The 142483-nt window shown below is 34.2% G+C and overlaps 4 protein-coding genes across 8 annotated transcripts; 2 read left to right on the top strand and 2 right to left on the bottom strand.

Moving 5' to 3' along the window:
• Positions 1–5475: 5475 nt before the first annotated feature.
• Positions 5476–15373, bottom strand: LOC134710221 (SNW domain-containing protein 1-like). Its single transcript, XM_063570469.1, has 14 exons — positions 15217–15373; positions 13340–13409; positions 12731–12802; positions 12144–12309; positions 11397–11592; positions 11009–11113; positions 10414–10483; positions 9917–9982; positions 8935–9051; positions 8428–8563; positions 7895–8000; positions 7458–7578; positions 6498–6655; positions 5476–5771 (listed from the first exon to the last, which is right to left on the bottom strand). The coding sequence occupies exons 1-14, from the start codon at positions 15234–15236 to the stop codon at positions 5564–5566; spliced, it is 1611 nt and encodes a 536-aa protein (XP_063426539.1). The 5' UTR covers positions 15237–15373; the 3' UTR covers positions 5476–5563.
• On the top strand, positions 15268–26836 carry LOC134710222 (aarF domain-containing protein kinase 1-like). 3 transcript variants are annotated; one of them, XM_063570473.1, is made up of 11 exons: positions 15268–15399; positions 17606–17756; positions 18359–18442; positions 19736–19939; positions 20411–20470; positions 20552–20650; positions 21644–21802; positions 22025–22141; positions 22997–23143; positions 24253–24450; positions 25342–26836. In XM_063570473.1, exons 2-11 carry the CDS (start codon positions 17616–17618, stop codon positions 25696–25698), a joined length of 1566 nt encoding a protein of 521 aa, XP_063426543.1. In that variant the 5' UTR covers positions 15268–15399; positions 17606–17615; the 3' UTR covers positions 25699–26836. The 3 variants fall into 3 exon arrangements, with proteins under 3 accessions (XP_063426543.1, XP_063426541.1, XP_063426540.1); XM_063570471.1 differs by lacking the exon at positions 20411–20470 and adding an exon at positions 20329–20388 and having other exon boundaries at positions 25342–26834; XM_063570470.1 differs by lacking the exon at positions 20411–20470 and having other exon boundaries at positions 20492–20650; positions 25342–26816.
• A 30084-nt stretch (positions 26837–56920) lies between these two features.
• Positions 56921–101356, top strand: LOC134709252 (uncharacterized). The gene is made up of 3 exons (XM_063569420.1): positions 56921–57034; positions 97917–98054; positions 100694–101356. Exons 2-3 carry the CDS (start codon positions 98000–98002, stop codon positions 101164–101166), a joined length of 528 nt encoding a protein of 175 aa, XP_063425490.1. The 5' UTR covers positions 56921–57034; positions 97917–97999; the 3' UTR covers positions 101167–101356.
• A 1142-nt stretch (positions 101357–102498) lies between these two features.
• Positions 102499–108518, bottom strand: LOC134710223 (uncharacterized). 3 transcript variants are annotated; one of them, XM_063570475.1, is made up of 3 exons: positions 108193–108518; positions 107600–107898; positions 102499–104234 (listed from the first exon to the last, which is right to left on the bottom strand). In XM_063570475.1, the coding sequence occupies exons 1-3, from the start codon at positions 108204–108206 to the stop codon at positions 103618–103620; spliced, it is 930 nt and encodes a 309-aa protein (XP_063426545.1). In that variant the 5' UTR covers positions 108207–108518; the 3' UTR covers positions 102499–103617. The 3 variants fall into 3 exon arrangements, with proteins under 3 accessions (XP_063426545.1, XP_063426544.1, XP_063426546.1); XM_063570474.1 differs by having other exon boundaries at positions 102499–107211; positions 108193–108340; XM_063570476.1 differs by lacking the exons at positions 107600–107898; positions 108193–108518 and adding an exon at positions 107096–107366.
• Positions 108519–142483: the final 33965 nt, after the last annotated feature.

Here is a 142483-nt window from a genome sequence, read left to right on the forward strand (position 1 = left end):
TTCAGCTAGCAAGCAAGCGAACAAAAGATATTACCATTAGCTACACACTCATTGAAATCGGCTGTAAAACTTTTTGTTTAATTGTTGATCTACTAGTATATGAAAATCAATTTTATAGGTTTTTGTGGATTACATATTTTTCTAATTGGTTGACACTGGTATAGAAATAGGGTCACCTTTATCTAACATTTTGTTTACATTGTGAGTATGATTTTCTCCTGGAAATGCATGAAATATTTCCCATTGCCATGATTGGTCGTTAATAAGACAACAATGCATCAATAAATTCTATTTGGGCTTTAAGAAAAAGTCCAACATGGCTATTTTGGGATTTCAGAAATTAGATTCATGTAGCAATTCTTTGCATTTCACTCAGTGGAAGTGGTTGGGAAATTGGCCAAGGATCTAACTTTTATTTCTTTATTCAAACAATCAGCTACAATTTATTCAAAAAAATAAATTTATTAACAGCTAGAAAATATAAAATAGCTTGGACACACTATAATTGAACATTTGGTACAAGGAACTGACAATTTCTCTATTTTTTCGTGTGACCACTGTCAGATGTCTCATGAAGTGTCTACTATCTGGCTTCAGGTGTGATAGGTGACAAGTATGATAGGTGACAAGTGTGATATGTGACAAGTGTGATTCATTTCAAAGATTCTTAGTAAAATAAATTACAATCTATCCATCCCCTATTGACAAAATTATCCTCTAATCGGGAGGTAACAAGTTTGATTAATTTCAAGGATTTAAAATCTGATGTTGTCTGCTTCTACTATGTACACTACTGTTTATATCAGAAAGAAAACTAGTGAGGTATTTTTCTGTGATTTATAACCTTGAGTACTAGTTAAAATTAAGCTAAGATTTCTGTATAATACAAAAGGTTCACTTAATTGATGGGTAGCTGTCACTGGTGTATACCCAACATCAGCTACTATCCAGCTGATTTCAAATTTCATTGGTTGAACAACTGATAAATGGACTTTTTTGAATTTAAAAATATAAACTGGTACTAGTATATATATATATCTATGCACACAAATGTTTATGGTCAACAGCTGTGGTGATTCTTATAGCATATTGATGTACGATCATTAACTGTTATCCATCCCAGTGTTAGTCACAAATCCTTTAACTATACACATACAGACAGTTTTTGAAATCAACTTTTTATGCCCCACCTACGATAGTAGAGGGGCATTATGTTTTCTGGTCTGTGTGTCTGTTCGTCCATTCGTCCCGCTTCAGGTTAAAGTTTTTGGTCAAGGTAGTTTTTGATGAAGTTGAAGTCCAATCAACTTTATACTTAGTAAACATATGATCTTTCTAATTTAAATGCCAAATTAAAGTTTTGACCCCAATTTCACAGTCCACTGAACATGCAAATTGATAGTGGGAGTGGGGCATCCATGTACTATGGACATATTCTTGTTTGAATATAGTTTGTTTACTTTGCTTTAAAATTGCAAAAATTGATGTAGTTTTTTAATCTTATGCCAAACACATTTTGTTATCAGATTTCTTCCCTTTTTTCACTGAAAATTAATTCAGTGGCGAGAGAAGGAATATTTTAATCATACATTATATAAGCAAAAGAACCCAATAAAACAGTAGTTAACAACTTATTAGACTTATTAGAGATTCATATATTGTATAACAAGAGTGCACATGATGAAATGTCTCGCCTTCTTTACTTAATCATTGATTTTATGCTGATAGACTTAACCAAGAAAACCAAACATTGACCAATGAACCATGAAAATGAGGTCAAGGTCAGATGAACCATGCCAGACAGACTTGAACATATTACAACCAATCTATGCATCAAATACAGTTGGTATATTGCTTTATAAAATCTAAGAAACAAACTTAACCATGAAAACTTAACATTGACCTATGACTCTTTATAGCTTGTTTTCGGTGTCAGCCAAGGCTCCGTGTTGAAGGCCGTACTTTAACCTATAATGGTTTACTTTTTACATTGTTATTTGGAAGGAGAGTTGTCTCATTGGCACTCACATCACATCTTCCTATATCTATATAAGGTCAAATCAGATGATACCTGCCAGACAGACATATAAACCTAACAATATCCTTCCATTCAATAAATTTGGTTGATAGTTATTTGTTATTGCTTAGTTTAAAAAAAAAGACTAAAACACAAAACTTATCACTGAGCAAGGACTGGGATAAATGAGGCCAGGCCAAATAAATACTGCAAGACTGATAGGGCCAAAAAATGGGTCTTACTGGACCTACTCCTTTACTGAATTAACTCAGAAAACAAGAAATCAGCTGTGAAATTGTCAAGATTTTCTGTATTTTGAAGGTGCTGTCCCGTATAATGGCGTTATTGTAGAGTGGTTGTATCGGACACAAATAAAGGCTTAGAAATAAGAACGTCTACTTGCAATGATACTTGTATTGGAACTCTGAATAGCTAACGTCACAACAACGGTGACGTCGTGTACAATAGAGAGCGGTAGCGGGAACACCTCAAGTGTTATTCTTAACATTCTGGGGGCCCGCAAATGAATTTGATTACAATAAAATGAAAAATAATTATGAAAATTTCACTTTGAATTACTGTCTCTGATAAATATAAATATGAAAAGCCTTTCACTGTCTTTGATAATGAGCACGAATGAAAATAGAACTATTTCACAGTCTGTAATAAAGCACGATCAGTTAACAGTCCATTAAATTAAACGATAGTCTCATTTGGTCCACATTTTTATCTTTTCTTTTGCATCGGTCTTCGGTCATCAGGAGGGCAGTATGTTTTCAGTTCTAGCAGATATAATAATTGCGGTTCCTTTTTAAGTCTTTTAATAACATTTTCTTTTCTCCATTTTGAAATCTCTTTGTTCACTGGTGAAGGTGAGTGATCATCTTTCCGGGATACAGTATCGAAATGTCTGTTGTCATGGTTACTTATACATGTCTTCTGATATAAATCTGATACTTGAAATACTTTCTTTCTCCCTGTCTTCTCGTCAATATGTTCAATACCAAATGATTCTGTCTTCCGTAACTTATCCGGGTTGCCTTCTTCTGTCTTTTGTGATATTCTTACATTTATTGTAGATGTTTGCTGGTTATTGCAGATTGGTTTACCGTGAAGTGGTCCTGATAATGAATATCCAATTCTTGATTTCACGGCAGTAGGTCCCTCGCCTCTAATGATATGGTTTTCTACAATTGACCAATAATAATCGGCTCCTACGAGTACTGAGATGTGAAAATTGTCGTTCGCGGTAACTGGATGAGCAAGTTCTATTCCTGATAAATATGATAATTTTGTGGCTTTACGGATGTACGTTTTGAGCGGTGCGGCGATTTCCGGTACGATCAATACTCTGATCGGCAATTGTCCTTCATCTGTTAGCAAATAAATGATACTAGTTTTTAAGTGTCTCATTCTTGTACTTTCTGCACTGTCCCCAAATCCAGATAAGTTTAAAGTCTCTGTGCCAGTTATTGATAACTGTAATTTAGCGGCTAGGTCTTCTGTGATGAACAACCTCTGTGCTCCTTCATCAAAAAGAATGTTGGGATCTGAACAGTGTCGTCCCGATCTTACAGGATTAATTGCAGTTTTGAGTAAAACATTTGTGGTTGCCTGTGAATGTGAAATTGTGTCCGGTTCCTTCGCGTTGTGTTGTATGGTACTTACGTTTACACTGTCTGGATTATCATTTTGTGTATTCTCTTTACATAAACTCGTGTGATGACGCTTGTCACACTTTCTGCATGATTTGATTGACTTACAATCAACCAAATTGTGATGTCCTAAACAGTTGAAACATAAGCGGTCTCTTTCGACTATTGACATCCGGTCTTGATATTCAACAACTTTGGTACAATTTACCGAGGCATGTGATTCTTTACAAAATATGCATGACTTAACGTGTATTTGTCTGTTAGCTTGTTTTGTATGTACATTCGTGTGAAATGCTGCAGTAACGGTAGGATTTTCATGACTGTCTGTTGAGTTACCGGCTTCCATGATATTTATTTCATTAAATATGCCTTTTCGTAAATCTGCCAAGCGTATGTTTGTGGACCCAAATTCTCTTGCAAGGTTTTTTCGAATTTCCCCTGGTAGTTTGTTTAATATTATTGGCACTAACAGCGCTCCGTAGGAATCATCAGTTTGTCCTAGTGATTCTAAACCTCTTATGTAAATTTCAATGTTGTCATAAAAATGTTGGAGGTTGAAAAGTGTGTACCTAGGCGACGTAATATCGATAAGTTCCTGCATATACCTCTGTGTAATTTTATGTTGCTGACCATATCTTTCTTGTAATAGGGAAATTGCCTTTTCATAGTTTGCATTTGTAAGCGCAAAACCTGTCACTGATTTTAGAGCTTCATCGTGAAGTAATGATTTCAAATAATTGAATTTTTGGATGTTGCTTAAGGTTGGGTTCGTATGCACGGCTGTCTCAAATGAGTCCCAAAAGGACTGCCATTGAAGTATATCTCCATCGAAAGTAGGGAGATTCAACTTGGGTAGTTTGTTATATTCACTGGTTGAGCTAAAGGATGGGCGAAAATCTGACAAACGGTAATTTGAGTTGTTCTGGTGTTCTGTATGTGAAGAGTTTATAGTATGAACGGGTTGAGCAGTTTCTATGCGTGGAGTAAAACTTTCTGCGTGTGTATTCAACGATGTAGTTTTGACTAAGATAAATTTGTTGACTTGACAAATTTTACCTTCTAAGTTAAATGCATACTCATCTGCTTCAACGATCTCTGTTTCAATATCTCCATCGTCCAGTTCCTGTACTATGTCCTCATCTAACTTGCGTAATGTTTCTTGCTTCCGTTTCAGACTATCCAATATGTTTGACAAATCCTCCGTGTCCACGGTTCCATCTTCTTCCTGTTGAACGTCTTCAAATTTCTTTATTAGTCTTGAAACTGCACTTCTATGTCCAGCTCGTATCGAGCGTAGCTTCAGATTCATCCTGGTCTCGGTACCAATATCGTAGAGTGGTTGTATCAGACACAAATTAAGGCTTAGAAATAAGAACGTCTACTTGTATTGGAACTCTGAATAGCTAACGTCACAACAACGGTGACGTCGTGTACAATAGAGAGCAGTAGCGGGAACACCTCAAGTGTTATTCTTAACAGGCGTATATTTGATCTACCACCTTCTAATTTTCAATCTATTCTGCTGAACAGCTAAATTAAAAATCTTCAATATCAAATTTATACTCCATATTGCCATAAAAAAAAAATGCATCAGATGAATGAATCGTCATGAATTAATCATGGCAACATAAAGTACCTTTTAAAAAACTATTCAAGTCTCAAAATACCTGAGCAGATAACTGTGTTTGTTATAACTGGTGAGAAATCCTTTAATATACTTTTACCTTTAACTAGCCAGTGGCTTTTGTAAAGAGATCACAACCATGATCAATACAGATAAGTTTATCTTATAAAAGAACCAAGTAAGGTTGTAAAAATGATAAATTTATTATACAATGAAATAAAATCAAGGTCATGATTTAATGTTTTTGCTGATTGTCTGTTATTCTATCTATTCCCGTCTCTTTTGTTTATTTTTACTTCCATCATAGTCTCTACTTGATCGTGAATCCTCTCCCGCACGTTTCTCACCACGCTTAGCTGTTTTCAAGAACTCAGTCAAATTGAAAGGATCCTCTTCATCGGCCTGTTCAAACTGAACTGGTCCTTCACGTCTACGACTCCTGTCTGTACCAGCAAACTCCCGGTCAGGAACAAATCTGAAAAAGAAGAAAAAGTCACTATAAACAGATGATAAGGTTAGCTAGTCAAGTATCTACTGTCAGAGAACATGTACAATTTTTACTGTCAGCTGTAAAAAAGCAAAAAAACGCTAAAAAAAGGATTCAGTTACAGATCTTTCCTTTAGAAACACTGAGATCACCCCCAGTTTTTGATGGTGTTTGAGTTTCCCAGTCTTTATTTTTCTATGTTATGTTCTGTTAAATGTTGTTTGTATGATGGTCTTTTTATCTTTTTAGCCATGGATTGTTTTTGACTTGTGAGTTTGAATGTCCCTCTGGTATCCTTTGTCTGCTTTTTATGGTAAACACAATGTAGAGTATGCATATATTAAGCTAGATACCAAGAATTCTGATTTCCTGATTTTCTGAAGTTCCTGGGACATATGGATTTACAAAGGCCAACCAATTAGCCAGATTCCTCCCAGGCAAGGTACACAAATGAGAATGCTATCTTTTTTTTAGCCTTCCAGATATATATTTCTTGTGTGTTAAACATTCGTGTTGCAACTGTTTATATTATAAAACTTGATCCCCCTAAATCCACTATCTAATAACAAATTGTATGCCATACTTTAATTCATACTCAATGTACTCAGAGATTTCAACGTGGTAATATGCGTAAAAAAATTGAAAAGCCAGATGATTTCGATGTTTCGCAAGCAACAAACTGCCACATAGCATCGCAGAAAAATATCATCTAACCTGTTTGTTTTCATTAATGTATCAAAGTCATCTCCATATATTTCTTTGTCTACATTCTTTGATGGTCTGTAAATGTTGTTAGCTATGGAACTCTCCTGTCTGAAGGGTTTGTCATACACGTTATATGCATCGTCTTCATTGAAACCACTATCCATGCCCTAAAACGAATAGAAAATACTTTAAAGATTAATGAGTGAAATTGATTAAGTCAAAGAAGTAATAATGAAAATATACAAATTCAAAGATTGAAGGAAAGATAACTGTGTTTCAGAATTTTGTGGTTTGAGTGTATTGGTCAACATTATTTCTTTATAACATAATATGCCATCAATTTCAAAAATAAATTCTGACAAACTACTGTGGATTCATTACTATTCGTTGGATACCAATTTTCGTGAGTTTCGTGGGTACTGGTGAACCACGAATTCAAATGTTCAACGAATAGCATATTTTAATAGGCTTTGTATACAGTGATTGATAATACCACGAAATCAAATATCCACGAATATGTAAGGTTTCAGCAATCAACGAAAATTGATATCCACGAAAATAAACGAATCCACAGTATTAGTCCTTTTTTTAAAAACAAACGAGGTACAACAATCTATTCAATTGAGCAACAAAAAACGTAACCATGAACTCTAGCCTTGAAATCATTAATGAAGTTCATCATATCCTTATAAAACAGAGTATCAAGTTTCATGACATAACCTGGTTCAAGAGGTGAAAGGTTATAATGTCCCTTTGGTGTGATGCAGACCAATAAATGTGCTACTGTATCCCTTTGTTGCCTGGCAATAGTCTAGATTACAAGCATTAAAGATACATGTTGTTGAAAGCTATATAGGAAGAAGAGGTATGAGTGCTAATGAGACAACTCTCCATCCAAGTCACAATTTACAAAAGTAAACCCCTTACAGGTGAAAGTAGTCTTCAAAATGTATATATTTATTACAGTACCTTAGTTGTATTAAATAATCTTTGGTCAAACATGGTTTCCTGATTTCCAGCACCAGTGTTGGGCATGCCCAGAGCTATCTTTTCACTAATATCCCTTTCTCTTTCTCTCTGTAGTCTAGATCTACAATATTATTTATATGTTAATTAGGTCAATCATAACTACCTAAAATACATTTGAACTACCGGCTATAAACAGAACTTAAATTGCTCCTATAATATTCATCATTCCCATCCGACAGACTATCGTCATTTCTTAAGACCATACTCGCAAGTCTTTCTTGTGTTTAACTGCATGATTGGTCAACAAATGACACCAAAGAAGGGAAATGTACAGTAATTCAAAATGTCATCTTTTCTAGAATCAGTGTATTTGTGGCTTTGACCTCTAGATGTTCAACCGTATTTATTAGGTAAAAATCAAATGTTCTGTGATTTACCTTTTATCTGGAGCTGCTCTAGATAAATTTCTATCTCTTTGTCTGTCCCTCTGTCTCTCTCTCCTTATATCATCTCTTTCCCCAAGATCTTCATTCTTATCTTTGTCTGCAAAAAGATTAATTTACTTAAATTCAAAGGGAATATAAATATGTGTTCATAATAGTTCTAAAATAACATTCTCTTTTCAATGTTTTAATAATACCTACATAGAAATATTGAACATCTTGTTTTTTATTTGTGCCAGAAGAAAATAACATATAACTTGCCCAATTATGTCAAAACTAGGATTTCCTCATTTATGAATACATAATCAAAGTTAGAAAATCACAGAAATATATCATTGCCTACTTAGCTAGAAAGAGCTAAACGTGCCAAAAAGTATCTTCTGAAATAAATTTGTTTACTGAATATTTTTTATTTCACAGTATCCCAAAATCAAAGCCAGAATGGTATGGGAGACTAAAAAGGTGACTACAGAAATAAAGATAAGGTAACTCATTATAAAAGATTTTAAACAGAGAACTAAACATACGATCTCTGCTCCTAATGCCAGCTCTCTCTTCTCTCGCTTCCTGGGCCAATTGTCTTAATTTTTCTTCCTTCTTTTTCTTTTCTTCCTGAGCTACCATTTCATCAATTTTAACTCTCATCTCTACTTCTTCTCTGGCCTGAAAATCAAAAATAACAAAATGGATGTCTAATTTTACGAACATTTTAACTTTCGTGTCAGACATAACTTCACCACTCACAACTATTGGCAATAAAGATTAAAACATAAAGTACACAAGATATATAGATTCTATTCAATACAAAGAGGTCCACCTAACATATTTCATAGAATCTTTCTAACAATAAAATTCTTTACATATAGGTTATAAAAAATTATATATTCTCAAGATTTTGCAATAATCTGTATTTGTTCAAGTCCATAAATTACGAAATAAGAATGAAAAATTAGAACAGAGAGAAAATTTTGAGTGTAAGAGTGCTACAGATTAATCAAGAAAATATTTCATATCAATCTTTATTTTAGGGTTACCTTTCTATCAGCAATATACAAAGCTTCTGCTAACTTGGCAAAGTTTTCATTGATATGTACACCCTGTAACCCTCGTCCATCAGCTGCCAATCTCTTATCTAGAGGTATTGTGTATCCCTACAATTAAAACAAAAATATTATAATCAGTTAGTTCTGACAGTCTGCAAGAAGTTTCACAAAAAATACTTGGAAGTCACGAATATCTAAATTAAGTATAACTAGTGATCTAGTTTAGTTGTTTTCTTGAAAAAAAGTTGCTATTAATTCCCATAAATATTAACTTGCATATACACTATAAATACAGGCATCAGCGATAATTCAAATTTATGTTTTTTTTATTTCCTCATTTCGAAATATGGTAGTGAACATTCAGAATAAATGAGTGTTGAAATTTTTGGGGAAATGGTAAAGAGCTTTGCAACAACTAACTGAGGTTCAGAGTGATACAATTGTTGTCTGTTAAAAGGCAATGTTTCAGTCATTACCATTATCAACTATACTTTCAATTTTCAGTGGTAGTCCAAATTTCCCTTCCCTTATATCAGTCTATAATACATAGGTAGGATTGCCTATGTATTATTTGTTAAATTTGTTTCATCTATAATATCCTTAAAATATTTGTCAATGGTAGTGAAGCAATCAACAATCAATTTTATGGGCAGCCATTCTTACTGTTTTGATTACACAGGATAAAATCTTTCAATGCATATCAAGTTTCAAGAGTTTGGTAAAGAAAATTTCTGTTATATAAAGAACTCCATTCACATGTTTGAGTATATAAACTTTTTAACCATATAATATATAATCAAATTATCATTTTTTTGATGTTTCAAAAATAACATGTGTCTGTCATTTTTTTCAAGTTATCTTGCAAAACTTGTACAGTATATTAACATTCAAAAATATTTTTTTGACAAGGAACAATCAATATTGCAATACATTTCAGGCTAAAAACAAATGTTTGCACCATGATCAAGCTTACCTTTGCATTTTTCCAGTTAGATATACATGGTGGAATTTTCCATTCTTGTTGTTCTTTAACTGTAACCTAAAATAAAACAACATTCCATAAATTTACAATATTCATTAACATAGTAAAATATGACATATAAAAAACACTGTATTCTGATTGGAAATGGCAGCAAATTCAGTACATATGCATATAAATATGGAACAATATGGAAAATTTTGAGTCTGGACCTAGCAGTCATAAGACTTTACTCAGTTCTAAGAATTTAAATCCATATCCAGTATTTTGATTTGCAGATTTGGGGTCTGAGTACAATAGTTCAACGTTAACATTTTAATACTGTAAGCTCTGGACTCTTGCTCTAATTACAATGATTTTCATTGATGAGCAAAAAATCGAATTAATCAAAAGTAGCGACTGAAAATTCTGAAAAACATATTTTCTAGTGCTGAAAAATTTAAATGTAAAGTTTCTTTCTTACAAATGCAGAAGTATTCTTGACAACATACCTTTCTGTTTGGTGAATGCATGACAGGTGCTGGCGGTGATGGAGGTCCTCTAGGGATCTTTTTATTTGTTCTGCAAAATTAAATGTTACAAATATCACTACCAGTATCTATTAGAAATTATATTTTTGTCTTAAATTCTATTTGTCAATCAATCATTTATTTGCTGGGAGAAGAGTAAGCATTGAAATATCATTACATTTAAATTTTTTCTACTTGATTTTAAACATAAAATACATGAAAAAAATCATGATTAATTTTTCTTTTGCTTTTGTGATATAAAATATTTTTGTACAATGTTAACTAACACATATTGTATTTTCAATATCATTAAGACTTTATTTTATTTCTTTTTTCCAATAGCCCTTCAAACTAATAAAAAAAAGTTCAAATATGTTATAATATGTTACTTCCATATGTATGCAGAGTAACCTAACTGCTAATTTCAAATCTACAACAACTGCTTTGGGGGATACTATTGCTGTTTTATAAAAGGTTGACTCTGAGACAATACAGAAATGGTAAAATAAAATGTTGTAGAAGTCATGAATGAACAAATAAACTATGGTGTTTCAGATTTCATTCATATAAAACTTACTTGAATTTTGGAGGTTCCATTGGATCCTTTTGTACCTCCACCATTCTGATGACTCTTTGTTTAGCTCCTGAATTAAATGCCATACCTTGCTGTGATGGGGTGTATCTAGAATAAAACAAAACAATAACTAACAAACGATTTTATACATATTAACATCAATGCAAAATTCTAATGCAAAATCCTTTATAACTATGATTTTGATTCAATGGATAACATCACAAATTTTCATGGCATCAATTCATAATTGATATTATGAACATTTAAGTGCAAGCACAGATGATAAATGACATTTTTTTTCTGTTTTTTTTTCTTTTTTAGCCTAAGCATTGTCAATATATATTTGACTTATGAGTTTGAATGTCTTTGGTATCTTTCGCCTATCTTTTACCTAATGTATTGTGCTGGTGCCTGTTTGTCTGCAGCTTTGACAGGCATGGCTGCTGATATTTTGGTATTGACCAGTTTCTCCAGAGCCTGTCGAGTAGCTTCTGTTGTGTCTTGTATCTGCTCTTCATCTGGTTTCTGTATTTCTGGATCATCCTCATCGTAAGCTTTGGGTACCAGATCTTGGAATTTGGAATGTACTACCTACAGACAGAAATAGAGACTACAAACACACAGAGATAAAAACAATGCATTGATATTTTTGTTCAAAAACATTATGTTGTTTGAAAATGTTTCTAACATCAATAAACTTCAATAAATGTCTGAACATTTAGAGGTTAAGAACAATTTCAACAAATATAATCTATTTGTTAACGGTTTGTAAATCTCTTAAAGAGGTTGCCTATTGTGAGGTAATTATTATGTTCTCTATCAAAATATAGTGTTGCATTTATACATATTTCTATAATAAACATAGCTTTACATTTTTTGTTCAAGGTCTAAATTTTATGTTTTGCTTTTATTTGACTATGCATTGGAATTGTCTTAAGTCTGGATTGACTTCAATATTTTTTCACATTTTTAAATAATTTGTCAACCTCTGTTAACTGATCCTGCGAGACCCTCATAGGTAATCAAGGTCATTAATTGATTAAATGCAGGTTTTTTTTACCATTGAGATGTGCTATTCATTGTACTAGACAGCTATAAAACCTATAACAGGCTTCACAGAATCTTCACAGAATCAAACCTACCTTATCTTTAGCATGACCATATTTGGCTATAGCATCATATTTTATCTTCCCGTCATTTCCAAGCTGGACCTGTAGTGCGTTAGATGTACTTTTCTTCATCCCCATAGTTAATGGATACTGGGCTACATGGATTTCTGGAAATGCTCCTCCATCTCCAAAATCCTGTTAAAAAAAATATTTCAAAAATATTTATTAAATTTCTGGTACACTCTTAATCAACAATACATATAAAATTTTAGTATATCAATAAATTAATTTAAATAGGAATGGAAATCTCACAAAATTTTCTGCTTTGACATACATGTATTTTTGATTTCCCCTAAGCACTCTTTATTTATCAAATGCAAGTAAATGTCATTGTTTCTACTATCTGCATAGATATATATATACAAAATGACTGAATAAAACTAAAAAGCCAACAATAAATCATATGGGGCGATAGATCATATAATTATGATACAGTACACTACAAAATACAATATATTACAAGTCTAAAAGAGTACAAAAAAAAACAGATTTCAGTATGATCACGATGTGAAATGTAGATACATTGTATATACATATACAATGTTTTAGTTCTTACGTCTTGTGTTCTTGGAATCCATCCTTTTCTGTGACCATATGGTGGTGCAGTTCTCTTTGTAACTGGCGCAATCTTAAAACATAATAAAACTATTATTATCATACATTTTGTTAGGTTTTAAGCTTTTGAACATCAATGAACTACCATTGAAGTGATAAAATGTTTAATCCAGTGATAATGATTACCACATACAACATGTACAACCACTAGTAAACTGATCTTGATTTGAACAGCTCTTAAAAGACTGATCATGACCAATACATTATTCAGTCATTTTATTTATTGTTCAAACTATATATACATCCTGTTTATCATATAAGATACCTCTGTTTTGTAAAAACACTTTCAAGCAAAATTCATTAACAGAAAATCTCTTACACATATCTTAATGAAAATTTTACAAAATAAACGATAAAAACTTGAATATGTGAGTTGTAAATTTTCAGCTGTAACATACAATCAACAGTACTGTTTCAAATATCATTTGAATAAAATATATATAAGAAACTCATAAGGCACATATCAAATCAATATTCTATTTACAACTTATCTAACAATATAAGCCATGTGAATCTGATTTTCTATAATAAATGTGTTCCTTGTTTGTACCTGCATTTGTTGTCTAAATGACCTATCTTCATCTTCTCTGTCATATCTTTGCACCGGTGAAGGCAATATACTGAAATGAAAATAAGTTTGAATAAAAATTGATGGTTATTGGTAGGCCACACTTAAAAATATTTTGATTTGCTCAAACCCTACCTAAAGGTAAAGACAGTAGGGAGTATGTAGGTAGGTTATTTCTTTTTTTCTGGATACATTTTTTTCTTCACATCACAACAGTAAAAGAATTTGAGAAGGCATCTATTTTCTGGGTAGGTAAGGTTAGGGCACAAAAAACATATTCTTTTCTATGGCCTTATAGAAAGAAGCAACAATTATGATTGTAGGGAAAAGAAATGTTACACCCAATCAATTTTTTAATCACTTGAAAACAAATTAATTTAAACCTATATACATGTATATTGTCAGGAAATCTTCATGTCTATTATTTTTTACATAAATGAGGCAGTTAGTTTTCTATTTGAATTGTTTTACATTTGTCATTTCAGGGCGTTTTCTAGCTAACTATGGGCTTTCAATCATTAAAAATATGGGAAAACTTAGCCCATGGACAACTCGGTCCACAGCAAGACAGACCACAGAAAATAAAATGGAAATACAATGTGGCGACCTACCTACCTTATTTATTTTGATGATGTAACCTTAAACACACATATATTTTGGCCTTATTTGGAATCATACCACATTTATTTTAGACATAAATCATTTGTAGGCAAATTAACAGTGACTGTCACATGTATTACTGATTATTGTATCAATCATAAATCTGAAATCAGCATACTAGGGCTATATGATTCAAGGACCAACTTGTGCCACCTTAAAGTTCATTATGACAAACAGACAAATATGGCAGTATTCTTCTTGGGATGCCAAAGTATAAGCATGATAAGGAATACATGTAGAAAATAAAAGGGGCACCAAGTTTACCTGAGAATCCACAAGAACTGAATATTGAGAATTTGACCCCAGATCAATATCTTGAGATGAAAATATAAACAGTATTAAATTAATCCTTTTCCAGTTAATGTACATGTACATGTATTTACTATTTATCAAATTTGAATTATACAATGAACTAGATGTATTCCTTTAATATTTTGGATCCGATGACATTAAATTATAAAACCTGAGGCGAGTACGCAAAGCCTAGACATAAGAAATAAAGCTTTATTTAGAGGGTGGTAAAGGGCGTTCCTTTATGACGCATAACAGTAAAAATTCTCCACAGATGACGTTATCAGTAATTTTTGGTGCATGACGATAAAATGTACACTTTCTTTTAGACCATTAACAAAACTACTGATCTTTACACATCATGATAAAGTTTTCCCAAAAATGACAGTACCAATAATTATTTGAGACTCTGACGAATCAAGATAAGGATATTTTGATGAATCAGTTTTAATTATTATTTAATTTGATGCCTGAGGGTAAAGTGCATTACTACCCTCTTATTTAGAGTCGGTATATGCATTACAAGTACATAATAAGCTCTGGAGAGCTTTAAAACCGAAAAGCCTACAAAGACAAATTTTGCGCGTCCCCCTCATTCAAATGAGAAAAAATAAAAGAAATACCATTTTCATGAGGATTGTACGAAATAAGCGCCATTATAAAGGCAACGAAAAAAAGTCTGTAAATTTTAAGAATCCAAATAAAACAAAGAACTGCTCATCACCCTTTCAGACCCTCATAATAGTCGTAGACCGGTTCTAGAGCGTATTTTATTAAGTTTGCAGCTGAGTAGGACCTGAAAGTCCAGATTTTTAAAAACTTTGGTAAACTTATTATTTTCCTAACATTTTGCGATAATTTTATTGACCATTATTAGATGTTTGTTGTAAAAACAATTTGGAACTTACTCCACAAGTTTCATCGCCATCTTGTTTGTCGATATTACGTATTTATTCCCTCCCTTTATCTTCTTCCAGAAAACAACGAAAAAGTCAGTCAGTCATTCGGAATTCACCGTGACTTTTCGTTCGTTGTGTTGAAATGTTCATAATGATTATGAAACAGACGATCCAGAACTGAGAAAGACAAGGGTATGGACACTGGCGTTTATGTAGTCACTTTAAAATTTATATATTCCAAATCTGTATCATACTAGCAAGCTTTTGGGCCCTTTTTTGTAAATATTTCAATGAGAAATTCAAGACAGTCAGTGTGATCAGCAGCTTCAGAATTGACCTTTGTAATCTGTTTTTATTTTCATTCAGTGCATAGCTAAACATTATTAACTTAGTCTTCATGGAGATAAAAAAAATGTCCTCAACCAAAAATATTTAAAACCCCCCGAAGTAACGCTTTGAGTACACACCCGTGACCATATGAATTTTTACATCTTATCGCTATATGTCCGCCATTACTGGATATCACACAGGTTCCTGTAAAATTTTGACGTCACAAAACAAACTATCTGAAGCGACAATTGAAAAGTGATTGTTGTATGACGTCAAAAGTTCAAGCGGCCTGATCAGCCAGGATTAGCGATAAGGTGTATTGACTGGGCTGTTTCGATCATACTCCTATGTACAGTACATCATATCCTTTTTTCTGAATGAGGTACCTGACATCATAGAATGATGACACAGGAAAATAAACATTTTATGGTAAAATACATGCACGCTTGTGGAAACTGAAAATCATCACAACAAGGATCAAACGTAAACAAACAAATGCCAATGCTAAAATGTGGTATAAGCCATTTTTTTACTTTATGTAAGGCCTAAGTAAATTATCATTTAAATTCATCCAAAACTATCTAAATACGTTATTTCAAATAGTTTAAGCATGTCACAATCACTTATTCAGTTTGCTCCTTTCTTTTACACCAATTTGTAATTAGTGCCTTTATTTATGAGAAAGGCAAATATTTGCCTCCAGTCTAGAGTCTGATTCAGTCTGATAAAAAAGAATTACTGTATTTGTCCTATTAATATTGAAAGAATATAATATGATTTTACAACGGGTTGAACGTTTATGCTGATAAATTTACCCTCGTTATTGCTTTGGGTAAAATATTTGGCATAAAAGGGCCAACCCATGGTAAAATCACGATCTATTCAAGCCCCCATGAATTATTTCTTAAATATCTGCTGTGTAGCATTTACTTCAAATTGTGTGCATTTTTACATCACATTTAAACATGCTGTTCGTTTATCAACAAATTAGATAACATGCCTGAAGATACAAGTTACAAAAAAACAAAAAAACAAAACAAATTCAAATAAATAAAAAAATAAGAAGATGTGGTATTAGAGCCACAGAGACAACTTTCCCTCCAGAAAGAACAAACTACCTATAAGTCAGCAACTATCATGACTATATAGGTCACAGTACAGTCTTCAAAATGAGCAAAACCAATACTGAGCAAGTCTCAGCAAGACATACATCATGCACATGTAGTAAATGTAACACAATTCAAGCGAGAAAATAAAGGCGTAACAAACAAGTAACAAATTTTAAGTGCTGCTAAAAAAACACCAACCACAGAATTACTGGCTCCTGATTTGGATTGGTACATGTGTTATTAAGTTAAAATATGCTTTTCATATAATTTTCAAATCACAATGGACTGACATTTCTTCTGTTATTTTTTTTTTATTATTATATTTTGGTTTCAAAATCTGGACTTTTAATAAACATGTTTTGATAAGTTAGTTTGAAATTCTGAGTTTGGACTTTGAGTGACAGTTATGTTTGTTACTTAATTAATGACAATATGCCTTTAAACATCTAATTGGAACATAGCACTAAAAACACTTCCAGTTTTATTCATTGCTTTGATTTTCTTGAAACATATATATCATAATTTAAAGAGATGATGTACTTTTGCTCTTCTGACAAAGTCTGAGACCTGTGCATTTGAGCCAAAAAAATAAAAAATGATCTAATTGACTATTTTGTTCATATGAAATTTATTATCTAATGCATCATGAAAATAAGAAGATGTGGACTGATTACTGATGAGACAAGTATCTACCAGAAACCTAAAGACATAGATGTAAGCAACTAAGTTTGATTTTTTTCCTTCAGAACTACATTATAGAACACTGTTCGCCCTTCAACAATGAGCAAAACCCATAACATATTACAAGTATAAAAGCCCTGACATGGAAATGTAAAAAAATATTCAAATGGAAACAGCCTAATTTATGTACAAAACAATATATGAAAAAAAACAAAAATATGATTGACAGCTACAGACTACAACCACTGAATAACAGGCTTTTGACTTATTTTTTTCAGATAGTGTAGAATGAGTAGACACCTCCTCAAGAGAACCTTGAAATATCTGTCTGTTGGAGGACTGGGAACAGGATCAGGCTATTTTCTGTATAGAAATGATTGGGAGGTTTCTACCATTGGAGTAGTAAGATTTGGACGTGCAGCTTTTACTGTAGGTATTTTAATCAATTTTGAAAATTGTATTAAAGTTTTCTGATCTCAACATGCTTGATTTAATTATAAGAAGTATACATGTAAATGCCATACAGAGAAGGTCAGATAGATAGATATAAATGTGGACCAACACCAACAAACTAAATTTTAAAAACATGAATGAAACATTGTGGGTACCAGGAGTAATGAGATTGGTTAGAATTAAAATCAAAGTTGCTTAATTTATATTATAATTTTTAAACCCTCTAATTTCATGAATTTTTAGATCTATGTAACTTTATAAAATTGAATATTTGCAATGTTATTTTTTTTGAAGATTAAATTCATCATTAGATGATGATCAAATTACATATTAATTTTAGTTACAACATATCTGTATATTTAGTCAATGTCGTAAATAACTTGTATTTTTAGTAATTGGCGAATGTTACAATTAGAATATCCACAAAACAAACAAATGTACATGTAGATTGAAAAAAAAATTATTGTGCCCTAAAATTTGAATTTTTGTTTTGAATAATTTTTGTTTTTTTTGTTTCAGAAGATGTATTCTATTTGAAAAAATAAATATCTGTATAATTTTGATTTGTCATTTTGTAGGCATTATGGATTGTAGCTGATTATAAGATACATTTACGAGGAATTGAATATGAAAGTCCAGAATATGAGAAAGTGAAATCAGAGGTAAAAGTTTAATTTGATTAAGTTGCCTTGAAATTTAAAGTCAATGCAATATTGTTATAAGGGCAAATGATTTTCATGATTTTATTTGTAATGTCTTTTACATATAACTGACTGGGGAAGAACAATTTTTCTCCGATGTTTTATTTCATTTTTTTTATACTGTGAAAAAGTAGAAAGTTGTTCCTTTCATTCTAACAAATCACTAAGTACTATGAATTACTATGTAAAATAAAGAATTTGAATCTTTATATTGGCTACAATTTTTCAGAATTCATGACATTCTTTTTGTATTAAAAAAGATCAGTCTGATTTTTGCAAAAAATCACAATAAATTTGTAATTATCTCCCTTTTATATATCTTAAAGAAAGGAATATGTATGGTTGAAAGAACTTTATGGTTGAAAATGTTGTAAAATGAACACTCTGAATGCATGATGTAAGAAATATAGAAACTGCCATAAAGCATTTAAAGCATGCAAACTATCAGAAGTTTAGATATTTTTCATAAGTTATTGCTTATGCCTTAAATTTCTTAAGTCTTTAAAATGTTTATTATCTGAAGAAATATGAATATAGTGCAAAGCAACAATTTTGGCCATTTTCAAAGTAATAATAGAAGCATGAATAGAAGTGCAGTTGTAACCTTTTATTTTAATGCCTACATGTAATAAGATACACAGTATATCTATATACTACTAAAGGGAGAGACTGATTTCATTGAGCCACATCTCCTCTGTAATAATAATCATACAAAGTTGAAAATATTTGAGATATGACTTATAAAAGAAGTGTTTTGTACTTTGTTGTATGCCAATTTTTGAGAATATAAGCCTACTTCAGAGACTGTTACTGATCCTGACTTATATGCTTTCCCTGCCCGAGAAATTTAAAATCTCTTTATTCAACACTTGCCCAATTGTACTCTGATTTCACAGCATCTTCTAGTTATTCTAAAAACTTTGGCAAACACACTTTTTATTGTAAAAGATTTTATTGGTATCACAAGTCACATACTAAGCAGGGTTTACCCTGGATCAATTATTTTTTTTCGCCCACCTCTTTCGCCAAAACAATATATTTTTCACCATTTTATTATTTTTTTCGCCAAGTAACAAAACTATATTTTTTGTTTAAAATTTACCTTTTTTTCTACCTTCCCCCCTTAAATAAGACAATTTTGCCCCATTGTGTCTATGATTATGCTCTCCAACTTATTTTAGTACTACTAAGTAATAAAATTTAACAAAGATACTGACTGGGTAAAATCTAGAAATGGAATTTTTTTCGTTTCAGATTCATTCTAGATCAGCATTACGTCTGCGTGAACTTTGTTGTTCCAATGGAGGAGGATATATAAAAGTAGGACAACACGTAGGATCACTGGAATATCTTCTGCCGATGGAATATGTAGAGACAATGAAAGTTTTACATAACCAGGCACCACAAACACCTGTTACAGAACTGTTTAAAGTATTGGAAGAAGATCTTGGACAAAAGGTGTTAGTTTTTTTCTTTAACTGCTACCATGAGCATCTGGCCTTGTTTGTCTTTTAGTTTTTGTCTTTTAGTTCATTTATATGTTTTGGAGTAAAGTATGACGTCCATTATCACTGAACTAGTACACATTTTTATTTAGGGACCAGCTGTGGCCTATCTCCCGGTGCAATATTTTCTCGCTGTATTGAAGACTCATTGCCATTGGTGCCCTTTGGCTGTTATCTGCTCTTTGGTCAGGTTGTTGCCTCTATGACATATTCCCCATTTCCTTTCTTAATTTTATTCTTCTGAATTTCTTGTGATTTCAAATTTTCTTGATGTTTTCTGGATTGACCCCTGGCCATAAGGTGCTGCATCTTCAGCTCAGGTTCATATTTTGCATATTTTAGGTACAGGACATGTTCGTACAGATAGACCCTGAACCATTAGGTGCTGCCTCATTAGCTCAGGTTCATGTCTTTCTTATTTTAGGTACAGGACATGTTCGTACAGATAGACCCTGAACCATTAGGTGCTGCCTCTTTAGCTCAGGTTCATGCTTTCTTATTTTAGGTACAAGACATGTTTGTACAGATAGACCCTGAACCATTGGGTGCTGCCTCTTTAGCTCAGGTTCATAAAGCAACTCTTAAAGATGGAACAGTTGTTGCTGTAAAGATTCAGCATCCTAAAGTAAAGAAACATTCATTTGTAGATATCAAGACCATGGAGGTAAGATTTGGGATTAAACAGAACAGGTTTATTTTCATGCCCCACCTAGGGGCATTTTGTTTTTTTTCACCTCTGCATCTGTTTTTGGTCATGATATTTTTTTATGAAGTTGAATTCCGAGGTGTACCTAGTAAACGTGTTCCCTATGAAATGTTTCTTTCTTATTTCAATGCCAAATGAGATTTTTTTCACCCCAATTTCATGGTCCACTGAACTTAGAAAATGATAGTGTGAGTGGGGCATCTATTTAGCATGGACACATTCTTGTTTATTCATATGATTTAATGAAGATGTTGGGGAAACATCTATGAGACAGTAATCCAACAAATTTAGTACACATAATCAAACATAAGATATCCTAAGGACACAATCACAGTGATAAAAAGAAAAGTTTTTAATGAATTCAACAAAGATGATATGAGTTCAGGGCTTCTGGTCATGAAACCATACTCAGTTGTCTGAGTTCAAATTTTTGTGCTTTAAACATCAAATCCAGTAATTTGATTGTTTGATTAATGAGTCTGAGTACCATTATTGTACTCAATGGTTTTATGACTGCAAGGCCTGCCATGCATACTAGTAGATTACTTTTCTCTATTGTACAAATGGTTGAATGATTTTAAAGGGAGATCATTTTGCAGCAATTGTTCCATGAAACAATGATTAAGGACAAACTATCAGTAACTTTAAAATGTCATTATGGTATAATTTTGATATTCGGAAGTTAATCTTCTTTACTCTTGCATGCCGAATTTTGACTATTGCATTTTTTTCTCTCGCATTTTTCATTTAAAACAGACTGTCATTAGAATTACATGGTGATGATCTTCTGAATTTCTACATCCAAACTATATCTTCAATCTGTCTTAACAATGGGTTGAGATTTTCACCTGTAAATTTATACTGCAATTTAAAACAAAGTTTTAGCAAATGTACTCAAAAGATCCCAAGCCTGTTGCTAATGCATAATAATTATGTTTTTTATTTTTACAGCTTTTGGTTCATGGTGTGTCTTTTGTATTCCCTGGTTTTCAGTATAAGTGGTTAGCTGAAGAAACGAAAAGAAATTTACCCCTAGAGTTAGACTTTCTACATGAAGGAAGAAATTGTGAAAGAGTACAAAGGCTATTCAAACATTTTAAATTTCTAAAGGTTATTATATATATTGTGCTATTGTTTGATTAATTTGAAACAGTATTTAAGAGTCATACAAGTGTCTTGCATGTAAATTGTTAATGATCGAATTTTTCTAAAGACCTAAAATTAAGAAGTAATAGTTTTTGTTATCGCCTTTCGATGAGATTAATATGAGAAAATTTATCTTATTTAAAAAACATAAATAATCTATAACTATTGTTAATGTTTTATTGATAGATTCCTAATATTTACTGGGACCTGTCATCAGAGAGAGTCCTAACAATGGAGTTCTGTGAAGGAGGCAAGGTGGATAACAGGGAATATATGAAACAACATAAGATATCTGTTGATGAGGTTGGTAAAAAAAATAACAGATCACTCATGATTTTGGATGCTATATTTTATTGATAAAATAAAAAAGAATATCTTTTTTGCCCGAGTTCGTAATGAAGATTTGAATTGATGTTTATGTGCAAGTCAGGAAATTAAATGAAAATTATCTATAACAAAAACTATAAAATTGAATAGTGCTTATATTCTTCATCTGGATGATTTCTGGCGTATTTCTTTGAGATGGATTTTTTTTTATATCTACACAGAACTATTTTGGGGGCTTCATTAGCAAACCATGGACTTTGCAGGGGTTGGGTGAACCATTTTGTGAGTTTTGCCTGCAGTAAAGTTTTTTTTCTGTACATTTATGATCCTAATACATTCTATAGAATAGGTCTCTAGACATTTAGATATGAAGTTCTCTGAAATGGTATTTATGATTAGTATCTGCATTCAGATCATTGGCTGAAACCCCCCTTTTTTTGGTTGATCAATGAATTTGAATGGGTATATATAGCTGGAAACCCCCTCCCCCTTTTATCCTGGGTTAGGAACCCCCCCTTTTTAAAATGGCTGGATCCGTCACTGCAGATTCACATCTGGAGAATGTATTATGTGTATTACATGTAACAAGAGATTTAGGCAAGATGTACCGTGAAAAGATATTTGTACATGGATATGTTCAAGGTGATCCACATTATATGTATTACAGGTATCAAGAGATTTAGGGCAAGTGTTACCATGAAATAAATTGGCTTTATTTAGAGTAGTCAAAGTAACCAAACAAAGACAATATAAGCTTAAATGAGATTTGAACCGGTAAATGATATTTGTACATTGTAATGTTCATTGTGGTACTCATTATGTGTTTTTCAGGTATCAAGAGATTTAGGCAAGTTGTACAGTGAGATGATATTTGTACATGGTTATGTACATTGTGATCCACATCCAGGCAATGTTCTAGTCAATAAAACAGCTGAAGGAAACACAGAAATAGTCCTATTAGATCATGGACTTTATCAGGTAATTTGATATATAATAGTTTGATAAAATTTCAGCACAAAATTTAGTAATTAGGAAATAGCAATAAAAATTTGTATTAGATTTATCATATACAAATATACGAGAGAATTGATACATCATTCTTCATCCGGTCTTTCTTATAATACCTAAACATAGCAAATATTATTTTCACTAAGGATAGAATTTAAATGCATTCAACAAATGCATTCTGAACATATAATTTTGATTTTATATATGCTTGAAATTTTAACATTCACTCAATTATTTTTACTATGCTCCTCCTGAAGTGGATGGCATCTTTATGTCCAAAATTGGTTTCCATTCTTTAACCTTAGTTTACACCAACCAAATGTTATGCAACTTATACACAATGCTTCTTACCACAAAACACAGATCAAAATGAATTTTGGTGGTGTCACTTATACAGTTCTAGAGTTATGCCCCTTTGGAAATGGAAAAGCTGCCAAATATCTCTTTCTTTATTTTTCCTCAACCAAATGTTATGAAATTTATACACAATGCCTATTGCCACAAATCTCAGCAGGGGCATCATCTGTGTCCCATGGACACATTACCAATTTCTTTTTTCATGAATTAAAAAAATCAATTTAGAAAGAAATTTTCTATAAAGAATAACATGACTTACTTCAGTCCATCACCACAAGCAATACCGTCTATTTGCGAGGACGTGAATTCATAACACATTAAAACGCCTCATGAATCCTGGATTTTGGTTGGTACCCTGTAGGACAGGTGACCAATCAGGAGTCAGCTCAATTTTATCAAGATAGGTAAATCCTGAATGATAGGTTGAGGATTTGTCATTGTCTATATGCATTCAAACATTAATGTAGCCATCTTAGATCAGCATAATACATGTGTACTGACAATTATTAGGTTATTTAAGTAAGTACAAAGTTAAGTCTGTTTAAAAGTTTAATTTTAAAATAATTCACCAATCTCACTCTAATATGTTTCTGTTGTTTGGCTATGAGCATTACTGAAGAGACATGTATAGTGGAAATGCACATCTGGTGCATGAAATTTGGTATTGTTAATGTTATTAGTATTCCGCTTATTGTTGATTATGATCATTTTGAATATTTCAGTCATTGACAGATGAGTTGCGTGTAAACTACTGTAAGCTATGGACCTCTTTGATTAAGGCTGATATGGAAGGTATAAAAAAGTATTCTACAGCTATGAATGCTGGTGATATGTATCCATTGTTTGCCTGTATGCTGACTGCCAGGTCATGGAAAGCTATATCATCTGGCATAGATAAACAACAGTACACCAAGTCAGAGGTAAGTATTCTACACTATAAATGTGTGGGATATGTGTAAAATTGAGAATGAAAATAGGGAATGTGTCCAAGAGACAACCTGATCAAAGAGCAGACAACACCCCAAGACATCTTCAACACAGCGAGAAAAACCTTCACCCAGAGGCAGGCTTCTGCTGGCCCCTAAACAAAAATATAAACTAGTTGCAATGAGAATGGATGTAACAATAAATTTCAAAACATAAATGAACAAAAAACAAACACAACTAACAAAGGTCAGAGGCTCCTGACTTGGGACAGTTGAAAACATGAGTTAAACATGTTTTGTGATCCATTGTTTGCCAGTATGCTGACTGTCAGGTTATGAAAAGACATGTCATCTGGCATAGATTAATAACAGCACCACAAGTGAGAAGTAAGGTGTTTACATCAACAGAACCTGTCATATATAAAAACATAGCTACTATTGATTAATTTTTCATTAGGTACCAATTACAGACCACTTCTTGGGTGAAGGTATACATCAATCAAACAGCAACCCAAAAAACTCAAAACATATAAAAAGATATCTAGATGGCAGCACACAATTTTCTGTACAAATGTCAATCTCTTAATCAGCCTGTCTGAAAAGAGATGTAAACAAGAAATGGGGAAACCATCAAAGAAATGTAATCAGTCAACCTCAGATGCCTGAATGATATTTACTAGAAATTCATTTTTTCAGGTTTGACTCTTTGTGTTGACATTTAGTTTTCATTCAAATTTTATGACGGTTTTAGATATTGGTACAGTTGTGCATGTTTATTTGACTTTTTACACATTATACCTGTAAAAAATCAACTGATTTCATTTTTATCAAAATTTGTCGAAACCTAGATTCCATTACAAGATATTCCATTTCTTTCTTTTTTAGGATGATGAAATAAAATCAAACGCTGCTGATTACCTAATACAGATATCTGAGATACTGAACCGCGTACCACGACAGTTACTTCTCATCCTTAAAACAAACGATGTGTTACGAAGCATTGAGTATACCTTACAGACAAGAGCAAGTTCAACCTCATTTATAAACATGTCACGGTGTTGTATACGTGCTGTGGCTATGGACAGTGAGAGGAAATGTAACACATGGACAGGGTGGCTTCAAATTAGATTATCCACACAGTGGCAGCTATTTAAAATTGATATATACGAGTTGTTTTTATGGATACAGACTTCTTCTGTTGTTATGTTTATGAGTAGAAAAAATAATGCCATAGCTTTATGATGAAAGCTTTTTATAGGTTTTTATAATATTTTGATACCGGTATTTTAATTGTGATTACAAAAAAAATTCAAACCTTGAAAGAAAGTACAAATGTTCAATTATTTAGACAACATCTTGCTCTTGTGAATTGATGTCATTTGTTTCAATGACAAATAACAAAATTCAAAGGTTGCAGCTAAGCGATGCAAAATATTGGTTGAATATTACTGAAGACATTTCAAAGCTCATAATGTAGACATATTTACAACTTACAGAAAATTATCAAACATTGATCAAATATGCGATCTCCTGTTTGTTGTTGATTGGGAAATTATTATGAAAAGGACTTTTCTGTCATTATAGACACAATGTAGAATTTAATGAACATCATTTTTTTAATGACTTGCATTTTAAGAAATGTTTTAAATTGTTTTAATAAATAAGTAAACTTTTTAATTTTAATATGAATATATAATTTGCATATAAAAAGGAGATGTGATATGATAGCTTGTGTACTCTATTTAGCCCTGCCTACAGTAGAAGAGGACATATCGTTTTGAGGTCATTGTGTTAGTCTAGTTGTTCCTTAGTCCCTCAATTATCAAGCTGAGGTTTATGGTCATTTCTAAAGAAATAACCCTTCGTTTTATTATCATTATATAGATATGAAATCAGAGAAGAAAATATATGTGATTCATTTTCAAATGAAAAATATTATTTGTTATTGTCCAAGGAGAATCTGTTTAGGGTACATGGAAAAACTGAGTGTCCACCAATTGTATATCAAGTCATGTAAGTGTAAGAATTCTCACTCGAACAATTCTTTCCCGATTTTTATGAATTTTTTTATGTATGTTTATATTAACAGTGTCTTGTGTAAATTAAAAAATCAGTACACTTATACATGTTAAACAATTTTATAGGAATATAGATTACTAAATTGCTTGTAGGACTGTTCTGAAATCAATATCAAAGGTTTATATCAGCAATATGTGAGACAAATATGAATATCAATACAGATCAACTATTTTTACAGTTATGTCCCTTTGAAATGTAATTTAAGGCATACAAGCTCTCTCACATGCATACATTTCTTGTAGGGTATTAACAAGAAAGAATGAACCAATTAAAACATATTTTTTTTGAGTTGTTGCTCTTTGACAAAGAAATCTGTGAATCTGCAGGGGCCATGTGAATGTTGTCTTTTATTTGACTGGTAATTCACATGGCATCAGTACAAACAATGTAATAATAAAGTTATAGATTGATTTCTTTGTAATATTTCTTTAATACTGTGTCTTGATGGGAAGTAATATATTTTGATCATTTTGTATTATTGAAAATGTTTTGGAAAGTCCCTTATCAGATGGCAAAATCTAATGATTAAACACATCAAACAAATGGGCAACAACTGTCACATTTCTGACTTGGTACAGGCATTCTCAAATGTAGAAAATGGTGGTTTGAACCTGGTTAAGGCTGGTTTTATAGGGCTAAACCTCTCACTGGTATGACAGTCACATCAAATTCTGTCGTATTTATAACGATGTGTGAACAAAACAGACATAATAGGTAACATTGTTAAAATAGGGATACAGCCATCATCACTGTGTCACAATCTCAATCAGAACAGAAACAATTATATGACAAAGAAACACAAAAAAGGAAATATAAAATTTTACAACTACATGCATTGCTACTTATGTATTATTACTCCAGCAGATAAGTGCAATATATGAAGGGATTGTGCACTTCGTGTTAAAAGCATTAAATTTTGCTCAAACATAATTCTATCTATACTCTTCAATTTTAGATATGGAGGCAAGCTAGAAATAAAGTTAACTTCCGGTAAAATCCAATGTGGCGGATGCATGTTTAAATTTCAACTTTTTTAATTCTCTTTCAAATATATTACTGATCCATTAGCTTTAAATTATAAGGGTATAGAATAAAAAAGATATCTTAAAGGTAAGTTGATTTTACCTTGTATAAAAAATAGATATGTGGCACTAATTTTATTCATTCTTCTCAGATATATATATAGACTTAGCATAGATACAAGAATTAATTTTTTAAAGCTAAACATGTTTTTCGTCTACAAAAAACTCACCAGTGACACCAGAATAAATAAAAGTACATGAAAATGCAAATAAAGTACAAAGTTGAAGACTTTTGGAGACCCATAATTCACAAAGGCTTTGCCTCATTTTTAAGATGGAATTTGACATAATAGATATAATAGAGTTGTATAAAGAGATAATTTCACTTTTCATGCTCTTTTAGAGCATACTATTGTCTATTTGTCTGTCCATCAATATGTATAGCAAATGGTTTCTGGATGATAATCGATTAATATACAAATTAGATTACAAAATCTTAGATTAAAAAGATTTGTGGATGGTGAGCAGTGTTTGTTAAAGGAGCACATACTGTAGATTAACATTATATGAGTGAACATTTACCAGTGTTGCATACTAATTTGAAAATGTCATATACTGGGGGAAGAGGGTATGCTACTGCTGTAAAGTTAGAAGTTGAACATTATGTTTGTCATAGATTCCAGTTCGAAGTGGTCCATTGGTGGCTTTGAGAAAGTTATTTATGAATTTTACTTCCCATGAATACACAAACAAACACTAGTAAGACAGGTGCACAATTAGTACAAATTGGAATATGAATCCAACAAACACATCTAATGTGTTGCATTGTAAATACAAAAGTCCAACATTTTGATCTTTGATGTATGTGTTGTAAGACTCGGTATGGTTCTATACAAAGTATAAGATTGTTTATGACTGAATCTACGATAAAATTACGATTAACTTTACTTATTGTGCCCAGAACATAGAACATTACTAAAGGGAACTTGGCTGGAAGCCAGATATGGGTTTCCAGCAAACATAACGGACAGAAAATGTAAACATCCATCGATGTGACACATACAAAATATGAGACTTTTTGTCTTACCTACTTCACAAGTCACATAAATGCAAAACAAAGAGCCATCCATCTGATTGCAGTGTACAGAACTTTTTCAAAGGGTTATTCTGTGTAAGAAACCTCTATTATGTGTCAATTACTTAATAACTCAAATTCAGACCCGTATCAAGCACGAATATTGTGTCCATTTTGGGGGATTGGTATTTGTCAATGAAACAAAAGGAAGGCTTTATAAATTATGTGCAGCCATAGATCAGACATCAGCATTAATACATGCGATATTGTTTGCCAGCATATCAATCAGCCTTGTCATTCGATCCTACTTTGCAAATTCGCATCACCATATGACTAATAATCCTAATCCTGCAACATCTCTCCGTAAACAAAAAGAATATTACTGGAATCAACAATTGTGAACTGGGACGCCATATGGTTGCAATGACAAAATTAATGGTTTAGGTAATCTATCTAGCCATTTCTGTAGCTACCACACGACGTAGACATCGTCATTTTACATCAACTGTTCTCCACGAAGTCTTTATTCACAGCTAGGGGAGGAACCAGCCATTCTAAAATGGGGTTCCAACCTAGGATAAAAGGGGCCTCGAACCAAATGTCCACTTGCGAAAGCATTGATCGTAGAAAGGGGGTTCCAACTCACGGACCCCTGGACCCGCCACTGATAATTGATCTCCTCATATAATACTAATTACGTTAAATATTAATCACATTCGCACGAACCTTAATCCATTACCATTTTCGTGGATACGTATTAATAATAAACGTAGCAAACATAGTTCCATATCTTCGCCTAAAAACATGTTTATTTCAAATGAGTTAACTTTGTATCTCACTTTAACTCATCCTGATATTTTCAAACAATCGGGAAAGAACGCTGACCAATCAAATTAATCCAATGTATTTTGTGTTAGTGTCGTTGAGTTTCTACTTCATTGACGTATACAATCATCTACCTTTGAGTCATATAAATTTAAATGGAATGATGCGTATCGGTATTCGATGTTGTTTTTTACAACTTCAGTATAGACTACGGAGTAAGTTTCAAAGAGAAAAAAAACATTCATCAGTTTACCCCTTTATCAAATTAATTTGAACCCAACATGTTCTCAATTCTTCTACAATTACTTACGCCCCGAAGACTACCATTAACTCATAACACTAATAAAAAACAACCTAAGTTGAATTAGAATTCCCTTACGAAAGTGACATGTGCTGATTTTAATTGAACATCATGATACATAATATCATGTCGAAAATATAGTCAGTAATTTATAAACACGCAAAACATTAAATATAACATCAAATAAATTCACATGAGCAAGATAAAATTTTGAACTTGGAAACACGTCTAATGGAGTCGATCATGTCGTGCTGAATGGTAATATCCCATGAAGGGCGGGAATACCAATAACGGTCTGTGGACTGACAAGAATAATTAATTTCAATCTAATGCAGTTCCTTCAAACGCTTGGAATTACATTTCTTATGCATTTATCAATATTTGTAAAACAAGGCAGCTTAAAATGCAACTTTAGCTAACATCATTATGAGATTTGCATTTCATTTTGATAAAAGTTATATTCTAATTCTTTTCTATAAGTTAAAAAAACAATCGGGATGTTCAAATTCCCGCTATAATCTATATGAAATTGCTATGAATATATATTGAACCAATTATTAACAAATAATTTTGCCACAAAGCTATGGTTATAAGTTACTCTTTAACCCTATGTGAAATGATAATGAAATATTAAAATTTTCTTTCTTAATAAACTGTTGGAATGTTTGATAGTAGGATGAGTATGCAATAAAAGGTACAGTACAATTTTATAAACAAAATGCACATATATATACGGGGCGCCGAATGGGACTCTTGTGGTTTTGTACAAAATTCAATTCTGTCATAACAAAATCATTTTTGTCTTACAAAACTATGTGCTACAGACTTGTTTTGTGAGAACTTCAATTTTGTGATGACAAAATTCATTTGTGTAGACAAAATTCATTTTTGTCATGACAAAATTCATTTTTGTAGACAAAATTCATATTTGTCATGACAAAAGTCAATTTTGTCTTAAAGGTATGCAAATATAAACATATTTGCATACAACATTGACTTTTGTTACCTGATATGGAAATTAAATCACAAAAGTCAATTGTGTACGGTAAGATTCAATTTTGTGAGACAAAATTGACTTTTGTGAAACAAAATTAACTTTTGTGAGACAAAATTAACTTTTGTGAGACAAAATTGACTTTTGTGAGACAAAATTGACTTTTGTGAGACAAAATTGACTTTTGTCTCACAAAATTCAATTTTGTCATTTTTGTTATGACAAAATTCAATTTTGTCATTTTTGTTGAGACAAAAGTCAATTTTGTTAATTTTGTTGAGACAAAAGTCAATTTTGTAAATTTTGTTGAGACAAAAGTCAATTTTGTTAATTTTGTTGAGACAATAGTCAATTTTGTCTATTTTGTTGAGACAAAAGTCAATTTTGTCAATTTTGTTGAGACAAAAGTCAATTTTGTGACGACAAAATTCATTTTTGTGATGACAAAATTCAATTTTGTAACAACAAAATTGACTTTTATGAGACAAAATTGACTTTCGTGAGACAAAATTGACTTTCGTGAGACAAAAATCAATTTTGTTGAGACAAAATTCAATTTTGTTAATTTTGTTGAGACAAAATTCAATTTTGTTAATTTTGTTGAGACAAAATTTAATTTTGTCAATTTTGTTGAGACTAAATTCAATTTTGTTAATTGTGTTTAGACAAAATTCAATTTTGTCAATTTTGTTGAGACAAAAGTCAATTTTGTCAATTTTGTTGAGACAAAAGTCAATTTTGTGTAACAAAAGTCAATTTTGTGTAACAAAAGTCAATTTTGTGTAACAAAAGTCAATTTTGTGTAACAAAAGTCAATTTTGTGTAACAAAAGTCAATTTTGTGTAACAAAAGTCAATTTTGTGTAACAAAAGTCGATTTTGTATGCAAATTAGTTCACAGAAACCAAACTCAACTAATTTAAATACAAATTGACTTTTGTCGCTCAATTTTCAAATTAGGTAACAAAAGTCAAGTCTGTGTAACAAAAATGAATTTTGTCATGACAAAAGTGACTTTCGTCCGCTGATAGATAATTTTGTATGACAAAATTTCAAATTTGTAGTATGATACAAATTTTGTTTAACTGAACTAATTTTTGTTGAACAAAAGTCACTTTTGTCCGTACAAAATTGAATTTTGAGTACAAAACCACAAGAGTCCCATTCGGCGCCCCGTAATATAGACATTGATTTTAAATTTCGGAAAAATCAAACAGTTTAGGTTTTAAAAAATGAAGCTGTATGATAGATTTTACGGCTATAATCATCATGAATTTCACATGCCACTATCATCATTCCTGTTTCTTTGTTTATATCTATTGTCAAAGGAGATTTTATTCCATCATTCTCTGATAGTATTTTCTTACAGGTTTTACCATCTGCTGATAGTACCACGATACTGTTGTTTCCATAAGAAGCGATATAAACAAAGCCATTCTTGTCTAATGTAATCTCTCTAGGCCAGTTAATGTCTCTATGTTTAAATGTCCACATAAGTTCACCTGTACTTTTGTAGCAACAGACGTTATTTTGAAAAAAACATTGGTTCCATATATATTCCCGTCGAATAATGCAATACGATGTGTACTAACGCCTTTTAAGATTGTATTAGAATTATTAATACGGTACACTAAAGTACTTTCTCTAACACAGCTGATGACCAATAAGTTATCATCACTTGCTACTCCATTACAAAAGTGAGAAAGTTTAATTGTTTGAAAAATTTCATTCTTTTCAATATCCACCAGTACTGTCTCGTTTTTTTCTCCTAATGTGACAGCTAATATGTTATTTTGGACAAAGGCTGCATCACATGGACAATCTGTAAATGTAACTAATTTTCTGACTAAGAAGCCATCATTACTAAACAGCATTAGTTGTGCCCCTGGGGAATCAAGTAATATGAATTTACCATCAGACAAAATTAGACAGGCACCTAGTCCTAAAGACTGCATATCTTCTGGAATTGTCAATCGTCTCAACAAAGATGGCATAACTTGTTCAATTCTTTGTGTGTTCAAAACCAAGTGCTGAGCTTGATCTTTTCTCCCGGTCTTTAGTCTGAGAGAAGAAAGAGTGGTATTGATATTAATGTCCCCGAACGAATCGACATTATCTAATATTGATTGCAGATAAGATGAAATGTTAACCTCTAAATTCTTATCATTAAAGTGGTTCCCACTTTCTAAAGTTTCGATATATTTTGCAGCTTCTGATGTAGTTGTCTCAATTTCTTTCAGACCAACATACATTTGTAGTTCAGTTGCATACTGTGTCATTTTGAGAAAGTCACCCTGCATTTGACCTATCTGACTGGCATTCTTTTCCAATTGTTGTACTATAGTGTCCATATTGGATATAAGCTTTTTATGTTTATGCCCCAAGTCATCGATTATCTTCTGCTCTTGTTTGTTTAGGTAGTCAACTATCGACTTCTTCATACTCCGGATTTCCTCAACGGCTTTTGTTTTCTGGATATTGTTTGTACTAATCCTGGATTTCAAGTATTTTACGGCGTTATCTAAGTTTTCCTTCACATCTTTCAAATCTTTTTCGAAAAGCTCAACAGAGGCCGATGATTTTACTTGCTTTAGAGTGTCTGACAGTGGTTTTAAATCTTGACATTTTGGGTGTTTATCGGTAATACACTGGACACAACAGGGACAGGCGTGGACAGAACAGTAAAGTTCACACAACTTCTCGTGGTATTTGCACTGACTACTTATCTCTTGCATGAATGCAGGTAACTTTTGATAATCTTCAACTGACATGGTTTTATGGTTCTTGGACATTCTTGACTTTCTGTGGTGTTTTTCACAGTCTCCACAATAGAAAACTTCACATTCTGTGCACCACGTGTCTGCAACGTTAAACATTCCATCATCTTGGCAAATTGTACAAACGTGCATGGCCGATGAGGCCATTTTACCTTTTCTGTTTAATTCTGAAACGAATAAATGTGTTTCTTTAAAAAAATGATATACATGGAGGTTTAAACGATTGACCTCTATATTCATAGATTTTCGGTAAACCTTTTTGGTTATGAATGATTACTTCATATCAATACTTAAATTTAATATAGCAAACACGTTTATGTTTTCGAGAAAATAACACGTAAATTTCAAATGTGTTTGCTTTGTATCCTTCTCTTTTTTCACACGATTAATCCCTTCCCGGACATGTTGATTATTTTTATTTAATCAACGTGTGGATCGTTTCATCTGATTTCTTCATTGGTCAAAATTCGAATATGACGTCGAATTTTCTTGCTTTCCTCTTTCCTATTATGAAGACACGAGAAAAGGCCATCATGCCTGATGACGTCACATATAAAGAACACTTCTTTTTGCAGATCATTTGAAAAGAAGTATTGAATTTGTCTGCATATTGTTTAGAAATCATCAGATAAACAGATTCTACCTCAAAATCTCGTGTAATACGATATTTATCCACTCTCGACAGTTGAATTTGAAATATGTAAACCGCTCGGCGAGCCTTGCGTTTTAAATTTGCAAATTTATATGTCTCGAGTGGATAGATATCGTATCACACTCGATGCAGTGGTAGAATCTTTATTTAACTCATGTTGAATGTACTTTTAAGTATTCGAGAAAGATCTAATGACTATTCAAACTAATCGAATGCATTTTGTTTTTGTGTCGTTTGGTTACTGCTTCATTGACGTTTACAACCATCCCTTTTAAACCAGGTTCAACCCACAATTTTTTCTTTAAATGTTATGTACTAAGTCAGGAAAATGGCCACTTTTATATTATAGTTCGTTTCTGTGTGTGTTGCATTTTAGTGGTGTGTTTCTGTTGTGTTGTTGTTCTCCTCTTATATTTGATGTGTTTCCCTCAGACTAAGTTTGTAACCCGGATTTGTTTTTTCCTCAATCGATTTATCAATTTCGAACAGCGGTATACTACTGTTGCCTTTATTTGAGTCTTATAAACTTTGAAGGAATGATCCATATAGGTATTCGATGTTGTTTTATTTAACCCCAGTAAAAGAATATGGAGTAAATTTCAAAGAAAAAACATCCATCAGTTAACCTGTTTATCAAATTAAATTGATTGAACCCAACATGTCCTTAGTTCTTATGCAGATATCAATACTCGCATAACAGGCATCATGGTGTTATAGTCTTAATCACTATGAAAAAAAATCAAATATGTTTACAACAAATCAACACAAAAAGCCATACAGATAAAGCACATAAACAAAAATGAAAGACAAGAATACGAAAATTTACACAATAATACAATAACGAATAATACCAAAAATAAAATAAACAGTAAAGGTTGTATTCAAAAAAACAAATAAAAGAATACTTTAACACGTTACTAAAACCATAAACAACGTCATTATCCAGAATCAACATGGGGAAAATTGCAAGATATGGTTTTCGTATGATTTTTTTTTTATATGATCAAAACATATGTTTTTCATGACAAGTTTTCAACATACGTTTTCATATGTTTTTGAACATATAAAAACGTATGTTGCAATTTTTCGTGTGTATACTTCAAGACCATTGTATATTATTTGTGAAGTTGATACGGAATATTTATCAACTAGGACTTGGTACCTCCCGATGAACTTTTTTAGAAAATGGACAAGACGTTTTTTAACATACCTCTGGTTCATCAACTTTCTGCTCAGACACTGACACAACATATATTAAACGCTCCCACACAACCGTGATGATGGAAATTGGATCTGCGGGATTATACAATTCTGCTATTTTCAGCAACAGGCGTTTCGATCATAAAACCGCCCCTTGATTAATTTCAGTGTTTCAAATATATATATTTTACACAACAAAACCAAAAAAAGAAGATAATCTGCACACATATAATGATTCCAATCCTTGCAAAAACACGTTAAAGAATTTTGTTTTAGAATGATATTAACCAAAATATAAGTCCACGCCCCAAGCCCCTGAATTTTCAACAATTGTGAACATTATGCTTCAATTTTCTGTTTCAAAAGTTAAAAGATTTTTTTTATATTTTACGTTCAAAGACTGCTGACATTTGTATGACAGAAAGGAGTTTGCACAGGGAAGTAAAATGTCTGACATCTGGGACACTTGTTTTGACTTGAGTTATCATTGATATGTTCATAATTATAAATTAACTGTTACAAAACTTTGAATTTTTGAAAAACTAAGGCATTTCTACCTCAGGAATTTGGTAAAACCTTTAGGAATTTTTGGTCCTCAATGCTCTTCAACTTCGTACTTTATTTGGCCTTTTATAACATTTTTGATTCGAGCGTCACTGATGAGTCTTTTGTAGACGAAACGCGCGTCTGGCGTAAATATTCAATTTTATTCCTGGTATCTATGATGAGTTTATTTACATTTTTAGATAAAGACCAAGCTTGACTTTATCGGTAAAATCAGATACACTTAAAAAAAATGAAATACTAGTATTTGGAGCATCGCCATTTTTGTATGTAAACAATTTAAATCTTATCACCAATTTATAAATACTTTAAAAAAAATAGTAAAATGTTTCCATGATAATTAAAAATTAAGAATAAACTGTATATTCGTTTGGTTGCAATAATACAATGTTTTCAGCTTGTTTTATTTATTTGTAACATATAAATTCAAACATGGACTTAATTACTGTTAGTCAGCATTAGATACATGATTCAGCAATTAAATACACGCAAAATGAAGTATTATACACATTTAAGTATAGATTTGATTTATGCAAGAAAATATAAAAACATGCATTTAATAAAAGTTTTGATTTGAATCACGGGCACCATCATATAGATATGCATTCTATCTTAATATCTTATCATCGAGTTTTGTCAGTAAGTTAAATATTACCCATTTTCATCTATACCCTTTGGGTTAGATTTGAGATGAAATATGTATGTGTATTTGGTCACGATGATATCTTTTCAGCATCATAATGTATTTTCTTGGTTGTTTTGAAATGGCTTGACCTATACAGAATAATGCTAGACATCAGTTTTAGTTCACTGAAACAGTTTCGTTAATTTTCAAGATTTGTTTTATGTGGTTATTCAGTAAACAGGAATTTATCCATTGACCTGTAAAAATCCCATGGTTTATACTTATATAGATAGACATACATTTATAAACATTACAACTGTATTCCTTTTGTTTGTATCTCTTACTGGCAATTCTTACATGGCTCGTAGACTTTTTGAGTTTATTTCTCTGAAATGATTCAACCTGCAATCTTGGAAAAATATATCCACCCATCTAACGGCTTATACCAGGCAGAAACTCATCAAAAGTCACCAATATGACTTACAGTTTAGTCTTTTTGATTCAAAACTACTGTATGTAGCTAAAAATAAAAGAACGAACAAATCTATATTTGAATCAATCTAAAACTTTTGTTTTGTTTTTATTGTAATTAATCAGTTTGATCATCACGTATTTTTAATTTTGCTATTGTAAGTGTCTCAAACTGTTCTGGCGATCACGAGAGCTTCGATTGCAACTGCGAAGGCAATGGAAACGGAACTGGAAATAGTTGATAAAGCCAAATTTAGATAAGTCATTTATCGTGTATTACTATACTGTCTGTATGTAGCTGTTTGCAAAATAACTATTCAGTAAATTTTCGTTCATTTACTTTACATTTGTCTATTGAAAGGGATTACAAAGTGATGAGGATTGCGAAATTTACAATATATAAGCTGTCTTAGCTGTGTTTAATAGGCACAACGATTTTTTTTTATTCCCGTCAATTTCGTATAAACGTTACGCACGCTGTTCATACAACCTCTGGGATTTAAAACAGAATCTTCGAAATTCCATCGCAAAACAAAAAAAAATGTTGGCAAACACGTTCCAAGATGAAAATAAATTCAGAACATGTTTTTAATTATATTGTTTTAGCTCTTGGTCATATACTTAGCTATATCTAAAATATTTGACGATTTAAACAACAAAGTTATGCAAAAAAACGGATGTCCAACGTTACATTTTCAAACAACTGTTTTAACTTTTATGTATAGTGATGCTATTTCTTATTCTCTGATCTTCCCTAAACTTGGCGGGAACAACGACGTGTGTTGGTTCTTTGTGATGTTAAAGCCGTTTTTTTTGTCAATTTGTTTTTGACTCGGTGACAGCAGATTAAGCTGAAACAAGAAATATGTCCAACGACATTTTTCGTTAACTTAACGACAAAAAGTGAATTCTATGAGTATATATAGAAGAAAATGTCTAAAAAAGGTTAGATAATAATAACATCTTCCGATAGAACAAATATTTGCCTCCTTGTTCGTGAGTTCAAAAATTGTAGATTTTAAAAAATCTTCTCTACGCAGTCGTTTTTCCACCGGTAGCCGTTTTGTCCCACTTGATATTTCATTTGTCAAATCTCTAAATGTGTCTTTTTTACCTGATATTTCAATAAGTTGTTTATAATTTATTAAAACAAAAGTTAGATACACGAAGAGAACAAAATCACAAGAATCTTTTTTTATTTACTACATATTTGAGTCTAAAAGTGATAAATTGATACGAACATTTACAAAATGGTAGCCATTTTGTCCCAACGTCGGAAAACGTCAAAAATCCGAAAAAGCTTATTTCCGACGTAACAAGTTTGTGCTCAATTTTTTTCAATTAAATGTTCCAGATAATTAAAACAAATCCTGTGTTGAAATTTAAAACAAAAGATATTGATGGTAGTCGGAAAAAGGAATGGTGCTTTTTGCCAAAAGAAAATAAACTTCATTTGTTTAAGCGATTCATTTAATAAAAGATAAAATGATAAAAAAAAAATATCTCGTTACATGAACTATATTTTTTTTAGTTTTTGCATCTGGACCAGAAAAGGCTGCGTACTACAGGGATATAAATAACCAACAACACAAAACAACCCAAATGAAACTTACAAATTCGACGTTAAAATTTCGAAAAATCCTCTTTGACGTCGCATTTTCAGTGTAACGTTAAGTTGTAGGAACATCGTGCACAACGTTATATGATTTGGTCTTCCAACTGGTTTGATTTGAGTGCAACAATTGACTCTTTTGTATATTCTGATTTATCAACCCTGGTATCTTTGGTGATTCTTTTTTTAAATTCCGACATTGTTGGCGGTCTCTTCTATGAAACATCGTCATTAGTTGTCTTATAATTAATTGAAGTCATATGAAACCTCAAATTAAAAAAAAATATGCAGATGTTTTTTATAACTAAATGGATAGTTTTCATTATATAACTTATGTACATATACTTTTTTCTGAAGAAAATTCTTTAATGTGTCAAGATTTAAATGGCGTTCACTTTTATTAATTGCTTGCTTCCAGGAAGCAATTCGCCGACATATTTTCTGTATGCATAGTGACCTAAGCGTGACCCTCCTCGTGTAAAAATCCGGTGATCGCAATACGCATGTACATGTTAAACACGTGCTCAATACCCATGCTTTTTGTTGATTGTTTACTATAAGGTGATAATCGGTCATCTTCGGCTTCGGCTTCAAAACACGGCATTGAATGAGCTGCCATATTTAATAAAACGTTACAGAGAGAAAGAAAAAAATGACGACTATACGATATATTTGCGTAAAAAATGATAAAATCGTGCACAGAAAACCAAGGTTATGATATATACATGTATTAGTTCAAGTAACAGTATATCATTCACAAATGCCATTAACAAAAAAGCTTAACATTTCAGACCATCAATAAAAGTACGGGCGATGTGAGTATTCTTATCCTAATAATCTCTTACTGCTTAAGCGCCTTAAATTGTTAATATACCTGTCCTCACTAATGTACATCAATTAACAAGAAGCAACACGATGACACATTTATAAACAAATAAAAAAATAATTTTACATATTTGTAATTAATCTTTTATCAATGAATAATAATTTGATTGATTGATTGATATTTGCTGTTTTAACGCCTCTTTTAAGCACCGCATTTAGACTATTTCATTTATGTTTTTATAAATGGAGAAAACCGGAGTGCCCAGAGAAAACCTCCGACTTTCGATAGGAAAACTGACAATCCTACACAGGCAAATTTCACTCACATCAATTTCACGTGAATTTAAATTCATGTGAATCTCACGTGAAATTCACATCAATTTCACCTCAAACGAGCTTATACGTGAAACTCACGTGAAAACATTTTTTGTGAGTTTCACGTGATTCTCATGTGAAACTCATGTGAATTTCACATGAAAATCACGTAAAGTTTTTCATGTGAAATTCACATGAATTTTTAAAATAGAGTAATTCAAATAACATATAAATTTTCAAATTTAATTAAAATCATGAAAAATATCAATTGTTTTTTTTTTGGAAATTTCACGTGAAATTCACGTGAAAAATTTCACATCAGAATCATGTGAATCTCAATTCACGTGAAATTCACATGAAAATTTTCACGTGAGTTTCATGTATAAGCTCGATTGAGGTGAATCTCACGTGAAATTTTTCATGTGAATTTCACGTGAGATTGATTTGAAATTCATGTGAACTAATTTTGCCTGTGTAGTCAGTTAAGATTGGAGTCATGTGCACCCGCACGAGCGGGGTTCGAACTAACAACCTCAGTGTTGATTGTGATTACAGTAGTTACTACTTAGACCACTCGGCCACCGATGCCCCCAATAAAGATTTGAACAGACGTTTCTTCACTTTGCCAAACAACTGTCTAGATTCCATTTTTTCAGTTAAATTCTCATTCAGATTCAATTTAAATAAAACGAACAAGTTCAATTTAAAATTGAGCCCTTTCTGGGTCAACAAAACCATTGAACACAAGTTTAAAATACACACACATACTTCTCATACACCATGTCATAAATTCAAGTCTTGCACTTATGATACTGGGGTGATCCTATACTATATTGTAGTTGTGTTGCCAAAACAAAATGAAAGAATTACCACCACAGTGGAACATGATAAAATCATACAAGAAATACAAGCATACAGTTTCTTTAAAACCATATTGAATATTGAATTGATTTAATAAGTAAACAAAATGATAATTTTGGATTTTCGCTATCTTTCTTAAACCAAGAAGGATGTCACCGTGTTTCTCAGTTTAGCACAAGTTCATATTATTCGAAAGACATAAATAAAAAAAAACCATGAGAAGACATCTGGTAAGGAACCACCATACATAAACTCTCTTGAGAAAACAGGCATTACACAATTACCTTTTCATATTTTAATGGTACACAGTGTCTCGCCTACTCTTGCTGTCAATCGCAGGCTAAAAAAAAAATGGGGGAAAAAAATCAATAAAAATATTCCTCTTGATACTATCTTTTGATTGTAGGAAGTTCTGCCCAAGTTTGATCATGTTGATAAAAATCCAGGATAGTTTATGAATCTAATAAATGTTTTAAAACTTTAACTGCAGACTGTATATTGTTACGGGACGGGGGTGTCCCATAAGTAAAAGTTATTCATATAAAGTTAACACCCTGGTTACTATACTCTTGGTAAATTCTAATATAGATCTGTCAACTCTGGTGTCGAGTTACAAACTAAGTAATACTGGTAGCGTAGCTGACAAAATGGTTAATACTATGGTAGCGTAGCAGACAAATAAAGGCAACAGTAGTATACCGCTGTTCAAACTCATAAATCCGTGGACAAAAAACAAAATCGGGGTAACAAACTAAAACTGACGGAAACGCATAAATATAAGAGAACAACGACACAACACTACAATGTAACTAACACACACAGAAACGGACCAAGCATCAGACAAAATCCCACGAGAATAACAAATATAACATCAAAACCAAATACATGAATTTGGGATAGACAAGTACCGTGACACGTCTTATCGCAATGTCAATTTACACTCAAAAATAAGAGAAAACAAACGACGCAACGTTAAATTGTAACACACACAGAAACGAACTATAATATAACAATGGCCATATTCCTGACTTGGTACAGGACATTTTTAAAGGAAAAAATGGTGGGTTGAACCTGGTTTTGTGGCATGCCAAACCTCGCACTTTAATGACAATGTTAAATATAACATAGAAATGACAACATAATATTACAGGACTACAATACAAATAAATAGGAAAACGTATTAGACAAAGAAACACATGATTAATGAATAACAAAAAGCATCAGGTTTAAAATTGTATACGCCAAAAACGCGCCTCGTCCACACAAGACTCACCAGTGACGCCCAGATATAAAAGATCGAAAGCGAAAAAAAGTACAAAGTTGTACAGCACTGAAGATCAAAAGTTGAAAAAGGTTGTGTCAAATACGGCTAAGTTTGTATGCTTGGGATAAGAACATCCTAATTATTTAGAACAATTAATGCTATTGCAAACAGTAAATTTTATCAAATGAATATAACAGATATATACATAATGAAACTGAAGTATTAACTCATTACATAAAACAAACACGAATACATAATGAATGACCAATACAGAATAGACCCACCCGACTCAGTCCAGGCCTCAACGCAGTAAATTATGAAAATGACGTCACATACGACGGTGAAAAGGCATTAAAAATTACGTCACATACGATGGTGAAAAGGCATTAAAAATTTGAATATATGAAATTTTTGAAACAGCAGAAAAATTACGTCACATATGAAAAACTATATATCAAAAGTAAGATAGAATTAGGATTGATTAAAGATTAAAAACAGTTAAGGCACTGGTCTAAATATGGTAGCACAGAAACTCATTAACATTGACTTACTAAATACATGTACAACAGATAACAAGATTAATTAAGCTTCACAATTTATTATATACAAAACATTCAATACTATTCCAAGTATAAAGCACATGAAAACCAAACAGAACACTTAATAAAATATACAGAGACCCCCCTTTTCGGTACGTTAATCGTTTGTCAACATCGTAGTAAAACATCTAGGTCAAGTATGGTTTGGTCCATTTATTCAACGGGGATGCATACAATAGCAAGGTACATGCATTGCATCGACTGCTGCACTTTTGGTTTGCCTTGGTAAGTTCCTTGGTATCAGGAGAGACTGCCCTAGTAGCGGGCCGCAGTCTATCTGAAGACTGTTGTGCACTTGCTTTTATATCTCTGTCCCACCAACGTCTCGTGCCCCTATGGAGATCGTGGGCAAATTACGTTATGCTGATTGGATGCTGATCTCAGGTCATTAGGTCACAGACGTCAATAAACATAGTGATGCAAATGGCGGCGATCGGAATGTTGAAATTCTGTCGAGTCGGGAAATGGACAAACGGGACTTATCTAAGCTTACTCTTAGCGTGTATGGGCCCCGGTTACAATAGTCATGCCTTGCGCTAATAGAATAACAAGGTAATAAAGCGGGAACATGTGAAATAATGATAAACAGAAGGTGGGAACCGTCGTTCAGTCCAGTGGTTCAGTCAAGGGGACCCCCATGGTCAAACAGTGAAGACGAACTCTATTATTATTATTCCCAGAGACCTTACTAACAATATTTACATACAATAACAATTAAAGTATATACAATGTTCATCAAATGTCTTTGTATACGCGTTGGCTAACAGTAAACGACGAACGCGTAAATAGAAATGAGTGTTTACTGAGTAGCCCGATAGAGTCGTATATACAAACCTACAGCCTATACCATAAACCGTAACAATATTATGTTAACTGGAAGAAAAACTAAGTCCATTTATAAGTAAAATACAGATACACAGGAACAAAATTTTTAACAAAATTTCCTTCTAGATACTAGCTTATGATTATAAACAAGCTTCTGTCCATGTTTGGTTCAAATCCAAAATAGTATAAGAAAGTTATTAAAATTTTATAAACTTTAACCACAGAGTGAAGGTGTTGTTTTCTGGCAGATAATTTAAGTCCATTTAAAAGTAAGATACGGAAAAAAAATACGGTTTCAATCCCCCCTCCCCGCAAAGAGTTGTTTCTGTCCAGGAATTTACTCTTTCGTGTTAATTGAAGTAGTATAGAGGGGGAGGACAGGGGGGTACCCTTCTCCCTTCTCCCACCCCACTTCTCCTTTCTCCTACCCCCGTTCTCCTTTCTCCCATTAGAATAAAACATCTCCTTTTGAGATAATTTTTCTGGAAATATTAGAAAAAATTTTAAAAGGAGAGATATTTTATTTTTTCTCCTTTCTCCAACTTTTTCTCCTTTCTCTCAGCCTTCCTCTCCTTTCTCCTACCCCCATTCTCACTGTCTCCCTTACCCCTGTCCTCCCCCTCAGTATACCTTTTACTAAATTAAGTATATATCATCTTGGAAATCATGTGTCAGTTTTTGCCAGGGTTTTATCTATTAGCATAATTTAGAATGTTAAATGTCCACCATTTTTGAGGGAATTCCACCCGAGATTGGCATCTAACAAGTTTGAAACGGCGTTTCAGTTGAAGTTTGCGTACGAGTCCATGTTTGTTGTCCTGTTTGTATAAATGTCCTACATTAACTTCTTTTTTGTTTAATACTTCCTTTTTCCCAATTAACAAACACTTATAGATAATCAATTATTTTCTGAGAGCCATGAATCCCTGTATATCCTGTCAATTTGCATAGACTTGGTCAAGTACAGATCAGTCTTCGGTAGAACTAGAGAAAGACCCCTGAGGATACAATTAAGTCTGTCTCATATCTTGCCTCACATATAGAAGTTGACAAAGAGAGTTGAAAGTAACTACAAGAAATACAGTTTCTAAGAAACCAAGCCGTCCCAATTACCCCTACAGAATAACTACCTTGTTTGTACTTATACGAGCAACACGAAGGATGCAACTAATAGAGTAGGATCTGTGTACCTTTGAGTCAATCATACCACATCTTCTTTTTTTATATTCGAGAGTACCAGTTCCGTATTTTGATCGAAAGATGAAGGATCGCCTACTTACGCTGTTTTATATCTGTTTATTATTATCATTATTATATACATATTAATAATCAGGCAGTGGCCGGTTAATAACATATAAGAACATTGTATCTGAATCTACCAGCTATATATAAAAAAAAAAGAAGATGTGGTATGATTGCCAATGAGACAACTCTCCACAAGAGACCAAATGACACAGAAATGAACAACTACAGGTCACCGTACGGCTTTCAACAATAAGCAAAGCCAATACCGCATAGTCAGCTACAAAAGGCCCCGAAATGACAAATGTAAAACAATTCAAACAAAAAACTAACGGTATAATTTATGTACGAAAAACTAGCTACTACGTAAAGACCAAAAGTATACAGTTCCAATAACTCGATCTATTGCATCAACAATCTTATCAAGCTCTGTGACAAGTTATTTAAATTTATACGAAATTTGATTTCTATACACATCGTTAAAAAGTCTTAGCAACAGGTTTCGACATTTTCATAATATATATTTCATTTACTTTTAAATTGTTGATGTTTAGTTTTAAAAGAAGGGTTAGACTAAGACTATATCATAAATATTGTTTGTTATAGGCGATTATTTCGAATAATATTTAATTTGTGTTGATTAGTGACATTCTGAACAATGCAATTCTAACAAAAACAACTTTGTAATTTTATATCAAAATGCTTTGAATAGAAATATCTAAGATTATTTTTATATTCTTAGGTACGCTTTATTTATCTTGGAGGTAATGCGGTGCTTTAAACTGAGCTTGCTGTCAACTTCATTAAGACACTCCAAGATCTTATCTATTGGTACAGTATAGAATTTATATAAATAAGTCAATTTTAATAGTTGCCTGGTAATGTGACGATGCTATTATGATCGCATATATGATCTCCCACTTTTCGATTAAAATACTGAATTGGCATACTCGAAGTACAAATACAGACCTTCAACTGAAGGATGAACTATACTCGACCCAAGACTGAAAAAGAGAGACGCAATGACATTCAAATCATAAAACACTGTATGAGAGACATGTTTATAAGCATGATGATGTTAACCAGGTGTATATCAAGCTTTCTGTTTATGGGACAAAAGTAAATAAAATTTCCAATTTTGTATTTTGTTTTCATTATCAAATGCCTCTATTGTAAATCTGAATCTTGTAAAAGACAGCAAAGATTAACTAACCAAATAACCATTGATTGTACCAATACAAACATAAACAAGAGAGAAATGGCTTAAAACTAGAAATAAAGGCAAAAGAAGTATAATACCGCTGTTCAAAACTCATTAATCCATGGACAAAAAACAAAATCGGGGTAACAAACTAAATCCGAGGGAAACGCATTAAATATAAGAGGAGAACAACGACACAACACTAAAATGTAACACACACAGAAACGGACCAAGCATCAGACAAAATCCCACGAGAATAACAAATATAACATCAAAACCAAATACATGAATTTGAGATAGACAAGTACCGTGACACGTCTTATCGTAATGTGAAATTACACTCAAAAATAAAAGAAAAACAAACGACGCAACGTTAAAATGTAACACACACAGAAACGAACAATAATATAACAATGGCCATATTCCTGACTTGGTACAGGACATTTTTAAAGGAAAAAATGGTGGGTTGAACCTGGTTTTGTGGCATGCCAAACCTCGCACTTTAATGGCAATGTTAAATATAACATTGAAATGACAACATAATATTACAGGACTACAATACAAATAAATAGGAGAACGTATTAGACAAAGAAACACATGATTAATGGATAACAAAAAGCATCAGGTTTAAAATTCAATACGCCAAAAACGCGCCTCGTCCACACAAGACTCAACAGTGACGCTCATATATAAAAGATCGAAAGTGAAAAAAAATACAAAGTTGTACAGCACTGAAGATCAAAAGTTGAAAAAGGTTGTCTATGTTTTTATGCTTGGGATAAGAACATCCTTATTATTTAGAACAATTAATGCTATTGCAAACAGTAAATTTTATCAAATGAATATAAAAGATATACATAATGAAACTTAAGTATTAACTAATTACAGAAAACAAACACGAATATTATTTATGGAAGGATTTTCTTTCCTTGTAACAGTATTTGGCCAGTACTCCAGTGAACTAGCACTCTACAAAAAAACCAGTTCAGAGTGTTCGGGTCTTATCAAAGCAGACAATTTCAATGATATAGCTGGAATATTGCTCATTTGGCGTTATACGTCATATGCTTTCTTGATAACTAAATCAAAATGTTTTGGCAAAAGACCGCAGTACTTCTTTTTCACGGGTTCAACCGAACATAAAGCCTTTCTTTTCTATACAAGGCTTACTAACACAAAACACAGACAAATATACTATGGAATGTAGGTTCGCAGCATCCAGTCTTTTAATAATACATTCGGAACTTAATAACAACATGTGAACAAAAATTTAGAATCGCAGGTGTTACACAAAAAGCCGTCCTTATCACATTCTCTCCACTAGAAGTATGATTAACAGCCTAAACAATCTACAAAATATAATTACAAAAATTAGAAACAATTCACAGCTACATGTAAATGAATGAAAAAAAAAGAAAAAAAAAAAGAATAAATACTGTAACTTTGGACAGTATACATTTGCATATATTGAATTGTGCAATTCTATAAGAATAATCTTATACGTGTGATCACGTGTGAAATTAAGACAGTACCAAAAATTGTTTTTTAAACAAACAAAAAATTGAAGTCAAACAGACCTTATTAACAGCAATTGAATTAAACGTGTAGACTGATTGAATGCAAACCGTCGAATGATCCAGTATAAAATAGTGTTAAAGATTTTATATATTTTGTTGTTTCTTCTGAAAAGAATTTCTAAATATTTCATTGTAAATTTTTTAATTGTTGGTTTAATTCAGTGGAAATCATGAATTATATTTCCAAAAATTGAAATTTTAACAGACCCGTAATTTCATATAAAAACTGCGCACATGGTTTTAAGACACGTGTCACATGGACGTCTGCGATGTTAAAACTTTCGTTGTATGAAATGTTTCATCTGCAACACAGCAAACAATTTAAAGAGAAACCAATAATGAATAAGTGTATGAAGTTTATAAAATATATATATTTAGAAGAGTGTTTGCAGAAAATAATTTGATGTCCGTGTAGTGTGCCTGATGGCGCCTGATAACTCAAATTTTAAGTTAAAGATTGTAAATTTTAATCGAGTGTAACACAAATATTAATAGTTTTCTCGATCGTAAAATGTAACTTAACATGTTTATAGAAATTGTTTTAAGCACTAAGAGGTGGATAATTATACGCCCGTGATTGTCTCTCTATATAGTATGTATCAAGTTAAAACACAGATTACATGTACACCTTCTTTTTTTTTAAATTCAACCTGGTCCGAGATTGCTCTGGCGTCTGACGGATTTGTTTTGGGAAATTTTAAAATTTTCTTTTTGTTGAAATGAATGAAACATTTGACACGTGACTTTCAGTAAACAATTCAACAAGTGATTTGTTAGCAGTAAACCTCAATTATACCTGCAGATTACAACTATTTGTTTCCTTACACAAGACATTTATTATAATTCAATATAAAAATAAGAAGATATGATTGCCAATAAGACTACTACAATATAATACTTCCATGATACTAGGGACTTGCCAATTATGTTTCTCGGCAGTCCCATTCTTTGTCAAGCCGTGGCCGTACAATTTTGTACTTTTGCCAAATAAAATATTTCTTACTTTATATATGTGTATGTCATTTGGCCCCACGTTGTCTCAGATGATAAATATTTTTGTGATAGAATCACGAAAGCACACTATTAAAATATCACCATCATCATGACCATTAAGATATTATATAAGCACTAAAAGTCTAAAAGGTTAAATAAAATGTTAAAAGTCACTTCCAGCTCGGAATTTATATCCTAGTGAAAGATAGGTGATTGGCTCTGGATAAACCCCATGTACAATACTGTTCATAAAATTGCAGTAGGAACTGTTCTTTCTCTTGTTTAGATTGTGGTGCACATTCGTCCTTAATACTGCGTATTTTTATATAATTATGTTGTTTTTTGCAATTTGATGATAGTGTCGAGAAAAACGTAAATAGCTGGTGACAACTATACAATTGCTCTTATAGTGGGCATTATTTGTTTGCTATGAATTATATGGAACTATTCGGCGTGGTTTTTTTTAGTAAGGTGAATATTGTTCAACCAGGTAAATTTTCGCAAAAATTGGCTATCGAAAATACAGGTGAAAGGATTAATCGTGATGGGCTCCAATGTCAGCGCTAAAATATCCCCTAGTAGTTTAAAAATTTTCGCTAAAATGTCCTGCGCCCAATTCAATATACTTCACAATTTTGTTAAACTAAATAGGATTGGAAGAATAGGTGACGACAGGTGCTATTACCTGTAATTAGGTTAATCAACCCTTAGTATTTTTATTTACCTCACAGAGTAGGACAGGCACAAGGACAACATTTTAAACATGTTAACAAGCACACTGTGTCTAAACCACACCGGCAGAATTTGATCGGACTCGATGGTATCTAACGTCCGGCACAATGACGGAACATCAATAGACAGAAGAAAGATAGGTTTCTCCTTATTTTCTTATTTTTTTAATGATATCGAAGAATATATATACATATACAACTATTTTCTATTGTGAGATGCAATATTTTCTACAACCGTTCTATATTAACGGAGAAATAAGTCAAAATGCATGTCAAAATGACGAATTGAGTGAACCTTGCCTCAAAATTGTTTAATTTCTCTTTAAATTGTTCACGTTGTACGGAAAGAAAGGTACGGGAAGATAGATACTGACACAGAGATTGCAAATCTAGTCATTATGAGCATCTCAATGCTTGTATTTATGTGTATGGAACGAAAGAAATGGGTCATGTCAAATAAAAATACACCGGTTTCGTCATTGTTGTTTACTACACAACACCCGGTTTCGTCTATATATATCACCCGGTTTTTTTTATATTTTTTTAACACCAACAATTTATGAAAAGCAACGTTAACACGGATCTGAACATTGTCTTTCGAACGAATTTAAATATATATATGTATTATAAAGTAAACTTGGCGTGTTTACATTTATTTACATAGGTAATTATAGTACTACACATTTTCCTAATGAAAGTCGTATCCGTTATTTCACTGATCTTCAAACTAATTTTAAATGGAATATAAATACTCAATAGCAAACACTGATATTTAATTATTTTTTTAACATAAACATTATGATATTTTTTTTTATATAGGTTTTGAGATACATCGCAGTATGTGACCCCCCCCCCTTTTTTTTTTTACAAAGAAAACCTAATTAACGCTTAAAAAACAAAAACATCACCTTTAAGTATGCAAAAGTTAAGATTTATATTACTAAGAAGTGTGTAAAGTTTGATGCAATAATGTTTAACCATTTTGAGATATGGCGCGACATATGTTAAAAAAAAACACACTCCTGTTTTACTTACAAAGTTCTGTAACTCAAAAAGATTTAATTTGATTTTCCCTAAAATGTTTACAAATCGTTTGACCATTTCAAGAAATAACTTTGTTAAATTTCATGAAAACAAGATAAGCTGTTCTCAAGTTACGGTGCGACATGTTTACGCTGGACAGAAAGATAGACGGATAGCTAGACGGACGGACGGACGGACGGACCGAATGACTGATAGATGAAGGAACGGACGGATGGAAGGACGGATGGACAGACGGGTGTATACAATAATACGTCCTGTCAAAATTGGGATGGGCGTGTAAAAACGCAAAGAAATGAAAAAAAAATCGTAATTAAAGGTCAATAAGTTTTATTAGGATATCGGCCAAGTCGATTTATTTGTATATTGTCTGCCTTGTCATTTTCCTATATAACTTTTATATATATATGAGAAAAATGTATAGAAATCGATAAAAAGAACTTGATATTCGGCATTTATTATAATAAACATAAACGAACTCACATAATCCGATTTCCCGGGTGTCCCTGTTTTCTCATTTCTTACAATATTTTAATTCGTTATACACTTTATAAGATAAGTGGCGTATCTAGATGACGTATAGGTTGCACGCCCCGACCCCACCTTCGGTTGCCAAAACTATATTGATTCCTGTATTTAACGATTTTGTAAAGCAAAAAATAATCAAAATATTGTTCGACTCGCTACGCTCGTCGGTATGTACAAGTTGTTCGAAATACGCCCACTTTGAAATAAACTGAATCCGTCTGTCCGTATATATTGTCAAAATATATTGACCAACGTCAGTGTACGATCATCATAACACAATGGCGACAGTACAGACTCGTTTTTTTAATAATGTTAACAAAATAATTATTATTGAATTTTATCGATGACCTGAGACTATTATACTAATTTGTACATAGCAGTATAGTTACAATTAGTGATAAATAAATTTTATTTTAATGCATGGTAGTTGTAATCCTACATTCTATGTCGATTATGCATGCATATACATTTGTCTTATCATCAACGTTTATCCTTAAGAAGATTTATTTTTAACGATGGTAGAAAAGATTACATACATGGAATGATTAGATTACTTATAAAGGTGTCCATTCTTTTGTGCGAGAAAATCACATATCAATTGTGTGTTTCGATTTTTAAGACCGTAAACTTTAATTTCAAGTTTAAGCATGTTCAACATATTTTCCCATAACTCATACAGAAAACGCATATTTAAAGAGCTTTAACCTCAATATGCTGTTAAAAAAGTTCGGAATGCAAAGTAAAATTAAAATATTTGAGTTCTATAAGAGTAGGAATCTGCTTATTATTTATTTGAATCTGAGACTCATATAAATAATAAGCCGCTGTCCGGTGAACGAACTTGTTTTCGAACGACCAACAAAACTCCTTTTGAACTATAATCAATTATAATGAAATGCGATTATGATTTTTTTTATTTGACCAAACCGGGTTATGCATTTTGAAATCTATGACGAAACCGGGTTGTATACATTGACGAAACCGGCCAGTTCCATTTTGACATGACCCATTTCTTTCGTTCCATACACAGAGTTACAATTATTGAGATGCTCATAATAACTAAATTTGCAATCTCCGTGTCAATATCTATCTTCCCGTACCTTTCTTTTCGTACAATGTGAACAATTTAAAGAGAAATTAAACAATTTCGAGGCAAGGTTCACTCAATTCGTCATTTTGACATGCATTTTGACTTATTTCTCCGTTAATATAGAACGGTTGTAGAAAATATTGCATCTCACAATAGAAAATAGTTGTAAATTGTATATATATTCTTCGATATCATTAAAAAAATAAGAAAATAAGGAGAAACCTATCTTTCTTCTGTCTATTGATGTTCCGTCATTGTGCCGGACGTTAGATACCATCGAGTCCGATCAAATTCTGCCGGTGTGGTTTAGACACAGTGAAGCACTGTGTATCATCGCCACCGGAAATTGGGTACTAACGAAGCGGAGAGAAATAGAAAAAAAAAGTAAACAAGTTAAGAATTCATTCAATTTGAAGCATTTCCTCTCATTTGATGAGGGTTCCGCTTAAGAAATGATTTTCTGATATATAAGTCTTTAAATTATTAGGCAGATAAGTACAAAATTAATACAAGATTTTGTGTAATACTCCAAAACTTGCCACTTAGTACCGGAAAATTTCGAGGTCGATCGTCCTCTGTGGCCCCATTCTCAAGATATTGAACTGTTTTCATTATTTTTCCAGACACGTTTTTAGATTATTATAGTGTGGCATCATATCTGCTGAAATTTGTTGTCAAAAACATGTTTTTTTAAAGAATATGGACAAAAACATTGTTTGTTTCTTGTACGGCGAATTGCAAAATAACAATTTTTGTCAGTACGGCGTCTTGCAATATATTATAATTTTAAGAGGAAATTAATCACTGTTTAGATAATATCAAGTGACGATATATTGTTGATATTAAAGCTTTACAGGCTTACACATATACACAATGTCACACTTATCAATTATTTTTAAATATATGCCGTTAATTTAGTTCAGAAGGCCTCGTTGCGTACCGCTTTTCGATTTTGTACAAGAAGTTTTTTTTCAACCATATTATCCCAAATGACCCATTCCCCATTTCCATTCTCAATTTTATATATCGTTATACTACTAACGACTGTTGTCTTATTTGTTGTTAGGTTGAAATTGTGTAAGTTCAATAAAATAAATCGTCCATTCATCTTTTCTTGGTGCTAGCTTTTTTTTTTAAATAAGCAAATAAGATAACTATCTATCTGGATAAAATAAAGGGGGGGGGGGCTGGGATTTTTATTTTGTTCATAAATTTTTTTTCAGAACCTTCGTCCGATAAAATAGTTTTTTTTCTTTTGAGAAGGAAAGCAAAAAATTTTTCCCTATAATGTGGAACAGAAACACATTTTGTTTTCTCAAAACCATAAAATTTACATAAAATTCATTTTAATTCTTTAATTGATGTTAATTGTAAAGTGTATGGCTCTGTCTATATCCTGGCATTGGCTGTCGTCTCTGCTGTTTTTTTAGCCCACTTTCTTCATTATGATATTCTCTGAGTCCGTCTTACAGGTACCACAGTCGTTGAATTTTAATACTGCAATTGAGGTGGCCACCATTGCCATATGTATTGGCAAAGAGTGAGTACCTCCAAATTAAAAACATCCACTGTTTCCAACTATGATAATTGACTTTCCATTGAAAAAAGAGGTATAACGAATGATATAGACTTGCTACAATTCCCTTTCTAATATTTCTCTCTTACTAATATATATGTTTACTGATAAGTGGCAGTCTACTGTTTGTCCTTGGAGATGTCAGTATAATTGTAATCTCCTAGTTATAGCAGTAAAATTATTAAAGGGGCAAAATTGAAAAAAAAAAAAATAATTAGGAAGGGACATGTAGCAAGTCTACAAATGATACAGAATGATACAAAGGAAAATACTACCGGTATACAAGTCTGTGTCATACACAATCGAGGCCTTTAAAAGACTGCTTATTATACTGTATCTATCCCTGTTATAAAAGGACCATTATTTTATAAGTGACTATGCGGTATGGGCTTTGCTCATCGTTGAAGGCTGTATGGTGACCTATAGTTGTTAATGTCTGTGTCATTTTAGTCTTTTGTGGATAGTTGTCTCATTGGCAATCATACCACATCTTCTTTTTTTGCATTTCGAATTAATTTTCTTGTCAGTTTCTTTTTGAAAATATATAATTTGCATACATCTTAAATGCTGTCAAGCAAATGGTATTTCTATCTAATGCATTTTATCTAATGCATAATTAGATGGGGGCGAGGGGGGTCCGTTAACATGTTAACAACACCTCGATTTTGGCAAAAACAGCTTTTTTCCAAACGAACCCAAAAGCAATGAAAAGGGGAAGTGCATATCTTCAATGTATTCAAAAGTTTGAAAACCACTGTAAAATGTCGCAGAAATGCCAAGCTCCATAAGGAATTTTTTTATAAAGCTGACTTATTTTCAGAAGACACACGCAAGTACCATATTTTTTTATTGACACATGGACAGACAATTGAACGGATGGAAAAGCAGACGGAGTAATTGACTCCAAGAAAAAGGACTATGTCATGAATAATCGAAAATGCTTCAAACAGCAAAAAGGAGGCTTCTTCTGGTTATGTATATTGTTGAGTAAACGTTTTATGTCAATCAGTCGTAGCAAACTTGAGTTATCGTCATGACGTAGGAAAGTGTAACAAACAGATAGAATGAGTGAATACTATATGGCTCGAACATTTTTTTTTTTATGGCGGGGGCTCTTATAAATTATGGTTACATCTCAGTCAGGGTATTCATACGACTCATTGCTTTCATGATTTTATTAGGAATTACGAAGGTTTACTGACTTTTATTTTAAATCATCAAAACCAGTGTATAAATCAGAAAGTAGCATGTAAGGTGTCACAAATTGAAGCGCTCTTTTATCTCCAAGTCCCAACTCTGAGCTGATATAAAAAAAGCCTTGGTCCATCTTTACATTTCTGAAGTCTTAGACTAGCAAATTTGAGAACCAAGTCCTAATTTTCGGCCTCTTCTACCAGGCCACACTGTTCAGTTATTTAACGAATTGCAAATTGAAAAGGTACTTTATTTTTCACAATTCCGTCCAGGTACTCTGGGTCAATATAACTTATCAAACATTCCATATACATCTGAATTATTTTCATCATAGGACTGACTAGGGTTTTAGCTGGATAAGAAGTGGCCTTTCCTTTTAACGTTTTGGATACATAACAAATAGAAGGCATATATACCTACATTGGTTAGACGTATAAAGAGGGGCATGAGATATCCCTAAACATGTTTAACACTGCCGCATTTGTTGCACCTGCATGACCCAACTTGAGTCCGTAACCTTTGCTACATTTGTATATAGTCTTGTATTTATTTCATTTTTTAAATTTTGGTTCATTTATATGTTTCAAGAAACAAACATTGAACTTTTACCCCCTTTTTGTAGTTAAATGATTGCTCACGTAGGAGACTGCTTCAGGTATATCAATACACAGTTACAAGTTTAGTTTCGCATTATAGCCATGGTGAATTTTCTAAATATGAAAGTTTTTGTACAATTGAATTGATATTTAGGTAGTTGAATAATAATATAGCTTTCCTAGTGGGTTTATATGAACATTTAGATTTAGTAATTTTGTATTGTTTTTCAACAAAGATTTGACGCTCGATCTTTTCAATTCAATTTATGGAAAAAACAGCAGAAATGCATATGATTTTTTTTTAACCTTTTGATAGATATATGTCTATGGTTTCAGGAAAGGTATTACTCTTATTGATTAAAAATTAAAATTTTCCTTTGAACCAAACTTTTTAGATCTTTGTGACATGTTCAACCCCCTATTTTGCAATATTTGGTATCAAATAAATGCTGATTGTTGCCATGGTAACACACAAAAAAAGGATTATATTTCACCATTATTACTATTGGAAATCAAATCTATGGACGATTCTCTTTCCATAAATATACACATGCATAACTCAAATAGTAAGCCTTATTTATTAGGAAGGAAGGGAAAGAGGGTGTTTAAAAATTATGAGTGTCAGTTCTAAGTTTTTTCCTATCTGTGAATTCACATCCACCCTAGTGCATAATTTTCTCGTTGCGTTGGGATGTTTCTTCTATTTGGTCGGGCTTCTGTTTCTTTGACATTTTCCTCATTTCCATTCTCAATTTTATCAAGGATTTACTATACTAAAATTTTGTTAAAGACATGAACAGTTACATATATGCTGAATATGTCACCCCTTTGCGGAAGCAACGTAAAGAAGGAGATGGACAGCAAATTTTAAAATGATTCTTGTTAAAAACAGTTAAGAGCAGTTAACAGAGAAAATAATGTCAAAAACAGTGAACATTTTAAGTATTTTAAAAGTAACAGATAACAACATTGCAAATTTTAACAAAACAGAAAATCTGATTACAGACAGTGGGTTTAACAGTTTTTAAAATTTATCAGTCAAATAAAAATTTTAAACAAAGTAAAACCTTGAAAAAGACAAAAAACAGTTTAACTTTAAAGGGTACCTTTTAAATACTTTATTTTCTTTGAAAGGACGGTAAATAACTATTCTAAAGTTAGCAAGTTGCCTTACAGTTGAAAACAAGTTGCCATACAGTAAATTTGTCAACACGAGCAAGTTGCCGTACCCTAGACTTTGTTTTTTATGGTCTATATTCTTTAAAATACATCTTTTTGACAACAAATTTCAGTAAATATGATGCCACACTATAATAATCTAAAAACGTGTCTGGAAAAATAATGAAAAACAGTTCAATATCTTGAGAATGGGGCCACAGAGGACGATCGACCTCGAAATTTTCCGGTACTAAGTGGCAAGTTTTGGAGTATTACACAAATTCTTGTATGACTCTTGTATTAATTTTGTACTTATCTGCCTAATAATTTAAAGAATTATATATCAGAAAATCATTTCTTAAGCGGCACCCTCATCAAATGAGTGAAAATGCTTTAAATTGAATGAATTCTTAACTTGTTTACTTTTTTTTCTATTTCTCTCCGCTTCGTTAGTACCCAATTTCCGGTGGCGATGATACACAGTGACAAGGGGTGCAACGGGCCGACGGTTAACTCAATGAGGGCCACTATCAACAAACGTCACACACAAAAAAAGGAATCTTCAAATATAATTGGATTAAAGATGAGGTCGGGTCAGATCTATTTATATTATCCTCTTGTATCGCCGGTTTCCCTTAACTACGCCTTTAACTGTCATTATAAAGGTAAACATAGTTCAATTCCGGGTGTTACAGTATTCGATTTAACTGTTTAGATATACTTGGTGGAAAAAATACTGCTCTTTCCGTCTACTCTAAATACCAAGGTATGATCAAATTGAATTGTATCATAATCAGTATTTGTGTAGTAACTGTTATATCAAGTTATATTTATTTCCTTGGACTGTAGGCTTTGAACAAATTTACAAGACGGTAATTTGATATTGTACAAAATACCTTCTTTACAACAGTGTCAATTTAAAGTCACGGACGGTACGTTTAGTGTAGAGTGAATCGGTCCACTTGTTTTGAGTGTAGATAAGTTTTTTTCGGGTGAATTTACATGCAAGCAATCAATTTACTGCTATTTCGCGAGTATAATATTTTTTTTTCGTGACTTCATCATTTTTAGATTATTATAATGTGGCATCCTATTAACTGAAATTTGTTGTCAAAAAGAAGTTTTTGAAAGAAAATAGACCATAAAAAATAAAGTCTAGGGTATGGCAACTTGCTAGTGTTGACAAATTTACTGTATGGCAACTTGTTAATTTTAATTTTAAAGTGACATTTTAAAAAAGAGTGTCGATGAACTCGTTTTCAAGTTAAATCAGTCCTATTACATCTTTTACATACCCGATGTATGGCAATATGAATACGGTATATATATACAAATTAAAGCTGGAAAATGTTACAGCTTTCGGAAAGTCATGTCACTGTTTCACTGACCTGTGTTATGCCCCTGACGTTATATGTGTGTCCCTGGTCAGGAACATGTAATATACCGGCTGTCGTAGGTTGTGTCTGACATTTGTTCATGTTTCATCATAAAAAACGTATAAAACTGATTTGTCAAAAATCAGGCAATTTTGATACGGTATATGGGTTTTGTTCATTGTGAAGTTTGAAGTGTATAATGACCAATAGTTGGTCAAATCAATTTCATTTGGACTTTGTTGGATAATTCTCTCATAGAAAATAATTCCACGTCTCCTTATTCAATTAATGTTAATGTCTTATTTGTAAAAGGCAGATACAGCCAATATATTAGAATAAAGAACATTAATTTTCTAAGAAAGGAACAAGCTCGGTGGCTAACACTGTTGTAATTTTTTTTTAAAGATATTAGCCTTATATTAATCATTTTTGAAAAGAATGAAAGAAAAATCCGATACAAGGGATAGTGACACAAATCCCGCTGTGGCTACGGCATAAACCATTTTATATAAACTTTCTACTTGAGAATAAAGATGACCTTGTATGAAGTTTTTTTGGTTGTAATTTTAATGCTATATACGTATTTATACAATACACAAAAGCTAGCATCTTCGACTTGTAAGAAATATAATATAATAACATCTAATAAGCATGATAAGGACAGGTTGAAATATTTTTTATACCTGATGATGTATTCTCATAAATCCTTTTTTTTTAAATGTTGACTTGATAGCATTCTTTTATTTATTTGCCTCCATAATAGTTTTGTTAAAATACCGAAATCGGTAAATTCTTATCATGAAAGAATAAGTCGGGTACACCTTTTTACAGTCAGGCGTGCTTTAGTTGTACTTTATTCTTCTTATTAAGAAAAACGATTTTAATATTAGCATTTATCTAAAGATTAGATTATTTTCACACATACAAAATTAGGGCTAACTGCTGATTTTGAAACACTATGAATTCACATGATTTATAATCAAACAAACAGATCGGCCGAGATCCATACATTACAAGTTTTAAAACAGAGAAGGTGTGTTTTAGAACAAATAATCACGTGCTGCTACATGTATATCGTTTAAAGCAAATTGCAAGTCTTACTTGTATTAATTATGTAATGTTAATTGAAACAATATCACATTAAAATTTACCAAGAAATATTATACATAGTAATCATGAAAATGAGAATTCGAACGAAAACACTCCTTCTCACTTCCCCTATATCTTCTCCTTTAAGTTTCGGCCAAACAGCCTTAGGCTACAACAATACTTTATTTTTTTTTCCATGAAAATGCAACATTTTATATTTAATTGGTATATTTCTTCGTTTGAATGGTATATTTTTTTTGTTTGTTTTCTTTTTTTTTTAAATCCTGTGCCGCGCGTTGTGTACTGATTGATAACTCAATCTGGAAGAACAAGATTTATTGCGGTTCTAGTTGTTAATAACTTTGAGAAAATTTCCAGTAATTGCAAATACTCTTATGTCGGTGCTTTGTGTCTATTAAAAATTAGTTTTTGTGTGTGTGTCTCGTTCTGGTCTTTTGAGTTAATCTAATTGCAACTGATTGTGCAGGTTGTTATTTTACTGTACTGTTACACCACTGTCCCATATTCGAGATGGACTGAGTGCTCACAAACATGTTGTTGTACTGTTACACCGCTGTCTCAGATTAGGGGGAGGATTTGGGATCCCGCTAACATTAACCCCGCCACATTCTGTATGTATGTGCTTGTCCCAAGTCAGAAGCCTGTAATTCAGTGGTTGCCGTTTGTTGTTTTGTCATATATATTTGTGTTCGTTCATTTTTTTGTACATTAATTCAGCCGTTAGTTTCCTCGATTGAATTGTTTTACATTTGTGATTTCGGGGCCTTTTATAGCTGACTATGCGATGTAGGCTTAGCTTATTGTCGAAGGCCGTACGGTGACTTATAGCTATTGATTTATTCTGTGTCATTTGGTCTCTTGTGGAGAGTTGTCTCATTTTCAATCATACCACATCTTCGTTACTATATCAACCCTGCCGTATTCTTTATTTACCTGTCCCAGGTCAGGAGCCTGTAGTTTAGTAATTGTCGTTGGTTCATGTCTCGACTCATATTTGATATTTTGTAAATTGTTTCGTTATGTATAATTAGGCTGTTAGTTTTTTTGTTTGAATTGTTTACATTTTCATGTTGGACCTTTTATAGACGACTTTACAGTATCAGATTTTTGTCATTGTTGAAGGCCGTACGAATGTCTATAATTGCTTAAATCCACTTCATATTTGAACTCCGGTGGATAATTGCCTTATTAACAATCACATTCCATCTCTTCGTTTTTATATTATATACCTGGTCCGAGACCACAATTGTCGTCCCTTGATTATAGTCCCTAGTGTTAACAGTGGGTTAATTGCCAATAATTTTTATACCCCTTCCAAATTTATTTCTCCATGTTTAATGCCTCAAATTGTAAGAAGGGGGGTGAAACTACACTGTAAAAAAAATTGGGTCCAGAATTTTACAGGAAAGTAGTGATTTGGTCCAGCTGAAAAAGGTTAAAAATTAGCACTTCGGAAGCTGTCAAAAGATTTCAAGACACCCTAAACACAAAATTGTCCATATTTTGAGTTAGAGGCGATGAAGTTTTCTATATTTTTGATATAATTTGTCCCAAAAGTAGTACAACACACTGTAAAAATTTCATTGAGAAAGCGCAGGTGGGATTTTTTTAATTTTCATTTATGTTCTAAAAGAAATGCACTACGAATTGATTGTGTTCTCGGACCACCTGACTTCTAAACTCGTGTTTTAATAAACAAGCGTGGCATATTTGTCACTGGGTGTTAAAATTAGCAACATGCAATCAATCAATTTAAACTTGTGTTAAATAAGAGCCATTTTCTATTTATTTTTTTGTTCGGGTGGGGGACAGAAGGATTTCATATATGAATATGGTTGCCTGGTAGAGCTGAAAATAGGCATGATTAGCGACATATTGGAATGAATAATAATGCCCTCCCTTCTCTTCCCCATCCTTCATTTATAAATTTAAACTGACCACCACGGAATAGCCCAATAGTGTTGAAAGTACCGTTAAACACTAATCAATCAAAATCCCTTCCCTAGAATATCAAATAATTGTCCCTTAACAGTTATTGTCCATGTAGTTCTTATATTTATCCAGCTTGTCGTCCTACTGTCATACCATAAAAACGTTTATATATATATATATATATAAAAAAAAAAAAAACGCTACCCATTAATATGTTTTTAAAAGTTGACGCCTTTCCCCTACCTTTTTTCCAAAAAATGGCATTATCAAATATATAAACAAAAAATAGATAAGGGGCGGGAGCAAACCTACAGATAACATAATAAAGAAATGATGAAATATACAGAATAAGTTTCCGGTTGCCTTATGTCCAGTGGCAAATATGTCACGCATGTTTAGGACAAATATAATAGAGATCAATGGATAAAGAATAGAGTGAAATGGTAAAAACTAAAAGATAAAGAATTATAGAAACGATCTTTTATGTGAAACCCTCCCCTCACACACACACACACCATAACCATTACTGCCAATACTCGCATATATACATCTCTATACAAATATCTTAATTTGAACCTCCACCCCCCTAGACACTGAGGGTTTTTTTTTATCCGCCCCTGTTATATATGTGTTTTATTATATACATTTTGTACGGGTCTACTGATAATAGCTAAACGTACAATCATATAATTTGTTGGATACCTAATTATATTATATACTGTATCACTGTAAAAATACCCCCCCCCCCCCTTTCCCAATGCAGTATTGAAGAGTAACTCATTTAAAAGTCCGGAAGATAAAATATGTTTTGAAATATGCCCTGCATACTTATTTACGCAATGACATGTAGTAATTATTAAACTACTGTGGGGCTTGAAAAAAATCTATTTAAGGGATTCGGAGATGAGAACAGTAAAAAAAAGCTCAGCTACGAAACCTAAATGTAAAATTATTTGCGGCATAATACATGAGAGCACATATATATTATAGATAGTATTAATATGAAGTTCACGCCTCATACAGTGAAGTCCTATGTCATAGGACTATTATTGTAACGGGTTAGTAACTGGTTCCAATTTATCCTGAATTGTCTTTTTTAAAGAATTAGTTCTTGAGTATAGCAGCTTATGTCTCTACTTGTCACGGGGTCTCTGGTTCTGCTGTTATAATTAGGTGATTTTTCTTCTTCATGTAGCAAAGAAAGAGGTGGCTTACTTAGTTCAAATAATTATAACGTCCTGGAAGCCTTTTTATTCTTTTTTTATGTTTGCCCTCCTGCAACGTCTCTGAGGACCAAGAAAAGTAAAAAATAATATACACGTAGCACAAAAGAACGTCATGATTACATGTATCAGGACTTAGAGGGGGAAAAGGGGGGGGGGGGGCTAGCTATGTATATTTGTTTTATTTCAATATGTAGACTGTAGGGGAGTTTCTTCAGAAAGGGTTTTTATTGGAGATGTTTTTGCAATGCACGCAGGCATCTTTTTCTATCCATGAACAAATTGTGTGTCAAATTAATAATTATTACTTGTCACTAGCATTTTTTTGCTCGACCTGTCCATTATTGTCATTAATAGCCAGTGCGCGAACTCGCACGAACGCCAAATTTAGTTAGAGGGGCGATATTCTGACGCGTTTCTTTAATTCTTGGTCACTCAAGTTTAGAAAGAAAGGGGAGAAATTCCAAATAAATACCGACCAATCACAAACGTTGTTGCAAATATGACCTTAAGGCGTCAATCGGAACAACTCGGCCTTTCTGGTTGCACGAAGAAATAACTTGTACTGCGTAGCGAGACTGGCCGAGTAGTTACGATTGCTTAAGGCGTCAAAGAATTTCCCATGATGCAATTATTGCATATAAATAAAAACTATTATACCAATTGAATAAAAAAATATTGCATTCAAATGACATTTATACCAATTGAATACAAAATATTGCATTTGAATGAAAATTATACCATTTGAATGAAAAATTATACCATTTGAATAAAAAATATTGCATTTAAATGAAAAAATATACCATTTAAATGAAAAAATATACCATTTAAATGAAAAATTATACCATTTAAATAAAAACATATTGCATCTAAATGAAAAAATATACCATTCAAATGAAAAAAATATACCATTTAAATGAAGGAATATACCAATTAAATATAAAATATTGCATTTAAATGAAAAATATCGAATTTTTGCAACCAATACCATGCCATACGAAACACAATTCATGATTTATTTCTCCTAATTTTCAATGAAAAAAAGGTATTTTCTTTATTTTTCTTTTAACAAGTTATTCGTTTCAGAAATTAAAAAAATAAACAATATATTTAACCCAGCACATACTTTAAGTGTCTGTCCGAAGTCACGACGAGCCTGTACATGTAGCTGCTCGGTGGTTGTCGTTGGTTCATCTCTATCATATTTGTTGTTTTTTGTACATTGTTTTGATATGAGTTAGGCCGTTAGTTTTTTTTTAATGGAATCCCCCCCCCCCCCCCCCCTCCATTTTTCATGTCGGGGCTTTTTATAGCCGACTATAAGGTACGAGTTTTTGTTGTTGAAGGCCGTGTGATAGCATATTATTGCCTACAACACTTTATTAGACCCTTGTGAATAGTTATCTTATTTGCAATCATACCACATCTCTAATGTTTATATTTAATGAAGAAAAAAAACCATTCTTTCCCGCACCAAGGAAGGATGAATGGTCGTTTTTTTAATTTTTTTATTGAACTTTCAAAATTTCACCCCGACAACAAATAAGACATAAGACAACATTCGTTAGTAGTATAATGATATATGAATGTATTTAGGATAATATGGTTGAAAAAAGAACATTTCAGTGTCTTCTAAAAACACAAAGTCGAATAGAGGCACGCAACGACGACTTCTGAACGAAATTAACGGCATATATTTTATAATATTTGATACGTAGTTTATTTTGTATATTTGGAAGCCGGTAAAGCTTTGATATGAACAAAATATCGTCACTTGATATTATCTAAACAGTGATTAATTACATCTTTAAATTACAATATATTGCAAGACGCCGTACAGACAAAAGTTGTTATTTTGCAATTCGCCGTACAATAAGCAAACATGTTGGTCAATATTCTTTAAAAACATCTTTGTGACAACAAATATATCAGAAAATATGATGTCATATTATCATAATCTAAAAACGTGTTTGGAAAATAATGCAAAACAGTTGAATGTCTTCCCAATATGGCGACAGATGACGATTGACCTCGAAATTTCCGGTACTAAGTGGCAAGTTTTGGAGTATAACACAAAATCTTGTTATAATTTTGTATTTGTCGGCCTAATAATTTAAAGAATTATATATCAGGAAATTATTTCTTAAGCGGTACCCTCGTCAAATCAGTAGACATGCTTTAAATTGAATGAATTCTTACCTTGTTTACTTTTTTTTCAATTTCTCTCCGCTTCGTTAGTACCCAATTTCCGGTGGCGATGATACACAGTGAAATAAGGATAAGGCTAGCAGCTCCTGACTTGGGACAGGCGTGAAACTGCGGCTGAATTGAACATGTTTTTTGAGAGCTCAAGTCTCCCCATATAGGCTATATATTCCTCTAGCCAATGTAGAAAACACAAACACACAGCATTACGGACAGTAAAATTAAGTTTAAAAGAAGTAAAAAAGGTAACAAAAGAAACTAAGTAAATAGTTATCAAAGGTACCAGGCTTATAATTTAATACGCCAGACGCGTAATATGACAATGATAGACAAGGACTACTAGCAGTTACTGACATGCCAGCTCCAGACCTCAATTAAACTTTATTGAAAGATTATGTATTCATCATATGAATATCAAGCACACTCACTCCCGTTATACATGCTTTGAACACAAGCTACGCAGAATGTCATTTTAGTGCGTGTTTGTATTGTCCATGCTTTTTCGACATCATTTAAAACGTCCAGTTTTTTTAAAAAGAAAATGTGAATAGGAAAAGAAGACATTCTTTGGCTTAAAACCTGACTTTGTCTAGTTTGTAACAGTAATTTAGAGAAGGACACTATTATATATTCTAAATAATTCACAAATTCAGATTACTATGTTGATCAATTTAATACTTTTCAATCTAATGATAACTTTCTGTTCTGAAAATATTTTACAATAACCATGCAGTATAACGATATTTAAAAAAATAAATGGGTCCTTTTAGAAAACGGTCTACAGAACAGAGTACAGGTCTCATAATATTTTTAATTTTAATTGCATGCTACTTATTGAGAAGGGATATAGAACTACAATACTGTTGTCATGTAATTAAAGATTGCACATTTTGGCTTTAACATTGATTCACTTATAGTAGGGTCTTTGCATCGGAATTAAACAAATTTATTCTAAAACCGGTTGTTGGCATGACACGGGTTATGTTCTTCTCATATATTTTATGATGGTATACTACTAAACCCCTAACGGCAGAAATTGTGCTTGATATTCAGCGCCTAAAAGTAACTCATTTGCGCCACAACTTAATTGCGCCAATACTTCTTTTGCGCCACCTAATTTTCAAAACTATAGGTATCATTTGCGCCAATAAAATAATCATCTAATTGCGCCAATTTTACTTATTTTTATTTATATATAACAACTTTAGATATAGGAAGATGTGGTGTGAGTGCCAATGAGACAACTCTCCAGCAAAATAACAATTTATAAAAGTAAACCAAAGAGCTGTGGTGTAGTGGTTAGTTCGAACTACTAACAGAAAGGTTCCTGGTTCGATTCCCGTTCGGGATGAAAATTTCATGAACTCAATTTTCGGCTCTCCCGTTGGCACCATATATATGCGAGTATGGTCTTGAGAAAACGATGATAGTCCGTCGGAAAGGGACGATAAATGGCTGACCCGTGTTAAGAGAGAGCCATATCTCTTGCACGTTAAAGACATTCTTGTAGATTTCGAAAAAGAGTAGGCTAATGCCGCTACAAGGCAGTACTCGCAGATTCCTGACTTAGGACAGGTGAAAATATATAGATTGACTTCTCTCCTCCTTTATCCGGGCTTGGGGCCGGCAATTTTCCTCCATCAAGCCTGACTATGATGAAAACTACATGACTTAATAACGACGTCTGGAAAGATGTCTCTTACTGTTTTGTACATTCTATTTTCGAAATTTAGATGAATGGTGGTAATAAAGACTTTGACATGTATAGTATAAAGTTGTTTGAATGTTTTTTACAACATTTATAGGTACCATCAGCAAAAAAATCCTCTATTTTAAATCTTCCTTTTCTAAATTGTCTTCTCCAATTTTGAAGAGCTCTGAATTTATTATTTTAGAAGGTCGCTCTGCTATTATAGTAGGTAAACAAATTTACAGGTAAATGTGGCGCTAATTCATTTCATTTATTGGCGCAATTAATACCATCAAAATTGAAGAGGGTGGCGCAATTAATACCTTTTCAAAACTGCAATTGGCGCAAATTGATTCTGCCCGATATTCATATGATGAAGCCATAATTTTTCAATCAGTTTAATTGACGTCTGGAGCTGGCATGTCAGTAACTGCTAGTATTCCTTTGTTAATTTATTTATGATAGTCATTTTGTTTAGTTTCTTTTGTTACCTATTTTGACATTGGACTCGGACTTCTCTTAAACTGAGTTTTACTATGCGTATTGTTGTGCGTTTGTTTTTTCTTCTTTGGCTAGAGGTATAGGGGGAGGGTTGAGATCTCAAAAAACATGTTAAACCCGCCGCATTTTCGCGCCTGTCCCAAGTCAGGAGCCTCTGGCCTTTGTTAGTGATTTTTAATTTTAGTTTCTTGTGTATAATTCGGAGTTTAGTATGACGTCCATTATCACTGAACTAGTAACATATTTGTTTAGGGGCCAACTGAAGGACTTCTCCAGTGCGGGGGTTTCGGGGTTTCTCGCTGCATTGAAGATCCATCGGTGGCCTTCGGCTGTTGTCTACTCTATGGTCGGGTTGTTGTCTCTTTGACACATTCCCCATTTCCATAGATCAAATAACGTTTAGCCATGCATGAATGTGTCAAATCACGCTAAATATTTTGGTTTTGTGATGATGTCGACGTCTGATAATAAAAGGGGCCAAACTTTTGTATTTGATTTTAATAACAAATAAGTCAAATTATGTTTTGGTATGGTATCCAGAGCATGAGTATAACTAGGAGGGTGTTAATGCCTTGACCAGTTTCATTGAGCATTTGGTTAGTAAAATGCTACTAATGTATACCCTCCCCAGAGGCCACTCCTCTCTTTTACGCCCTTTTTTCACTGCATGAATTGCCTTATGAGAGGGGAACTATTGTTAACCAAACCAATAAATGTCTTGTGTTCCGCGTAGGATTTTGATGCCTTAAAAAGAAAACAAACAAGAGAAAAAATACTTTTATGATAAAAGTATGAGTTTAATTTGGATAGAAATGTACATCTTCAGCGATAAATTCAAGATTTTGAGAAAAAAAAATCTTTATATTGACTCATACTATTTTTTTTAAAACTGTGTTGAACTGCAAAATTCAACATTGTTCATTATTTTGTTTGCCTATTTATCTTATTTAAAAAAAATGACATCAAACACAGAAATACTTTAATTTGGCCTGATCAGAAAATGACTTACTCTGTGAAAGTATGTTATGACAGTTAATGTGAAATTAATAATAATGAAAAAATCATTTCATAATACCTTACCCACAGTTTTTATTCTATGTGTTACATTTTTAGGCCTTGGGATAAACATATATGTTATTGTCGCTATCTGGATGGGCGTATGACATTTGCGCCGATATTGAAAATTTTCATTCTTTCATTTGCGCAGATTGCGCCTAATTGGATTTATAGGTAAGTTAATACTTTTACATGTACTATAATTTTAGGGTACTAGCATATTGGTAAATCTGGTTATCAACATTGTTCACTTATGTTAAATAGATATATAGGAAGATGTGGTATGAGTGCCAAGAAGACAGTTCTCCATTCAAGTAACTATTAATAAATGTAAACCATTTTTAGGTTTATTTTGATTCATATTGTTCTCAATCTGGAACTTCGTTGTAACACGATGGACATATTGTTCACTTAAACGAGTCGTGAAGTCAATTCTTTTATCATCGACGGCCGTACAGATCGGAAGGCGAGCGTCCTGAAAAATAACATATCTTACCGATGTACCACCAAATCGTGTAAAGCCAGAGACACAACAAATTGTGATGGGAAGACTATTGTCAAAACACAAAAAGAACATAAACATGTGGCAGTTGACCGAAAGACCTAGGATAAAGAACTACGGGTACGGTCAAGGAAAAAGTCTAGAGATGTATCAAGTAGGCCTGTAAAGACTGGGATGAAGAGTTGTCTCATTGGCACTCATACGACATCTGTTTATATCTATTCACCTGTATTTACCTGTAATATACCTGTAAAAAAAAATCGGCGCAAATTAAATGCAGATCGCCGCAAATGCAAAACGCCGATCCACAGGGACTTGTCTCAGAAAAAAAAATCCTATTTACCTTAATATATTAAGGTATATAGGGAAAAAAATCTGAGACAAGTGCCTGTGCGCCGATCTGGATGATTCGTTCCAACTTCGATTCGTCCCAACAAATTCGTCCCAAGTTGCTTGGTCAGTTCATTCCAACTTTTTCAAAAACTGGTCAGTTCGTTCAAACTTATTCAAGAACAGTATTAAACATGTTATTTTAATTTTTAATTTATTTATTAATGAAATGCACATTTATACCCCTGGGGGTTGAAGGCATATACAAACAATACAATACAATATACACAATAGAAAAATTAACATATTAAACATCATATATATAGTGGTAAAACAGTAATATTTATGCAGGCGTTGTGTCCACTCCCCTCAGTGCAAATGACTTTTTAATGAACGGAACAGTAAGCTGTATAATATCAAATGAAGATAGAATTAATTGTAATCTATCTGTTTCAGACAAATTAAAGTATTCTGGACATATATTATTTATATCTTTTTCAAGCTGATTACGTTAAGATTTATTAATTTTACATTTTAAGAAAATGCTGTACTTATATAAAATGTATAATAAACTTATCTTTAAAAAAAATTCTATGGTTTATTGATTGGGAAGAAAGATATATTGGGCATGATATATTCAGTCTATGGAAGGTGCGATACGATAAAAACTTTTCTTATATCAATGAGCGATATTGTCTAATATCAACGGGTTGCATTGTGGGAAATCTCAGACGAATGTTTACATTTTTATATATATATATCTTTATTCTCATAAACCAAAGTACAATGGTACAGAGACATATACAAATAAATTAACATAGCATAAATTTTAAATACAAATGTAAAATAGAGACATAAAGTGATTACCCAGGAGATTCTAGGCATTTAATAATAATTCTTATAAACTTGCACAGATTGTTTAGTTCAGACGGGTTGCTACTATTCATTAGACTTTGAAATTTTAAAATATTTGGTCTGTTTATAAAATGATGCTTTAGTAGCTGTTGTCTACTATCGTTTATTGTCGAGCATTTTAAAATATAATGGAACTCGTCGCCAATGTCACCGGAATTGCACAAAGTACAAATACGATTTTCTCTTTGAATGTTTTTCCATCTACCAATTTCGATAGGAATTTTTGTGTTCAGCGTTCTAAATCTACAAAAAGAAGCAATATTGTTGTCATCTAAAATATCAAAGTAGGTTTCGAAATTTATACTATTTTTGAATAATTTATAATTTAGAGCTTTTGGAGAATTCTGTACAGTAGCATACCATGTCTGTCTGAACTGGTCAGTTAATCTTAATTTAACAGTATCATACAACCAGTTTTTACTTATAAAATATTTAGAGTTCCATATATTTGATAGTCCACAGTTATCAAGCACAGATTTTACATTCTTACACCAAGCTATATTTCCATTATAACTACCAGTAGCAAGATTGTATAGAATTACAGGAAGTTTCTTATTTTCCCCAGTTACAAGCTTTTCCCAATAATTTATAGTACGTAATTTAATAAAAATATCAAGTGGGAATCGGCCAAGTTCCCCATATATCATATAATCAGGCGTGGATTTTTTAAGATTAAGCAGTAATTTACAAAATTTTAGATGAACACGTTCTATAACAGAGGTGTTACCCATTCCCCAGACTTCACACCCGTATAATAATATAGGCTTAACTACTTTGTCAAATAATTCTAGTTGACATTTAATATTCAAATTATGTAATCTCCCCTTTTTTAGAATATCGTACATAGCCCTTGTTGCTTTATCAGCCTGTGCCTTTTTTGCTTTTGTGAAACTTCCTGTTCTAGAAAATAATACACCAAGATATGTAAATTCTTCAACAATATCTAACTCAATATCAGCATATTTAAAACTAACATTTTGTAGTGGTCTACCTTTAGAAAAAATTACTATTTTGCTTTTCGGAACATTGACTTTTAATTTCCATGTTTCACAATATTCCTTTAAAGCGTCTAATTGTTTTTGTAGATCTGCTTGTGTTTCTGACACAAGTACAGTGTCGTCTGCGTACAATACAACAAACAGTTTTAAATACATACAAAGCTCGTTCTCTATTTGATCTGATAAAGATTTCAAACCATTTATATTTTTGTTCTGAAAAAAGCTTTCTAAATCATTTAAATAAATAGAAAAAAGTATGGGAGATAAATTTTCTCCCTGTCTTACACCTACATTACATGGAAAGTAGTCTGAATATTCCCCATCACTAAAAATTCGTGATTTCACATTTTTATACATATTAAATATAGTGTTATACATCTTCCCATTCACTGTATGTAAAATGAGTTTTGACCAAAGACCAGATCTCCAAACTGTATCGAAAGCTTTAGCAAAATCAATAAAAGCACAAAAAAGTTTTTTCTTTTTTTGTCTCAGTAATTCAAATAAAATATGCAGAGTAAATATACTGTCTATAGTGGAATATCCCTTTCTGAAACCAAACTGGTTTTCATTTAACAACAAATATTCTTCCAAAAAGTTACTCAGTCTTAAATTCAAAATTGACGTAAAAAGTTTACCCATACAGCTTAATATAGTTATTGGTCTGTAGTTTTGGGGATCTGACTGGTCACCTTTGTTTTTATAAAAAGGTATAACATTACCAACAAGCCAAAGTTCAGGCACTTTTCCAGTATCAAATACAATATTAAACAGTTTTACATAGATTGGCATAAAAATCTGAGTGGTGCTCTTAATATATTCATTAGTGACGAAGTCATCGCCACAAGCTTTGCCATTCTTGAGATTTTTGATGCATTTAAAAATTTAATTTTCCGTAATAGAACTGTTTAATAACAAATTAAGTTCGTTATTTTCATCTATAATAGTTTCTTCACCAGCGTCAGGATCTGACGAATTTAAATTTTTGAAAAATTCAAAAAGTACATCAACAGGAATATTATTCTTTTTTTTTCTTTATACGAGTTTAATATCTTCCAAAATTCTTTAGAATTACTATTTCTTAAATTATTCATCTTTTTTCTCATGGCTTTTTTATGCTTATTAATAGAAATGTTCATTTGCCTCTTATATTCACGTTCTGCATGCTTCATCTCTTCTCTTTTTAAACATGTTTTATTGTATTTATATCTTCTTTTTGAAATTCGAAAGCACCGCCTTTTTTTACAGATTCAACTATTTTGTTAATATTTTCTTGAGCCAGTATACTGGTATTCAACATAGTTAAATCATTATTTAATTGATCGATTTTATTTCTATCGATATTTCTCAAAAATTCGGCTTCTTTTTCACAATCCCATTTTTTGAAGCCTTTTCTTTCATGACATGCCAAATCGTTTATTAAAATGTCATCGCATTCGACGATGTTATCAATCGAGTTGAAGACTAGTTTACAGTTCAGAGGCGAATGAACATCGGAAAAAAGAGCAGAAAAATCAAGTACAGACATATTAACAACACATGATAACATATTATATGTACAAATAAAATAGTCAACCACACTAGACTGGCGACAAGTAAATAAGCCTTCTTTATCGCCATCAGCCCTTCCGTTTAAAATAAACAGATTGTTATTTCTGCACATTTCTAAAAGTAGATTTCCAAAATGGTTTTTTGTCTTGTCGCAACTATTTCTAATACGTGACATATGAAACTTGTGTAAATTGTTTGAAAAATCAATATTAAAATTATCTGAAGTGTCATGATTGGTATTTGTTATTTCATAGAAGTCTAAATTTGCAGCAGTTCTGCTGTTAAAATCACCAGTAAGCAAAATAGACTCATGGTTAGCTGAAAATTTTAGAAATTCTTGTTCAAGTATATTTATTGAATCTGGTACCTTATAAGTAGAATTTTCGGGTGGTATGTACACTGTACCAATCATAACATCTTGTTCTGTTTTTAAATAATTGGCTGAAATTTCAACCCAAAATACTAAATTACTATCTGTTTCTATTGTTTGCACATAACTTTCTAATTCATTTTTATATCCAAATGCAATACCACCTGATTTGACTTTTGATTTAGTTTTTCTATTTTTCAATTTAAAAGTATAACCTGGTATATCAACATTGTCAAAATCATCAGTTTTTGTTTCTGTTAAGCAGATAAAGTCATAACATTTAATGAGTTCTATAAATTCGGGATATTGCATTCTGTTCATAATCCCACAACAATTTAGCGACAATATATTTAAGACTAATGAACTGTTAACATTTTTAGAATCTCCATTGGGATCCTAACTGTCTGGGTTGGGAGTCGAGATATGCGTCGGCGTCGTTTCCGGTTTTGATGGTGGTCCGGTGTGCGCATTTGAGATGTGAGACTGTCGGTAGGTTCAATGTCCGGAATTTGGTCGTTGTACATTTCACCATCTACATACAAAATGTCTCTAACTAACTTGACAGTGTGTCCTTCTTCGCGTTTTTGTTTCATAACTGGGTATAGGCTTTTGCGTGCTTGTTCAATTATGTCAGGAAACTGTTGATTAACACCAAAAGGTTTTCCTTTAAGCCTGTACGTATTTGAAAGCGATCGTGCCAGATCTTTGTAATATAAAAATCTGGCCACAATCGGTCTAGGGCGTCCGCGTCTACCTGGTTTGGCACCATATCCAAATCTGTGGACATTGCCGAATTCTATCCTGTGTGTTACATGTAAGAATTGCTGTATGAAATCTCTGATAACTTCTTCAGTGTTTTCTCCTTCGGTTTCCGTCAAACCAGTAAAAACCAAGTTATTCTTCATTGATCTGCATTGAAGGTCAATAACGGTGCTCTGTAGAATTTCGTTTTCTTGTTTTGCGTTATTGACAACTGTTTTTATTTCATTTCTCAGCTCTAAAGTGTTATCTGCAAGGTCATTTGCTACTTTACTAATTGATGATTTAACCGATTTTACATCTTTAACGTTGTTTTCGTGATTTACCTTGAAATCGTCCATGAAGTCGCTAATTCCCTGTAGGTTATTATTAGCATCAGTTTGAATTTTCTTCATACTTTTAACTTCTTTATTTAGTTCAGTGTGATCATGTTTTAATTGGGACATTTTTCCGTCGTTGCTATCACATTTACTTTTTAAATTTTTAATTTGACATTCAGCTTCTGCAACTTTTGAGTTCATTTCTGTGAATTTGGTTAATAGATTTGTCAAAGTTCTGTTCATTTGATTCACTTGTGACATTCCCTTTTCAATAGTTGTAAGTCTCTCATTCATACCTAGCATTAATTGATAGACATTTTCTAAAGTTACAGTTTGTTCGGGTTGCCCGTATAGAACATCTCTGCTGGTATTTAACATTTGGGAGGTATTGACATTTTCTTCTTCCATTTTTATCCACTCGTATAGAGCCTCAAATTGCTTTGCGACACTTGACTACAGTTCAGTTTATTGTCCAATACCCCCGGGTTACAGGTAGATGGTAATATGGTCTCTTGATTTTACGTATGTTATGAATGAAAGAATATATCACACAAATTTTGAAATTAAATCTGAAAATGTCATTTTCTATTACTAAATCAAATAAATTATCTGGGCGGAAGGTCCCACAACTAAGCATAAGTTGAAGCATCTACGAATTATCCATAGTTACACATCATAAATAGCAAATAATTTGACTTATCTGAAGAGCGAAAATTCGTACGTCTCCATTTTACATTCGTACTCTCTTTTCTTCTTCTTTTTATATCTTTTTCAAGCTGATTACGTTAAGATTTATTAATTTTACATTTTAAGAAAATGCTGTACTTATATAAAATGTATAATAAACTTATCTTTAAAAAAAATTCTATGGTTTATTAATTGGGAAGAAAGATATATTGGGCATGATATATTCAGTCTATGGAAGGTGCGATACGATAAAAACTTTTCTTATATCAATGAGCGATATTGTCTAATATCAACGGGTTGCATTGTGGGAAATCTCAGACGAATGTTTACATTTTTATGAAGGAACGAAGATTTCTCGGTATAAAGTAATGATTCTTTTCTTAAAACAGGCTGACATTTAACAAGACATACGTCTGCTGTATAATTTCCAAGAATTATTTTAAGTTATACCAAGCAAGGTGTATTTAAACGAGAAAATTGAATTGTTGAATAAATGAGACATAAATGCACGATTTATCATTTGTAGATGTACAAATTCAATTAATGTCATGTAGCAAATTATGTGGAATGTAATTGAGATGAATTCAATTGTTGGATAAGCCAAAATCGCCAATAAGTCAAAGATACTGCTATATTTTAAAATATCAATGCGATGTTTGTCTTATATCATAGCGATATTTTTTTAATATCAAAAATTTATGAATGCGACGCTTTTCTAATATAACTGCTATAGTTTTCTAATATAAAATCAATACGATGACACGTCACAATGCATGTCAAAAGAACCGCAAACATAATTCACAAACTTAGTTCATGACCGGCTTAATGTTTGAGGATCAATATCACTTAATTTCGTATCTGTAACAAAATTAACGCGTACACGATCTTATAATTTTAAAGATGTTGCTTGACCCTATTGATATTTGAAAATGTTAACAACCTGTTCAGTCTATTGTTTTCAATCACATGGTTTAACCGACTAATTCTGTTTTGAAGTGATAATGCAATGGTGGAATTTAAATGCGTTTGTAAATAGACTACCAACCTATTAGATTCTATAATATAGGTCCAGTGGCCGATCAATGCATTTGAATTGGGACATTTGGTTGGACCCCACCCCCTTATCTTAGGTTTGGAACCCCCTTTTGAAAACGGCTGGATCTGCCCTTGAGGTCACACTGCATATAGCCTATCCACATGGGTAATATCGAAACAGACAAAAACTAGAAATGTCAAAGCAACACGAATTGTTCCGTCTTAAAATGTTGAAAAATCTGCAATTTCAATAACAAATGTGGACACAAACATGATGGTAGTCTCACATGTCAAAAATCAGCTCAAAATCTAGAGGCGTATAGAAAAAGAGTCAGTATAACTGTGATTTTCAACAATTTTCGAAGTTGTTAACCCTTAATTTTGGCCAAAATTAGCGGAGCAAAACACTTTAAATTTCATCTGCAAATCATCATAGTTAGCTCACATACAAAAAATATCTGAAAGCATTTCGAAAAAAAATCTGTATAACTGAGATTTTCAACAATTTATAGAAGTCCAAAGCCCGTAATTTCGGCAAAAATTAGCCAAGCAGAACAAAACTTGATCTGTAACTCATCATGGTACTCACAATCATGAAGGTGTTTAAAAAAAAAACTCCGTATAATGGTTTGTTACGGAATGACGGAATTTCAGAATAACGGAATTTCGAAACTAAGGAATTTCGGATTTTCGGAATTACGGAATTTCGAACAAGGGTAAAGCTTTATGGCACCGACAACTTCGTTGCAAACCATACATATCATTACTTAAAAAAAAACATTCTTTCAAACAGTCCAATCCAATACAGCTCCAAATAACAATAAATATTCAAATGGTAAAATAAATATTCCAAACAAATTAAAATGTACAAATGCTGATGTAAAAGAGCGTACAGGCGGCGAGCTGGTTATGTTCTTTTACATCGCGATGACCGTGAGGGCATTCCGTTGCTTTGTTACCACAGCGATTTGACTTGCGTTTTTGACTAGTAATCGATCGTATACAAGTGAATACAAAAAAAAAATGTTTAGAAAACAAATGAATAAATGTCTGTTGACGTTAGAAATGTGTATATATGTTTACTATATTTATACATTTAGATCGTTCAGTGCTGTGTATTTGGTATTTTTATTGACGTAATCGTTCTTGTACCATCATAACTGTCGTTACCTTTAAAGCTTTAGAAGTGTGTTTGTTCATATTGCACTTAACAAAAGATTCACCTCCCAAATGACGTTTTGAAGGACAGAAAAGCAGTTACTTATAAGAGGTTTATCTGATATAAGATTTATAAATATATTAAGAAGATGGTACATGAGTTCGAATGAGAAAACTTTCCATCAAAGTCATAGTTTGTTTTAAGTAAACCAGTATAGATCAAAGTATGGCCTTAAACACGGAGCCTTGACTCTCAGCGAACACCACGCTATATAGGAACTAAAAAAATACTAGTGTTAAACCACTCAAACAGGAAAACCAACAGTCTAATTTGTATAAAAAAAAAAGAGATTCAAAAATGCACAGGCCAAATTTTGTCGAATCAATCTGAACGAGGACAGTATGATTCGTCTTTGTCAAAAGTTGGTTTCATTGTTTTCAATAAAGAAAGTCTTCCATGTTACGAGCATATCTGATATATATTATTTCGGTGCGTTCATAATAAATTTGCTAAATGTTATTTATACAGTCCGCCAAAAGTTAAGCACCACCGAAATATAATTGGCAATATTTTTTTTAACTATTTCGAAAAAAATATTTATGTTTGGTGTTATGAATTACCTTTAACATACACTAAAAAATTCATTACGACCAAAAAGATTGAACTCCGATAAAGCAGTCAAGCAACCTTTTATTAAAGGTTATCTGTTCGTTAACAAATACACTCGTATTAGTGTTCGTACATTGGTCCGTCGACTGCATAGAGGCAACATAAGAGCCAGTCGTGGTGTATAGAGACAGGCAGGCACTCTACCGTCAGGTTTCAATGGAAAAATGACGTTCTAAGCTTGAAAATAGGAAGCTGACGAAACACTCATTGGTCAGATGGGAATCAGTATCTTTTACTGTCAGTAGACCCCATGGTACGAATTTCGCGGGAAAACAAAACCGCCGATGACCTAGACAATGTTTGCACAAGGACTTCATTCAGTGCTGGTGGTTTTCCAGTACGGGGTTGCTTCTTATGCCGTTATAAGCTGGGTATGCATATTCTGATGGGTAACATAAACGGACAGACAAACAGAGATTTGATGCCTTAAAACATTGTAGTCCCTTGTTTTAATATCTCCCCACTTGCGTCAACATTGTCAAGACCCTTGTACATGGACGACAACGCTAGACCACACTGGGCACGGATTTTAATCGAGGCCTAAGAGCAACAAGCCATTTACACTATGTTTTGACCTTGCATGTCTCAATACATGAACCATATCAAACATGTCTGAGGTGCCATTGGCGGAAATCTCATTCGCAGAGATCCACCTTCACAATATTTTGTCGATTTTAAAGTGGCATTTGTTGTGTAATGCAACAGATTCCTAAACTAAAGTTTTGAGGGCTTGTACCGAGAATGATACGTCGTGTTATGAAACTGTACCGGAAGAGAGGTTGTTACACATGCTATTGACTCAAATATTGACATTATATTTGCCAAAAATACCAAAGATTATGTGTTGAAAATTTTATTGATATTGGGTAATTAATTGTTGTAAAAAAATAAAATCACAGTGAAACTTAAATTCTGTTTCTGAATTGTGTAATTTACACTACTTCTATGAATGAAAAACCTATATGCATAGAACCTTCATATGTGACCGAAATTATATTTGTGGTTTGTTTATGGTACACATTAGCAAAATTGTTATATGATTGTTTTCTTTTTTTTGAGGAATCATTGATTTTTTATATTTGAAAAAAAATCGATGCAATAAAAATAGGTGGTGCTTATCTTTTGGCGGACTGTATATATGTGAACAATGATTTTGATACTTAGCTATTTGATTACGGCATTGTTTATTAAACCCCATCGGTACTGGCATTTTCAAATTTTGAAAATGGTGGGTAAAGCTTTATGGCACCGACAACTTCGTTGCAAACCATACATATCATTACTTAAAAAAAAACATTCTTTCAAACAGTCCAATCCAATACAGCTCCAAATAACAATAAATATTCAAATGGTAAAATAAATATTCCAAACAAATTAAAATGTACAAATGCTGATGTAAAAGAGCGTACAGGCGGCGAGCTGGTTATGTTCTTTTACATCGCGATGACCGTGAGGGCATTCCGTTGCTTTGTTACCACAGCGATTTGACTTGCGTTTTTGACTAGTAATCGATCGTATATTACCTGGTTATATTGCGCTAAACCTGTCAAGTGCATGACAGTATCATCAAATTCTGTCATATTTACAACGATGCATGAACAAAACAGACATAATAGGTAAAATTGTCAAAATATGGATACAGCAGTCAAATAATATTAATACTAATAATTACTAATATCGATATAACAAAAACACCGCTATGATATTTTAAAAGTATCGAATTGATATTTTAAAAGTATCGCATTGATATTTTAAAAGTATCGCATTGCTATTTTAAAAGCATCGCATTGTTTATTTATGTATATAAGAAAAACACAGCACTTCAAATTTTACACGTACATAAACTTTAGCTTCTAACTAACTTCTGAATGTATATTTAGACTAAATTGTTGTTTATATATGAACAATAAGTTTTAAAGTTAGTATTTTCTTAATTTTTCGTTGCCGAAAACAACATTTTCCGCATTGCATGTCTGCATATTTACAATTGATATTAAACAATATCGCTTATTGATATAAGAAAAGTTTTTATCGATACGCTTCTTCCATAGACTGATATTGATAATAATTAATTATTAAGGTAAGTATTTCATGACAATTTAATATTTTAAATATGAATAAAGTACTAACTAGTGATATTTTCAAAGAATTCGTTATCATTATAATTGATTTTTGTATTTCAATGATGTGCACAGAATAGTTGTTTTTTCATGTATCAAAATAATAATATCGTACTTAGCTTGGGTCATAGCTTGGGTCCTAAATGCTTGTTAATAATAATTGAAGCCACACCACATTCACTATGTTTTTCTTACGTGCATCGTTACTACTCATTAGCACTGGTTGTGTATGTTTCACAATATACTAGAACACACCCGTGATATCGCAGTTCCGTGACTGAATTAATTATAGCTATGCGCAAGCCGTATTTTAGTATTAGTATTTTCATCTGATAAAGTAATTGACAACTAATAGTGTTTGGCGAAAGGTGCTTTATTATAGTAATGCATATATAGTTATACCAAGCATGGTATCAATAAGCTACAATGAACAAAATGTCAATATGAAGCACCTGAACCCCAATGTGGGTAATAATAAAAGTAATTAGAAAAAATGAACAATAAAAAGAAAAAGAAAAAAAAAATGTTTTATATCAATTACATAATAAAGTGGCCTGGAACATGCTCTTTCGCTTAAAACCACATGGTAATATAAACCCGGATGAAGTATCAAAGGGAAGCAATCTCTTACAAGGTGTTATCAATTAGGTACAATGAGAGTTGCCTCCCATTGTACGCAATTGACAACTAATAGTGTTTGGCGAAAGGTGCTTTATTATAGTAATGCATATATAGTTATACCAAGCATGGTATCAATAAGCTACAATGAACAAAATGTCAATATGAAGCACCTGAACCCAAAACGAAGTCGCCAAACACAGGGGTTATTAATATACATAAAAAAAAAAAAAAAAAAAAAAAAAAAAAAAAAAAAAACCCAACAACATCAAATCAAGAATATAATAATACACCGGCAAAATACCCTAAAACTAACTACCAATCAAATAATTCATAGCTGACGTGACCCGATACATATCAACACTAGCTTGTTTAATGTAAGCCTGAAAACAATCAGATCTCCAGTCTCCGTGATGTTTCAATAAAATCTCAGGAATGCCAGCTTGGTGGCTAAAGTAGCCCCTCCGTGTCTCAGCGAATGAAAAGAATAAACTGAAGGGTCTAAACCAACAAGAACAATTAACTCTCTAAAACGGTTCAACAAAACGGATCTAGATAATGGCAATAATTTACCATGAACAGGTAAAGCAAAAACGGGAGCATTCTTATCACCAGGTATTAAAGACACAAGATGCTTATAAGCTCGAACAGGACATATTGAAGGCTCAACTGAGCAACACAGAGAAACCTGATGGGTGTAATCATGATTTTGTCTAGTCTTTGACCATTTCAATAAAAGGAGGATACCCTTTTCACTAACAACAACATTATCTCTGATCAATTGTTCACGGGAATTAAAAGATGTAGAGCTTCTGCTGACCAGGTTTGACGCCCTAAGCATACCAAAAAAAGCAAACGTTAGAAAACACCATAAACAAGCATCTAAATAATCATAAATATTCAACAACCTAACAATATCAATTAAATGTGTAGGTAACAATGGTAATTTTGACACAGCCACATGCTGATTCTTATGACTCAATCCTCTTAAAGTCAATTTGAATTCTGTAGATAAAAAAGGTTCCACAGTAAAACCAAAAAGTTGACTCCAGGTCTTAATGCCAGAAATATAATTCTTAACAGATGAAAAACTGCTTAAACTCTTAGATAGAAAACATGCATAAGCACACACTATGTCCTTAATACAAGGAAATGGTCGAAATTTATAATAAACACAAAAAATATGGTATGCATTGAGTTGACTCTTCAAATTATAATAAGTACCAGGCCGAAAGGCTGCACCCTTAGCAAGCTTGACCTCTTTCTGCAAATCTGCTCTTCTGGACTTAAGACCTGGAAGTCATAAATAACAGTAATTAGATAAACAATTATCAAAGTTAGTCTTATCTGACACTAAATATGCGCAAAAAGAATGTCAATGTATCATGTATGAAAACCTAAATGTTTATAATATCATTAAACATATGACTAAACACCTCTTTCTCAATAAAATCTGAATTTTAAAGTTTAGATTCTATAAAAAAAAAAACTGTGATCTGTTCTTCTCCGAAAGATTCCAACGGGATAGCAAATCCGATAACGAAATAAAAGCCAACTTCCCAATAACTTGTTGTAACTGACGTTTGGTGCAATGTTTCTTCCCTTTCAAATCTTGTAATAACTTATAAGTCTCTTGTAGTGACTGTAGATACCCGTCACGGCTTCATGAACACGTGAAAAATTATTTATATTCATTTCACAAAATTTGGTTGATACATCTTTCAAAATACTGCCACTCATATCTGGTGAATACTCAAAATCAATAGACCCTGCTGTTTTCGTATAAAGTCATGCCGATTATAAGATACACAGTTTTCTCTGCTTTCAAATCTTGCTGTTTGAACCCGTCGAACTGGAACTTATCAATTATTGGTAATATTAATTATTTGGAAAACAAAAGGTCCTGGAATGGAGTATATTTTAATCAACAGCACTGTCCTATATAAGTTATAAATAAAGTTGAATTCTTTGATTCTCTGTTTTACGTCATGCCCGCTAACAAATTGAAAACTATACCTATACGCCTTATTTTTAGTCCAGATTTTTAGTATTCTTATGTTATCTTAGAAAGTCTTACTGATTAAAATACTACAATAGGTTACAATTTGACAATGATTGAATTTAGTAGTGTCAACCCTGTGATTATGACCCGTGTATATAGCATAATCCTAAATACACCGTTTGGTGGTGCGCTTGTCAGATACGGAACGTGCATATAAGGTAATATATAACAGGTGAATATACTATTGGTATCGGTATCGGACTCGACCCGGAACTTCTTAATTATTGGCAATATTAATTACGTGGAAAACATACCAGACACAAGTTGGTTCCTTTTTCCTTTTTCCTTTTTCGATATTCATATTTTAAAAAATATTACAAGTCCAAACTAAAAAAAAAATTTCCTTCAAAATTTTTTTTCCTCAGAATTTTTTTTTCCTCAAATTTTTTTTTTCCTCAAAATTTTTTTTCCTCAAAATTTGTTTTTCCTCAAAAAAATTTTTCCCCAAATTTTTTTTTTCCTCCAAATTTTTTTTCCTCAAAAATTTTTTTTCCTCAAAATTTTTTTTTCTCAAATTTTTTTCCTAAAAATATTTTTTCCTCAAATTTTTTTTCCATCAAATTTTTTTTTTCCTCAAAAAGTTTTTTCAAATTTTTTTTTCGTTTCCTTATTTGGTTTCTTTTTCCTTATTCGATTTTCATTTCCTTATACAGTTTCTATTTCCTTATTCGATTTCCATTTCCTTCTTCGATTTTCATTTCCTTATTCGATTTTCATTTCCTTATTCAGTTTCTTTTTCCTTTTTCAATGTTCATTTCCTTTTTCGGTTTCTATTTCCTTATTCGGTTTCTATTTCCTTATTGGATTTTCATTTCCTTATTTGATTTCCATTTCCTTATTCAATTTCCATTTCCTTATTCAGTTTCTTTTTCCTTTTTCAATGTTCATTTCCTTTTTCGGTTTCTATTTCCTTATTGGGTTTCTATTTCCTTATTGGGTTTCTATTTCCTTATTGGATTTTCGTTTCCTTATTCGATTTCCATTTCCTAATTGGGTTTCTTTTTCCTTTTTCAATATTCATTTCCTTTTTCGGTTTCTATTTCCTTATTCGGTTTCTATTTCCTTATTCAGTTTCCATTTCCTTATTGGATTTTCATTTCCTTATTGGATTTTCATTTCCTTATTCGGTTTCCATTTCCTTTTTCGATATTCAAATTTTGAAAAATATTACAAGTCCAAAATGAAATTTTTTTTTCCTTCAAAATTTTTTTCCTCAAATTTTTTTTCCCTCAAAAATTTTTTTTTCCTCAAAATTTTTTTTCCTCAAAATTTTTTTTTCCTCAAATTTTCCTCAAATTTTTTTTTTCCTCAAAATTTTTTTTCCTCAAATTTTTTTTTCCTCAAAAATTTTTTTTTCCTCAAAATTTTTTTTCCTCAAAATTTTTTTTTCCTCAAATTTTCCTCAAATTTTTTTTTTCCTCAAAATTTTTTTTCCTCAAAATTTGTTTTCCTCAAAAAAATTTTTTTCCTCAAAATTTATTTTCCTCAAAATTTTTTTTTCCTCAAATTTTCCTCAAATTTTTTTTTTCCTCAAAATTTTTTTTCCTCAAATTTTTTTTCCTCAAATTTTTTTTTCCTCAAAGTTTTTTTTTCCTCAACAAGTTTTTTTTTTCCTCAACAAGTTTTTCAAATTTTTTTTCGTTTCCTTATTCGTTTTCTTTTTCCTTTTTCGATTATCATTTCCTTATTCGGTTTCTTTTTCCTCATTCGATTTTCATTTCCTTATTCGATGTCTATTTCCTTATTCGATTTCCATTTCCTGATTCGATTTTCATTTCCTTATTCAGTTTCTTTTCCTTTTTAATATTCATTTCCTTTTTCGGTTTCTATTCCCTTATTCGGTTTCTATTTCCTTATTGGATTTTCATTTCCTTATTCGATTTCCATTTCCTTATTCGATTTCTGTTTCCTTATTCTGTTTCTATTTCCTTATTTGGTTTCTATTTCCTTATTCGGTTTCTATTTCCTTATTCGGTTTCTTTTTCCTTATTCGGTTTCTGTTTCCTTATTTGATTTCTTTTTCCTTATTAAATTTTCATTTCCTTATTCGGTTACTATTTCCTTATATTTTCAACTATCAAACATCAACACACACCAAACTGGATGTAATTGAAAGATATCTAGAGGTCAATATACAGGCTCGAACAAAAGACAAAAAAGGAAAAATATAGCGAGCTTTTTTGGGATGAAGATGTAGTAAAGATCGAACGTCAGTTTTAGTCGGATATACTTTAATGTTAGTCTTACATGTTGTTCTGGAACTCATTCCTCATTTATTCGTCAAGTGATCATCATTTTATATTGTTAACGTTTCATTGCGTACATCGCTTAATGTGCGCCAGTTTTAGGAGTTTTATACAGGACAGTGTAGGAATCCATGATACTTTCCCCTTTCTCTGAGTAACGAAAACTGCTCAGCGTGTCATGTGCACAACTACAAGGAACATTCAGCGGACACGTTGTCCAAAGGAACAATTCATGGCTAACCACAGCGTGAGTTACATTTAAAACATTACAAATTTTGTATTTACATCAGCCATGAACTGTTTTAATATCTTTTCTTATGTTATAAAGAAATTATGAACATTTTACCGTTCAAACTGTTCGTATCTGCGATGAGACAACTTAATTCCAGACAGAACCCGACGTGTGCAAGAATATTTATCTATTTATTATTATAAAGAACTTTAACGGCTTTATATGTCTACGAACTGTTTATCCGTATATTTTATGGACTTAAATTATCATTGAACACATTGTAAAATTGTATTTATATTTGTATTTTCAGTTTTTCATCTTTTGGATTGGTAGTAAAATAAAAGTCAGCTCCTGATTGTTTTATCCTTACATTAACCCAGTCATCTTGGTTACACTCACTGGTCCGGCCAGTACACATGTATAGATGTGTATATATATCATTGATTCAGTGGCGATGGCAAATAGACACTGATAAGTCTTGAATGAAATTTTATAGTTTTGAATGTTTCTTCATTAGTTGACTAAAAATAAGTGGAGGTATGTTCTTATTGCCGACAAGAGAGGCACTCTACCTATATTAATTTGTGCATAAAGCGATTGAAAGTTGTTAGATACTGAATGCTTTTACCACAAATGCGCCTAAGTTTTAATCTGTGTATATATACTTAAAATACGATGATAAAATTCATGTCTTTTTCATGTTTTCTGTCAGATCCAACCATGAAGTAAGTCATGTTTGTGATATATGGTTTTAGTCGATGATGTTCATGAAGGATCTGTAGTACAAAGTATATCACTGGATTGAGCTCTCTGTCTAAGTGTATCATTAAATTGCTTTGCTTTGAGCTGAGTTCATTGCGGTGCAATTTATTTTTTGTGAAATAAAGATTTGACAGACAACTCTCATGTACAAGGATTTGTCAAAGTAGTATTCATTCTATGTACAATGTATGTAATCACTGTGCTTAAACGGCCGTGGGTAACTTAAGTTACCTACAGCCCAAAATGGAACCGCCTGGCTTCGGTTAGGAAGTTTGCTCCTATATGATTATAATACAAAGAATACAAAAGAAATGTTCAGTAATTAAAAAGTTATATAAATCTTTTAAGAAAACTCTGCAATGTAAAACGTGGTTTATTACTACAAAATAATTGATTACAGCACGATTTTCCAAAACACTTATGATGTCCGTAACTTCAAAACACCTCGTCCGTAACTTTTTTCCTTATACCAATAGGGCTGTCCGTAACTTTAGCATGATGTCAGTGATTTTCAAAGAATCTTTATTCGTAGATGTAATTATAAAAAAAAGAAATGATAAATAACATTATTACATTGGTTGCAATGAATTACTTTGATTTCCCAGTTAGATAAAAACCGATAATTTCACATGTGAAATAAACGTGGTTATTTCACTCTCTGCCATCATACAGCAATAGGCGTTGTCAAGACGTCGATAACGTCGAAACAAAACATGCGTAGGAAAAACATGTAGTTCCTTAAATTTTGTACATTAATTTCATTAAAAAAAGCAATTTGACAATGTAATAAAAAGTATAACTAATCGCCGTATTTGAATATCAAAAATAAGACAACTTGTGACCGAACGCCGCTATGGATTAAACTCGTGCTGCGCACTCGTTTAATGCGTCGTTCGGTCACGCGTTGTATTATTTTTTGATATTCAAATACGGCGATTAGTTATACTATAAAAAATACCGAACTCCTTGGAGTATTCAAACGGAAAGTCCTTTATGGAATTGCAAAGCCAAAAGCTCAATTTAACACACCAAACGAATAGAAAACAACGGCCATATTCCTGCCTTGGTACAGGCATTAAAAACTAAAATTACAAAAATACTAAACTCTGAAGAAAATTCAAAAAGGAAATTCCCTTATCAAATGGAAAAATCCAAAACTCAACCGAATGGATAACAACTGCCATTTTCCTGACTAGGTACAGGCATTTTCTTATGTAGAAAATTGTACGGCAAAATTAATGTATAATCATACATTCTACTGACTTTATAGATTGTTTACTGCTTAAGTTTTAGATGATAAATCATGACATGCAGGTTATAAATCTCACCATTTCCAACTGTAGAAATTACATTAATAGTGAACACCCCAAAGGTTTCAAAATTTGAATATCGAAAAGGAAATGGAAACCGAATAAGGAAATGAAAATTAAGGAAATGAAAATCCAATAAGGAAATGGAAACTGAATAAGGAAATAGAAACCGAATAAGGAAATAGAAACCGAAAAAGGAAATGAATATTGAAAAAGGAAAAAGAAACCGAATTAGGAAATGGAAATCAAATAAGGAAATGGAAATCGAATAAGGAAACGAAAATCCAATAAGGAAATAGAAACCCAATAAGGAAATAGAAACCCAATAAGAAAATAGAAACCCAATAAGGAAATAGAAACCCAATAAGAAAATAGAAACCCAATAAGGAAATAGAAACCGAAAAAGGAAATGAACATTGAAAAAGGAAAAAGAAACCGAATAAGGAAATGGAAATTGAATAAGGAAATGGAAATCGAATAAGGAAATGAAAATCCAATAAGGAAATAGAAACCGAATAATGAAATAGAAACCAAAAAAGGAAATGAACATTGAAAAAGGAAAAAGAAACCGAATAAGGAAATGAAAATCGAATATGGAAATCGAATAAGGAAATAGAAACTGTATAAGGAAATGAAAATCGAATAAGGAAAGAGAAACCGAATAAGGAAACGAAAAAAAAAATTTGAAAAACTTTTTGAGGAAAAAAAAATTTGAGGAAAAAAAAAATTTTGAGGAAAAAAAATTTTGAGGAAAAAAAAATTTTGAGGAAAAAAAAATTTGAAGGAAAAAAAAAAATCAGTTTGGACTCAAAATTTGAATATCGAAAAAGGAAATGGAAACCGAATAAGGAAATGAAAATCCAATAAGGAAATGAAAATCCAATAAGGAAATGAAAATCCAATAAGGAAATGGAAACTGAATAAGGAAATAGAAACCGAATAAGGAAAAAGAAACCGAATAAGGAAATGAAAACCAATAAGGAAATGGAAACTGAATAAGGAAATAGAAACCGAATAAGGAAATCGAAACCGAAAAAGGAAATGAAGATTGAAAAAGGAAAAAGAAACCGAATTAGGAAATGGAAATCGAATAAGGAAATGGAAATCAAATAAGGAAACGAAAATCCAATAAGGAAATAGAAACCCAATAAGGAAATAGAAACCCATTAAGGAAATAGAAACTGAATAAGGAAATAGAAACCGAATAAGGAAATGGAAATCGAATAAGGAAATGAAAATCCAATTAGGAAATAGAAACTGAATAAGGAAATAGAAACTGAAAAAGGAAATAAACATTGAAAAAGGAAAAAGAAACCGAATAAGGAAATGAAAATCGAATAAGGAAATGGAAATCGAATAAGGAAATAGAAACTGTATAAGGAAATGAAAATCGAATAAGGAAAAAGAAACCGAATAAGGAAACGAAAAAAAAATTTGAAAAACTTTTTGAGGAAAAAAAAATTTGAGGGAAAAAAAATTTGTGAAAAAAAATTTTGAGGAAAAAAAAATTGAGAAAAAAAAATTTTGAGGAAAAAAAATTTTGAGGAAAAAAATTTTGAGGAAAAAAAAATTTGAGGAAAAAAAAAAATTTGAGGAAAAAAAAATTTGAGTAAAAAAAAATTCTGAGGAAAAAAAAATTATAAGGAAATTTTTTTTTTAGTTTGGACTTGTAATATTTTTCAAAATTTCAATATCGAAAAAGGAAAAAGGAAAAAGGAACCAACTTGTGTCTGGTGGAAAACCAAAGGGCCTGGAGTGGTGTAATTTTTAACCTACACCTTTGTACTATATTAGTTATATATAAAGTTGTATTCTTTGATTCGTCGCTTTTACGTGATGACGGCTGACAAATTGGACCTCGTAATTTTAGTATTATAGATAATTTTACTCAGTTTTCTGTACGAAACCGAAAAAAGTTACTTCAAAGAAAGATAAAAAAAAAATGAAAGAAACAAAAAAAACAAAAGTATGGGCTTGGAGGTGTGGAAAATATAATATAAGTCCGTTTGACTTCTATAAATCTTCAAAAAATAATTCTTAAAAATTCATTTTTAAAGATAAATATTTTTTTTCTTCATGTATGTTAATGTATGATATATACGAACTCTGACTATGAATATCATAATTTTAAACCTATAATCAAGAAAGTTACTTATTAGGTCTCTATGTTACTTCAATTTATTTTAATATAAAATAATCAATGGAGTACGTATGAGTAGTGTAACAGCCTTCCATTCAAAACAAAAACATAAGACATGTGCTCTTAACCTGTTTCATTGTACCATGTGACTTTACTCATTTAAATAACTCTGGTCATGTGTGCATGCTTTTGTATTTCTCATTGAATACAGAAAGCTCAGTAATCACATGACCAGAGTTGTTTAAATGAGTAAAGTCACATGGTACAATAAAACAGGTTTAGAGCACATATCACGGCAGAAGGAGTTCTAGGCAAGACTAAAAGAAGACCGGTTTATCCCGACCGCAAAAATAAACCATGGTTTGATAAAAATTGCCAAGACAAACGTAATGAGTTTCACAAGGCTAGAAACTTATATAGCAGAGCGAAATCAGGTGGTAATAAACTGGCAATGAATAGCAAGGCCAAGGAATACCGCAAGACACTTAACATTAACTATCAGCAGTATAAAGAAAAATGTTCGGATGAACTGAGGGCACTCTCAAAAAATGACTCTAAGGGATTTTGGAAGACACTTAAAAAATATTCTGGCTACAAAAAAGACAATCCCTCTATCAGTATTGAAGCATTTCATGAATATTTTAAAAACATGAATGCAAATGACGAAGAAGATCTTGATGGCATCGACATCAATGCGTTGTGTAATGACCCCATTTATAATGAAATTTTAAATGGAGTTATTACAGAACAAGAGGTTGTGGATGCCATTAGGAACCTGAAACATGGTAAAGCATCTGGTACTGACAAGACACTGAATGAGTTTTTGAAAAACTCTCCACCATTTTTTATTTGTATTTACACTAAACTATATAATGTGATATTGGATACAGGTATAATTCCTGAAACTTGGACAGCAGGAATAATTATACCAGTTTCTAAAAATAAGGGTTGTCCAAAGGATCCAGATAACTATAGAGCTATAACATTAATTATTGTATAGGGAAATTATTTACTTCCATAATCAATACTCGATTGAATTTTTTTGCAAATGAAATTTCACTTATACATGAAAATCAGGCGGGTTTTAGAAAGGGGTATTCAACTGTAGACAATATTTTTGTGCTTCATGCACTCATAGAGCTGTATTTCTCATTTGGAAAAAAACTTTTTTGTACTTTTGTAGACTTTCGGAAAGCATTCGATACTGTATCAAGATCTGGTTTATGGGGAAAACTTCAATTGAGTAATATTAAAGGGAAGTGCTTTAAAGTTATTTTTAATATGTACCAAGGAATCAAATCATGTGTAAAATATAATGGATGTCAGTCAGATTTTTTTCCTTGTTTAGCAGACTGGTGTAAGACAGGGGGAGAATTTATCGCCGTTTTTGTTTTCAATTTTTCTTAATGACTTAGAAGACTACTTTAAGAATCTAGATGGGATTCCACTAGAAACTGTTAAAAAGAAGTTTCAAAGTGAACTGCGCATATTTTTTGAATTATTTGTTATATTATATGCAGATGATACTGTAATTTTATCTGAAACAGAAGAAGGTATGCAGAGATCATTAAATATTTTTCAATCATATGGGAAAAGTGGAAATTAGAAGTCAATTTAAATAAAACAAAGGTGATGATTTTTAGAAAGAGAAAAAGTAAAAAGAAATTTAAATTTTTATTACAAGACAAAGAACTTGAGATTGTTGAAATTTTTTCCTATTTAGGTGTTATCTTTAAATATAACGGTACTTTTTTAGATACCAAAAAGAAACTTATTGATCAAGCACATAAATCGATGCATTTTATACATAGAATTGTTAAAAACGAAAACATTTCTATAGATTTGCAACTGAAATTATTTGATTCCATGATAGAACCCATTCTTTTATATGGTTCTGAAGTTTGGGGTTTTGAGAATTTGAAAATTATTGAACAGATGCATTTGAAATTTTGCAAAAGAATTTTAAAAGTTCGAAATACTACACCCAATTTCATGGTGTATGGAGAATTGGGAAGATTTCCTCTGCAAATTCGAGTTAAATGTAGAATGATTTCGTATTGGTGTAAAGTTGTAAACAATAGCAGTAAACTAAGTAGTTCTTTGTACAGGCTGATGTTATCATTGAAGAATCATGGCCATTATGTTTTCAAATGGATTGATTCTGTCGAATCAATATTTAACTACACTGGTCTAGGATATATTTTCATAAACCAAATTGGCTTTTGTGATAAAAATTATCTTGATCGTATATTGAGTTTATTACCTCATGGTTTGGCGATATAGAAAATTCATCCCGGGGACAATTTTATGGGACATTCAAAAAGGACTTTGGACTAGAAAAATATCTGATCAGACTATCTGAACAGAATAGAGGGTGGATAACTAAATAAGGACATCGAACTTACGTATTCCAATCGAGACTGGCCGTTGGCAAAATATACCTTGACCAGAAAGAATATGTACTTTATGTCATAAATTTATTGGTGATGAATTTCATGTTTTATTTGTATGTCAACATGATTCTATTGTTAATTATAGAAACAAATACTTACCTAAATATTATACTATTAATCCTCAATATATTAAATTGGAAGGATTATTGTCCATATGTAATATGGAAGTCTACAAACGATTGTCATTTTTTATTAAGAAAATTGCTTGTTTATTCTAAAATATCTACAATAATTATTGTATTTCTATATGTTTAGATAGTACTGCATGCTCATTTCGTCATTCAATTGTTTATGTATTATACTTTGACCTCATGTTACACATTAATGTGTCTGAGCGTTATCAATAAAACTTAAATCTGAAATCAAACGGACTATACATATTTTTGATAGGTCAACTTCTTTCAAACAAATACAAAAAAAATTGAAACATGGATGTTATAAAATATTCCTAATTGATTTTTGCCGTGCACTGTATGTTGATTTACACAAATACAGTGATATACGGACTTATCGGTTGTCCCACTGTCTATATCACTCTGTTCAGCTCTTTTAAAATATTATTCCGTATCATGTCTTTGTGACGTCAAAAATACGTTGACTCGGCCTTAATAACTTTCACCCGGACATATCAGCGACGTCATAATGTTTGAACCGACGTTAATAACTTTGACCCGAACTTATCAAGTCATCTTTTGTGTGCTGGTGAAACAAAGAAAACACTTCTGAAACACGCAAATATAGCCCGATAAATCGATTATCAGATTATCTGCATATTGATAATGTAAAATATCAACTGCTTGACAAAATATGAAGGCTTTTTGATCTCGTTCGCTACGCTCACTCGACAAAAAGCTTCATAGTATGTCTCGCAGCTGATATTTTACAATATCAACATGCAGATAACCTGATAATCGGTACATATACATTATAAAAAAGTTGGAACAAATTGTTAAGTCTGATTAATAATGAACAAAATCAGTTGGAACAAATTGTTTAGTCTGATTAATTGTCAATCCTCTGGTGGGTGTAAAAAGTGATGAGAACCAAACAAACAAATTTCGTGCCCGAAATCAAAATCCATTTAGCTATGCCAAGAAAGATAATGGACAGAGACGAAAATACAACCAACAAAATCAAAACCGTGCAGGTCAGAATAGATACCAACACATTCCGACAAATCACACCGTTGCAAGACCGAGATATGATAATGAATACCAAGACGACTACAAGGATTGCAGAAATAGTGACATTAATTCTTCGATTAGCTTTGCAAGGCTTCATATAAATAATAGATACACTATGACAGTAATTGCTTTATATTTTCTTTTTTGACATTTAAAATTATGTATGAAAATAATCTCAGGAAGAGATACTAATATGTTTTTGTTAAGAATATTTTTTTTTTCAAAGTTTACTGGTTAGTGGTATATTTAAAAGATAAAACTATTTTCTTTTGAAATATTGAGAAAAATGCAGCTTGATGAACTTTTCAAAACTATATCGTAAAATATATATATATATATCATTGTGAGGGGAGGTATGTGTAATATGGGAAATCAGACAATTATGCATTGTACATTTCAAAAGGACAGTGCATTTATTATGTTAACATCAATTGTACAATAAACTGTATAAGTGATATGTATACTGTTTGCATCATGATCATGAAAAGTTTTTGAATATGTACATTTTAAAGTTATAGATATAAACATATTTCAACTTCAAAATGCTTTGAAATGACTTTAATATTTAATTTTAAGTCCTTTAATGAACCATCATTTCTTACATTCAAACTCAGTGAAATGTATTAAAAAAAAAAAAAAAGAATTGGAGTTATTCCTCTTTGCCCCATTGTTCATTCTTCTTAAATATTTGAAAAGACCAAAGAACATTTAATTTTTTTCATTTCTCCTTTTTTAATATTGTTGTTTCATTTAAATGCCACGTATAGATATTCATTTGCACATGAATATATCAACCTAACAAATGAAAAAGAAAGAAAAAAAACCAAATTGTTTTATACACATTATACATGTTATATTTACTTTGAACACTATTGGAATATATATAGTCATGTCTGTGCCAGTTTTTGAATTTGTTATTAATTATGATAAGTAACCTTACTATCTCATCTTGGAATGTTCAGGGGCTGGGGAGCAAATGCAGTGATGAAACTTTTAACTCATATTTAAAACATGATATAAGTACCGATTATCAGGTTATCTGCATGTTGATATCGTAAAATATCAGCTTCGAGACATAATATGAAGCTTTTTGTCGAGTGAGCGTAGCGAACGAGATCAAAAAGCCTTCATATTATGTCAAGCAGCTGATATTTTACAATATCAATATGCAGATAATCTGATAATCAATTTATCGGGCTATATTTGCGTGTTTCAGAAGTGTTTTCTTTGTTTCACCAGCACACAAAAGATGACTTGATAAGTTCGGGTCAAAGTTATTAACGTCGGTTCAAACATTATGACGTCGCTGATATGTCCGGGTCAAAGTTATTAAGGCCGGGTCAACGTATTTGACGTCACAAAGACATAATACGGAATAATATTAAGAGCTGAACAGAGTGATATAGACAGTGGGACGACCGATAAATATACTTCTTGAGACATGGAAGGGATCAGACTCTAATTTAGATATTCCTGAATTTAGCACTTTTCAGAGATGCCGAAAGAAAAAAAGGCGACCAAAGAGATTTAGTGGCGGCATTATTGTTTTATATCAATCAAAATATAAGAAAGGCATAACTGAAATGCCACATATTTCTTCATCAGAAAACAGATTATGGTTCAAATTAAATAAAGCCTTTTTCGGTTTGAATAAAGATGTTTACATTTGTGCATGCTATATTCCTCCTGTTAGCTCCAATTATTATGATGATGATTTCTTGAATCTAGAAAATGAAATATCTAATATTCCAAAGACATCTAATATTCTAATTCTTGGTGATTTAAATGCTCGAATTGGAGAAAAGATAGATTTTATTGATAATGAAAGTCTGTCTCTTGACTCTCTGCAAAATGTGCTGCCTGATGATTATAGTGAAGATTGTACTATTCTCAGAAATACACGAGATAACATTTTTAATACTCAAGGTCAAGGTCTCATAGACCTCTGCATTGCTTCCCAGCTCCGTGTATTAAATGGTCGCTTTGTAGGTAATATTTTGGGGAATTTTACTTGCCATAAGTCATATGGATCAAGTGTTGTTGATTATGCTTTGGCGGACATGGACCTCTTAACTTCTATTAATTTTTTTCAAGTTGATAGTGCCACATATTTATCAGATCACTCACAGATTTCTGTTCATATATATTGTAATATTACTCCTGATTTTGAGGAAGATTCTCCTAATTTTATACCTTTACAGTGTACATACAAATGGGAAGCTATTTCTAAAAACAAATTAATCGACACTATTAGTGATTGTGATGTATTACATAAGATAGTCTCTTTTGAAAATAATAGTTTTGATGAAAACAGCAATGGCATCAATAAAGCCTCAGAACAACTAACAAATATTTTTGATAATTTGGCAAAAACGTCCTGTAAAATAATAAGACACAAAAAAGTAAAATAAAAAAGAAGAAATCATGGTCAGACAATTAAGTTAACGATTTGAAAAAAACAGTGGTTGATTTAGGCAATAAAATGCGTTCTAAACCATTTGATTTGCAGCTACGTCATAATTTTTTTTATCAATGTAAGAATCTTAAAAAGATTATAAAAAGGAAGAAATATCTATTTAAGAAAAATATTTATGATAAACTTTTAAATTGGGAAGAAACTGATCCAAAACAGTACTGGCAGCATTTAAATTCACTTAATGATGATAGTAGTTCTTCAAACTTAAGTAAACTTATTAATATGGGAAATATAAGTCAACATTTTCAGTCCCAGGGGAAACCTGAACATATAAATGTACCTTTTATGGATAAAATAGATGCATATGTTAAAGATTATAAAAATATTTTAAAGGAAAATGTATTGACAGATGCACCTTTCACCATAACAGAAGTTAAAAAGTGTATAAACAAATTAAAAATGGGGAAAAGTGCAGGACCAGATAGAATTGCAAATGAAGTCATTAAATATAGCAGTTATGTTACATGTAAATCCATAACTAAACTTTTTAATCTAATTTTAGAAACAGGTAAATATCCGATTCAATGGAGAAAGTCATACACAATATTAATTTTTAAATCTGGAGACTGTACTGATCTTAATAATTATAGGGGTATATCTCTCCAAAATTGTATTGCAAAACTCTTTAGCTCTGCATTAAATAATAGACTAACATTACATTATGAAAACATTTTTGCAAATCAACAGTTTGGATTTAGAGTCAATCATAGAACCACAGATAGTTTGTTTATATTAAAATCTTTAATTTCAAAATATGTTAATAAAAAGAAAGAAAAGATATTTGCCTGCTTTGTTGATTTACGCAGAGCATTTGACACTTTGTGGCATAATGGGTTACGATACAAACTCATAAAAAATGGGCTAGGGAAAAAAATTTATGAGGTAATTAGTGATATGTATAACTTAACAGAATCTTCTATTAAAATTGATAATAAAATTTCTAAATCCTTCATATTGGAAAGAGGTGTTAAGCAAGGGGATAGTTTAAGCCCTACTATTTTTAATTGTTTTATTAATGATATACATCAGATTTTTGACAATACTTGTAAACCTTTAGTCCTTCAAAAATCTGAATTGTCCAGGTTGAGTTTTGCAGACGATTTGGTAATAATGTCAAGTTCACATATAGGACTGCAGAATGCAATAAATAAACTAGAGAAGTACTGCTATGACTGGCAATTAACAGTTAATACTAAAAAAACTAAAGTTATGACGTTTCAGAATAAATTTTCTCCCACCCCTGTGGTATGCTATAAAAACATCCAATTAAATGAGACTAAAGAATACAATTTTTTAGGAAACATTATTAACTATAAGGGTAATTTTAAAAATGCTATCCAAGAGTTATCAAAAAAGGGATTGAAGGTCCTATTTGCTTTAAAAAGTAGATTTTCTAACTTTCAATCCATCCCTGTTAATTTATCATGCAAACTTTTTGATGTCTTAATAAGACCTGTTTTATTATATAATAGTGAGGTATGGTTTATGGAAGATTATTTATCCATGTTTAAATCTTTGAAACTGTGGCGTAATCAATTCCATCTAAGATTTGATGGTCAGTTCTTAATCAGTTTAATGATCTTTCATCTTGTTTAATGTGACACTTTATACGATACATTAGTTGCACAGTTGAACTGCAATAGTTTATCCAAATAATCAAAGACATTAATCAATGCCTTACATAAATTAAGAACATGTTTATAATACGAGCTTGTGAGAAACTTTGGAGATTGGTAAGTTATATTAGCTTGAAGTAACACGTTGTTTTTAGAGTGGAATTTAGTAACGTTTTATATTGAAAGGATATATTGTGAACCATCGAATATATATTATATATACATGTACTTTTATAAATACGATTAAACATGTGAACATTAACTGTGTGACTTTATGGTGATATATATATACTACATGTATAGCTAGTTCCCTATATTAACGGGCAAGATGTTGTTCTCGTTCCCGGGTAATGACAGGTAGTGCCAACACACAAAAAACATACACGAGAAAGCCCCGTTATAAAACGTTCAGAACAACATGGTTCTGTTTGTGATACTTTGTCGTTAGAAGATAAATTTTGCTATGAAATGATTCATAATAAATACTGTAAATCTGTCCTAGGACTTAGAAAAACTGCATGTAATATTTCAGCCAAAACAGAACTGGGCAGATTTTCTATGGCTTCATTTATTAAACCACAAGTTATGCTATATTTCTGTAGATTTCATACCAATGATATTAATCCTCTGTTAAAAGAAGCCTATGAATTAAATAAGTCCCTGCATAATGATGGTTTTCATAGTTGGTATACATTTGCTCTAAATATTTTTAAAGAGACTGGATTAAATGCTAAAGATTTTGAAACTTGTGATAAACCATACAATAAAATTAAATATTCCTTAAAGATGAAGTTTAAACAGGTATCACATGAATTTTATACAAAAAAAGTCTTGAATAAACTTTCTTCTATAACAGACAGTTCGAAATTATTTCTATATAGTCAATTAAAAACTGAGATAAAAATTGAAAATTATTTATTACAAGAATCAAATTTTAAAACCAGACAATTAATTTCTAAATTAAGGGTTAGTGACCATAACCTAGAAGTTGAAATGGGAAGATATAAAAATGTACCCAGAGATCAAAGGTAATGTAAACTTTGTAATAAAATTGATGATGAATACCATTTTTTACTAAACTCAACTTTAAGAGATTGCTTATTTTTAAAGATTAATAATTTAAATCCTGATTTTACAAATTATCAACCACTTTTAAAGCTAAAACAACTTTTAAATCCTAAATCTGAGCTTTTGACAGAAATTGGTGACTTTATAAAGCAATCATTAGAATTGCGAAAATGAGGTCCATGTCCATCAAAGGTTACATTAACTACCATTTATAACTATGTTTTTTTTATGTTTATATTTGTAATTGTGTTTGCTTGACCCATATGGGTGTATTTTTGCAAATAAAATTATTATATTAATAATAAACTAAATGATCAGTTGGTACGAATTGACAGTTGACTTGGTACGAATTGTCCAAATCTGGAACGAACTGGCTTTAAAACTAAATGGATAGTTTTCATTATATGTAACTTATGTACATATACTTTTTTCTGAGGAAAAAATCTTTAATTTGTCCACATTTAAAAGAAGTTTACTTATTTTTAATTGCTTGCTGCCAGGAAGCAATTCGCCGACATATTTTCCGTATGCATAGTGACCTAAACGTGACCCTCCTCGTAAAAATCCGGTGATAGCAATACGCATGAATCTGTCATTAAAATAAACAATTACCTGATTGTATAATATGTTAAACACGTGCTATATATCCATATTTTGGTTGATTATTTACTATAAGTTGATAATCGGTAAACTTCGGCTTCAAAACACGACATTTAATGAGTAGCCATATTTGTTAAATCATAATAGACAGATGGAAAAAAAATTGACGATTATACAATATATATTTGCGTAAAAAATGATAAAATCGTGCACAGATGACTAAGTTTATGATATATACATGCATTGGTTCAAGAATTGGATGAACATTATTTTTCACCAGTCACTCGTTTCTTATGACTTTAATCATGTACATGAAAACAAAGTATATATCATATAAGTATTTGTTATTTTGTATTTCCATTTTATTCCGCAGTTCAGTCAGCAAATACAGCTTCTAAAAGGAAAAGAGTCTCAAAGAAGTAGCACACTGGTGCTTTCTACTGATAAGGTGCAAGGATGACAAAATTGTTACTGATTCTCATCGTAGCTATCGCTGTTTTGGCGAGTGTAGGTAAGTTGTCTTCCTATTTGTTCCAGTCAACATAGACCAATAGTTTAAGGAGGAACTAACCCCTTGCGCTCTATTTGATCCCACCCCTTGAAACAAATAGCGCTCTTTTCGCTTTCGGTCCGATTTGTTGCGATTTGAAGTCTGTCCCTTTTCTATAAAAATAGGCTCTCGACCTTAGAAGAGTCTTAAGCATCCCTAACACTTCGTTCCGCTGTACGAAATGCGCATGTATTTTTCAGTCAACAATATCATACATATATATCGGCATGGGTTTCTGGCGTAAAGTTCAGATACTAGATCTAATATATTATCATATAGAAATCCAAGTCCAGGAATCAATTGATTTTTTTCTCTCAGCCCCAACCATCTCCGCTAGCCAAGGGTTACGATCAAGAGGAGGGGAATGGATCGTAACCCTTGTCTAGCGGAGACGAGCCCTAACAAGGTGCATTGGAATATAAAACGGTCTGGATAAGAGGTCCTTCATTTTTTTATTCTTTATTTTTTTAGGTCGTTTTTCTGTATTCTTTTTATTTTTTGTCAATTATTCTCTGTTCTTTATACACTACCTATTACTCTCTATTCATTCATTTTGCCCTATTCTTAAATCTTTTTTGTCGTTTATTCTTAATTCTACAGACCCTCTTATGCAGTCTTTGATAGAATCCAAACTGCAGTATAAGAAAATAATAATATGTTGTTTTTATGGGGTATTTAAATGATTATCCCATATATATATTGATATGGAATTCCAAATAAACATAACTCGGCGTAGATAATAAGAAGAATGGCTTGCAATACATGTGATTTATGATAACAATACAGAGACAACATAAGACACCTATGGCGACCCACTGAAAATAATCAAACGATTAGATGCACGTAAAATCATTTATTAGATCTTAAACTATAAAGTAATCAAACTGTCAGAAAACGGCCAATATAATTCTAAATACGCGGTGGGTTAAACCTGACCGACCTCTTCATATACTCCGTACGTATATTCATTTTCATTGTCTAATGACCAATAAAGATCACCTCCCCTTTTAAGCACACCTGGCTTTGAAGTCATAAAACTTTCGAGTCAGTTTTGTGTACTCATACTCCAAAATCAACCAATCAAAATGTTGGATTTCATGTTTCGAGCATGATTTTTGTGCTCCGAGCACTGAGCAAAGTTCTATGACTTCAACCCTTGGCCCGCAGGGCCAAGTGAGCTTTTCTCATCACTTGGCGTCCGTTGTCCGTCGTCGTCCGTTGTCCGTACAGAAATCTTCTCCTCTGAAACTGCTGGGCCTAGTTTAACCAAACTTGGCCACAATCATCATTAAGGTATCTAGTTTTAAAAATGTGTCCGATGATCCCGCCCACCAACCAAGATGGCCGACATGGCTAAAAATAGAACATAGGTGTAAAATGCAGTTTAAGGCTTACATCTATGAAACTAAAGCAGTATTTAGAGCAAATCTGACAGTGTAAATTTTTTTATCTGCCCTGAAATTTTCAAACGAATCAAACGACCCGTTGTTGTGTTGCTCCCCCTGAATTAGTAATGTTAAGGACATTTTGCAGTGTTTTGTTATTACCTTAAATATTATTATAGACTTAGTGTCTAATAATATCTAATTTCTAATAATCTATAGTATATAATTACTATTAATTATGATTTTAACCTTATTTTACATGATTTCCAAAACAACAGTAAATATAGGCGAGCGACACAGGCTCTTGAGAACCTCTAGTTCTAATAATGTTGGACAGTTGTGTAATTTACCGTATTAGTATTTTTCTTATCTAAAGATGGTGTTCTATGTTAAAGCAGATAATATAAAACATAGTACTATATGTCTGTGGTTAAGGGGTTATACTAAAGTGTTGTATAGATAGATAGAATAGAATAGAATAGAATAGAATAGAATATTCTATTCTATTCTATTCTATTCTATTCTATTCTATTCTATTCTATTCTATTCTATTCTATAGATAGATATATAGTTTGTTCACCAATCATGGGCCAACAAGGGTCGTGTTTTACATCATACAAATACATATAACAATAGTGTTTGATCATACATAATTCGGAGTTTAGTATGACGTCCATTATCACTGAACTAGTATTACATTTTTTAAGCGGCTAGCTGAAGGACGCCTCCGGGTGCGGGAGTTTCTCGCTACATTAAAGACCCATTGGTGGCCTTCGGCTGTTGTCTGCTCTATGGTCGGGTTGTTGTCGCTTTGACACATTCCCTATTTCCTTTCTCAATTATATATATATGTTTATGTAATTGTTAATTTTAACAAGTTTGGTGCGAATTAAAACTAAGTCAACTGCAAAGACACCAAAGGACAGTATATGCTTCAACTAACTACGGACTCAGAAATAGGATGAAAACTTCGTAGATATATAGTTTTTAAACGGATACGTAGACATTTCCACCCCGGATCAGGACTACATTTTGAGACCTCGCAAAACGTGATTCTATTTGTGAAATCTTTTAATCACAAATTTAAATAAGATTGAGACCATAAAATGGTGATCCACTTTTTAAAAGTCGAGATTGTCCTATCCCGTGTCTACTTAGTGTATATATTATGTACATTATGCATGAATATCTAAGTACAGAATTGTATCATTGCAGAAGCAGAAAGTTTCGAATGTATGAAAAAAAGACAAAAGGCCCATCAAAGCCCAAGCGAAAATTATCATGATTATCTAATGGAACAAATACTTCGCGAAAATGGCATAGAGATAGAAAAAGAACCGAGTAAAGAAGAGTGTGAAAAAGAAAGGGAATTAGACAGACAAAAACAAAAAAGCTACCGGGGTTCAAATAAAGTGCGATCTATTTCAGAACTACTCTACCTAGTTTGGGGTTTTATTATCGTGGCTGTAATAATTTTTGCATCGATGATCCCTATAGTCCTTCTAGTCGTGTACGTCGACAACAAGTATGATATTATACCAGCACGAGTAAAAACACCACTATTTCAGAACGGAGGGGTCACGGAGGAAGAATATCAAGAGTTTCTAGAAGAGTTGGCTGAAATTGAGAATATTAGTATCGAAATTCGCAACCGAAAAAAGGCCAGTGATAAAATGTGGAAGTTGTGAAATGATGTGCTCTAGATAGCATAATCTTAGAGACTACATTACTGGAGTATTTGCTTGCACTTCTTGACGTGTACTAAATTATCTTTAGCAAAACCTATTGACCAGGTATCATTTTGCACAGCAATAGGCTTGTTAACATATTTACATATTTAGTCTTCAACAAGTATCACATACATAATTTTTATTTAAAAACTGACATAAATATATATATCACAAATGATGATTTCTTCCTTACATGACTAGATAGTTACTGCATCCTCTGTATCCTAACAAAAAAAAGTTGTCAATGTGATAAGTGACATAAGTATTTTTGTAACAACGAAAGTTAAAAATTCCAAATTACAACATTTCCTGTAAGATAGCTTATTCCTTGATCTTCCTTGACACTAGTGTCATCACATCCAATGAAGGCTTCTCTTTTCGGTGCATCTTCACTTAAAGCTATCAACTAGGTTGCATTTTATGTGATGCTATCAACTTCCAATGTTAAAATCATCCCCAACAAGAAACGTCAATGAGCCTATATATCCGACAAAACAAAAATTTAAATAAAAATAACAAAGCAATAAAGCATCAAATTCAACAATGCTTGTTATACTTTAATGATGATATTTAATAGAGGACAAATTCTACGGAAATGAAATGCACATTTTGACATTGAAATTGACCAAATAGATATAAGAAGAGTGTGGTATGAGTGCCAATGAGACAACTCTATCCAAGTCACAATTTATAAAAATAAACCATTATAGGTCAAGGTACGGTCTTCAATACGGAGCCTTGGCTCACACCGAACAACAAGCTATAAAGGGTCCCAAAAATTACTTAGTGTAAAATCATTCAAACAGGAAAACCAACGGTCAAATCTACCAGGCTCAAGCTAGCAGCCACTCGCTAGCAGCCACTACGCTAGCAGCCAGTTTTCAGATATGTCTATAAACCCAAAAGTTGCATAAGATTCAAACGTACTTTAAATGTTTTTATCAATCATATAATCACAAAATAATCTGTTTTTTTATATGAGAGAGCAGCCGAAGACACTATTTAATATTTTTTTTTCAAATTAACAATACATGTAATTTCCTGTTCATTACTATATTCGCTTTTCATATACCAAACAGCGTACTGCGCGCAATTTTAAATAGTGTATGAAGAATAGTAAATAACTATACACTTATTGAATATATCATTGGATCAAACATACCACTTGGTGTAAATTACCAATTAACAGAATTGACGAACAGACGCCATTGATGCCTTGATTTGTATTTCAGTACAACAATTAACAAACACTGATTTTGTTTGGATATTGAATTGTCATGGCAACATTTAATCAAAATTCATTCATAAAACAACAACAACTGTTACAACAACAGTACACAACCAAAATATTTGTCAATCAATAAAATGTTGATGACGATTGAACTAATCATTGTATCACAGCTGGGCGATCCAAAGCTGGTGTACTGAAGGGCGGTCCATTCAGCAATATTTCAGAATTAGCAGCTGGGCTATCCATAGTCTGCATAAAATGAAGTAAATTTCGCTCCGGTTGTGTGACTGCTTCAGCATGTTACCATGACGGATTTGTGTTTGAAGACTGGAGCATCTGAAAAATAAATAGAACCAGCAGCAAACAAAGTTCAATTCTTAAGGGTGGGCGAGGAGGGTCTTAATTTTTTAACGTCCTCTCCGTTCAGTTTTCAATGTAAAAGAGACCGTTAAATTGCACGGACTTTTACTACTCGGCTGTCACATGCTCAAATTAGCATAATAAGAGTAAAGGACGACTCGATTTGTCGAGTCTCAATACATGTATATATGTTAATTCAATAAATGAATTTAATTTTCATTTAATTAAATTCTATTATTGAATATATCATTGGATCAAACATACCACTTGGTGTAAATTACCAATTAACAGAATTGACGAACAGACGCCATTGATGCCTTGATTTGTATTTCAGTACAACAATTAACAAACACTGATTTTGTTTGGATATTGAATTGTCATGGCAACATTTAATCAAAATTCATTCATAAAACAACAACAACTGTTACAACAACAGTACACAACCAAAATATTTGTCAATCAATAAAATGTTGATGACGATTGAACTAATCATTGTATCACAGCTGGGCGATCCAAAGCTGGTGTACTGAAGGGCGGTCCATTCAGCAATATTTCAGAATTAGCAGCTGGGCTATCCATAGTCTGCATAAAATGAAGTAAATTTCGCCAAAATTATCAATCGGACTTTAGTACAGAATGATAATCCGCCACAAAATTTACCCATGACAATTCAGTTATCTCCAATTCTACGATCAACTTACAACTGATTTAAACAATCAAAATGATAAAAGATATTACGAATTCAACATTTATGTAACAACCAAATTTCATAAAATACATGTATTTAATCCATTAGATTATGAACTGTTTATTTTAAATTAAAGATGATCGTGGGGAAATACAACACAATGTGGATACTTTATGAATGTTTCTAGTGCTGACTGAATTTGATTCAAGAAAATATCATTTCCAATAAAAGATAAATGTACTCCATCGCCAGAATATAGCGCTGGATGACAATCGTCAAAATCTGGATATTTGATAACGTATCCTCCATGTTTGAGTATATAAGATCTCACTCCCCTATTTATTCTCTTTCTTGTAACTTCCATGGCATGGTCATCACTTGAGTAACGCCATGATCGCCTGGGAAGAATGCTTGACCATATAAGAGAACAATTTGGGAGCATGCGAGACAGAATTGCTATTGTGAATTTAACATGATATAGCAGAGCACCACATGGTACATTTCCTATGTCATTCCCACCACAATGCAATATCAACGCATGTGGAATTTTGTTGCATAAATTAATGATGCTGTTAACTGTGCCAACAACATCGTCCCATTTCATACCAGATTTGCCTGCCCATCGCAAAAAACAATTATTATTTTTCAAAAGACCTAAATTACTACCTGAAGGTCTGTTCTCTGAGTGATCACGAGCACTGCATATTATTGAAGAACCAATAATCCATATTTCATTACTAAGACAAGCTGAAATTATAAGTTATTTGGTTAGCTCAATTCTTATATAACGTTTAAAGGATGCAGATTTCCAACGACCTAAAGTCATAATTTCTTCATCAGTATGACCGTTCATAGCAAAATGTGTAGCTGCTCCTATTCGAAATGAATGTGTGTTGTACTCATTTGGATTACAATCAATAAATTTCATGGTTTTGCATAGTACACTAGAAAATTGATATCGTGTTACACCAGTTTTGTTAAAATGACAAAAAAATGGTCCATTGTTTTGGTGTCTGATTGAAATAAAGTTTAATAACAATTTCACCGGGCAAATATCTACTTGATTAAAACTTTCAACTGTTAATGTTGTAGATAAACCTTTTTGGTCTGTTTTCGAAAAGGGAATTGTGATATATGCAGATTGTGAATGATGTGAAACATTGACATCATCATTGTTAATGACATGTTGCGTATTTCTATTAATTGTAATTTCACCGATTCTCAAAAATGCAAAAAATGCTAATGAAAACATGGATCTAAATAAAGTACATTCATATACTGAAGAGCAGACAAATTGCAACGAGTTTATTAATCGAGCTAATATTTCTACAGTTATAGGTTTGCGACTATCCACTACGCCATATAATTTGTCCATTCCTTTCAACATTTTTTGCATAATGAACGATGAAGTCAAATCAGTGAGCTCATTTATTCGTAAATAATAGCTTAAGCCTGACAAGTACACCTTAACCGTTGCAGGGGCATATCCTAATTTTGATAAATAAGCAACATAGTTAACTAAATGCGAAATACTGGGTGGCCATGTATTTCCTAAACCTTCTTTTAATCTAAATGAAACAAATGAAGTCAGTCCATTATTATACGTTTTCCATGTATTCTGAGAATTCGAGGCGTCCAATAACTTTGCTATTTCTGGTCTAAAATGTTCCAAAATTCCTCCGGAATTGTAGCTGGATGTGTATCTGCTGTTAGAGCCAGACTTTTGAATTTCTGAAATTTTTTACGAGAAATACAATCTGCAATTATATTTGTATAACCAGGAATGAACTGTGCCTTAATGTGAAAGTTGCCTAATAATGACCAATATACTATGTGTCTAACAAGGTTCATAATTCGTATAGATTTTGACGTCTTCTTATTTAAAATTTCAACTACGGCATTATTATCCGAATTAAATAAAATTTTCTTTTTTTGAAAAAGATTACCCCATAAGTAAACATATAGTGCAATAGGTATCATTTCTAAATATGATATATCCCTGAGAACTTCAGTACCAGACCACTCTACAGGCCATTTAAGAAAAGCCCATTTACCTTGGAAATAGCAGCCACACCCTTTTGTTGAACCACCAGCGCTGTCAGTAAATAGTTGTAAAACTGAATTTGAAGTCCAATCAATGTCGAGCATGTAACTAATACCGTTAAATTTGTCTAAAAACAATTCCCATACCAATAAGTCTTGATAAATGCCTTCTGTGATTCTGACATAATGATGTGGTTTCTTTGCGTGACTACTTGCCAAATAAATTCGTCTGCTAAATGCTCTGCCTGCAGGTAGAGCTTTTGCACAAAAAGCTAATGACCCACACAAAGATTGTAGGTCCCTTAAAGTTATCTTTTTCCTACCTAATACCCACTTAATTTTTGACTTTAACTCCAATACTTTGTCCTCCGGAATTTGTATAAGCATTTTTTCTGTGTCTATAAGCAAACCTAAATAACTAAGTTTTGTTGTTGGGCCTTCTGTTTTTTCATGAGCAATTGGGACTCCAAGACGACAACATACCCTATCAAAACTATTCATCAAATTTTTACAATCCTCAGTATTGCTTTTACCAGCAAATAAAAAATCATCCAAATAATGATCAAGATTATCTGAATTGGACTCAGTCATGACAGCCCATTGAATAAAAGTTGAAAATTTTTTGAATAAGCAATTTGATTCTGAATACCCCATAGGCAATGATTTATCTATGAAATAATATTCATTAAGTTTAAACCCTAATAGATCAAAGTCCCCCGGATAGATTTTTAACAATCTGAAGGCGGATTTAATGTCCTTTTTTCCAATTTCAACATTTGAACCCAATCTTTTAATCATATCAATAGCATTATCAAAAGACGAATACTTTACTGTAGTAAATTTTTCATCAATAAAGTCGTTTACACTCAAATTCGGCGGAAAAGATAAGTGCGTAATCAATCTAAATCCACCCGTTTTCTTAGGAATTACACCTATAGGCGAACACCTTAGATTAGATATAGGTCTAGTCAAAAAAGGACCAGCTATGCGACCATTTTTTACTTCACTCATGACTTTTTCCCATGCCACCCCAGGATTTTGGATGACTGAATGTAAATTTTTTGATTCAATCCTACATCGGGGTCCAAAATAATTTAACCTAAAACCTTCAGAAAATCCCTTGCATAATATCATTGCATCATATTGATTTGGGTAATTGAAAAGAAGTTTATTTAATTCTGTGATATTGATCGGAGTAAAGCCAAGACACCATATGTCCAACGGATTAATTACAGATTCTGAAAAATATAAAATTTAATTGTTAAATGTATGTGGTGCGACCATTCGAATGGCAGGGAATCTGCTTCCTCGAGGTCTAAATCCTTGATTCAAATTCGCTCCTCTTTGAAAATTTGTTTGACTTCTAGGTGCAAAATTTCTAGCACCTCTATTTTGATATGTGCCTCGGGCTGCATTTTGAGAACGAGCATATGCCTGGTTGCTATTTACTTGTTGACAGCCAGCGAAAGGGTGGGCCATTCCGCATTTCATACATAAATGGGTGTAAAAACAATTTTGACGATTACAAACTCCCTTGAAATTATAATCATAGCATGGTCGATTACCTACACTTGTCTGTTGAATTGTATTACCCTCCGGTTCCCCATTAGCTATGACGGTGTACCATAAAATGCCATCAATGGAAGACCAAGATCTTGTAGGATTATTTGCCATTCTTAATCTAAATTGCTGGTCATAACAATAAATCTTCTCAAAAGACACTTGTGTACCTCTAATGATTGACATATAAGTGGTCAATTCACTAGCTAAATTTGGAAAACGTTGAATAAATATTTTCATATAATTTATAAATGCATCAGTCCATGACTCAATGTTTTGAATAGATCTAACTTTGCTGTTTTTGTTTGATGTAATTACAAGTGAACCAGCTGCATTATCATAACTTATAACATTTTGAGGTCTGTCAACTTGGCTAATAAAATTTTGATAAAGAAGTAATGACAAATCTATAAATTCTCTATTCCAAATTTTTTCTTTCAAATTTTGGGATACGTAAACATCACATTCTGATTGATTAGGTATAAGCATAGGATCATTATTTATCTCACCATTTTGATTAGGCATTGGCACAGGAGCTGGTATTTCAACTTGCGCAAATGGCGCTTGTACGTTCATTGCTGGTGCTACAGGACCTTGCAAGGCAGGTTGTCTTTCAATTGGCAAAGGAGGAGCCTGGATTTGTAGAGGAAGAGGTGCTTGTACCTGTACTTCACCAACAATTGCCCCCACATCTTGATTTCTTGGTGCAGCAACTGCACGGTTTCTCCTTCCGCGTCGTCTCTCTGGTGGTTGCGCTTCAACAACGGGCACTCGTACGCGCCCATTCCCATTTCTTCGTCGACCAATTCTAGGCATTTGTATAAACAAAATAGGTTAAAAATTGAAGTACTTACTAACATCACATAGCTAGTATTCTGTCTTTTAATTTGATTTATTTTTGTAACAGTTTCAATGCATCGGCTTCAGTATTCATTTTATTCATATATATCAACTCTGTCATTTGAGCTTAATAAATTAATTCCTTAGATTGTCTCTTATCTAAACATATTTTTATTTATTTATTTTTTTGTACATCACGAATTGTGATATGTAAAATATATAAATTATTTATGATCAACTTAACCTGTAAACATGCACCTACCTGTCTCTACGCATTATAACAGGTGTACTTTAACATTCTGCATCAAGGATGAATAAACTGTGAAATTAAACATGTCTAGGCAATGCATATACTAATAAAAAAAAAAAAAAATTTCATTTAGAATTTCAATGCCACGTGGCTCAACCGCATATTTAATTCGACGAAGTAATAAGTTATTTAAATATTAAAATAAAAACAAACATAAATAAAATCATTAAATCCGAATCAGATTTAAAATATGAATTCTTAAATAAACTTATTAAAACAATACTTATCTTGATAGTGTATGTAAAATCTTTCTCTTAATTTTTTAACGTCCTCTCCGTTCAGTTTTCAATGTAAAAGAGACCGTTAAATTGCACGGACTTTTACTACTCGGCTGTCACATGCTCAAATTAGCATAATAAGAGTAAAGGACGACTCGATTTGTCGAGTCTCAATACATGTATATGTTAATTCAATAAATGAATTTAATTTTCATTTAATTAAATTCTATTATTTAAATGCTGGCAAAATTGTTGCTACATGACATCGACTTTTCCATAAGAAATCAATTTTGTGATTTTGTAAGAAATAGCTTTCCATAGTCTCGGCATCCTGTCAAGTAGTTCCCAAAAATGTATCAATAGTTTTGCATTACAAGAATAGAAAATTGCACTCGTGCTTTGCTATTTTTTTGTAAAACAAATTTGTTTTGACAAAATATTCTACTTCTGAACAATCGGAATGCGCTCACATTTGATTAAACGAAAGGTTTATTTGTTGTACTTAATGTATGGTGTGCACGGGAAATATAAATTAGCAATTTATAGAAATAATCTTCTTTTGAAAATTTTGGGGTAGGCATGTTTGACCCTTAAGACCTAAGTTCGGACCTATGGTGAAGACAAACTATGAGTTGTCCCACCTGGACCTTTTGGCCCATTGGACCCTAGTCCATTACCTACCATTTCCACCTAGTGGCTAAACAAAGTATTGCCGTAGGAAATTTTTCAAACCCTTTTAAAAATTGAGGTAAGGCAATTTTGTAAATTCTAACTTTGGATCCATGGTGAGGACAAACCATGAGTTGTCCCACCTGTACCTTTTGACCCATTGGACCTTAGACCCTTACCTATCATTTGCACCTAGTGGGTAAAAAAGTATTGCCGTAGGGAACTTTTGACCGACTTTTGAAAATTTTGGGGTAGGCATGTTTGACCCTTAAGACCTAAGTTCGGACCTATGGTGAAGAAAAACTATGAGTTGTCCCACCTGGACCTTTTGGCATATTTGACTCTAGCCCATTACCTACCATTTCCACCTAGTGGCTAAAAAAGTATTGCCGTAGGAAAATTTTCACACCCTTTTAAAAATTGAGGTAAGGCAATTTTTTAAATTCTAACTTTGGACCCATGGTGAGGACAAACAATGAGTTGTCCCACATGGACCTTTTGACCCATTGAACCTTAGACCCTTACCTATCATTTGCACCTAGTGGGTAAAATAGTATTGCCGTAGGGAATTTTTGACCGACTTTTGAAAATTTTGGGGTAGGCATGTTTGACCCTTAAGACCTAAGTTCGGACCTATGGTGAAGACAAACTATGGTTGTCCCACCTGGACCCTTTGGCACATTGGACCCTAGCCCATTACCTACCATTTCCACCTAGTGGCTAAAAAAGTATTGCCGTAGGGAATTTTTTACACTCTTTTAAAAATTGGGGTACGGCATTTTTTTTTTAATCTAACTTTGGATCCATGCATGGTGAGGACAAACCATGAGTTGTCCCACCTAAGCCTTTTGAACCATTGTCCCTTAGACTATTACCTATTATTTATTATCATTTTGCCAATTTGACCTTGAATTATTACTTACCAATGTGCCTTTGTGAAAGAAAAGAGAAAAAAGCCACATACTAAACACAAGGTATGTCTGATCAGAGAAAGAAGGTAGAAATCTTTAGTTGCCGGTACCCAGAATCTCAATCCTTCATTTATTTATAGGAGCATAAGGAAAAGGGGTATCTTTAAAGGTGCTGGTAGCACCTAATATCAGACTGGCTTTGTCGTTGCTGACCACGTGCACGCCTCAAGTAAAGTCCATCACCATTGCTGTATCGGACGTTTCTAGGGTTTGAGGTAGAGATCGTTACCACTGGGATTCACTGTACAAATAAACTCTTGATAGATACCAGAATTAAAATATCTAAAAATTTCAAACGCATCCACCAAGTTTCAGGTAAAATCATGATCCCAATACCTTGTAGACGGGTACACGGTCACCACCCAAAGCAATCAAGTCTCCAATACCCAAGCAGATATAATGGTTTTAGATACCATGTGAAATGCCCGCATTGCCAACCCTGCGAACATGGGTAGGTATCCATCTACTTTTTGCATGTTTTCTTTATCTGCGTTGTACTCGGCTCCAGATTAATAACACCAGTAACTTTTTGAAGAAGTTTGATAATCTTTTGAACCTGCCGAGAGGTGAGCCACATCTTGTGTTCGCATTACAGGTTTGCATTTGACAAACAAATTGAGACTTGACAACCTTTCTTGGCAGTCCAGTGTAGTTTATTTACTTGACCTTTCAAACCATTATCGTGATAAGTTGTTTATTTATTCCCTCAGAAGATGAAGATGGATAGTGTGTTTTCGCCGCGGAGTTTGATGGGGTCACCATCCTGATCGGTGAGATAAGTGCACATGCGATTGATGGTTTTCAGGGTCACTGGTAAGTACACCAGTTTTTTGGGGTGGTTCTTCATACCAGGATCGACACCGGGAAAGAAACTGCAGATGGTGGATTACTACTTTCCATTAACATAGCTCCCATAGATTATACCGCTATTTGCCAGCTGGATGCTGATGATGTTGATGATATTAACAATGTGTTCCCCTTCTGTATAGTCCTATCGTAGGTGTACATTTGCTGTTCTAATCCCAAGACGGTGTTGCGGCTATTTGTTAAGTTGAAATCTACTTCGTAGTGCCTAGCGAGAGTTATTGTTCTTAGGGTTTCTCGATTTGCATCGATAATGATTTTGGCTTTGTGTTTGTTGAGCCGCCATAGGAACCTGTGTGAATGTTGGGGATGGAGTATACGTAGTTGGTCTCATGATTTAGCAATGACATCTCATAATCCTTTCCAATTTTTAGTGGATTGAAGCGGGTATGAATTTGGCTATGGTTCCCGGATACTATGAACGAGAACTCCTGCTTTAGATCGGTTTTACTTACGAATTGCTGCAAAATAATGTTGTTCATTTATTTTCAGGCTTCTTCAAACACGACGTTTATCTTGTTTCCGTCAGATTCGAAGTAAAGAACTCTGTCGGAGATTCCAAGTGCAAATGCTTCGGTGTTGGCGTAAACATTGTGATCGCATTTGGCCCGTATCTGCATGTCCACCGTGGATTCTTTCAGCCGCTTGGACTGATGACTTGCATAGATGACAAACACCGGCTATAAGCCTGTGAAATCAGAGGTATCGGTGTTGACGCCGCTGTAACTGAGGAGGGTGACCATGTTGTAGAGTTTCTTTCTGATGTCTGCAGCCACCTTGAACACTCTGGCTACCCTACTTTGGGAGAAACCGGCATTAAATACGACGGCTGGGTAGTGTTCAGCGTTGACAGTAATATGGATGTTCCGCAATCGACAGTGATCGCACACGGCGGCGTCATGGGTCTTATTCACACTTTTGTCGGTTTGGATGGAAACGATTGTATATCTTGTCTTTTAAGTACCACTTGTGACAGATAGGCGCCAGTTGAATTGTGTATTTTGAGAATGGCGATAGCATCACACTGCCTCATGCGAAATCCACAGTCGATTTTACTTTTACTTTGTATGGTTTTGTACAACCACATCTTGTTTTTGTCTGATGGGGTGACGTGAAGAACGAACCAAGAGATCTGACTCAGAATATTTTTTGCCACATCGTTGACTGCGGCGGCTCAGTGCATGGCATCAGCGTCTGAATCACGCGCACTAGTGACAATGCATGCTTTAATACGTATACCATCTTGTCGTAGTCGTCTGAAAAGCCGAAAATATGTCTCAGGGGTATGCATGGTGAATGAAAAAGCTCCTTTGTTGGCAGGTTTGGGGGAAATTTTACCATGACGTGCTGAGAATAGATATAGGAAGATGTGGTGTGAGTGCCAATGAGACAACTCTCCATCCAAGTAAAAATTTAAAAAGTAAACCATTAAAGGTTAAAGTACGGCCTTCAACACGGAGCCTTGGCTCATACCGAACAAGCTATAAAGGGCATCAAAATTACTAGTGTAAAACCATTCAAACGGTCAACCAACGGTCTAATCTATATAAACAAAACGAGAAACGAGAAACACGTATATATTACATAAACAAACGACAACTACTCTGTTATCGGTCTCAGCTTCGGTAGATGAATCCTTGCACCACAGCTGTTTGAGACCTTGATATTTGGAGAAATAGTCGTGATAAATCAAAATTTCTAACATGGTAGTGGCAACGCCTGGGTTATTGATATGTTCGATTAGCTGGCTTCAGAGAAGAGATACATGATTCCATTATGAAAGAGAGACACTAGAGCTGCATCAGCATATGCACTACTGTCGTTCTTTTGCAGTTGCCCCTCTACCAAAAGATAACTTTCAGCGGGATGAAGTTATAAGTCCTGGGTTCGATATTGATTAGGATATCACCTTGATTATTCAGGTTGGCACCAGCATTCGTGAAACTGATAAATCCCTGGAGACTTTCATCGAAAGTCAATCCTTCGGTGATTGTAAGGATGTCATACATAATGTATGTATTTTTAGCGTTGACGAAGTGGTAGATGGTTTATACCACTTTACCAACCACATGGTCGACGGTTTAGGAGGCCCCTTTTCAACACCTTTCAATGCTACCGTGTCAAACAGTCCTCTATCACCGTAGTCGTACTTTCGTGCGTAACCTTTTTTTATTTGCAACATTTATTTATAGGATGCTACGATGAAGCGCCTTTTATTCCTCAATGCTGATATGTCTACCCTTTTTCATAGCATCAATAATCGACACAATTTCGTTGCGCACACCATTATTTACTGCTCGGTAGGCTGCAGCACGCAGTTCCAAACGATCGAGAAGCTGCTTGAAGTTGGCAGGAAGAAACACGGCTGGCAGCCCACTGCCAAACTAATCCCTCTGGTAGATGTGGGATACGATTTCCTTCGCGGTTTTCAGGAGGGTTGAATTGCCTTGATACATGGCACCGGAATTGTTCAGGATCTCTGCAATCGTCAAGGTCGTCATCGTCGAACGAATCTGTTTTCTTTTTCACCATGAGTTCACAGCGGCCAAGGGTTCCTTTGTACCTCACACCATTCACGAAAATATCATCGCCGTCAAAAGAAACTGATACACTTTGGATGAAGAAACCATCGTTTTCGGATCCAAGGTTGTGGTCGGCAGAAGGAGTCATACTGAGCTGCAAATACTGCTGTGCTCAAGGTCCGAGGACGGTGTATTTAGGTGGTGCAATGGGTAGAGGGTCGGCAAACTCGGGCGTTGGAGAAGGGAGGGCTGGCACAACTGGAGGTAAATCTTCAATTGTTTTTGTGATTTTTTAAACTGCTTTCCGCTGAGCCTCAACCTCAGGCCTAAACACTTTGGAAAGGTCCAATCCTGTCAAGGCGGTGCTGCATGTTACAGGATTGAATACTCCGCTTAGTTATATGCAACTCCTTTGAGAGTGCCTCCCGCTGCTTTGGGAATGGAATTTTGATGAACGTCATTTATTCATAGCGTTGGAACAAACTCCCCTAGGCGTTAGTGTGAACGGATTCGAACGCCTTCAAAGGTTTGAAAGAACGCATTCTAACGCACCTAAGCGTTGGTGTGAACGCCTTTGAATGCCTCGAACGCCCCAATAGTGTTGGTTCGAATACCAAATCGACCCAGGTCGATCGATTATGCGATGGTTCAAGCGTGGGTCGAATGCCCAGATTCCTGTGTCTGAGACATACGTCTTTACGCGGTTTGCATAAGTGATTGCACTGATGACCGAAACTAGTCTTGGCGGGCATTTGGTTTGTTGTGGGCGTTGGGAACTTCCATTATGTTTATAGCCAATTCAACAGACTTTCATCCATATCGGGACATAAATAATGAAACACAATCCAACAACACTTGTAACACAGTCTTCATACCTTGCCCGGGGCCGACTCAAATTAACATTTGCTGGGCGATTCGTATTTCTTTGGCTGGGGATCGAACTCTAGATCCAGTTCCTTTTCAATATCTGACAATGAATACTCTAGGAACTCTGAATCCTTGTACTTCGATGGGTTATCTTTGTAACAATTCATTATTGATACTATAAAACTCTTCAAATTGCATCGATATTTTCCATTTGCCTTGGTGCTTTTAATATCGATGCTTACACATCCATAGGTTTTTGACCAGCAATGTTTACACTGAATGCCAAACTATTCCTTGGTGAGATTGTTGCAGTGATCTCGTCGGATTTTTTCGAAATTCGTAGCATCATGCTAGAAGAAGCAAAGGACATTGGCATTCTCCAGGATAGCCTAGGGGCCGTTGAAGTAGTTCTGTCACAATTGAAAACAATCAATGTTGTGGCGACCACTCACGTAGTAGTCTTCATTTTCTAAGCATCAAGTCGTCGAACACAATGAGGTTTGGTCGAGTTTCCGGGATTAGTTCATCGCTCCTTTGCTCGAAGAAAAGTTTCGATATCACTCCGGTGTCGTGGTGGTGGTAAGGCGATGACCACATCGATCAACGAGTAGGTAGACTTGCCTTTGCACTGTACGAGGTTTAGGATATCTTCCTTAGTGAAGCCTGTTCCCAGCGCTTGCTGCAACAGCCGGTATATGAGCTGGTGAAGCGATTTCCAGAACGCGTACACTTGTTCGTACTCGAGTCATCAATCGCACAGGATTATGTTGTTCAACAGCGTTGTCTTACCACTGTCCGACTTCCAAATGATAAACCTTTTGATTGCGGAAAATAAATTCGACTGGGGCATTATCGATGTCTTCTCCAAAAATGTCTGACTGATACCACTCAAAAACAAGAAGGGGTTGACGGTGCGGAATGCCTTCCAAACGGTATTCAAATTGCGTTCAACTCTTTGATGACTTGGAAAACACTGCTGTGTTATAATATAGTTGCGCAGGTCCTCCTCAGATATGAGATTCGATTCGTGCCGTTTCCTGTCCGTCGTGTGATAAGACTTCACCTTCATTTCGATGGTATTGATTTTCTCTAGAACCGCCATGCTTAGATCCACATAGTTCTTTGCATATATCATCCTTTGGTCACTAGTTCTTGTGCCGCAAGGTAGACACTTTCCCACTTTTTAGCGATACCAACAAGGTGTTTTTTCATGTCCTCGAGAGCTATTTCACGATCGCTTCTAGCGCAGCCTCTAGCTAATTGTTGTCTTTTATACCATCTTTCAACTGCTTGGTCACCCACTGTTTTGTCACAGCATCCGAGCTGTCCTTGGGATATCATAGGCTAGTAATGCGATTGTCGTTCATATCGAAATGGTGCACGATTCACCAGACGGATGTGCACTGTCTTGCATGGGATTCAAACTTATCCATTTATTTATAGAGCGAAAAATTGCATTTTCCACGATTTTCCCATTGTCAGCATCTTCAACACGGACAGAAAGAAGTGACGACACACCACATCCCCTCGCGTCTGAAGTTCATCAGTTTTGAAAAGGAATTCAGGCTACAAATAGTCCACCATCTCGTCGGGCTTAGCAATCTATAAGAGTCAAAGTAATACTTTGTCGGTCTACGCTTTTACCAACACGCCAAGTGCGTTGCACGATCCTTCCAGCTGTCGTGGTTAAGGTTCCACATTTGGTGTGTCAGACCTTTGGTTGTAATGTATCAGGCATGACCGCACCCCAACAGTATTGAATTTTTGTGGTGGTTACAGCCTGTTTGAGCTGAGTGTTTGAAAGGGGTTTGTAGGGGAGAACAAAATTATGCACCCATATGCCGCTCATTTATTTACGGTTGACGATTTTGTAGTGGCCACGGGCAAGGGTGCTAATACCATCATGCATGATATGACGCTTGTCATCGTTGGCTTATAGGGCTCTCTTGTGACACTCAAGTGTATATATCTGATGCCTATGACTTTTAATTGTGTATTGATAGTCCGGTAGCTCACGGTGTGCTTATCAAGGCATCTTTTGTAGTTTTCAAAGGTAATTTTTGACGATGCACTTCTTCATCCATTAAACCCTCTTCGATTCGCGCATGCCAACATTGAGTGCGTATATCCTTGACCGCAATCCAAGACTCAGTCATGGGGACTCCGGCTCATTCATCCTAGAACTTTCCAAGAATTTTCCTGTTTTGATACCGGAAGTGTGGTCACTTGGATAGTTGAATGTGCCGAACTTCTGCCGCCCGTGTTTGTTAATGTCTTTGTAGACATCTGGAGGTTCGGCATTGTAAACGATACTGTCGGTGTAACAGATAGTTGTCTTGTCATGGTAGGTTGGCTTTAGGTACTTGTAAACATAGTCTGCTATTAAGGTCTTAGATATGTCTAGGTAAATTGGCTTGTCAAAGTCTATTTGGTCGTACGCATGTGCATGGCTGCAAGATACTCACTTAAGTTAACTCGGCGATCAATATTGAGCTTGGTGACGAGCTTTATTACTTTTTCCTCGTTGGTAACCATTCGGAAGTCAACCATATTGTGGATATTTTCTATTGCCTTTCCGACACCGCATTGTTCATGAGCTTGAAAAAGTATTTTTCAAAGTTAGTGGTGGCACCGGCTCTGAGCGCGGTGGTTAGATCTATTTAAATCTTCAGCCATATGATCTGGTTTAAACTTAAAACCGTGTGGTTTTCTGATCATGAGCCTGAGCGCAAGTACTGTTTTAGGTTGACGTAGTGTACAACATACCTCAGTTTGTCTCCGAGGTTTGGCACCAGATTCTTTACTTTGTTCAGCTGTACAGTTTCCGGGGCAAGCGAGTAGTCATTGTGGTAGTCATGAAGTTCCTTGAGATATTCGATGTCTACCTCCAATATAAATCTTTGGTCGTCTTCACTGCAAGGGTCTCCAAGGTTGGTTAAGTCGGTGTTAATCCATTCAAAGTCACCGGTCGGTGGATAGCTACTCATATCCCATTCATACAGGTTATCGGTATCCGCATACATCAAGTAGTTGGTGGGCTTGTCGGCATTGAATCCTTCGACATAAAGGTTGTTGACTTTGGCAAACCGCTGCGTCGCGACTGTTATCCCACCTCTGATCCCTTTTCAAGCATCAGAAGCATATCAGGGTACGATATAATTTTAGGTTTCACAACTGTTACGGTAGTTTTCAATGTCGCATCATAGGCAAGTATTGGTGCTGTTAGGTACCACGCGGAATTAAGTTCTCATACTTCAAGTATACATCTCTGAAGTTCTCAAACACATTGCACAGCAGGAGTACATCCGTTTTTAGATACAAGTCATGATACTCTCTCATGCTTGTGATATCCATCTCTTTTCACACACTTGCTGTGCGTATTAGTTCATAGTCTGCATGGCTTACTCCCTCACCGGTGATGGTATTGTAGAATTCTTACTGGTTGGCAACTCGGTCTCCTGGAGATTTTCAAACCCATCCACATAGTCATAAGGGTACACACCCTTTCGCAAGAGTAAACATTCATCAAGAGACTTCCCCGGCGCGTCAACAGCTTTATCATTACCTTCATCCATGACTTTATTGACTCTATGTGAGCACATTGTCCTGGTTGATCGTGCTGCCATTGACCTCCAGCGATTCAAATTTAATACATTGTCTTGTCAGCGTATCGAACGCTGCCATCAATGCTTTTTCGTCTTGCTCGGATTACTCAAGTTGCTTGAACCCCATCCATATAATCAACAGGGTACACACTCTGTCGCAAGAGTAAACTTTCGTCCATGGCCGTCAACTGGTATATCATATGTCTGGTGAAGGTGATTTTACATCACTTGACCTCCTTGACATTTTATGAACAAACGGCGAGCACCCATGAAAATATTTTTGGTGGCACATTGTCCTTGTAAAGCACGATACCGTCAATTACAAGTGTTTCAACTTCAATATCATGTTGTCAAGTAATCAAACGCCACCGTAAGTGACTTGTTCTTCAAACTACAAATTACATACTAGTAGTTCACCGTACTTCTATCGATGTTGTAGTCGGTGCCCTTACATTTCTTACATTCCTTTGAGTTTTTCGCCTGCTCATAAAGGTACGGCTGCAATTCAACAATATAGTCTGTGATATGTCTCACTCCTGATACCATTTCGGATCCTTTAGTGCAACCTTGGCCTGCCACCCACTCAGTCCCATTAATGATGGCCGAAAGATGTGCCTTGGCATAGTCCCAGACATTTCCCGTGTATACAATCTTATCTGCCATGTACCTTTCGCAATGCAGGCGTCGAGCCCGGCGCAGTTGATACCATTGTCATGACAGTACCAGGAAAGCTATGTAGGTTGGACACTTCTGCGCAAGGTAGCCCTGCATGAGTGTCAGATGTGCGTTCTTGTCCAGCTTCTTCCCTTTGATGAGCCTGCTTCCCAGCTCACAATATTCGCGGCATGACACAATGTATTCTAGATAACGCCTGTTTGTGCCCTCGCGCAGTGTGATTTTTCCAACCGTTTTTGGACTCCGCGGGTATCACCCCGTACAATTCGGGATCAAACGCTCCTCTACCAAATACCTTCCGATAATTCTTGAAGGCTGCTGTTGGACTTGATTTTACCAAGCTATTCAGACTCGCAATTATAAATTTGAGACTGTCCAAACCTCAAACTCTGATGGAGGGGTTTCATTTCCCCGTCTTTGATCTTGTACTCGCTCACCTGGAATGTCTTCCTAAACGAAATTTACTTTTCCTCCGAATTTGGAATGCATGTGAGCTGCCCCGGTGTCGATTTCAGGTTCTTAATGAACAGATAACTATCATACCCGGCCAAATTTTGAAAAATACAGGTATACACTTTGACATTTTGTACTTCAGGTTACACTTGTTAGGTGCTGCGCCCCTGTATTTCGGTAAAGTCGCAGTAATCCCTCATCTTGTCATCACCAAGCGAACACAACCAGCGCTGCGTGGCCACCTGGTGGTTTTCTTGTCCTCTTTCGTCAAGACCATATGCTTCATAAGATAGTTTAATGTGTAAAGGCCTTGATTTTCTTTCTCAATGCATTCAATAAAGACCTGTGCCACATCTCCGGCTTTTGCATGATATACAGAACTGGTGCCTTGGTATACACGTTGTCGTCAAAGCATTTGATGTGGTAGCAGAAACACGAAGGCGTGTGCTTTTGGTAGGCTTTCGTATGTGGTTTATCAATCCTAGTTTCAACCTTCTCGGTTAAATACTAAAATACCACGACAGGGACTCCTCTCAAGTGAGTGTTGTCAAATGTCTGGTAGGTCCCTTCCTTGATTAGCTTGGGCAACTCGATCTTAACCGCCTTGGGGTTGACACAACACTCTTTGTGGGCCTCCAGGACTTCTTTAATGTAAACTGGTTCATGCACCTGTAGCACAGGTGGGTCTCATAATTGTGGTCCGAAGTCTGGCTCAACACTAGCCAAGACTTTTTTATCAGCAGCAAGTTGATGTCTCTCTCCCGCTGTTCGCTAACGTCTGATATGCGCAGCGGGTATACTTCATTGTCGTTAATTTATAATGCATTGACTGTCAGGGTTGAATTGATCTTCTAGAACTTATCAAAACCCTTGAGGCTGACCGAGAACTACATCTTTTTCCAGATTGAGCTCGTCCTGCCACAGTGGTACTGTGTTATCATGTCTGTATGTTTTGAATCTACCTCGTCATGGCCGAAAGTATGGCCCACTTAACAATCCTCATCAGTTTTTTTTTCGTATTGTTTACAGCTTCTTTCAAAGTACTGTGCCCCTAGGCCTTCCAGCGGCCGGTGTTTGTTAATATTGACTTGAAGTTTTACAATTGCTTTCAATGTTCAGCCATATTTTTCAGAGGTTCACTGGGCAATCTTTACTCCGATATTTTTGTCCATCTAATCAAGGGTTTCAGCTAAGGTCGTGGCCTCGGTGAAAATTTCGAGTGAAAGTATTCCTTGTTCTTATCATCTGCATTACCTGTTGGATCAATATTCACAAAGGTACAGTGTAGCACCACATTGATTTTTGCTCCTTTCAATGTCCAATTTGTTTTAAGTTCCTCCAGTGACATTTGAGAGACGTCAAGGAAAGTCTGCACATCCATATCAATAATGGGGGTCATCTTTTAAGGCTTTCAAGGCTTTCGTTGGCGGATACACTATCGACAGCCTGCTAATACCTTTCAACCCAAGTTTTTTTGTCTGGGGTTTCGGACGACGCTGATATCTAAGGTTGGTTTCTTTTGTTAAAATCAACTCAACCAACTGATCTTTCCTAAACCGGAAGTACCATCAAAGGTGGTTCCTTGTGGTAATACCTCACAGGGCTTTGACATTTTTAACAACTTACTCCTTGTCCGCTATTGGATCCATGTCTTCATCCCAACAATAAAAAAGATCAATTTAGGTTACCCCAACCACCGTCCCTAATTCAATTTATTAGACACAATTTTTTTGGTCCTAAAAATCATATCTTAACCCTGTGAATCCTACCGTCCGTGAAAGTCGTGGTATTCATACCCAGTGCGCCCGGATTTTTCAAACTATAGCTTTCAATTTGCAAAGTTCGATTGGTATCCTTGCCCAGACGGTGGACTAAAATGCCTACCCTAATCTTAAAAAAGCTGTCAAAATTCCCTACGGCAATACTTTTTTTACTCACTAGAAGCAAATGATAGGTTATGGTAAAATGGGCCAAAAAGGTCCAGATGGGACATCTCATGGTGTGTTTTAAGCATGGGTCCAAAGTTAGATTTAAATAAAAATGCTTACCCCAATTTTTAAAAGGGTGTAAAAAATTCCCTACGGCAATAATTTTTTAGCCACTAGGTGGAAATGGTAAGTAATGGACTAGGGTCCAATGGGCCAAAAGGTCCAGGTGGGACAACTCATAGTTTGTCTTCACCATAGGTCCGAACTTAGGTCTTAAGGGTCATTATGCCTACCCCAAATTTTCAAAAGTCTGTCTAAATTTCCCTACGGCAATACTTTTTTACCCACTAGGTGTAAATGATAGGTAAGGGTCTAAGGTCCAATGGGTTAAAAGGTCCAGGTGGGACAACTCATGGTTTGTCCTCACCATGGGTCCAAAGTTAGATTTTAAAAAAATGCCGTACTCCAATTTTTAAAAGAGTTTAAAAAATTCCCTACGGCAATACTTTTTCAGCCACTAGGTGGAAATGGTAGGTAATGGGCTAGGTTCCAATGGGCCAAAAGGTCCAGGTGGGACAACTCATAGTTTGTCTTCACCATAGGTCCGAACTTATGTCTTAAGGGTCATTATGCCTACCCCAAATTTTCAAAAGTCTGTCAAAATTTCCCTACGGCAATACTTTTTTACCCACTAGGTGCAAATGATAGGTAAGGGTCTAAGGTCCAATGGGTTAAAAGGTCCAGGTGGGACAACTCATGGTTTGTCCTCACCATGGGTCCAAAGTTAGATTTTTTAAAAATGCCGTACCCCAATTTTTAAAAGAGTTTAAAAAATTCCCTACGGCAATACTTTTTCAGCCACTAGGTGGAAATGGTAGGTAATGGGCTAGGTTCCAATGGGCCAAAAGGTCCAGGTGGGACAACTCATAGTTTGTCTTCACCATAGGTCCGAACTTAGGTCTTAAGGGTCATTATGCCTACCCCAAATTTTCAAAAGTCTGTCAAAATTTCCCTACGGCAATACTTTTTTACCCACTAGGTGCAAATGATAGGTAAGGGTCTAAGGTCCAATGGGTTAAAAGGTCCAGGTGGGACAACTCATGGTTTGTCCTCACCATGGGTCCAAAGTTAGATTTTTAAAAAATGCCGTACTCCAATTTTTAAAAGAGTTTAAAAAATTCCCTACGGCAATACTTTTTCAGCCACTAGGTGGAAATGGTAGGTAATGGGCTAGGTTCCAATGGGCCAAAAGGTCCAGGTGGGACAACTCATAGTTTGTCTTCACCATAGGTCCGAACTTATGTCTTAAGGGTCATTATGCCTACCCCAAATTTTCAAAAGTCTGTCAAAATTTCCCTACGGCAATACTTTTTTACCCACTAGGTGCAAATGATAGGTAAGGGTCTAAGGTCCAATGGGTTAAAAGGTCCAGGTGGGACAACTCATGGTTTGTCCTCACCATGGGTCCAAAGTTAGATTTTTTAAAAATGCCGTACCCCAATTTTTAAAAGAGTTTAAAAAATTCCCTACGGCAATACTTTTTCAGCCACTAGGTGGAAATGGTAGGTAATGGGCTAGGTTCCAATGGGCCAAAAGGTCCAGGTGGGACAACTCATAGTTTGTCTTCACCATAGGTCCGAACTTATGTCTTAAGGGTCATTATGCCTACCCCAAATTTTCAAAAGTCTGTCAAAATTTCCCTACGGCAATACTTTTTTACCCACTAGGTGCAAATGATAGGTAAGGGTCTAAGGTCCAATGGGTTAAAAGGTCCAGGTGGGACAACTCATGGTTTGTCCTCACCATGGGTCCAAAGTTAGATTTTTTAAAAATGCCGTACCCCAATTTTTAAAAGAGTTTAAAAAATTCCCTACGGCAATACTTTTTCAGCCACTAGGTGGAAATGGTAGGTAATGGGCTAGGTTCCAATGGGCCAAAAGGTCCAGGTGGGACAACTCATAGTTTGTCTTCACCATAGGTCCGAACTTATGTCTTAAGGGTCATTATGCCTACCCCAAATTTTCAAAAGTCTGTCAAAATTTCCCTACGGCAATACTTTTTTACCCACTAGGTGCAAATGATAGGTAAGGGTCTAAGGTCCAATGGGTTAAAAGGTCCAGGTGGGACAACTCATGGTTTGTCCTCACCATGGGTCCAAAGTTAGATTTTTTAAAAATGCCGTACCCCAATTTTTAAAAGAGTTTAAAAAATTCCCTACGGCAATACTTTTTCAGCCACTAGGTGGAAATGGTAGGTAATGGGCTAGGTTCCAATGGGCCAAAAGGTCCAGGTGGGACAACTCATAGTTTGTCTTCACCATAGGTCCGAACTTAGGTCTTAAGGGTCATTATGCCTACCCCAAATTTTCAAAAGTCTGTCAAAATTTCCCTACGGCAATACTTTTTTACCCACTAGGTGCAAATGATAGGTAAGGGTCTAAGGTCCAATGGGTTAAAAGGTCCAGGTGGGACAACTCATGGTTTGTCCTCACCATGGGTCCAAAGTTAGATTTTTTAAAAATGCCGTACTCCAATTTTTAAAAGAGTTTAAAAAATTCCCTACGGCAATACTTTTTCAGCCACTAGGTGGAAATGGTAGGTAATGGGCTAGGTTCCAATGGGCCAAAAGGTCCAGGTGGGACAACTCATAGTTTGTCTTCACCATAGGTCCGAACTTATGTCTTAAGGGTCATTATGCCTACCCCAAATTTTCAAAAGTCTGTCAAAATTTCCCTACGGCAATACTTTTTTACCCACTAGGTGCAAATGATAGGTAAGGGTCTAAGGTCCAATGGGTTAAAAGGTCCAGGTGGGACAACTCATGGTTTGTCCTCACCATGGGTCCAAAGTTAGATTTTTTTAAAATGCCGTACCCCAATTTTTAAAAGAGTTTAAAAAATTCCCTACGGCAATACTTTTTCAGCCACTAGGTGGAAATGGTAGGTAATGGGCTAGGTTCCAATGGGCCAAAAGGTCCAGGTGGGACAACTCATAGTTTGTCTTCACCATAGGTCCGAACTTATGTCTTAAGGGTCATTATGCCTACCCCAAATTTTCAAAAGTCTGTCAAAATTTCCCTACGGCAATACTTTTTTACCAAATAGGTGCAAATGATAGGTAAGGGTCTAAGGTCCAATGGGTTAAAAGGTCCAGGTGGGACAACTCATGGTTTGTCCTCACCATGGGTCCAAAGTTAGATTTTTTAAAAATGCCGTACCCCAATTTTTAAAAGAGTTTAAAAAATTCCCTACGGCAATACTTTTTCAGCCACTAGGTGGAAATGGTAGGTAATGGGCTAGGTTCCAATGGGCCAAAAGGTCCAGGTGGGACAACTCATAGTTTGTCTTCACCATAGGTCCGAACTTAGGTCTTAAGGGTCATTATGCCTACCCCAAATTTTCAAAAGTCTGTCAAAATTTCCCTACGGCAATACTTTTTTACCCACTAGGTGCAAATGATAGGTAAGGGTCTAAGGTCCAATGGGTTAAAAGGTCCAGGTGGGACAACTCATGGTTTGTCCTCACCATGGGTCCAAAGTTAGATTTTTTAAAAATGCCGTACCCCAATTTTTAAAAGAGTTTAAAAAATTCCCTACGGCAATACTTTTTCAGCCACTAGGTGGAAATGGTAGGTAATGGGCTAGGTTCCAATGGGCCAAAAGGTCCAGGTGGGACAACTCATAGTTTGTCTTCACCATAGGTCCGAACTTAGGTCTTAAGGGTCATTATGCCTACCCCAAATTTTCAAAAGTCTGTCAAAATTTCCCTACGGCAATACTTTTTTACCCACTAGGTGCAAATGATAGGTAAGGGTCTAAGGTCCAATGGGTTAAAAGGTCCAGGTGGGACAACTCATGGTTTGTCCTCACCATGGGTCCAAAGTTAGATTTTTTAAAAATGCCGTACCCCAATTTTTAAAAGAGTTTAAAAAATTCCCTACGGCAATACTTTTTCAGCCACTAGGTGGAAATGGTAGGTAATGGGCTAGGTTCCAATGGGCCAAAAGGTCCAGGTGGGACAACTCATAGTTTGTCTTCACCATAGGTCCGAACTTAGGTCTTAAGGGTCATTATGCCTACCCCAAATTTTCAAAAGTCTGTCAAAATTTCCCTACGGCAATACTTTTTTACCCACTAGGTGCAAATGATAGGTAAGGGTCTAAGGTCCAATGGGTTAAAAGGTCCAGGTGGGACAACTCATGGTTTGTCCTCACCATGGGTCCAAAGTTAGATTTTTTAAAAATGCCGTACCCCAATTTTTAAAAGAGTTTAAAAAATTCCCTACGGCAATACTTTTTCAGCCACTAGGTGGAAATGGTAGGTAATGGGCTAGGTTCCAATGGGCCAAAAGGTCCAGGTGGGACAACTCATAGTTTGTCTTCACCATAGGTCCGAACTTAGGTCTTAAGGGTCATTATGCCTACCCCAAATTTTCAAAAGTCTGTCAAAATTTCCCTACGGCAATACTTTTTTACCCACTAGGTGCAAATGATAGGTAAGGGTCTAAGGTCCAATGGGTTAAAAGGTCCAGGTGGGACAACTCATGGTTTGTCCTCACCATGGGTCCAAAGTTAGATTTTTTAAAAATGCCGTACCCCAATTTTTAAAAGAGTTTAAAAAATTCCCTACGGCAATACTTTTTCAGCCACTAGGTGGAAATGGTAGGTAATGGGCTAGGTTCCAATGGGCCAAAAGGTCCAGGTGGGACAACTCATAGTTTGTCTTCACCATAGGTCCGAACTTAGGTCTTAAGGGTCATTATGCCTACCCCAAATTTTCAAAAGTCTGTCAAAATTTCCCTACGGCAATACTTTTTTACCCACTAGGTGCAAATGATAGGTAAGGGTCTAAGGTCCAATGGGTTAAAAGGTCCAGGTGGGACAACTCATGGTTTGTCCTCACCATGGGTCCAAAGTTAGATTTTTTAAAAATGCCGTACCCCAATTTTTAAAAGAGTTTAAAAAATTCCCTACGGCAATACTTTTTCAGCCACTAGGTGGAAATGGTAGGTAATGGGCTAGGTTCCAATGGGCCAAAAGGTCCAGGTGGGACAACTCATAGTTTGTCTTCACCATAGGTCCGAACTTAGGTCTTAAGGGTCATTATGCCTACCCCAAATTTTCAAAAGTCTGTCAAAATTTCCCTACGGCAATACTTTTTTACCCACTAGGTGCAAATGATAGGTAAGGGTCTAAGGTCCAATGGGTTAAAAGGTCCAGGTGGGACAACTCATGGTTTGTCCTCACCATGGGTCCAAAGTTAGATTTTTTAAAAATGCCGTACCCCAATTTTTAAAAGAGTTTAAAAAATTCCCTACGGCAATACTTTTTCAGCCACTAGGTGGAAATGGTAGGTAATGGGCTAGGTTCCAATGGGCCAAAAGGTCCAGGTGGGACAACTCATAGTTTGTCTTCACCATAGGTCCGAACTTAGGTCTTAAGGGTCATTATGCCTACCCCAAATTTTCAAAAGTCTGTCAAAATTTCCCTACGGCAATACTTTTTTACCCACTAGGTGCAAATGATAGGTAAGGGTCTAAGGTCCAATGGGTTAAAAGGTCCAGGTGGGACAACTCATGGTTTGTCCTCACCATGGGTCCAAAGTTAGATTTTTTAAAAATGCCGTACCCCAATTTTTAAAAGAGTTTAAAAAATTCCCTACGGCAATACTTTTTCAGCCACTAGGTGGAAATGGTAGGTAATGGGCTAGGTTCCAATGGGCCAAAAGGTCCAGGTGGGACAACTCATAGTTTGTCTTCACCATAGGTCCGAACTTAGGTCTTAAGGGTCATTATGCCTACCCCAAATTTTCAAAAGTCTGTCAAAATTTCCCTACGGCAATACTTTTTTACCCACTAGGTGCAAATGATAGGTAAGGGTCTAAGGTCCAATGGGTTAAAAGGTCCAGGTGGGACAACTCATGGTTTGTCCTCACCATGGGTCCAAAGTTAGATTTTTAAAAAATGCCGTACCCCAATTTTTAAAAGAGTTTAAAAAATTCCCTACGGCAATACTTTTTCAGCCACTAGGTGGAAATGGTAGGTAATGGGCTAGGTTCCAATGGGCCAAAAGGTCCAGGTGGGACAACTCATAGTTTGTCTTCACCATAGGTCCGAACTTAGGTCTTAAGGGTCATTATGCCTACCCCAAATTTTCAAAAGTCTGTCAAAATTTCCCTACGGCAATACTTTTTTACCCACTAGGTGCAAATGATAGGTAAGGGTCTAAGGTCCAATGGGTTAAAAGGTCCAGGTGGGACAACTCATGGTTTGTCCTCACCATGGGTCCAAAGTTAGATTTTTTAAAAATGCCGTACCCCAATTTTTAAAAGAGTTTAAAAAATTCCCTACGGCAATACTTTTTCAGCCACTAGGTGGAAATGGTAGGTAATGGGCTAGGTTCCAATGGGCCAAAAGGTCCAGGTGGGACAACTCATAGTTTGTCTTCACCATAGGTCCGAACTTAGGTCTTAAGGGTCATTATGCCTACCCCAAATTTTCAAAAGTCTGTCAAAATTTCCCTACGGCAATACTTTTTTACCCACTAGGTGCAAATGATAGGTAAGGGTCTAAGGTCCAATGGGTTAAAAGGTCCAGGTGGGACAACTCATGGTTTGTCCTCACCATGGGTCCAAAGTTAGATTTTTTAAAAATGCCGTACCCCAATTTTTAAAAGAGTTTAAAAAATTCCCTACGGCAATACTTTTTCAGCCACTAGGTGGAAATGGTAGGTAATGGGCTAGGTTCCAATGGGCCAAAAGGTCCAGGTGGGACAACTCATAGTTTGTCTTCACCATAGGTCCGAACTTAGGTCTTAAGGGTCATTATGCCTACCCCAAATTTTCAAAAGTCTGTCAAAATTTCCCTACGGCAATACTTTTTTACCCACTAGGTGCAAATGATAGGTAAGGGTCTAAGGTCCAATGGGTTAAAAGGTCCAGGTGGGACAACTCATGGTTTGTCCTCACCATGGGTCCAAAGTTAGATTTTTTAAAAATGCCGTACCCCAATTTTTAAAAGAGTTTAAAAAATTCCCTACGGCAATACTTTTTCAGCCACTAGGTGGAAATGGTAGGTAATGGGCTAGGTTCCAATGGGCCAAAAGGTCCAGGTGGGACAACTCATAGTTTGTCTTCACCATAGGTCCGAACTTAGGTCTTAAGGGTCATTATGCCTACCCCAAATTTTCAAAAGTCTGTCAAAATTTCCCTACGGCAATACTTTTTTACCCACTAGGTGCAAATGATAGGTAAGGGTCTAAGGTCCAATGGGTTAAAAGGTCCAGGTGGGACAACTCATGGTTTGTCCTCACCATGGGTCCAAAGTTAGATTTTTTAAAAATGCCGTACCCCAATTTTTAAAAGAGTTTAAAAAATTCCCTACGGCAATACTTTTTCAGCCACTAGGTGGAAATGGTAGGTAATGGGCTAGGTTCCAATGGGCCAAAAGGTCCAGGTGGGACAACTCATAGTTTGTCTTCACCATAGGTCCGAACTTAGGTCTTAAGGGTCATTATGCCTACCCCAAATTTTCAAAAGTCTGTCAAAATTTCCCTACGGCAATACTTTTTTACCCACTAGGTGCAAATGATAGGTAAGGGTCTAAGGTCCAATGGGTTAAAAGGTCCAGGTGGGACAACTCATGGTTTGTCCTCACCATGGGTCCAAAGTTAGATTTTTTAAAAATGCCGTACCCCAATTTTTAAAAGAGTTTAAAAAATTCCCTACGGCAATACTTTTTCAGCCACTAGGTGGAAATGGTAGGTAATGGGCTAGGTTCCAATGGGCCAAAAGGTCCAGGTGGGACAACTCATAGTTTGTCTTCACCATAGGTCCGAACTTAGGTCTTAAGGGTCATTATGCCTACCCCAAATTTTCAAAAGTCTGTCAAAATTTCCCTACGGCAATACTTTTTTACCCACTAGGTGCAAATGATAGGTAAGGGTCTAAGGTCCAATGGGTTAAAAGGTCCAGGTGGGACAACTCATGGTTTGTCCTCACCATGGGTCCAAAGTTAGATTTTTTAAAAATGCCGTACCCCAATTTTTAAAAGAGTTTAAAAAATTCCCTACGGCAATACTTTTTCAGCCACTAGGTGGAAATGGTAGGTAATGGGCTAGGTTCCAATGGGCCAAAAGGTCCAGGTGGGACAACTCATAGTTTGTCTTCACCATAGGTCCGAACTTAGGTCTTAAGGGTCATTATGCCTACCCCAAATTTTCAAAAGTCTGTCAAAATTTCCCTACGGCAATACTTTTTTACCCACTAGGTGCAAATGATAGGTAAGGGTCTAAGGTCCAATGGGTTAAAAGGTCCAGGTGGGACAACTCATGGTTTGTCCTCACCATGGGTCCAAAGTTAGATTTTTTAAAAATGCCGTACCCCAATTTTTAAAAGAGTTTAAAAAATTCCCTACGGCAATACTTTTTCAGCCACTAGGTGGAAATGGTAGGTAATGGGCTAGGTTCCAATGGGCCAAAAGGTCCAGGTGGGACAACTCATAGTTTGTCTTCACCATAGGTCCGAACTTAGGTCTTAAGGGTCATTATGCCTACCCCAAATTTTCAAAAGTCTGTCAAAATTTCCCTACGGCAATACTTTTTTACCCACTAGGTGCAAATGATAGGTAAGGGTCTAAGGTCCAATGGGTTAAAAGGTCCAGGTGGGACAACTCATGGTTTGTCCTCACCATGGGTCCAAAGTTAGATTTTTTAAAAATGCCGTACCCCAATTTTTAAAAGAGTTTAAAAAATTCCCTACGGCAATACTTTTTCAGCCACTAGGTGGAAATGGTAGGTAATGGGCTAGGTTCCAATGGGCCAAAAGGTCCAGGTGGGACAACTCATAGTTTGTCTTCACCATAGGTCCGAACTTAGGTCTTAAGGGTCATTATGCCTACCCCAAATTTTCAAAAGTCTGTCAAAATTTCCCTACGGCAATACTTTTTTACCCACTAGGTGCAAATGATAGGTAAGGGTCTAAGGTCCAATGGGTTAAAAGGTCCAGGTGGGACAACTCATGGTTTGTCCTCACCATGGGTCCAAAGTTAGATTTTTTAAAAATGCCGTACCCCAATTTTTAAAAGAGTTTAAAAAATTCCCTACGGCAATACTTTTTCAGCCACTAGGTGGAAATGGTAGGTAATGGGCTAGGTTCCAATGGGCCAAAAGGTCCAGGTGGGACAACTCATAGTTTGTCTTCACCATAGGTCCGAACTTAGGTCTTAAGGGTCATTATGCCTACCCCAAATTTTCAAAAGTCTGTCAAAATTTCCCTACGGCAATACTTTTTTACCCACTAGGTGCAAATGATAGGTAAGGGTCTAAGGTCCAATGGGTTAAAAGGTCCAGGTGGGACAACTCATGGTTTGTCCTCACCATGGGTCCAAAGTTAGATTTTTTAAAAATGCCGTACCCCAATTTTTAAAAGAGTTTAAAAAATTCCCTACGGCAATACTTTTTCAGCCACTAGGTGGAAATGGTAGGTAATGGGCTAGGTTCCAATGGGCCAAAAGGTCCAGGTGGGACAACTCATAGTTTGTCTTCACCATAGGTCCGAACTTAGGTCTTAAGGGTCATTATGCCTACCCCAAATTTTCAAAAGTCTGTCAAAATTTCCCTACGGCAATACTTTTTTACCCACTAGGTGCAAATGATAGGTAAGGGTCTAAGGTCCAATGGGTTAAAAGGTCCAGGTGGGACAACTCATGGTTTGTCCTCACCATGGGTCCAAAGTTAGATTTTTTAAAAATGCCGTACCCCAATTTTTAAAAGAGTTTAAAAAATTCCCTACGGCAATACTTTTTCAGCCACTAGGTGGAAATGGTAGGTAATGGGCTAGGTTCCAATGGGCCAAAAGGTCCAGGTGGGACAACTCATAGTTTGTCTTCACCATAGGTCCGAACTTAGGTCTTAAGGGTCATTATGCCTACCCCAAATTTTCAAAAGTCTGTCAAAATTTCCCTACGGCAATACTTTTTTACCCACTAGGTGCAAATGATAGGTAAGGGTCTAAGGTCCAATGGGTTAAAAGGTCCAGGTGGGACAACTCATGGTTTGTCCTCACCATGGGTCCAAAGTTAGATTTTTTAAAAATGCCGTACCCCAATTTTTAAAAGAGTTTAAAAAATTCCCTACGGCAATACTTTTTCAGCCACTAGGTGGAAATGGTAGGTAATGGGCTAGGTTCCAATGGGCCAAAAGGTCCAGGTGGGACAACTCATAGTTTGTCTTCACCATAGGTCCGAACTTAGGTCTTAAGGGTCATTATGCCTACCCCAAATTTTCAAAAGTCTGTCAAAATTTCCCTACGGCAATACTTTTTTACCCACTAGGTGCAAATGATAGGTAAGGGTCTAAGGTCCAATGGGTTAAAAGGTCCAGGTGGGACAACTCATGGTTTGTCCTCACCATGGGTCCAAAGTTAGATTTTTTAAAAATGCCGTACCCCAATTTTTAAAAGAGTTTAAAAAATTCCCTACGGCAATACTTTTTCAGCCACTAGGTGGAAATGGTAGGTAATGGGCTAGGTTCCAATGGGCCAAAAGGTCCAGGTGGGACAACTCATAGTTTGTCTTCACCATAGGTCCGAACTTAGGTCTTAAGGGTCATTATGCCTACCCCAAATTTTCAAAAGTCTGTCAAAATTTCCCTACGGCAATACTTTTTTACCCACTAGGTGCAAATGATAGGTAAGGGTCTAAGGTCCAATGGGTTAAAAGGTCCAGGTGGGACAACTCATGGTTTGTCCTCACCATGGGTCCAAAGTTAGATTTTTTAAAAATGCCGTACCCCAATTTTTAAAAGAGTTTAAAAAATTCCCTACGGCAATACTTTTTCAGCCACTAGGTGGAAATGGTAGGTAATGGGCTAGGTTCCAATGGGCCAAAAGGTCCAGGTGGGACAACTCATAGTTTGTCTTCACCATAGGTCCGAACTTAGGTCTTAAGGGTCATTATGCCTACCCCAAATTTTCAAAAGTCTGTCAAAATTTCCCTACGGCAATACTTTTTTACCCACTAGGTGCAAATGATAGGTAAGGGTCTAAGGTCCAATGGGTTAAAAGGTCCAGGTGGGACAACTCATGGTTTGTCCTCACCATGGGTCCAAAGTTAGATTTTTTAAAAATGCCGTACCCCAATTTTTAAAAGAGTTTAAAAAATTCCCTACGGCAATACTTTTTCAGCCACTAGGTGGAAATGGTAGGTAATGGGCTAGGTTCCAATGGGCCAAAAGGTCCAGGTGGGACAACTCATAGTTTGTCTTCACCATAGGTCCGAACTTAGGTCTTAAGGGTCATTATGCCTACCCCAAATTTTCAAAAGTCTGTCAAAATTTCCCTACGGCAATACTTTTTTACCCACTAGGTGCAAATGATAGGTAAGGGTCTAAGGTCCAATGGGTTAAAAGGTCCAGGTGGGACAACTCATGGTTTGTCCTCACCATGGGTCCAAAGTTAGATTTTTTAAAAATGCCGTACCCCAATTTTTAAAAGAGTTTAAAAAATTCCCTACGGCAATACTTTTTCAGCCACTAGGTGGAAATGGTAGGTAATGGGCTAGGTTCCAATGGGCCAAAAGGTCCAGGTGGGACAACTCATAGTTTGTCTTCACCATAGGTCCGAACTTAGGTCTTAAGGGTCATTATGCCTACCCCAAATTTTCAAAAGTCTGTCAAAATTTCCCTACGGCAATACTTTTTTACCCACTAGGTGCAAATGATAGGTAAGGGTCTAAGGTCCAATGGGTTAAAAGGTCCAGGTGGGACAACTCATGGTTTGTCCTCACCATGGGTCCAAAGTTAGATTTTTTAAAAATGCCGTACCCCAATTTTTAAAAGAGTTTAAAAAATTCCCTACGGCAATACTTTTTCAGCCACTAGGTGGAAATGGTAGGTAATGGGCTAGGTTCCAATGGGCCAAAAGGTCCAGGTGGGACAACTCATAGTTTGTCTTCACCATAGGTCCGAACTTAGGTCTTAAGGGTCATTATGCCTACCCCAAATTTTCAAAAGTCTGTCAAAATTTCCCTACGGCAATACTTTTTTACCCACTAGGTGCAAATGATAGGTAAGGGTCTAAGGTCCAATGGGTTAAAAGGTCCAGGTGGGACAACTCATGGTTTGTCCTCACCATGGGTCCAAAGTTAGATTTTTTAAAAATGCCGTACCCCAATTTTTAAAAGAGTTTAAAAAATTCCCTACGGCAATACTTTTTCAGCCACTAGGTGGAAATGGTAGGTAATGGGCTAGGTTCCAATGGGCCAAAAGGTCCAGGTGGGACAACTCATAGTTTGTCTTCACCATAGGTCCGAACTTAGGTCTTAAGGGTCATTATGCCTACCCCAAATTTTCAAAAGTCTGTCAAAATTTCCCTACGGCAATACTTTTTTACCCACTAGGTGCAAATGATAGGTAAGGGTCTAAGGTCCAATGGGTTAAAAGGTCCAGGTGGGACAACTCATGGTTTGTCCTCACCATGGGTCCAAAGTTAGATTTTTTAAAAATGCCGTACCCCAATTTTTAAAAGAGTTTAAAAAATTCCCTACGGCAATACTTTTTCAGCCACTAGGTGGAAATGGTAGGTAATGGGCTAGGTTCCAATGGGCCAAAAGGTCCAGGTGGGACAACTCATAGTTTGTCTTCACCATAGGTCCGAACTTAGGTCTTAAGGGTCATTATGCCTACCCCAAATTTTCAAAAGTCTGTCAAAATTTCCCTACGGCAATACTTTTTTACCCACTAGGTGCAAATGATAGGTAAGGGTCTAAGGTCCAATGGGTTAAAAGGTCCAGGTGGGACAACTCATGGTTTGTCCTCACCATGGGTCCAAAGTTAGATTTTTTAAAAATGCCGTACCCCAATTTTTAAAAGAGTTTAAAAAATTCCCTACGGCAATACTTTTTCAGCCACTAGGTGGAAATGGTAGGTAATGGGCTAGGTTCCAATGGGCCAAAAGGTCCAGGTGGGACAACTCATAGTTTGTCTTCACCATAGGTCCGAACTTAGGTCTTAAGGGTCATTATGCCTACCCCAAATTTTCAAAAGTCTGTCAAAATTTCCCTACGGCAATACTTTTTTACCCACTAGGTGCAAATGATAGGTAAGGGTCTAAGGTCCAATGGGTTAAAAGGTCCAGGTGGGACAACTCATGGTTTGTCCTCACCATGGGTCCAAAGTTAGATTTTTTAAAAATGCCGTACCCCAATTTTTAAAAGAGTTTAAAAAATTCCCTACGGCAATACTTTTTCAGCCACTAGGTGGAAATGGTAGGTAATGGGCTAGGTTCCAATGGGCCAAAAGGTCCAGGTGGGACAACTCATAGTTTGTCTTCACCATAGGTCCGAACTTAGGTCTTAAGGGTCATTATGCCTACCCCAAATTTTCAAAAGTCTGTCAAAATTTCCCTACGGCAATACTTTTTTACCCACTAGGTGCAAATGATAGGTAAGGGTCTAAGGTCCAATGGGTTAAAAGGTCCAGGTGGGACAACTCATGGTTTGTCCTCACCATGGGTCCAAAGTTAGATTTTTTAAAAATGCCGTACCCCAATTTTTAAAAGAGTTTAAAAAATTCCCTACGGCAATACTTTTTCAGCCACTAGGTGGAAATGGTAGGTAATGGGCTAGGTTCCAATGGGCCAAAAGGTCCAGGTGGGACAACTCATAGTTTGTCTTCACCATAGGTCCGAACTTAGGTCTTAAGGGTCATTATGCCTACCCCAAATTTTCAAAAGTCTGTCAAAATTTCCCTACGGCAATACTTTTTTACCCACTAGGTGCAAATGATAGGTAAGGGTCTAAGGTCCAATGGGTTAAAAGGTCCAGGTGGGACAACTCATGGTTTGTCCTCACCATGGGTCCAAAGTTAGATTTTTTAAAAATGCCGTACCCCAATTTTTAAAAGAGTTTAAAAAATTCCCTACGGCAATACTTTTTCAGCCACTAGGTGGAAATGGTAGGTAATGGGCTAGGTTCCAATGGGCCAAAAGGTCCAGGTGGGACAACTCATAGTTTGTCTTCACCATAGGTCCGAACTTAGGTCTTAAGGGTCATTATGCCTACCCCAAATTTTCAAAAGTCTGTCAAAATTTCCCTACGGCAATACTTTTTTACCCACTAGGTGCAAATGATAGGTAAGGGTCTAAGGTCCAATGGGTTAAAAGGTCCAGGTGGGACAACTCATGGTTTGTCCTCACCATGGGTCCAAAGTTAGATTTTTTAAAAATGCCGTACCCCAATTTTTAAAAGAGTTTAAAAAATTCCCTACGGCAATACTTTTTCAGCCACTAGGTGGAAATGGTAGGTAATGGGCTAGGTTCCAATGGGCCAAAAGGTCCAGGTGGGACAACTCATAGTTTGTCTTCACCATAGGTCCGAACTTAGGTCTTAAGGGTCATTATGCCTACCCCAAATTTTCAAAAGTCTGTCAAAATTTCCCTACGGCAATACTTTTTTACCCACTAGGTGCAAATGATAGGTAAGGGTCTAAGGTCCAATGGGTTAAAAGGTCCAGGTGGGACAACTCATGGTTTGTCCTCACCATGGGTCCAAAGTTAGATTTTTTAAAAATGCCGTACCCCAATTTTTAAAAGAGTTTAAAAAATTCCCTACGGCAATACTTTTTCAGCCACTAGGTGGAAATGGTAGGTAATGGGCTAGGTTCCAATGGGCCAAAAGGTCCAGGTGGGACAACTCATAGTTTGTCTTCACCATAGGTCCGAACTTAGGTCTTAAGGGTCATTATGCCTACCCCAAATTTTCAAAAGTCTGTCAAAATTTCCCTACGGCAATACTTTTTTACCCACTAGGTGCAAATGATAGGTAAGGGTCTAAGGTCCAATGGGTTAAAAGGTCCAGGTGGGACAACTCATGGTTTGTCCTCACCATGGGTCCAAAGTTAGATTTTTTAAAAATGCCGTACCCCAATTTTTAAAAGAGTTTAAAAAATTCCCTACGGCAATACTTTTTCAGCCACTAGGTGGAAATGGTAGGTAATGGGCTAGGTTCCAATGGGCCAAAAGGTCCAGGTGGGACAACTCATAGTTTGTCTTCACCATAGGTCCGAACTTAGGTCTTAAGGGTCATTATGCCTACCCCAAATTTTCAAAAGTCTGTCAAAATTTCCCTACGGCAATACTTTTTTACCCACTAGGTGCAAATGATAGGTAAGGGTCTAAGGTCCAATGGGTTAAAAGGTCCAGGTGGGACAACTCATGGTTTGTCCTCACCATGGGTCCAAAGTTAGATTTTTTAAAAATGCCGTACCCCAATTTTTAAAAGAGTTTAAAAAATTCCCTACGGCAATACTTTTTCAGCCACTAGGTGGAAATGGTAGGTAATGGGCTAGGTTCCAATGGGCCAAAAGGTCCAGGTGGGACAACTCATAGTTTGTCTTCACCATAGGTCCGAACTTAGGTCTTAAGGGTCATTATGCCTACCCCAAATTTTCAAAAGTCTGTCAAAATTTCCCTACGGCAATACTTTTTTACCCACTAGGTGCAAATGATAGGTAAGGGTCTAAGGTCCAATGGGTTAAAAGGTCCAGGTGGGACAACTCATGGTTTGTCCTCACCATGGGTCCAAAGTTAGATTTTTTAAAAATGCCGTACCCCAATTTTTAAAAGAGTTTAAAAAATTCCCTACGGCAATACTTTTTCAGCCACTAGGTGGAAATGGTAGGTAATGGGCTAGGTTCCAATGGGCCAAAAGGTCCAGGTGGGACAACTCATAGTTTGTCTTCACCATAGGTCCGAACTTAGGTCTTAAGGGTCATTATGCCTACCCCAAATTTTCAAAAGTCTGTCAAAATTTCCCTACGGCAATACTTTTTTACCCACTAGGTGCAAATGATAGGTAAGGGTCTAAGGTCCAATGGGTTAAAAGGTCCAGGTGGGACAACTCATGGTTTGTCCTCACCATGGGTCCAAAGTTAGATTTTTTAAAAATGCCGTACCCCAATTTTTAAAAGAGTTTAAAAAATTCCCTACGGCAATACTTTTTCAGCCACTAGGTGGAAATGGTAGGTAATGGGCTAGGTTCCAATGGGCCAAAAGGTCCAGGTGGGACAACTCATAGTTTGTCTTCACCATAGGTCCGAACTTAGGTCTTAAGGGTCATTATGCCTACCCCAAATTTTCAAAAGTCTGTCAAAATTTCCCTACGGCAATACTTTTTTACCCACTAGGTGCAAATGATAGGTAAGGGTCTAAGGTCCAATGGGTTAAAAGGTCCAGGTGGGACAACTCATGGTTTGTCCTCACCATGGGTCCAAAGTTAGATTTTTTAAAAATGCCGTACCCCAATTTTTAAAAGAGTTTAAAAAATTCCCTACGGCAATACTTTTTCAGCCACTAGGTGGAAATGGTAGGTAATGGGCTAGGTTCCAATGGGCCAAAAGGTCCAGGTGGGACAACTCATAGTTTGTCTTCACCATAGGTCCGAACTTAGGTCTTAAGGGTCATTATGCCTACCCCAAATTTTCAAAAGTCTGTCAAAATTTCCCTACGGCAATACTTTTTTACCCACTAGGTGCAAATGATAGGTAAGGGTCTAAGGTCCAATGGGTTAAAAGGTCCAGGTGGGACAACTCATGGTTTGTCCTCACCATGGGTCCAAAGTTAGATTTTTTAAAAATGCCGTACCCCAATTTTTAAAAGAGTTTAAAAAATTCCCTACGGCAATACTTTTTCAGCCACTAGGTGGAAATGGTAGGTAATGGGCTAGGTTCCAATGGGCCAAAAGGTCCAGGTGGGACAACTCATAGTTTGTCTTCACCATAGGTCCGAACTTAGGTCTTAAGGGTCATTATGCCTACCCCAAATTTTCAAAAGTCTGTCAAAATTTCCCTACGGCAATACTTTTTTACCCACTAGGTGCAAATGATAGGTAAGGGTCTAAGGTCCAATGGGTTAAAAGGTCCAGGTGGGAAAATTTCACCATGGGTCCAAAGGTAGGTTTCTTTTATAAATTGTTAATTTTTATTTTCCGTGCACACCATACATTAAGTACAACAAATAAACCTTTCGTATAATCAACTGTGAGCGAATTCCGCTTGTTCAGAAGAAGAATCTTTTGTCAAAACAAATTTGTCTGACAAAAAAATTGCAAAGCACGAGTGCAATTTTCTATTCTTGTAATGCAAAACTATTGATACTTTTTAGGAACTACTTGACAGGATGCCGAGACTATGGAAAGCTATTTCTTACAATGTCACAAAATTGATTTCTTATCGAAAAGTCGATGTCATGTAACAACAATTTTGCCAGCATTTAAATAAGTACATAGCTATTGTTCATACACTATTTAAAAGTGCGCGCAGCACGCTGTTTGGTATATGAAAAGTGAATTAAGTAATGAACAGGAAATTACATATTAATTTGAAAAAAAAACATTAAATAGTGTCGTCGGCTGCTCATTCTTATATAAAAACAGATTATTTCGTGATTACATGATTGATAAAAACATTTAAAGTACGTTTGAATCTTATGCAACTTTTGGGTTTATAGACATATCTGAAAACTGGCTGCTAGCGAAGTGGCTGCTAGCGAGTGGCTGCTAGCTTGAGCCTGGTGTCAAAACTATATAAACAAAAACGAGAAAATCTTATGAACCACATCAACAAACGAAAACTATTAAACAATTATGTTTTCAAACCCCAGTACTACATGCCATAGATCATTGAAAACTTTGTGTATTTTTATGAATTTACAAGACTTGATCACGTCCCTTATGAAACTGAATTGTTTGCCGCAAACGCAAACTTGCAGCAGACTTGCTGCAAGCTTGCGGCAAACAAAAAGTTTGCAGGAACACATAAAACAGTGTTTGCAGATGTTTGCCGCTAGCTGCAAACTTCTGGCAAACATTGCTGCAAGCTTGCGGCAAGTTTGCAGAAACATCAACGTTTGCCATAAGATTGCCAGAAAGTTTGAAATAAAGAATGTTTGCCGCAAGATTGCAGAAAACTTTGACCATTCAATATGTTTGCCGCAAGATTGCAGAAAACTTTGACCATTCAATATGTTTGCCGCAAGATTGCAGAAAACTTTGACCATGCTATATGTTTGCCAGAACATTGCAGGAATTACACAATATTGACTGAGCATGCCTAGTTGGCACTTCCTGGATGCTAACAATTTGAAATTGTGGCTAGGTCATGTTGGTTGTGTTTAAATGCATTTCACATATCAGAGATTAAGGAGGCATTTTGATTCAGTTATATATGGGATAATCAGTATGTAATTGTGTAAGTACAAATGATTCATAGAACTGCATGTTTTAATAAATTAATTAATGTTATCATCATACATAATTAAGTAAGCAACTATATATACATGTATGTGTTATTGAAAAACTTAAGCGATTATGAGTTTGAATTTGTAACTGATGTACTGCACCATCATGATCATATTTATTAAGATTAAATTAAATTCTGTAAATTAATGCAATTATTAGCTAGCTTTATACTCAATACACGTTTAAGATTTTACCTTTTTCATTTTTTAATACAGGTATATCAATGTCATTTGAGAACGACTCCTGCACTTTTCAAAACTCATATGCATGTACATGTATGTAATCCCTTCAATCTCACGAGTTTGCAAGAATTTTTTCAATGACTGTTTGTCGTAATAAAGACAGGAATTGACTTTTTAAAAATGTTGCTGTGTAATTTGAAAGAAATAAATTGAATGTGTCTACACACACGACATTGGTATATATGTGTAGTTCCTGCAAGTTTGCCGCAAGTTTGCAGCAAACTTCATTTGCATGGTAAAATGGTTGCGGCAAGTTTGCAGCAAACGTTTGCTGCAAGCTTGCGGCAATGTTTGCTGCAAACTTGCGGCAAATGTTTGCCGCAGGGCTTATTTTTCGGTAAGGGGTGGTGTATAACTTTGATATTGATCAATTTGAGACGAGGATACTTTGTGATTTTAATTATTCTGCACTTTATCAACAGTTTGGGTACAGTTAGAATATAGCAAAGTGCTCTCTTACGCTCGTACATAATGATAATCATGCATGAAGCAAGGGATTACCATTCTCTTACATATGCATATACTTTTCCATTTAATTGAATAAGTCAATACATTGATTGATTGATTGTTGGTTGCTTAACGTCCAGTGGCTATAATAATAAGTCAATACACATCTATCAAGTAATTACACAGATTTCAAATTTTAAATATTTAACCGTGTGGATTGATTCCAAATTGTCAAGTTTAAAATACTCCTTATACAATTTTCATGTTTGAACAAGTTTACTTATATCCCAATACAATACTTATCAATGGCAAAGCCACGAGTACATTAATTGTTTTGTTGGAAAAAACCTTGTTAAATTTTGTATATTTTTTACCTTTAGATTTTGTAATTTAAATGTATTACTGACATATATATCATTGGAAAAGGCAATATTATATATGTGTTTTAAAAAGCAACGTTTAGAGGCTAAACGTTTATCTTTATTTGAATCGGGTTTTAAATCATGTATTTTTTGGCACTCATATGAAGAATGTCTTTTGAGAATGGAAATAATTCAATTGGTAGGTGACATTTTAAATTGTCCATCCATATTTGTTTTTATTCTATGGTATAACATCTTTTACTTAAACTCTGGGAGGTTATGAGGAAAAGAGAAAACAGAACAAAATCGATATGATTTGAAAACGTAAGCAGTTGGAGAAAAGTACTTGCCTACACAATTTTACTTCTCACACAAATAAAACAAATTTAATCATTCCGTCCCCCCCCCTCCCTTTACAAAAAAAAATAAAAAAGAAGGGGAAAACAACACAAAAAATTATGAAACCGATTTCCATGCTGATTTCAAGTGAATCTGGAATAACCTTCCTCAGGTACGCTGCAGACTAAAAGTTTGAAAAACCATTTGTATAAAATTGAACCGGCTGATGCTAGTGGAACAATATTCCACAATAAAGCCTAATATTGGTGATTTCTTGAAGTATTTGCCTCTGATGGTATATGTATCCCTGTTGCAAAAGTTTTTTCTTGATGAAAATATAAAGATCATTAAAAAGTAAGGCATGTAAACATCAAGATTTGGAAAATTAACAAATAGAAAGAATAAACTTTGAGTATGCAGATTACCCAGAATCAGTATAATAAATTGATAACAACGTAATAGGCGAGCGCCAAAACAAGGATTCGGAGGTTTTTAATGCACCTACCTAACACACGGCTATATGATATATCATTTGAAAGGTCTTTTATCGTACATTCAGAATTGCCTGGTCGTCAAACTGGGAAATGGTCACATTTTTCAAAAAACGGCAAAAAAGGGGAAAAAAATATAAGTCATAATTTGACGATATTGTTCGAAAAATGCAGTTTTAGAACAAACGCATCTGCAATATAATATGAAATATATCATTTGACAAACTGAAGTCTATCTAATTTTTGTTTCTGAAATATTTTTTTTTAAAAAGTGTTTAAAATGAAAAAATCTCGTATTTTTGTGAAAATCATAATTTTTACGGATATTGACGCAAAACTCTCGGTAATGTTTAATTTTGCATCTAAAAACACACAAATTCTATTGGTTTTATATATGTAACATATATAACTAGTTTTTTAAGTTCTAATGTCTCGCCTAGCTTGTTTTTTATACCGACAAAATATTGATAAAACTATATTAAAACATATCTTAAAACTGCTCTAAAGCGCATATTTACCATGTTTACAGCACAGTTAAAAATAAATGTTTGTTTGGTCTCTTGTTAGTTCGACAGTTATAAATACAATATGATTTAATTGTCTTAAGCTTGCCAACCACGTCAAGGCCGAAGATCACTAGCAAGGTGTTGTTTTTTTGTTGTTTTTTGTTTTGCTTAGATCATTTGCAAGGTGTTGTTTCTTTTTGGTTTTTTCCTTAACTACCACTGTAATCGCACAAGGAACTAAATTACACAACCATTTGGTAGAGTTATTACAAAACACAAAATTAATAAAAATATACATATTTACATTGAATAACAGTGAGGCAACTTAAACTTTATATTGCCCCATTGCTCAAATGCTCTTTCGCTATTAGTCAATAGTATCGTTTTCATCTTCATCATCGTCATTCATTTGATCTTTTTTAGAGGTTGATGTTCTCTTTAGAATAAATATTTTGGCAAGTATCACTGCCCTGACATGGACAAAGCTCCGTGCAAGACATGTGCTGCTCTCGGCAAATACATTTCTTGCTACGTATTTATTCCCTCTTGCAAGAACATACTAGACCTTGCAGGAAATCGGACTTTATCATGCCTAAAAAGCAGAATGGATCTGGGCCATGTAAACTCTTTTCCATCCGTATTCATAAGGAGACAAAGGATTTGGATGATCGAGATGAGAGGACATCCAAATTGTCGTTTGTTGAAATGACCGCAAAATATGAATGCAGGTTCACTTGAGTCATTGCATGTTACAAGTTTAACACGTAACTTGTTTAAGTCAACATGTGATGAAGCGAA

Source organism: Mytilus trossulus, chromosome 3, assembly GCF_036588685.1.
Source record: "Mytilus trossulus isolate FHL-02 chromosome 3, PNRI_Mtr1.1.1.hap1, whole genome shotgun sequence".
Classification (NCBI taxonomy): Eukaryota; Metazoa; Mollusca; class Bivalvia; order Mytilida; family Mytilidae; genus Mytilus; species Mytilus trossulus.

What these genes read in the sequence shown, in the direction of transcription:
- LOC134710223 (XM_063570474.1), bottom strand. Translation starts at nt 106,664, where the DNA reads ATGATATTATGCAAGGGATTTTCTGAAGGTTTTAGGTTAAATTATTTT.
- LOC134710222 (XM_063570473.1), top strand. Translation starts at nt 17,616, where the DNA reads ATGAGTAGACACCTCCTCAAGAGAACCTTGAAATATCTGTCTGTTGGA. An exon ending in ATGAGAAAGTGAAATCAGAG is followed by an intron (nt 18,443 to 19,735) that starts GTAAAAGTTTAA and finishes TTTTCGTTTCAG; the next exon opens with ATTCATTCTAGATCAGCATT. An exon ending in TAGATATCAAGACCATGGAG is followed by an intron (nt 20,651 to 21,643) that starts GTAAGATTTGGG and finishes TTATTTTTACAG; the next exon opens with CTTTTGGTTCATGGTGTGTC.
- LOC134710221 (XM_063570469.1), bottom strand. Translation starts at nt 15,236, where the DNA reads ATGGCGATGAAACTTGTGGA. An exon ending in CATTTAGACAACAAATGCAG is followed by an intron (nt 12,803 to 13,339) that starts GTACAAACAAGG and finishes TTATGTTTTAAG; the next exon opens with ATTGCGCCAGTTACAAAGAG. An exon ending in TGGCATTAGGAGCAGAGATC is followed by an intron (nt 8,001 to 8,427) that starts GTATGTTTAGTT and finishes ATCTTTTTGCAG; the next exon opens with ACAAAGATAAGAATGAAGAT.
- LOC134709252 (XM_063569420.1), top strand. Translation starts at nt 98,000, where the DNA reads ATGACAAAATTGTTACTGATTCTCATCGTAGCTATCGCTGTTTTGGCG. An exon ending in CGCTGTTTTGGCGAGTGTAG is followed by an intron (nt 98,055 to 100,693) that starts GTAAGTTGTCTT and finishes GTATCATTGCAG; the next exon opens with AAGCAGAAAGTTTCGAATGT.